Here is a 144,179-nt window from a genome sequence, read left to right as displayed (position 1 = left end):
ATGTCAAAATCTGTAGTTGAGAACTGGTGAAAAGTAAACAGCTGTTAAAAAAGCAGAATGAAGAACATTAGTTAAAATTAGCATGAAATATAAACATCAGTTTAATTGCATTGTGCAGTTGATGTTGCCCTTTTCTGCCTCATCTGAACGTAATCTTCGGCACTCACTCAAGCGATTTCCTGCTGAGCGTGAAACAGCTGTGACCACCCCAAGTCTGAATTCATGGTTTTTTCTCGGAAAAAAGTGAATTACTCTCTCCAGGTGACAAGAGGAACAACTGCCCTTACTGTAGGAGTTCAACTATCTCGAGATCTTGTTCACAAGTGACAGAAAAGGGGAACATAAGATTGACAAGCAGACTGGAGTGGCAGCAGCTGTATGCATTGTACCAGTCCGTGGTGGTGAAGTGGGAGCCGAATCTAAAGAAAAGTTCTTGGTGTACCAGCCATTTACATGGCTGTCCTCACCTATGGTCATGAGTTGTGGGGAATGACTGAAAGAATGAGACGCCAAATACAACTGGCAGAAATGAGGTCTCTTCACAGGGAGGCTGGGCTAATACTCTGTGACAGGGTGAGAAGCTCAACAATCCGGACGAACCACTGAGTAGAGTCGCTGCTCTTCCAGATCGAGAGGAGCCAGCTGAGGTGGTTTCTCCCCCTAGAGCTGCTCTGGGCATGTCCCACTTAGCAGAGACTCTGTGTCAGACTCAGGACACACTGGAGAGATAATATCTCTCGGCAGGCTTGAGAATGCCTAGAAATTGCCCAAGAAGAAGTGGAACCTGTAGCTAGGGACAGGGAAGTCGGGGTTGACCTGCTTGGCCTCCTGCCACCACGACCCTCACCAGGAAATGCAAATTAAAAGATCAGAGATGAGTTCAATTGCTTCATGTCTTTTCCCCTTTTTACATTCCACTTTTAAATTTAGCAGTACATTGTGTTTGTGACAGAAATTCTTCTATGTGAAAAGTTGAAATATGTAACATTATAAAATGATTAAATTAATTATGGCACCAGCAGCAGATGATAAAAAGTCAAGCTTGCAGGATGTATTGTTACCTGGATAAAGAAAACAACAAAGACACAACAGCATGTTAAAACCTATCTGTGGAGCACTATACTTCATCACCATTAGCTTTGCCAAACATGGAGGTGAAGAAAAACAAACATGCATTCCAGAGCTTGGCAATATCAAACTGGCAGCACCAGAGAGGGAGAAAAAAAAAAGAAAAAAAGTAAAGTATAATGCCATGACTTTGATCAGCAACTGATTTATGGCATTAACAGAGCGAGATTTACAATTTCTGAACAGGAAGCATAAAAGAAAAGTGTGTATCCATCTATTTGTGGTTCTGCAATTCCATGGTGTAAGCTCTGGATGGGATACAAAGGAAAAATGAGAGAAAAACCCCCACATACTACATGGAGAGAGGATAAAAGTCTACTCAGACAGTGACTATTATGGGAATTACGCCCAGGGAATGTGACACAGAAAAGCTACCAACTGCTCTACCGTGTGCTGCACAATTAATTTACTGTATAAATTATATTATATCTCCCACAGAGTTTTTAAAAACGTATTCTGTTTTCCCCCAGTCATCTGACCACAGTTTTAAGACTTGAAAATGAATCTATAAACAAGGACTCTACTTTATCTATGCCTTGTATATCTGTTTTATGTAAGTGCGTATTGATTCATTCTTATTTACTAATTTTAGCATGCCATTATTCATTCCCATTCTTATTACACTTCTTTTCTTGAAACTTTTCCTTTGACATTTGTAAAGTGCTATGATCTACATTCTTTGTATGAAGACATGATATTACAAATAAATGTTGTTATGAGACTTTAAGAGACTCAAAGTATCCCACCATCACATAGTGGTACGTTTTTGGTGTGTTGTGCGACATCAGTATTGAAGGATGAGTGAGTGTGTGGCAGGAAGGTAATTGAGTCATTTTTACAATTTTGATCAAACTGTAAGAGTAATCTGTCGTTTCTTCCTGACAATTTCTCTGAAACTCAAATGAAAACAAAATCTACTCTTGGATTGGTATAGTGATACTGTGGTAGTTAGGGAAACCCATACAGTTTTTTAAGACTCATCCTGGAGAATCCATATAGAGCTGGTGAAGAGTGGAGACTGAGTTTAATGGACAGCTAATGCCGTGTTCATTCTACCCTTGACATTAGTGGGCCACCCAGAAATCCATAGCCTCCCTCAGAGTTGGGTAAAGGCTTTAAGGCATCGAACATTGAAGTGAACTGAATTCACTTGTCAAGTTGCTGTGACCAAGTTACCTTTGGTGTTTGTTTACAGTGTTTCTGTTCAAATTCTACCATTCTTTAGCTGCCAAAATCACCTTCACCTTGAACTGCCCACACGATGCAATGCACATCCTGGAACCCATGTGAAAAACCAGGAGAGATCTTGTGATGCATTTGCTTGCTGTGACAACTCTAAAAACTGATGAGTAGGAAGATTTCAGCAACTGTAGTCCTTAAATGTGACATGTCATCGCTGCACGTTATTTTGAGATGTAAATCTGACATAACATGGTTTCTATTTCCCCTAAAGTGGAGGACAGACAAATAACATTGCTTCTGGAACCACCACTGCTGGCCCCGCCTCTTCTGCCCACTACAGTACCTAAACTGCCACCCAGCCAGAAGTCTTTGTTCATTCCTGGACCTGCTCTGGAAGCAGATGGAGCTCCCCGTCTGAAAGAACATATTTAACTTAAAGATGATTGAGGATGATTTTCTTTACTTTTCTTATGGACATTAAATGGGGTTTCCCTTGGAGCCCCGACTCTTTATCTTTGTGCCTTCTATTTTATTACTGCATTATTGTGGTTATGCTTTCATTGAACTTCAATTTTAAATTTGAATATATTCCATTTTTGTTGTGAAAAGATATTGCTTCTATGATTTTAATTATTTATTCTTACAATTACTTAGTTATTCACTGGTGCCACTTCTCCAAGATGTCAGCAACCAGTACCACCCAAAAAACAATCCTCTACAGCAGAAGATTGAAACATACTTGTTAGACAGAAGTGGCCTCGCCTCTGACTCTGGAACAAGTTAACTAAAATGGGGTAGTCTCATCCCTACTATCAGTTGTCACACAAGGCTAGGGGTACACCCATTAACCCTAAGTAAGTGACATTCAATTTAGGTTTGCACTGGAGGCTGAAAAGGCTACCTCAATATGACGTCAGTTGCACAGAGGACAGAATATGTCGGGTATCTATTAAGGGAAATGGGTCTTTTTAAAGATGATGGTTACTACTCTGTGATCTGAGATCCTATTGGGAGACTTCAAACACCAATGCAGGTAAAGACAAAAATATGTGGGCAGATCAAAAAATGGCTACCTGAGCTATAAGATGGTGGCCCGCTAGTGAATTTCTGAGTTTGTCATGGATTTTAAAACATTTTGAACACATTTTCTTTTAAGTGTACTGGCTACTGCAATAGCTTGGAGCAAAGCTTAAAATCATCTGTTTTATCATCTGTTGTACAAGAGTGTGTTATAGACAGGGAAGTTGGGCATATGAAATCTGAGAAAATGCTGTTTAAGAACTCAGCAGACCAAATAGGTTCCAGAAGGTGTAGCCATAAGGTGGTAGGTACCTGCCAGGAGGCAACCTTTGGTGGAGATCAACACTGAAAAATAACATACCGTATATACTCGAGTATAAGCCGACCCGAATATAAGCCGAGGTACCTAATTTTACCTACAAAAACTGGAAAAACTTATTGAGTAGAGTATAAGCCTAGGGTGGGAAATGCAGCAGCTACTGGTAAGTTTCAATAATCAAAATAAATACCAATAAAATTACCGTACATTAATTGAGGCATCAGTAGGTTAAATGTTTTTGAGTATTTATTTCAAAGAAAAACAGTAAACTAGCTCTGTAAGTGGAGAAGAGGGTCAACAAAAACAATATGGCATCTCTCTCGCTCGCTCTCTCTCTTGTGTGTGTGTCTCTGTCGCGCGTGCGTGTCTCTCTCCCGCGCATGCGCTTGCGTGTGTCTCTCTCTCTCTCTCTCTCGCGCACATGTGTGTGTCTATCTCGCTGCACAGGGAGAGACTGAACACGTGCGGGTTGGTGGGGGCAGCGGGACCTGACTCGAATTAAGCCGAGGGTGACATTTTTCAGCACATTTTGGATGCTGAAAAACTCGGCTTATATTCGAGCATATACGGTAGGTTGAACTTTAGCTAATAGAAAGGTGGCTAACTTTATGAATCTTCTCTCACTATCTACTATAAGTTGTAGTTTCCAACTGTGATAAAGACATGAGTAGTATTTAGTAGTGTTTTCAAAAGTGCTCTCTTTTGGATAATCAGAGTTAGAACTGGGAATGAAATCATTCGATTAGATTTCTGGATAAAGAATGGAGTTATTCAACTAAATACGCATGAAATATGCCTAAAACTAAGCTTAAACTTTACAATACAAATATAGTTTTTGACTTAGACTACAGGCCTAACACCTCTGTGCATGTCGACCTTTACAGACCTATTGTGGTATGGGTGTGTTTGCGTGTTCCTTTCTTTCTCTTTATCACTCAGCTTCAGCTCCGGTAAGGCAGACATCCTTGTCAGCTATCATTACTTAGTACATTTCTTTGAGTTTGCAAATGTGTTTATGTGTGCATGTGCCCTCATGTGGGTGTACATGTATATTTCAATAAATTATGTATCTCAAAACCTACTCACGCAATTTTTTGCAACTCAGTAGGTCAAGGTCCATGACTAAACAAAGCCAAATGCAAAAATCCTGGTTAAATTAAACAATTTGTACAGTAGTTATCATTGTCTCAGCATTCAGGGTGGATGTCTGGGACAACCTCTCGTTTGCTAGGATGTAGTCATTCATGAGTTCTATAACCTTAATTTGTATTACTAGGGTGTTGTACTGTGTTAGCCATTATGAATGAATGAAATGAGAAGTCAAGCAAAATGACACCTTTTATTGGCTAACTAAAAAAATTACAATATGCAAGCTTTCGAGGCAACCCAGGCCCCTTCATCAGATTACATTTTGCCTTAAGAAGGGGCCTGAGTTTCCTCAAAAGCTTGCATATTGTAATCTTTTTAGTTAGCCAATAATTAGTAACTACTGAAACTGAAATTTGTAGTGAAACTTAGAATGAAAGCTTAGAGAATTTTAAAGCCATAAAAATGACTCTCCATCTCTCACTCTGTCTTAGTCCTCAGCTCATGTTTTAGTAGGCCCAACTTCAAGTTTCACATTCAAATGTTTTGAAGCTAATTAAACAAACTACTATAAAGAACTAAGATACACCTAAAATCTTCATAAAACACAGACATATTTAAAATTCTGCATTGAATTAATCTTCATTATAAATACAGTGGAACCTCGAGATACGAACAGCTCTGTATACGAGAAATTCAAGATAAGAGGAAAGTATGAGCAAAAAATTCAGATCTAAATACGAGCATTGGCTCGCGTAACGAGCCACGAGCCAGGCTGTGGGTATAGCTCGCAGCTTAGCGAGGGGGCGTGGTAGCTGTAGCGAGCCGCAGGGCAATCTGCAGTGTGGGCGTTTCTCACCTAAGTGCACAGGTGGGAAACTGCCCACATCCATGATTGTTCCTGTGGCTGATGGGCTGCAGCTGCCATGTCCTCCCCGCATATATAGAGAAGCGCGAGCTGGTTAAGGGGGAGAAGAAGTAAAAGAAAAGAGAGGAGAGAGAACGGAGATTATAAGACATGGAAAACTAGCAAGGTACTAAGAGTGAGAAGTGTTACTAAGATCAAAAAGGCAAAGATCAACTAACTATGACTAGATAACATTTTTAATGGAGTGCTTAAGGAGGTTAGTAAGTATATTTATAAACCGTTGATGGATATTTTTCAGATTAGAAGCTAACAAATGTCCCATTATATAAAAATGTTGATTGAGCTGATCCAAGTAACTATAGGCTAGTAAGCATGACATGCATTTTGTGTAAATTATTGGAAGCAATTATAACATAAAAGAATAAAAGGACAGGTGTATTAGTAAATATCCAATATGGATTTAGATGGATGAGATCAGGTATTTCTTACATGCTAGAACCAAAGCATATGATCAGATATGATATTATTTATATTGATTTTTAGAAATTGTAAGCAGTAAGGGGTGCCACCGAGCCCCCAAACCCCATACACACAAGACCCAACACCACTCTGGGTACAAATAAACGATTTTTAATCCACACAGCTCAAATAATACAATTAATAGAGCCAATAGACAGACTTGAATGTGCTCTCTTTCTCCATTTTCTCTCACCTTCTCTCGTCCAATGAGTTTCACCTGCTGCCTCCCGGTTCTGATTCCCTGAGGAATGGTAGCAGGCTCCTTTTAAGCTGGACCTGGGAGTATCCTGGGGGCATATCATGCCTTGCTGGACAGTACTTCCAGGTCATAGAGAAACCAGAGGGGTCCTCCCCCAGCAGCTCACTCTGTCGTCATCCAAGAACCCCTACAGGGCTGCGCTTCTGGACTCCAATTCCCAAGCAGCCCAGCAGATGTCCAAACTGGGACTACTTGCAACCTATTAATTTGGGGGATGAAGTGCTCCCGGCTTCCAGCTCTCATAAGTCCATCTTTTCTTCCAGCATCCTAGCCAGGATGGGAGTTATAAGGCATCCCAGCCAGGTAGTGACTGCATGCTGGCCATCCTTCCATTATGGCTTCCTGGCTGGGCAAGAAATACTCCTCGATCCTGGGTGGGATGCCTATACGTGTTCCTGGGCACTTACAAAAATTTCTAATATGATCCTAAATGAGTGACTTGTGATCAAACTAAAAGACGTGGGAGTTGAAGGTGCAGTATGTAGAGAGGTGTGAAATTAGCTTAAAGGCAGGAAGCAATGAGTTATGATGTAAAACATGTTCTAAGTAAGGCGATGCTGAAGTACACTGTTCTTTTAAGTATACATAAATACATGTGAGAAGATGGTTAGGTCTGGAGATTATATCAGAAAAAATAGAATATGAGATAATCCAGAATCAGCCCATTACTATAAGTACTGTAATTGTAAATTATTATACATAGGAAGTAAAAATACCAGAATTGAACACACAATATGTGGTGTGAAATTACCTTATGAGGCTGATTTAGCAGTCTTAGTGGACTTACCACTATCTACATCAAAAAAGTGTACCAAAGCAACTAGGAAAGCTAATGGGATGCTAAACTGTATAGCCCAATGTGTGTTGTACAAGTCAATGGAGGATACCCTTAAATTATATAATACAGTAGTCAAAAGTCATTTGAAGTACTGTGAAAGAGCCCAGAAGAAAATGAGTATGCTAAATATGGACTCTGAAGTAATAAGTATGAGGAAGATTGATGGAGTTGAACCTTCTTTGGTTTAAGCAAACAGAGTTTAAGGGACGACGTGACAGAAGTCTTCAAAATGATAAAGGAAGTGAGTATAGTAGATCCCACCTGTTGCTTTAAATTGAGTTATTCAACAAGAGCACAGCAAAACAGATGAAAACTTGTTCAGGGATGATCTCACACAAACAATATTCTTCACAAAAAGAACCATGGACACATGGAAAAATTTACCATGCAGTGCAGTGGAGAATAGGACATTAGGGATCTTCAAGACTAGACTTGATGTTATTCTGAAAAGAATTAGGTGAACAGGACTAATGAGCTTTATTGGACTGAATGGCGATTTCTCGTCAAAATTGTTTTAATGTTTTTAATTATGCAGATTGGTAAATCTGTCTATTGCTTACTGTAGACTGGCACAACTTCTCACCCTAAAGCCAACATGCAGAGCAATTAATCTTTTTCTTTAACTTAAAACTGTTAGGGGTTGGCCATCAGGATCCTCTAACCCAGGGGTCCCCAAATCCAGACCTGGATGGCCCCAGTGACTGCCGGTTTTCATTCTAACCCTTTTCTTAATTAGTGAACTGTTTTTGCTGCTAAATAACTTCTTTTGAATTATTTTTATTTGATTTTCTCTTGAAGACTCAAGGCCCTTAATTGTTTCTTTTTCCTTAATTAGCAGCCAAACAATAATGAGATACAAAATGAGCCAAAGACATGACCAGCAAACTGTGTCGATCATACAATATTTGAAAATAAAGAAAAATGAATGGTCTCAGGAATGTTGATCTTCTCAGGTCCTCAAAACATTTTAATGGTGCTCTTAGAAATGAGAGAATCAACAATTTCAGAAATGTATGCTATTGCACAATGAGAGCAGCAACAAGCCATGGAATTAAAGGACATGTTTAATTAACAACAAGAATTGGTGCCTAATTAAGCAACTGGTTTGAGTGAAATTGGTTGGAGTTTCAGGCACTGACTTAGTTGGTCTTCTGTTGGCTCACTCACTTCACATTTCATTTCTGTTTGGGTGCCATTTAAGGAAAGAATTGAACCAATTCAGAGGAACAACTCTTAAAAAACAAGTCAATTAAAATTAATTCAAAAGAGGTTAATTAGCAGGAAAAAAAACTAGGTCACTAATTAACAAAAGGGTTAGAATGAAAACCTGCAGCTACTGGGGCCCTCCAGGACCGGAGTTGGGGATTCCTGCTCTAGGCCCATTTTTCCTGTCTGCAGCATCCCCTGTACTCAGACCTTCAAATCTCCCACCAAATCTCTCCATCCAAGACTGTTCTTCCCTTCCATAAACAGCTATCATTCTTTTCTACTTACGTTGTTCTCTATACTGCAGGCAATGTACCCAAATTATCATATCCTATATCCAAGGATTTCCTTCAAAATACACCTGGACCTCCACCATTTTGCAGATTTCCTAATGTGTTTTTCTTTCTCTTGAACAGCAGCCACTACAGCATATGCATTCCTGTTGTCATGAGGAACTTCTCCTTCTTCCTTCTGATAGCCACAGTTTCAGACCCATAGTCTGACCAACACTGGTCAAACTACTGTCTTATACAATTTACACTTAAGTTTTCTTGATAATTTTCACTCAGTTATCATTTCTTGCATTTCTTCCAATTTTATCTATAGTACTCTATCCCCGTCCTTTATTGCTCTTTCACAACAACCTTTTGCTTTGTACACGGAGCCTTAATATTGACGTGGTTTACTTGTGTTAGTTCTTCATTTCTTCTGTCCAGAACTCTTATTCTTTCGTCCCCTTGGGATTAATAAAGTATCTATCTATCTATCTATCTATCCTTTACTGCACACCAGATATTCTGTCTTTCGAAACATTTCCTCTCAGTCCATTGTGTTTTAGGACTTCCTGACAAATTTCATACCCTTCTCTGTACTTCACCTTCTAAATCTGCCACTATGGCTAAATCATCAGCCACAAGGAGCCCCAACAACTCTTCAATTCTGGTGTGTTTTCTTAGTATGTCAATTGCCAATATAAAATGGTAATGCTGGAATGCTGACCGTAATGTAAACCTATAGTTATTTCAAAACTTTCCATTTTGAGGGTTGAGTTTATGAAGATGTACAAATCCATCCAAATTCAGTTTGCATTGACAGTTTGTGATCTTAATAACCAATCAGTTGTCTGGAGTACACATACAAGTCAAAAGAATACAGTGTTATTACACTGGGCCACAATGCACTGAGAAAGCTGACAAACGTCAGGCAGTATTATACAAACTGAGAGAAGTAATAAAGGCCAGACACAATCGAGACAGCAGAAAGACCACCTACTGTATACTCAAATAACAGATCTTTACAACGGACATGGGCAGAAGAACATCTCTGAATGCACAATACAATGAAACTGATGGATATAAAAGCAGAGCACCATTCCAGTTTCCACCCTGTCAGCTAAAAAGAGGAAGGGGAAACTACAGTGGGCATGGGACCGCCAATAATTACTGACTGACATTTGGAAAAATGTCACCAAGCCTAATCAAGTTCACTTTCTGCTATGACAATCAGAGATTTGGTGTAAACAGCATGAATCCAGGGATCCACCCTGACTTAAGTCTGCAGTACAGACTTGTGGTATGTTTTCTTGGTACACATTAGGCCTCTTTATATAAATTGAGCATTACAGTATACCTAAGCTTTGTCGCTCACTATGTGCATCCCTTTAAGACTACAGTCAAATAAATGCTTCAAACAGGGTAATGCCATACCACCCAGAAATCATCGTCTCAAGCTGGTTCATGACAGTGATTTCAACTTGTCCAAAACAGTCCACAGATCTCAATCTACTACGTCACCTTTGGGATGTGCCGTTTGCAGTATAAATACATGGCCAAAACTTCTGTAGGAACTACCATGGACCAAAATTTGTAAGGAATGTTGTGAGGATCTTGTTGAATCTGTTCCTTGATGAACTGATACCCAGTAGTGGATGGATGAACCTAATAAAGCATCCACTGAGTATATGTCAGAGTCAAATGACTTTTTGCCATGCATCCTCTTATATAAGAAGTGCTAGTCAACAGAGCTGAGCCATGAAGTGTCCCCATCTTGGGTCACCTGACTTTTATTTGACTTCTGCACAGGACTGAGCACATGTGAAACGTTGTCAACTGCTCTGTAAAGTGCCTTGCAACAGCGCTCACTGTGACATGCATAATGCAAACACAAATTTGCTTTGTTTCTGGTTTCATCAGAATGCAGAAACAACTAATGCAGCTTCCTGACTGTTAAAAGTGGAAATAAGAATATGATTAAAAATTGTGTTAAATAAAAATAAGCAATTGCAAGAATATTCTAGATACAGGGTGATGAAATTATAGCTGACACAAAGAATGGCTAAACCTAGTCCTGTAGAATACTGTTTTTGAAATCCTTGTTTAGATGCTAGCCTTCTGCACTCTGTCTAGAGTGAAACATATTTAACTGTATGCATTTAACATTTTATCAAACCTATAACAATAGTGTGTTAATGAAAAGTTCATATTTAATGAAATAACATTTTCCAAGCTGTCCAATCCACTTTAGAGTCACAGATGTTCAAATTGAGAACCGACCCAAGATGGGTTGCAGACCACCACAAAGCACACACACATACACTCAGTTTAGAGTCACCAGTTAATCTAACACACATATCTTTAGGATATGGGAGAAAAAAAAGAGCACCCAGACAAACACCCACCTAGACATGAAGAGAACATACACAAGTCCACATAGATAATGACCAGGCAGGTATCTGAAATGAGTTTCCTGTAAAAGTGCTGCAGCAGTGTGCCACCATGCCCAGTTCCAAACCAACAAACACCACATTAACAATGACAAATACAGAATGTTACATGTCAGAGCAAAAACCAACTTTGACTTCAAACCTTTGCTGAGCTCGTTCTGACGTGGAAACACTCATTATTAAAATGGCTTCCTTCAAAGTTCTTGGTAGTGAGGAGCTCTTATATGGCTTATCCTTCTTTAAATAAACAGGTTTGACAGTGCCTCTGTCTGAGAGAATGGCTACAAAATGTCTTGGGGCTCCTGTTTTTTATATTAAAGCATTGAGTATTAATGTTTTCATATGGGATTTTGTGATTGATAAATTCAAGAGGCTTCTGTCAAAGTGTAATCAAGATTCTGTGTATCATTTTTGCACCGCCCTGCTCAGGATAAAGCAGGTTTAGAAAATGGAGGGATCTGTCATTTTAAAGACTTATAAATACTGTATAACAAAAATTTTAAAAGTATCCCAATTACATACAGCGTCATAATGATGACATAGAGATAAGGTCATACTACTTTTGTTATTCTAGGCTGTAACTTTAACACCAAATACTATAGACTATGCTTTAATAAAGTTATTTCATTCATTTATTGATTCAATCTAAAAACAATGAAGGTGATTTATCCATTCATTAATTCATTCTTCAGAACAGTAATATTCATTCATTATTGTTCAGGACAACAAAGTGGATTCATTGAATAGTCTTTATTGTCTGGGCAATGCTATATAGTAGTAGTAGCAGTAGCAGTAGTATTGTCACATATACAGAGTACAGTGAAATTCTTACTTGTGTGTCCAACCAACATGCAACATGTTACCACTCTCTGACACCATGATAACCAAAACTGTATCGTATTAAAGTACTTCAGCTTAATTAAGAGAAAACACAAATTTGCTTGCCTGTTGCTACATTTCCATATCAATTGAAACAAAAGCAAATGTAAATACAGCACATACATTAGATTAGAGATTCAATGACAGGCAAGAGTGGGAAAGATATAAGCTTACTATGGTTAATGAATGAATGAATTATTATTCAGGCCAATAATTTCATTCATTTGTTCATTTTTCTTTATCTTTTTCATTAATTCATCATTTTTTACTGTTTGGGACCTTTAAGATAAATACATTAATTCATTCACTTATTATTGTTTGGGACAATAAAGTTAATACATTAATGGATAGTAATTTGGAACAATATTATTATTTGATTAATTCATTTGTTATTTATTATTGTTAGGAGCAATAAAGTTATTATGAAGTTAATTATCTTAATTGTTCAGAGCAATAAACTTTGTTCATTCTTTCCCTTTTGTTGAGGGGTAATAAAGTCAATTGATTAGTTAATTAAGTATTTCAAACCAAGGATCCCAGGGCTATTGTCAGTTAGAAAGCTTGTCCCACATCTTACAACAAGGTGCTGAGGTTACAGACAAATATCTGATGTCGGTTTATATACTCTCTCTCTCTATATATATATATATATACTGTATATTGATCAGTTCATTTCAGAAGAGCCTGAGGAGGTTAAAATCTAAAATAGCTACCTAAAGTTAAGCCCACGTCTTGACATTATGATGATCACTACAATGGATTCTGCACTTTGTGAAAGGTACAAGGTACAAACCCTGCATTGGAACAAGTAGTGTCAAAAAGTGGATGGCTTATCCTGGGCAATAGAAGTACTGTACAGTTCCACGCTTGCGGTGATGATGTTGTTCGGGGTGACTGAATCGATTGATGGATAAGGAAAAAATTAAAAAAAAATTTACATTCCCAAAAAGTTGAAAGCAATTCTTTCATTTTTGAACAAGGCTAAACTTTAAGAACAATGAAACTGTAAAATGTTATTTGTGAACTGTATACATTCACTAGCGGAAGTTCAGTGATACAACCAAGACTTGCTGACAGCAGTACGCACTTGAAGATGACCTGAATGAAAGGCCAATGTACATTTTATACAAAGCCTTCTGAAGCGATTTCATTAAGCGAAATGAATAACTGGAAGGACTTTCATAATAATTGTTATCATAAAGCAATTGAATACATTGCACCATCAGGGGAAGCACGCATTTCATTGTGGGATTCACGGATTGCATAATCGAGCATGCTTTCATTTGTTTCTTCTGCACGTTAGCTGTTATTTCGGAGCTCACCCCAATTGCACCGTCCGTGAGACAAGACCCATCCTTGGACGGGACGACAATCACATTTCTGTCTGGTCCTTTTCTGCTATAATGGCTTAATAAAAAACATAATAAGACCACAAATTTTGACACATAATACAACATTTTATGTTCGCACATTTTTTAAAACTGACGGACGCGCTCTTAATGCTTCAAAAGCTCCGATGATCCGATATTCATGTTATCGTACAATCAAAGAAGTCGATGCATTTGTCTAATGCACACATTTTATAAAATATTTATTACTGTTGTAAATAACAGTTTAGGGACCTATAATTGTTACATTCGTCGTGTCACGTAATTCAATAAGTAAATCGAATGGAAGTCTGCCAAATTCTAATCATGAGTGAGAAAAGGTAAGTTAACGCTGTGAACAATATGAAAAAAATCCTTGCTGGCTAGCGTTTCACAGACATGCTGAAAGCTACAACTAACCTGTTAGTACGAGAACATCTGCTGATGACCTCAACTTTAAGCAGCCAGTGTGTCAGGTACCGCAGACCGGCTAGCTCGCTCCTCTATCACCTCACCTGAAGCCCATCGAAAGCTGCCCGATTGAATTAGGCTGACAGGAACGAACAGCAAGGAGAACAAAAAAAGTGTAATGGAGAGCTTGACAGGTCCGAAGATAGAAAAAGACGGCAGCCGAGGCTTGTCGGGACACGAGCTGAATGAAGAGCCAGAGCAAAACTCGAGCCAAAAACTAAAATGCCGCGGTTATGTACATTTGCTTCCAATAATCGATTATCAAACGCTCTAAAACAATTTATTTACTTACCCAAAAGTTGTCCTTAAAATGGGACTCTTTCATGGCAACAAAAGGTATTAAACAGAAACGACCAGAGCTTCCTTTCTTGTCACTCTGCGCGTTTGATTTGCTTACAGTACAGTCCACAAGTTCACTTAACAGCTTACAGCTTGACTCGACGTGAATATTTTTTTTCCTAAAACTGAAATAATCTCACCTCCTCTATACTAGTTCCTCAATCCCGTACGCTACTGGGTCCTAAAGTCTTCCATGTATACGTGTGCCCCGCATGTTTTGGAATAGTCGAACGTTTGAACAATTACGAGAACTATGGAGGAATATTTCCGGACAAAATTAAATAAACATACGCAAATAAATAAAAGTACTGTAAAATGTGTCAATACATGTTAGTATAAATGCTTAAATGTGACACGAAATAAAAAAAATTGCTCACTTCTTTATGTATTTAATTATGTTTTCATTTATTTCACTGACACCTCACGTAATAACAAATATGCCAAAAAATGAAAACTGTCATTTTAACTCGTCACAGTTGAGAGGGTGGGCTCTAGCAAGGATTATTTTTTGATTGGTGAGTCGTCCACAGAGCGGACGCATGCGCTTTGCTTGATTTGGGACTCCTGCACAGAGTTGTGACTGTGTAATAAAACATTACCCTGAATTAATGAGCAAAACAGCTACTTTATTTCAAGAAACTCCAAATGGTGAATTTGCATCTGAGGTGTCTCTTGTAAACAAGGCATTTGATAATCGCAGGTTTGCAGCCCCTTCAGCGACGATTAGCCAATCAAAAAACAAAACTCGCTAGAACCCGCCCCTCAGCTGTGACGAGTGACAAGTAACAGTTTTTATTTTAGGGCTTTTTTCATGTTGCATGCAGAGTCACTGAATTACATTAAGAAATAAGCAAGAAAACATGTATTTTGTGAAACATTTAATTATTGATTGTCACATTTCACAGTACTTATATGTATTTATTTTATTTTGTCCAAAATATTCCTCTATAGGGAAATAGCCATTTGCTGATCAATCTCTATTCATCTAGTTTCTGCAAAACAGCATCTAATTTTAAAGGACACCAAGCTACTGCTGTCCACCACTATTGTAATTCTGAGTGTCTGGACATTTCCTTTCTGTTCTGTATATTATTTTTGCATAAATAATTTTTAATATATACTGTATAATAAAAACATTTAATGCCTTGTTCTGTCACCATTTTAGGATCCCGGGGCCATGATATTGTTTTGACTATGAAAAAAAGTTATTAATAAAACAAACATTAACTCCTGAAAACACTTGCGAGTTAATGCTGGACTCCCTGCTACAGGAAAAAAGAACCGAAAGAGGTATGTTATGAAGCTGATTAAAATCATTCAAAGACTATTTAAAAATGGATTCAAATCACATCTCCTTATTGGCATCAAAAGCCTAACAGCAGAATTGTCTGATCGTATTGTGGACTTGAATCAATGTCTATTGACAAGAAATGACTTTGGCCCACTCCAGCACAGTCTTCATTAGCTCTCTTTCTCTCTAGCAGTGGTGTTCCTGCCTTAAAGGCCAGTGGGGACAGCCCCACCAGATGTTGTGCAAAATACAGTGGATTCAGAAAGTACTCAGATCCTTTTGTTTTGTGAATACTTTATTGTGCTGTAGATTTATTTGAAATGGGTAAATTTGCTATTTTTGTACATCAGTCTACACTCTGTAACCCATAATGACAAAGTAAAAACATGTTTTCAGAAAGGTTTGCAAATTTATTAAAAATCAAAAACAGAAATCTTTTATTCATGTAAGTATTTCGCCCCCTTGCTGTGGCACTCCAGATTGTGGTTAGGTGTATCCTGTCTGCTTTGATTCTACTTGAGATATGTCTAGAACTTGATTGGAGTCCCCCTGTGGCAAAATGAATTGATTGGACATTGTATAGAAAGACACACACCTGTGTTTATACAAAACTCACAATGCATGTCAAGACAAAACACAGGCCTTAAAGTCCAAGGAACTCTTCAGCACAGTGACCTCAATAATTGTGAAATGGCAGAAATTTGCAGGCACCAGGATTCTTTTTAGAGTTGGCTGCCCGGCCAAACCGAGTAACTGGCCAAGAAGGGTCTTGGTCAGGGAGGTGACCAACAACCTAATTTTAAACCCTAATAGAACTTCAGTTGTCCTCTGCTGAGTTGGGAGAGCCTGTCGGAAGGACGTTGGTCTCAGCACCACTCCATCAATCAGGCGTTTATAGAAGAACTGCTTAATGAAAGTCACTCTTGAGTAACTGCACATTTAAGGGATTCTGGGAGCATGGAGATATAAATTCTCTGGTCTAATCAGCCCAAAACTGAATTGTTTGGGCAGAACTCCAAGCACTGCTCATCACGTGCCTAATACCATCCTCACAGTGAAGCATGGTAGTGGTTCTTAGGAGCAAGGACAGGGAGACTGGTCAGAATTAAGGGAAGGATGAATACAGCTAAATACAGAGAGGTAATTAACGATAACTTGCTCCAGAGTGCACTCAACCTCAGACTAGGGTGACAGTTCACCTTTCAGCACGTTAATGACCTAAGGCATATAGCCAAGACAACACTGGAATGGCTTTGGGACAAATCTGATTGTCCGTGAGTGGCTCAGCCAAAGCCCAGACTTGAACCTCATAGAACATCCATAGAGAGATCTGAAGATGGCAGTTTGCTGACATTTCCCATGCAGACTAGTAGGGCTCGAGAGGACCTCCCAGGAATGCTGAGAGAAACTGCCTAAATCCAGGTGTGCGAAACTTGCAGAAGCTTACTCAAGAAGACTTGAAGTTGTAATCGCTCCCATAGGAGTTTCTATAAAGTGTTGAATTAAGGTTCAACTTGTATTGTTAGCCATTTTTTCTATTGTATTTGTATGGTATTTTTCTATTCTATTGACCTCTTTGTGCCACGTGCTGCAGCTGAGGGACTGGACCAACTGGCCCTTTAGTGTTCTATATATTTAGTCAGTCAGTTAATTATTTCATAACCTGCTTAGTCCTGAATAGGGTCGCAGGGGATGCCGGAGTTTGTCCAGCTAGCATAGGGAGTAAGGCAGGAATAAACCCTGGAGAGTGCACCAGTCCATTGAAAGACTCCCTATATTTAACTGGTAAAAAACACTTTGTTAGTGGTACTGACTGTAGTTCAGGGATTCATGATATTGTATATGGTGTACTATAAAGATCTTTTATGGGTCCACTGTTATTTTCAATCTACTGTATATGCTTCCATTAGGTATGTGAATTACCACAGCTATACAGACAACACAAAGCTTTATTTATCTATAGCACGTGATGACTTTGACGCTTTGTACTCTCTGATCTAATGTCTGTCTTGTATATCTGAATGGATTAGTAGTAATTTTTTCCAGTTAAAAAGGAAAAATGGAAACCTTAGTTATTAATAAAAATGGAAATAGTGACAGTATTAGAAATAAACCTGACACATTAGCATTTAAGCTCAAGGCAGAAGTAAAGAATTTAAGCATAATCTTGGACTCTGACCTAAACCTTATATCACATATTAACCATACTAATAGGGTGGCATTTTTCAATTTAAGAAACATTACAAAAGTTAGACCTCTTGTAACACTGCAAGGTGCTGAGAAATGAAGTCAGACTTTTGTTTTAAATCAACTAGATTACTGTAATGCACTACTAACCCGACTACCTAAGAAAGAAATAAATCAGTTTAAGTTACTTCAGAATGTAGCAGCAAGAATCTTAACCAGAAAATTAAAATCTGATCACTTCTCGCCAGTCTTAGCATCATTATATTGGCTACCCGTGTCTTTTAGAAGTGACTTTAAAATACTAATGGTGTACAAATTTAAATAATCTCGCTCCTTCTTATATCTTGGAGTGCCTGTCCCCCTACTCTCCAAGTCATGACCTTAGATCTTTTAATAGTGGCCTGTTTGTAATTGCAAGATTCAAGCTTAAAAGAAGTAGTGAGGCAGCCTTTTGTTATTATGCACCAGAAATCTGGAATCCTTTACCAATAGAGATATGCCAGGCTAACACTGTGGATCATTTTAAGAAACTCCTAAAATCCCACTTTTTTAATTTTGCTGTTTTGTAGCTTCAGTTTAGTCTCTACTCATAATACCCAGGATATACATAGAATTATCATTCTCTTCAGTGAATCTGCAGTCATTAGTAATCTTTACTTTTCCTTGTTTTCTTTTTACGGTTCTACACCGCCACCTGAGCAAAGTTCTGTGCACCCGCCTGTGATGTCTGAATGAAAGCGGACACCCTACTTTGTCACAAGACCCACTGCGTTGAATCCTCTAAGATAAAGCCTAAGAAGAACCAATAAAAACACCTTAAGGAGATTTATGTTAGGTATAGGATGTCAAGTGGGCACTAGGTGGTCTTTTGGCCTGGAACCCCTACACAGATTTTTTTTCTCTAGCTTAAATGGATTTATTTATTTATTTATTTTTGTCCACGCTGGCCACCTGACGTTATCATCAGACTGACATTTAGGAATTCTATTCAATATTTTAAGGACTCTATTTCTTTTAATTATATCTCTTTTTTTTTTTATAAAAGTGTGTTTTATTTACCTTTTCCATCCATCCATTTTCCAACCCGCTGAATCCAAGCACAGGGTCACGGGGGTCTGCTGGAGCCAATCCCAGCCAACACAGGGCACAAGGCAGGAACCAATCCTGGGCAGGGTGCCAACCCACCGCAGGACTTATTTACCTTTTGTATACTATTTATTCATTATTAATCCCTTTTTAATTTTAATTTGTTTTTCTTTGCATGTAACTACTTTTTTGACATGTTGTAAAGTACTTAGAGTTACATCCAGTGTATGAAAATGTACATTTTTTTTTAATGGCACATTTGCACTTCCAGTTTGTCAGCTTTTCCCCATAAAGACCATGCAGCACAAAGCAGTGAAGAGGTATGACAAATCCAGTACCATTTTCTCCCTTAACAGTGGCCAAAATAATTTAAAAAAACAAAAAAGAAAGAGCTCAATATCAAGAATGCATTGTTCACAAGACATTACACTAACACTTGTTTTTATTGACCTCTGTGAATGACCATGCTACATTTGAAAAAGCCACCAAGGAAGCCTATGTGTGCTCCTTTGTGAAAAAGAAACCAACAGTATGATGATCTTGTTTCAGAATTTTGGTGCAGAATGAAAAGATATCAATGTGGAAAATAATTTTTTAAATTATTTGCTGACCTTGCACTGTCTGGCAAACACCTGGCCATGCACAGTATTCAGCACTGTTACCAAATGTGCAGTGTGCCGTTCAAGTCCAGCAATGTATGTGTGTTTGATGAGCACATTGCTCAAGGAGGCATTGTTTGTATGCTGAATGTGTCCAAAATAAGAAACAAATATTTGCATACTTAACATATGCAAAATACAACCCAGGAGTTACTGTGCAGCTTATTGTTCCTTTTGCCACATTTCTGGCATTCTTATTTCCACTTTCATTACTCTCTTGGCATTGCTTTATCCTGTGCATTTTTTCCATCTTTGAGTACTGTATGAAGTTACTCATGAAGGATTAAAGTTTCCAAGCTGCACTGAACAATGCTTACATTTCAACTGTAATCCAGTACAGTTGCAACTGTACAATGCAATACAATACGATTTATTTTTATATAGCCCAAAATCACACAAGAAGTGCCGCTATGGGCTTTAACAGGCCCTGCCTCTTGACAGCTCCCCAGCTTTGTCTCTCTAAGAAGACAAGGAATAACTCCCAAAAAAAACTCTAGTAGGGAACAAAAATGGAAGAAACCTTGGGAAAGGCAGTTCAAAGAGAGACCCCTTTCCATGTAGATTGGGCGTGCAGTGGGTGCCAAAAAAAAGGGGGTCAATACAATACAATACACCGAACAGAACACAAGTAATCCTCAATATAATATAATAGTGCAATAGAAATATTACAAGTACAGCGCAGAATTCAACAGTAGATTATATCACATAATATGATTTGGATTTGTTCAGAGTCCTGGAGACCTCGGCCATCAAGCTGCCTCCCCTATATTGGCCATTCCACAGCTGGGATAGCGCTGGGCCAGCCAATCCGATGAAAGCACCCCTCTACCCAATGATTCCTGTGATCCCCCATCAGAGATGAGACTGTATTTAGCTCAAGAAACCCATTATTAGACAAAACAAAAAAAAATACAAAAAACATAAGCAACTGCTTTAAAATGGTACTCAGAAGAACAATTACCTTGCATACAGTGTTTTTGTCTCCATGACATGCAAAAGATGAAAGCAATCAATGTTGATTATGTCACTGGCCTCATTCACAATGTGTTGTGTTCACTGGTGCAAGTTCCACATGCTAGTAATTAAATGCTTCAGACTAAACCTTTTTTTCTAATTGCTCTCTTCATCTTTATTTAATCTTCAATAAGGACATGGAGAAATGAAGTAAAGATTTCTTCTTTGGTGACTTCATTATACATCTTGACAAATACAAAGTAATAATGGAGTCAGAATACTCATTTCATTCCATAGCGTCATGTTCACAGTTTAGGTGAACATTTAATGCAGTTCAGCCTCTTTGCCACATCCACTGCTTCTGACTCCCTTTCCCAGGGGTGGACCTCAACCAGGGTCTGAGGAGACATCTCTCTATTTCTGCATAGCAAAGAGCCACCTTAAGAAGGACTGGAATGTTTGTTAGGGTTTTATTATTAATTAATTATTAAGTGAGGATGGAAGAACATGAAATACTGGAAAATTCTGATTCCTCTTGTTTAGTGGAGTTTCCAGCAGCCATTTTCCCTCATGACGAAGATAGCTGTAAGGGGGTGTAAGCTGGGATTATAACACGACTTGGACCACTAAGACTTCCTGAGTTGCTGTTATGCTTTCCAAAATGAATCTGGAGAAGTGCTCACTGTTTTGCTTGCAATATGAAACAGAAACCACATAAATCCTGCAATTTGATAGGTGATTTTTGGGATCTTGAGAAAACAGGTAATGGAAACAAATTACGAACTAGACTTAAGGTCTTGTCATATTAAACATTAGACTGTTCCAGTGATTGTCAGTCATAGCCTTTATTTCCGTAATTTTAGCAAATCCCATCAAAGTCAGTCAAGTACTTTGACATACCCAGTAACTCACTCCAACTAGTCCGTGACTTGCCCCAAGAAAATCTAAAAGGTTTGATTTTAATATTAGTCATAGGGGCAGGCCTTGTGTACATGAGAGACCAATGAATGCTCATCATTCAGAAATACAATGCATATAATGCAGTGACAAGGAATAAGGAATGTGGGTGTTTTGGAAACAAACAGAACAGGGACTCGTTGTCCAATGTGTTGTGTTTTACGTGCAGCAACAGTATGTAAAAAATAAAAAAGGACTGAACTGTCCATACCTGTCAACCCTTTGTACACACAATGGCTCCAATAAAGCAACACACTATTGGCTGTCAGAAAAAAGAGTGAGCACAACTGTGCTGGAAAGTCAGCTGACATACATACTCAGTCATGTTAACTGACATGGTCTGGCAACAAGATCAGTACCTTCCTTCAGCAAGTCTCAAATACCCGACAACTAATGGCCTTAGCGTATTTCTGCATGATTTTTAGTGTTAAAGGAAAAGCGACATTTTACTTTACACCAAATATATGCCAACAGCAGACACCCTGTTTTCCACTTCTGTGGATTTGGAGTGGCAACATTTCTTAACGGCTTAATAGCCCAAGGCTCTTTAAAAAAACAAGAAAAGCCATGACACTTCATCAAGTTTTCTTAAATCATTCCAAATCTAACCTGAGATCATTGTGTCATGGTGGGTGCAAATGGTCATTCCAACACATGTTCTTAATGAAACAGGTGACTCGCTCCTGCTCTCATTTTGTTGATTCATAGATTTTGAAAACCACTGATCTGAAATTATTTAAGAGTAGCAACAAAAATGTATGTAGTAGTAGTAATGATAAGCAAGAATGTACTAAAACACATTACTCAGATTTATTTAATAAAAACACAAATCCGCCTGGGATGATCAGTTATACTTCCAGTTCCTGACATTTTTTGGAAGGGTGATTTTTGAGACAAAGATAAAAGAAAGAGATAAGCATTTCAGATAGAGTGCTGTGTGTTCCACAGTTGAATGATTGAGCACATCCTGTATTTGTTATTACGTATAAACATTTTTAATAATACAAATGGTGAACAAATATGTTGCACCCAGTCTCTCATCTGTGTTACTCTTAAATATATCTTTTAATCTGCTGATTTGTGTTTAGCACACACAGATCCAAAGGATACCACATTCACTACTCCCCTGATGGCTGCCTGCTTACTTAGGCCTCATTAACAACTGGCAGCTAAAAAGGAAGCAGTTATGGACTCAGAATTCAGCAAGCAGAGAAGCCAAAATGACCAAGAGAAGCAATTTTGAGATTGGACTAACAACTGTGAACTAAAACCAAAGACTATTTAGAAAAAAATGAATCCTAGAAAAGTGATTGAGAAAGATGAAATGAAACCCATTGTTAAGAGGGTGCTTATTGGCACAAGCCTACTGAGACTAAGCTCATCATGGGAAGGAGAACTCATGTCATGACTGTTTCTTTCATACATGCAAGATCTTCAACCCCGAGAAAGACCTGGACCTCAGTTGTCTCTGTCTACCTGCAATAGAGCACCTCCCAGCTACCTTTAAAATTAGTACTGCCATGAAAAGATTCCACCTAATACTGACCACAAGGGTGTTATTTCCTAAGACGTTTGCAGAATCTTTTTTTTCCAACCTTTCGTGAAAAGATTAGAATGAGACAAAAGAAGGGCTGGAAGTCCAGGTGGCATCCCAATTACTTAATATCTGTGATGAAAAACAGAAAAAAAATCAAAATGAAAAAGAATAAACATCATGTTTGACGTGGAGCTAGCTTCTTAAACTGATACATAGCCTCAGGAGGAAGCTGAGGTCCATGTCCTTTGTAAGCAAGATCCTAAATGAACATCCACTTCCTGTAAAGAGGCCTGTACAGGAGGTGTAAGGGAAGAAGCTAGTGAGGTCCGGACTGGATGTGATATTCTTAATGGGTACTTTCCACGCTAAAGTAAATGGAAACTGTGTTTAGTGGCAGTGTCACACCAAAAATCTCCCCCATATTCTTCACTTGAACTAATATTAGTGAGACACTTCTGATGCCTGCATGCATGACAGATTATTAAGTGGGATTTTCCCACATGGTTCTCAACTTTTCTTTTACACTGTACTTTGAATTCTGTGAAGTCAAAGACTGAAGAATAAGTCATTTAATAAATATACATTGTGAAATCAAGGGGGTGCCCCAGAGCCTCAAGCACCAGACACTACTCAGTTGAACACAATTTCAAAGTTAAAAAAAATATTTATTTTACAATAATACCTTCACAACGTTTAAGTCAGTCTTGAATAGTATAACACATAAATAAGCACTTCTGTCTGATTCCACTACTCCGCTATGAGCTTCATCCAGCTCCTCCCAACTCTTACTCTCGATGTAGATGAGATGGCTTGATTTCATGGTGGACCCGGGAGAGCTTCTGGTGCCGTGGTATTGCCTAACAAAATAGGGATGTCCACTCCTCACATTAATATTCTCATGTTCTAATGAACACAGTTTCAAAGTTAAAAAAAATATATTTTACAATAATACCTTCACAAAGTTTAAGTCAGTCTTGAATAGTATAACACATAAATAAGAACTTCTGTCTGATTCCACTACTCCATTGTGAACTTCATCTGGCTCCTCCCAACTCTCACTCTCGATGTAGATGAGATGGCTTCCTTTCATGGTGGACCCAGGAGAGCTTCTGGTGCCATGGTATGGCCTCCCAAAATACAGAAGTCCACTCCTCACAGCGCCCCCACATGGCACCCAAGGAGCCCTACAGGTTTGCCCTTCTGTACTACAAATTCCAGGCAAACCCTTTGGGTGTCCAAACTGGGACCCAGTCAGATGAGCACTGCCACCTCTTGTACTAGGGGAATGAACTGTTTATAAAATCCAGTCATCCCTCGTCCATCCATTATTTGTTCCTCCCGACTGGAATAGAAAATGAGGATCCTTCTGGTTGAATTGTGCCTCCCACTTTAAACACTGGTCATAGTACAGATCAATGGCTAAGTACTACACTTAATTTTCAGTATTTCATTTACTTCAGCTGCTTCAGGAATTTGTCTAGATAACAAAAAGTAAAATATTTTTGTTTATAAAATGTGCTGTCTGTACATTAAGTTTATGGTGATAAGCTGAACACATGGAGATTAATATAGCTTGCTCATGTCAACACATCCTTTCCAGAGATGGCCTTACTCACTGCCCTACACAGCAGTGAGGTCACCATTTCAAGAAGGGAGGATATAGGTGAATAAAAAGATTACACATTGTGTAATTGTGTCATTACACAAAGCTGCAAAGAGTTGGTCACTCATAGTTTTACATTTCATCAGATGTACATTTCCATCTATAAGTACTTTTATATATTTGTATTTTACTAATCATGTGATCCAAAGCATGGCTGGTAAGAAGTCGACAAGGGTAAAGGGGGACACAAAGATTGCACAAAGAAAGGGGCAAACCCAAAGAAAACCACTTAAGAAGACTGATGTCCGTGCAGGCAGCATGAAAAAAATTCCATTTTCCAATGTAGAAAAGTGAGGCCCTCCACGTGGTTGTAGACGTTGTATTCAGCCAGGTTGTGGAGCATCTGTGGATGATGAGAGTACACTGGAGAGTTGATATTTCTCACTATAGTAAGAGAATGGCTACGGGAAGGTAGCTTGTTAATGGAACCAAGGCCTTTTCATGTTAAATTCAAATCGATTGTTTGTGCAGTAGAGATGTCTTAAAGTGCTGTTTGAAATTAAAAAAAGAACAGCCAGTTGTTGGCAAGATCAGTGTACAAAGAACCATTAAGCCAAAGCACCAAACCCAGAACTAAATCTAGAAGCCAACGTTCAAAATTCTAATAAATGTTTTTCTAGCATCATAACAATGAGACACACAAAATGGCAGTGTCCATGAAATCTAGGCACATAAAATGGTGGTGCCCATGAAAAACCATTGTATATAATGGTGACACAAAGGTGTCACTGAAATAAAATGTATTAGTCACAAAAATAAAATGAAACAATAATGATTTTTAATAAATTCCTAATTTTTTATGAAGGGTGGGCCCAAACTGCCTCTTTAAGAAGGAGATGAGTCATAGAAGGCTAAGAAATCTCCATGCTTCTGAGCTGAACTGTGTTGACTCTTTAAGAGAGCACCCTTCAGGACTTCACCAGGTTCATGTTTAAAAGGATCCATACAAGGAGCGAGCCACCAGGAATGTGGTGAAGATTTTAGGGTGAAGGCTCAGTGAATGGGACAAGGAAGATAGGATCATTAAATAGAGAAAAAGATATGAGATATGTGAGTGAGAGTACTTGGGAGGTGAGCTGTGACAGGCTGTGTCACTGAGTTAGTTATGTTAATTAACATAATTTACTGTATTTAATTATCTATAGCCTGCTAGATACATTGTAAGTAGTTAAGAGTGCACTAAGCTGTAGGGAAACAGGGTAATGTGATAAGTTGAAAGCACTTTGGCAACAATTCATTCAGGCTATGCACAAGGCCTCGTGATCTACAAGCTTCCACATGCCTCTTGATAAAACAGGACCATCATCCTTTAACAACATGAAAACATGAAGCCATCCTGCTTTGTATCAATGGTTCAGGCTGGTGGGGGTGGTGTAATGGTGTGAGGGATATTTTCTTGGCACACTTTGCTTACTACCAATTGAGCATCGTTTAAATGCCACAGCCTACCTGAGTATTGTTGCTGACCATTTCATTCCATTTATGATTGCAGTGTACTCATCTTCTGATGGCTACTTCCAGCAAGATAATGCACCATGTCACAAAGCTCATATCATCTCAGACTGGATTCTTGAACATGGCAAGGAGTTCAATGTACTCAAATGGCCTCCACAGTCACCAGATCTCAATCCAACAGAGCGCCTATGTGGTGGAACGGAAGATTTGCATCATGGATGTGCAGCCGACAAACCTGCAGCAACTGCTACTATCATGTCAATATGAAACAAAATCCCTGAGGAATGTTTCCAGCACCTTGTTGAATCTATGCTGCAACGAATTGTGGCAGTTCTGAAGGCCAAAGCTGGTCCCACTCGGTACTAACAAGGTGTACATACTAAAGTGGCCGGTGAGTGTGTATAACATGTATTTGCTTGCTCTTCTCTGTCAACACTGGTTTTCTTCATGTTTGTTTCCCACTGACATGCTGGTAGGTTTATTGAGAACTATTCTTAGTTCTCAATAGGATGTTGAAGGCATGCATGTGTGAGAGAATGCCTAGCAGTTGAATAGTAGCTCATCCAGGGTTGTTTCCAGCCTTGCACATATTATTTTGGGGAGAATTTCTGGACTACAGAATGCAGTTTTAAACTGTATAGGTATATGGATGGAATTAGCAGAATGGCAGTGCATTGAGAATAACCTAATGGTACTTGGAGGCAACGCTTTTAAATTGTTCTTGTTATTAGGCTCCTGACATCATTAGTGCTGTTCGTATTTCATGTCATTATGAAATAGGATTTCTATTATATTTTTTTTCATCTGTTTCATGAGCTTTGAAAATTATTAACATATAGTTCCTAAGGTTCTCAAAGGTCAAGGAGTTTATTGGTAATATGAATTTTTTGTTTCCATGTGATTTTACCAGCTTTAAATATTCTTCACATTCTCCCACAGTGCTATTTTGTTTTCCTTATGGGTGGCATCATTCTGGGATAGTTTTATTGAACATTGTTATACAGTTGTTAGGCTTAACAACTGCAAGTGTGCGATGCACAAAGTTATCACTGAAACAACATAAAGGTCAGTGTCATAGACTTCCTGGTTCACCAATATTTGGATTCAGGAATAAACAGCCTTATGGTCAATGCCTGCTCTCTGACAATGAATTACAGTATGATTTTTGTTTTACTTTGATTTTGTGCTCTTTTTGGGGATATGACTTACTAGTCTGTTCTTTCACCACACATCTTGATTTTTGTGTATTTAAATTTATATTTTGATCGGTCCATGCCATTGTCTGATTCCATTTTCTTTCTCTCAAAGCTGGTGTCAGCCTGTACAAGCAGTTCACAATAGGGCTCCATTTATTTCCTGTCTGAACTTTAGACTACCTAAAGGAAAGATTTTGTTTGAAAATCTCTGAAGCTTATCAGAGGTAAGGACCTTGGACTTGTCCTTCACTTTGTGTTTTGGTTTCTCTTTCAACTGAGTTGTTAATTGTTTGACTTCCTGACTTCTGGTGCTTGTTAAAATAGAGGTCTAGTGTATTGGTGCTTTTCCACTGCCAGTCAACCAAAATAAACTCCACCTAATGTTTCTCACTTTTGGATTCATTTGGTTGTAAAAAATAAATATTACATATTATTTGATAATACTTTCCCACAAAAAATAAAATGAGAAAGCAAATGTGATCATTTTCCCACTTCAAATGCTAACAAGGAACTTTTGAGGATGTCTGACATGGAGACGTGCAGTTTAAGATAACCTACAATAGCATGAAGCATTAAGGTGTATAGTAAAGGGTGCATTTATACGTAACTAGGGGGTTTGTCCCCTGCTCATTTCACTCGCCAACCCCCCCAGCCTGTGCTACACACCAGCCACTTTGCGTCTCTGACGCTCGCGTTGTGAAGAGGGGGGCTGAACGCACCCCAAGGAGACGCGGTTGCTCCAACAAAACCCCCTCTTAAATGGTGATACCATGGGAAACAAATATTTTTTTTTACCTCCTCTTTGCTTGATCAGCTGCTGGATTGCTGCTGCTGCCTTGCCACGTGATCTGCATCTCGTGCTGCGATTCGAACATTTAAAAGCCTGTACAGCAGCTGTCCTACTCTTTGTGTTTTATTTCTGGCCCCGGGCTTGGTTAAATCTCTTGGCACAAAGTCTCGTCTCATGGGACGTGAGTTCTTATATTTTTTAGTTCATAAATTAAAAACGGAATAAGAATCTAAAAATCTAACACATTAAAGTTTGATAAATTCTGAAAAGAATGATACCAAACATATATATGTAGGTTTAAAAATAAGCCTGATTTAAAGCGTGACAAAAAGTGACATAAAAAGTCACATAAAATCATGGCACAAAATCGTTGTACTTTTAGACTTAGGACTTTATATATAGAGAGCAGATTTTGTCTAGTTTCAGTTATTTGTAATCCAAAAATAATTATTTCCTATTCCAAACCTATTTATTCCATGCAGGTTCATACAGTAATTTAAAAATGTAACATAACATGACATTCTGAAAACCACTTAGTCCTGGTCAGGGTTGTGGCAGGGCCAGCGTCGCCACTTTAATAACGACCACTAAATGAGTTTCTCTTCCAGAATTCATTCATTTACTGCAGTGTTCTGTTTTGTTTGCTAGCCTGTAACTAAATTTGTAAAACTGTATTAGCATGTAGCATTCGGATGTTTCTGTTACTTGCAGTTTTTCCTTTTTGAATCAATGACACTTCAGTGTATTATAGCAAAGAGAGCATACTGTTCACAAGAATACAAGGCCATGTTGGTTTGAAGTAAATTCCTGAGCCCATACCTCTTTTATCTCTCATGGATTTTACTCTCTTTAAAGTTGCCTGACAGAACTGCCTACAGTTATATCATGGGTGCAAACAAGTAGACTTTCATCATTAACCAAAGAGAGAGAGTGAGCAGGAATTGGGGGCATGCAAGAGAGAAAGAGACAGAGCAGGTCAATGTGAATGTGAAGTTATATAAGCTGCTTTCTAGCATCAGTGGTCACAATAATTCTGAAAACACTTAGAAAGTCGCACCACAGTGAAACTAATAACAAATCCACTAGAGCACACATTGTCCTTGGGACACAGTGACTTGTCTTACTTGCCAAAATGCTCCACCCTTATCCTTTGTGTTGTGTATTAATGTAGCTGCAAATCAACTATAAATAGACAAGGGTGCATATATAACAAGGGCTGCATACACCAAAGAGCACTCGGGGTGTACTATCAGTCTGCATAAGCTGAAAATTCAATAGCTTTAATTTCATAGTGAGATTCAATTGTTTCTACTGAATTAAGTTTTGAAGACAATGCTAGGCAAAGGACGAAAAGAAGAAAAAAGTAGAAAAGCTACAGTGTGTCTATGGAATACAGTGCTTAATACCCTAATCTATCTATCTATCTATCTATCTATCTATCTATCTATCTATCTATCTATCTATCTATCTATCTATCTATCTATCTATCTATCTATCTATCTATCTATCTATCTATCTATCTATCTATCTATCTATCTATCTATCTATCTATCTATCTATCTAATTAATACAATAAAATATAGTTTATGTACAAAAATCCCCGATTTATACACTGCAACCTTGGCATAGTTTGGTTTTCCTGGTGATAGTTTCTCCTTAGTTTTCCTTTCTTTCAAATACACCTGTTAATAAACTTTTTTTTCCTTTTGCTTTTATGCCTGTGTGAGCCTGATTGGGTTAAAAAGATCTTGCAGTTCTCTCCCTATAAATAGAGTGGGAATTCTTTTGGCTGCCAAGACTTGCTATAAGGCCGAGGAGGGTGCAGGAGCACCATTCAGCTTGCATGTTTGCTAGTGCGACAAAAATTTGTTTCTTTTTATAAATCCATTATCAAGCCTCATTAGTAGATCGCCCCAGCACAATGCAAAGACAAAATTCATGAAAAAAGTAATTAATGTGGATTATCAACAAAAACAATAAATAGCACATATAGCAAATGTTTCCATTCATCCATTATCCAATTAACTACAGGGTCACGGGGTTCTGCCACAGCCAATCCCAGCCAACGCAGGGTGCAAGGCAGGGAACAAACCCCAGGCAGGGCACCAGCCCACCACAGGGCGTGCACACACACACACACACACTAGGGACAATTTAGAATTGCCAATGCACCTAACCTGCATGTCTTTGGACTGTAGGAGGTAACCGGAGTAAACCCACACAGACACAGGGAGAACATGCAAACTCCACGCAGGGAGGACGCAGGAAGCGAAACTGGGTCTCCTAACTGCGTGGCAGCAGCGCTACCCACTTCGCCACCGTGTCGCCCTAGCAAATGTTTATTTTTTTTAAATCCAAAAACTATAAAAAATCTGATTAGACAGAAAGCAGTCTCTTAAAAGTTGCAAACATCTAAGGTCTTGTAAAAATGCAATCATTCAGCAATTTCATTCATCACCAGCTTACCACAATCTGGACATGTCATATAATTTTTACGACTTTTACCAGATACCAGACTTTAAAAATAAATTGCTCTCACATCTCACTTAGGCCTTTAGAATATTAAAATAAACTCAATTATCTGTTGGAGGGGGTGTCTAAAATAACCCTTGTTCCCAAAACAGAGATGAGGGACTGTTGAAAAGAGAGCACCTGTTATCTCCAGGGTAGCATCTTGTTACAAGAGTACATGCAGTTTAAAGTGAACAAGTGCAGGAGTTAGGAAAATATTAGACTAATTCTGACTTACTCTCTATATACAATATAGTATAATTTTAAGTCAGCATTAAAACTGCTATGTTTCTCTAATATTTGAGTTCTTCATCTTTAGCCATCTGTTATGAGGTAAAAGAACCTATTTTTCACCGAGTGTATGTGCCCCTCGTAGAATACAGAACTGTTACATGACAGCAGATTTAGAATGTTGGCAAAAAACACCAGGAGTTTATCAAAAATGAGATGGTTTTATTAAAGAGGACATATCAAAGATGGAGATGACAACAAAGATGACACAATGTAATTAAGGATATAATAAAACCTGTTAGGCTGGATAGTCCAAAAGAGGTTTTCTCTGAGTTTGTTGAGTGGGGCATCTTCTCTCCCTCACAGTCAGCATTGTTTATAGCATGAAAAATTTGGTGCACCATAATAGAATTTTTCTATATGTTTGAAGCCTTCTCTAACATACAAGGTGAGACACAAAAATAACCAGACTGGGCTTGGGGCTTTCCTGGAAAACCGTCTGGAGGACTGCCAGACGTGAATCATCTATATTACTAACCGAGAATGCTAAACCGGATGATGGACGCAGGCACATCCGACCATGGGCCGTAGCTGCAAAAAGACGTACTGCGCAGGCGCAAAAAGAGTCCGCGAGAGTCGGCTGAGGAGCCGAGAAAGGCGGACAAAAGAGGGCGGACAAAAGAGGGCGAGAGAGGCGGATGAGGGTCCGCGAGAGGCGCAGGCACAAAAAGAGTCCGTGAGAGTCAGAGAAAGGCGGACAAAAGAGGGCGACAAAGGCGGATGAGGGGCCGCGAGTGGCGGACAAGACCACAGAAAAAAGGAGTGAGCACATACAAAAAGGAGTCACACGAAACTAAACACACCAAAAAAAAAGAACAGACGAGCGCACAACAGCAAGGCACGACCACACACACCCCCCCCCCCCCCACCCTACAGGCACGGGACGGGACGGGACACACACCAAGAGGGGGATTCAACAAGCCCATGGAAGACAAAAAAAAAAGAACACAAAACCACCCCACAGACCCTACAAGCAAGGGACGGGACACACACAAAGAGGGGGATTCAAACAAGACACAGGAACACAAAAAGAAAGAAGACGCTCGCGCAACAACAATCCTCAACCCCCCCCCCCCATCAATAAGAAGTGACACCCAAAACCACATTTCTAAAGGAAACGTCCATATTAAACATACGTCATCTGAACACCTTCACACTAGGCGGCATAGGTGTGAGCATAGGTGGATCTCCTTACAATAAAGCACTATTAACCGTTCAACTGCAGAAAAGGCTACATATTAACAGTGAGTGCGATCCTCCTTATTACTTATCCAATGCACGACGTAGACTGAAACGGACTTTTCGCAAAGCGGTGGCAAATCAATTAAAACTACAAAATAGCGCGTCACAAATAATGTACATGCAACAACGCAGTAGTCAAACGCCACAAGCAAAACATGCCCGTCGCGGACATCAACGCCAGACACCTGCTAAATGCTTACGCCAGTTGGATGACAACGCCTTCAATAATGAGTCCACTATTCAGGAAAATTCATTGGGATTAATGAATGTTATTTGCAATCATTGTAATTCACTTAACTTCCCAGAGGAAACAACTGGCAATACAAATAATGAATTTACACGTTGTTGTCAAAAGGAGAAAATTAGACTGCCTCCTTTACATATAATCACCACGGACCAAGTGTCATTGAAACAAAACCAGAATAAAGCACAGTCAGAAATTAAAGTAGAAAAGGAAAGTAAAACGTCATAAACAGGTTGAACAAGGGGGCCACGCACATGGACAGCAGGTTACAGATAATGAAGACCGGAATTCAAAAGCTTGAAAAACATGAGCTCAACTGACCACAGATACAAACTGAAACGAGAAAAACTACGGGGTCCGCAGTAGTCCACAATGCACCACGTAATAGTACGGACGAAGCTCTGTATTACCGGTGGGGGACTCCAGAATGACACGGGCAAACGCTCCGTATTAAACGTGCGTCATCCGGACACGTAGCTGCCCAGCGGGCACGGGTTCAAAACGCCGAGGGTAGGCGAGCGAAGCGAGCAAGGGGCGAAGCCCCCTTGTAGAACTATATCCCATCCTACACGCCCTCTGAAACCGCTGACTGGCTAGGTATATCTTGTGAATAGCCCAGTCAGTATTCGCACAATAAATCACTACACGAGTTGCCATGATAATGTCGGGTGAAAAAACCGAACAGCGAACGGCGAATCAACATCAAATTTCTTGCGAATTTTCTCTTTTTCCGTAAAGCAGTTTTTAACTGACAAAAGTACTAACTGTACTTCCGATTTAGCTCCCTGTGATTTTTACTTGTTCCCGAAAATCAAAAGTGACCTGAAGGGAACACATTTTTCTTCAGTGGATGAAGTGATGACAAAAACGGCAAAGCCTGTTGAAGAGCCTCAAGCAAGAAGACTTCCAGCACTGTTTCAATCAATAAAAGATACGCACAGAACGGTGTAGAGATCGGGAGGGGGAGTATATAGAAGGTGACAATGTTTAGAATGCTGTAATTCATCAATTAATATTTTTTTTTACCAATCCGGTTATTTTTGTGTCTCATCTCATAAACATTAACTTATCTAACTAATATCTGTCTGTCTTTTGTCGATTTCTAGTGAAACATGCAAGTTCATGCACCTTTCAGGTCACACAAAAATCAAACACTGAGATGCTAGTGTCTGGTATGTCTCGATTGGCATTAAATCATTGTGATACCCTATGACTTCATCTAACAAAGTGCAGTGTCACCTACATGCACATAGCGGACAGCTTAAGGGCTCTGGTGATTCTAATTCCCTGCTAATCCAGGGGATGGCACTGTCCCCTATATGCCTTTACTCTTCCTCCTTTTGCAGACCAGAAGACTGACAGCTGTAACATTGCTGCTCTCACTTCCGGTGTCCATCCACCTGACCTGCCTCTTCCAGCCAGAAGGACTTAAGAGAGGAAGATGCACCATTTTGAATCAGTTTAATTTAGAACTTGTGCCTGGAAAGACATCTCCACAATTATTCTTTTTCTTTGTTTTTTCAACTGAAATTACACAGCGTCACTAGGGTGGTGCCCCAACTCTTTATAATGGTCTGTTTGATCTCTTACAAAAGCCAAATAGATTTAAATACTAAGTAAAGTAACAGCCTCGCAGATAGTGTAGACAGGTCAGGTGCTGCCTTGGAGAACTATTCCTTTAAGGACAATCGAAGTTCATGGATGCAGGGATACCAGAACTCACTAGAGGGAGCTCTAGGTTGGTGTTCTTGGAGCAAACAGAAGGTCATCCACAACTCCAGAACTAACTTTAAGGCTTGGCTGGAAGTGACTATGGGAGGAACTTAAAGTGCCAAGATGTCGGTCAGGGAATGGAGTCCAGCTGCAGACAACCCCTTAAACACATTCAGCGACATGAAGGAGACAGCAGGATATGGGCTCCTTAGTGTCTGAAGTATGTAGATCTGTTATAGGCTAAAAACTGTCCTGGCTGTAGCTGGATACTTCTCAAGTCAGGAAAAGAATGAAAAGGACAATCGACTGCTGAGATGTGGAAAAGCCAGAGTTTGGAGAGAACAATAGAGAGACAGGAGGTAAAAGGGATGCTTTTTGAGTACCTAACCTGAAAGTCACAGGTTCAAACCTGTAAAGGTTTATTGTTTTACTTTTGTTTATGTTGTACACTAGGTTCTATTTTTATGCATCCCTCCCTTCAGTTATTTTTCAATAAAGTCATCAATTTTATTTACCTTATGGTGCAATCATGTTTTTTCTGAAGTGCTAAAACCTGCTGTCCTATCACAATGTAAAATTTGTATGTGAGATTCTATTTTAAAGGGACCTGCTTTATTTCTGTAAAACTCTCTACTCGATCTCTGTTATACAAAACTAAATAAAAACATTATCAATCCAGCAGGCATTTTGAGAACAAATCATCTGCCCACCAGAGCATAAGAGACTAAAAATAAAAACAGAAAAATGCAATCAATGTAATGCCTTTTTGACTTTTTCACTCATTATATATATTTTTTTTGCAATGTCTCAGAGTGGTGGAACCTACTCTGGTCAATCGCTTTGGACATAAGGTAGGAACCAGCCCAAGATGGAACACCAGTCCATTGCAAGGTTCTGGATGCGCTGAAATTTATTTCAGACCATGACACCTGACTGACTTAGACAAGCATTAAGAAACACTTCCGTGTAAGATGTGAGTAACGTCATACATGTTTCTAGAGAAGATACTTTTAGTATGACGTGACTTCTTTGATCAAATGGCATTATTAATAGAACAGCAACCGTGGGTGTAGGCGAGATCACACCGCACAGTTAAAGCAGCGTCCATTGTGGCGTAAGTGTGGTGATGAGTTCTGACCAAATTCGAATCTAACAGCACTCTCAGAGTTCACAGGACCAAACCATACCAGCAGTGAATCTTGTATGGATTCCCATTGGTTTCTAAAGAGGCACAGACATACAGTATGATGATTGTCACTGGAATCTAATTCTGCAAGCAATCTCACACGTGATGAACATGAAAGAGACCCCTTTGTGGCGGAAAAAATGCAAATAGAGGACAAAATGGAACAGTATGTAGTCTGAAATTATTTTCTATACAGATCTTCTGTGAGACAAACCTTATATGAGCATGCATGCAACTTATGACAAGAACCATTCATTCTGAGAGAAACAATTAAAAAATATGTATTTTCTGTTTCTCCAGGACCTATAAAACTATTAAACATCCATCCATCCATCCACTTTCCAACCCGCTGAATCCGAACACAGGGTCACGGGGGTCTGCTGGAGCCAATCCCAGCCAACACAGGGCACAAGGCAGGAAACAATCCTGGGCAGGGTGCCAACCCACCGCAAAACTATTAAACAGACGGCTGAAAGGTTTTTTTTCACTACATAAAGAAATTATAATGAATCGAAGATGAAAGTACTGTAACAAAGAAAGCACCTCAGAGAGCAGGTCTAGAGTCAGATTAATGACACAGAAATGATCATCAAAGGAACAAACACTAAAACAGAACTGAGAGCCAGGAATTCCTTCCTAAGGTCCTGATGCTAAATGATATCAATTTCCAATACCTTTATGTTTGTTATTATTGTGGATACTAAAAGTTGGATGCCAGATGCTGTGCATTACCATTTTATATATCGGTGTTAGACAACGATATAATTTGTCACATGACTTCTGTGTCACATGACTGGCAACAGGAGTAGAAACCATAAACAATATGGCCATAGCCCTGCAATGCTTGTCATAAAATGGCAGAGACCATCCAAGGCAACAACATAATAATGATAAACCATATAAGAAAAATACATTAATAATCCCAGATTGATAACAGTGGGTACAGTAGTAGTTATATTGCTATGCTATAATGTTCCTCTAGGAGCTGATGTAAAGTTAAGCTCTGAAGTTCCTTGGGACACCATTAACAATGTGCCAAAAGAAATGTAACCAATTGTATCTCACATATTGTAAGTTACCTTGGATAAAGGTGTCAGCCAAATAAGTAAACATTGTCACACACGTGTGCTTAGGAGACAGTCAACATGCTCAAAGGTGAGTGAAATATTACGAGGCTAGGGGTTGATATGCGGTAACAGTGCCTCTCTCTCTTTCTTTCCATGAGACATCTTCTTCTTCTTTCGGCTGCTCCCCTTAGGGGTTGCCACAGCAGATCATCTTCTTCCATATCTTTCTGTCCTCTGCATCTTGCTCTGTTACACTCATCACCTGCATGTCCTCTCTCACCACATCCATAAACCTTCTCTTAGGTCTTCCTAATTTCCTCTTCCTTGGCAGCTCTATGCTTAGCATCCTTCTCCCAATATACCCAGCATCTCTCCTCTGCACATGTACAAACCAACACAATCTTGCCTCTCTAACTTTGTCTCCCAAACCTGCAACTTAAGCTGACCCTCTAATGTACTCATTTCTAATCCTATCCATCCTCGTCACACCCAGTGCAAATCTTAACATCTTTAACTCTGCTACCTCCAGCTCTATCTCCTGCTTTCTGGTCAGTGCTGCCGTCTCCAACCCATATAACATAGCTGGCCTCACTACCATCCTGTAGACCTTCCCATTCACTCTTGCTGATATCTGTCTGTCACAAATCACTCCTGACACTCTTCTCCACCCATTCCACCCTGCCTGCACTCTCTTTTTCACCTCTCTTCCACAATCCCCATGACTCTGTACTGTTGATCCCAAGTATTTAAACTCATCCACCTTCGCCAGCTCTACTCCTTACATCCTCACCATTCCACTGACCTCCCTCTCATTTACACACATGTATTCTGTCTTGTTCCTACCGACCTTCATTCCTCTCCTCTCTAGAGCATATCTCCACCTCTCCAGGGTCTCCTCAACCTGCTCCCTACTATCGCTACAGATCAGAATGTCATCAGCAAACATCATAGTCCATGGGGACTCCTGTCTAATCTCATCTGTTAACCTGTCCATCACCATTGCAAATAAGAAAGGGCTCAGAGCCAATCTCTGATGTAATCCCACCTCCAACTTGAATGCATCCGTCATTCCTACCGCACACCTCATTACTGTCACACTTCCCCCGTCATATCCTGTACAACTCTTACATACTTCTCTGCCATTCCTGATTTCCTCATACAATACCACAACTCCTCTCGAGGCACCCTGTCATATGCTTTCTCCAGATCCAGAAAGACGCAATGCAATTCCTTCTGGCCTTCTCTAAACTTCTACATCAACATCCTCAGAGCAAACATTGCATCTGTGGTGCTCTTTCTTGGCATGAAACCATACTGCTGCTCACTAATCATCACCTCTCTTCTTAACCTAGGTTCCACTACTCTTTCCCATAACTTCATGCTGTGGCTCATCAATTTTATTCCCCTGTAGTTACTGCAGTCCTGCACATCCCCCTTATTGTTAAATATCGGCACCAGTACACTTCTTCTCCACTCCTCAGGCATCCTCTCACTTTCCAAGATTCCATTAAACAATCTGGTTAAAAACTCCACTGCCATCTCTCCTAAACACCTCCATGCTTCCATAGGTATGTCATCTGGACCAACAGCCTTTCCATTTTACATCCACTTCATAGCTGTCCTTACTTCTTCCTTGCTAATCCATTGCACTTCCTGATTCACTATCTCCACATCATCCAACCGCTTCTCTCTCTTGTTCTCTTCATTCATCACCATCTCAAAGTACTCTTTCCATCTGCTCAACACACTCTCCTCGCTTGTGAGTATGTTTCCATCTTTATCCTTTATCACCCTAACCTGCTGCACATCTTTCCCAGCTCGGTCCCTCTGCCTAGCCAATCGGTACAGGTCCTTTTCTCCCTCCTTAGTGTCCAACCTCTCATACAACCCATCATACGTCTTTTCATTAGCCTTCACCACCTCTCTCTTCACCTTGCTCCTTATCTCCTTGTACTCTTGTCTACTTTCTGCATCTCTCTGACTATCCCGCTTCTTCTTTGCCATCCTCTTCCTCTGTATACTCTCCTGTATTTCCTCATTCCAACACCAGGTTTCCTTTTCTTCCTTCCTCTTTCCAGATGTCACGCCAAGCACCCTTCTTGCTGTCACCCTTAGTACATCTGCTGTAGTTTCCCAACTGTCTGGTAACTCTTCACTGCCACCCAGTGCCTGTCTCATCTCCTCCTTAAACTCCACCTTGCAGTCTTCCTTTTTCAACTTCCACCATTTGATCCTTGGCTCTGCCCTCACTCTCTTCCACTTCTTGATCTCCAACGTCATCCTACAGACCACCATCCTATGCTGCTTAACTACACTTTCCCCTGCCACCACTTTGCAGTCTTCAATCTCCTTCAGATCAACTCTTCTGCATCGGATGTAATTTACCTGGGTGCATCTTCCTCCACTCTTGTACGTAACCCTATGTTCTTCCCTCTTCTTAAAATACATATTCACCACAGCCATGTCCATCCTTTTGGCAAAATCCACTATCCTCTGACCTTCTTCATTCCTCTCCTTGACACCATACCTACCCATCACCTCCTCATCTCCTCTGTTACCTTCACCAACATGCCCATTGAAATCCGCTCCAATCACCACTTTCTGTCCCTTGGGTACGCTGTTCATCACTTCATCCAACTCACTCCAAAAATCTTCTTTCTCACCCATTGCACACCCAACTTGCGGTGCATATGCACTAACAACATTCATCATCACACCTCCAATTTTTAGCTTCATAATCATTACTCTGCCTGACACTCTTTTCACCTCCAAAACACTCTTGACATACTGTTCCTTCAGAATAACCATCCATCTTCCATTATCCAACCCACTATATCCTAACTACAGGGTCACAGGGGTCTGCTGGAGCCAATCCCAGCCAACACAGGGTGCAAGGCAGGAAACAAACCCCGGGCAGGGCGCCAGCCCACCGCAGAATCATTTTTATGAAATAATAGAAAAATTATTGTACAAAAATTATTACTTTGACAAAATAACACATTACATTTGCAAAATAACACAATACATTGTTTTACTTTTGCGACATAATGTAATACATTTTTTTTGATTGGCTTGAATAAGCTTCCATAGATTTTAGTAGTTCTCGTTTTTGTTTTTTAATAACAACTCCCCCTCCTCAACATAAAATGATCCCCACATTAATAGACAAACTATCATTTACTCCCCCACAAATTACTTAACCAATTTGACCAAAACCACGCCATACGAACTCCAGCCCCGTCACACGGGCATATAAGGGTCGGCTCCTTATTTACACCAGACTTTCTGAATTCCAGAAGCTCCATATTAGAATAAGAGGCTTCAAAGGTAATGAATATTTTTTAGTCTAATCTTTGTGGAATCACAGATTTGCATTCTGTTACCACTCCCAACTCTTCATCAGTGTTCATTCACATATAGAATGCTTTTTTTGGCTTATGAACTTATGTAAACAAATGATATGATAAGTTCACGGAACAGAAAGTAAATAGAGTATGACATTAATTTGCTTCCAGCCCCACAAGCAGGTCCTCCAACTTCCAGGGAAAACTTGGGGGTTGGTGGCAGGATTGGCACTTCAGCCACTGTATAAAAACTCCCACTGTTCCAGTGTGGTGCTGATGTGTCACCCACTGTACTCGGGTGCCAATCCAGGTGGTTCGTTGTGTGGTGAGCACGGTAACGCGGTACCAGTGCATGCTTCCAAACTTATAGTGATAAATGGAAGGAAACAGTACAGGTCCAAGCATGGATGCCTCCTGGTTCTGGTCACAACCCTAATCTTTAGATCCTCTTGTTCTTAATGGTGCTGCTGATGAGCTGTTCGCTCACCTGCTGGTCCTCACTGACTCCTTCATTCTTTTGTTGTCATTCTCAATTTTAAAGTAGCATGTTTCAGTTTAGGTTGTGTTATAAGGAGGTATGGTAGGGATGGGTACCAAGCATTGGGATTTACCTTATTATAATTTGTGTCAAAATGGCTTATGTTCTTTAAAGTGCTGGTTTTGTATTTGAAAAAAAAATTATCATAAAAAAAGAAAACACAGAACAAAGCCAAAATAAAAAATACAAAAAGTAAGTAAACAAGTAATATTCAGTAACATAAAACCCAAAAGAATTCAGAAATAAACAATAAAATGAACAAAGGAAAAGAAAAGAAGACAAAACCAGAGGAAGAGCTTTGGCATAACCATGACAAGAGTCACCAATTAACTAATCCTAAACATTTTGAGGACATGGGATGAAAATTAGAGTGCAGAGAGGAAAGTACCACAGACAGACGTGGTGAGAACCTGCAAACTCCAGATCAAAAACAGCTGTGTAGAGGACTCAAGGGCACTGAATTCATGAGGCAGCAGCGCTAAGTACTTCTCCAGTGTGCTGCACCTTCTTCAGTGTAGACTAAATTTAGGTTATCAAGAAAAGTGGACAGATCAACATATTTAGGCAGAAGGTGGGTGTTTTTTCAAATTGCTTTTGGTGATGAAGCAGACAAGATGTGCCTATTAATTTATATACACTCTTAAAAGTAATGGTTCTTTAATGGCACTTTAATGGGTTGTTTGGCTCCTTATGGAACCGTTGCTTGACAAACAACCATTTGATTCCATGAAGGGTTCTTTTCACCAGAATTTTTTTCCTTTGGGTTTGAAAAGGTTCTTAATATGTGGACAAAACAGAAATCTGAATCGTATAGTAAGCTACCAAGTGTGATACATACAGATCAAGAAACTTGAAATCATGAACCCACTGATATTTCACAAATCTATTATCATCTGTTCTTAGATATTTATAGAGCCTATTACGGATCTCAATAAAGGTTTTTATGGAATCACCATGTGACTGGTTCTTTAGGAACCAAAAATGGTTCCCCTGTGGCATTGCTCTGAAGAACCACTTTGATGTCTTTATTTTGTGTAGGCTAACATGTATTGCAGGCCCAAAGTACATGCTGAAATGTACTTTTCTTTTCTGTTGCTATGTTCCATAAGAACTGATAACACTGCACAACAAAGTTTTTGCTTCTTGAACACTTTTCGGTGTTTCTTATAGATTTGCTGTTGCTGATCACGAATATCACATCAAAATTTACGCACCGTTTCAGAGAAATCTTCAGTTTTGTCATGATTTTTTCTTATATTTGCATCCAAACATTTTCGCTCCTGTAAGTGACTTATCAACAACGGTTTGTGCAGCCTGGGCATGTCCAGGCATAGAATCAGGCGAGGTTGGAAGCTGTTCTGTGGAAGATGACATCCTGGGCATACCTGGGCAAGTCTGAACGAGCTTGACGCTGTCTCAGCATGCTATAAAGGTGGCTTGCAAACACTGATCCGGCTCATTTGGTTAATATAGATAGTCAGTGTGTATGTATAGTATCAGTACAGTAAAGTATAGTATCTGTAGCAATATAACAGTAAGTAAGCTTGATGCTATAAACATTTTGGTGTCGGGCAATATGTCTCATCAATGTCGGAACAGCCACGATACATTCTGCTATATCTGTGGCGAATATACACTTGCACCTCATAATGTTAGATGACTGCTCTTGTGAAGAAAGCTTACCATCTGTATTTCGTCTGCAAAATTGGTGATCAAGATAAGGAATGGATGCCTCACATTTGCAGTGCAACATGTGCTGTCAGTCTGAGAGCCTGGCTCAGAGGCACTCGAAAGACGATGCTGTTTGCTGTTCCAATGATATGGCAAGAACTGAAAGACCATGTGACGGACCGTTACTTCTGTTTGACTAATGTGTGTGGTTTCTCTGCCAAAAACAAGAAGTCAATTGAATATCCTAATTGCGATGCAATTCAGCAATGATACCTGTGTCACATGCCGACAGTCTTCCAATTCCGAAACCACCAGAGGATTGGACCTTAAACGAACCAGATGAAGAAACTGCAATGCAGGGTACTGACAGTGACATTGACCCGGATTTTGAACCGTGCTCATCAGGAGATCCACATCTGATAACACAGTCCGAACTGAACCATTTGGTCAGAGATTTGGGTCTGTCAAAAGCAAAAGCCAAGCTGCTGGGTTTGAGACTGCAGGAATGGTGTTTGCTGTCACCAGGTTCAAAAATTTCTGTGTTTCGAGGCCGACATCATGATATAACCAATTTTTTTGCACAAATCTACAGTCTCTGTTTCTGTTGTGACATTGAAGGATTGTTCTCGGCCTTGGGTTGTGATCACAACCCAGAAGAGTGGCGTCTCTTCATTGATTTGTCAATGTTAAGCCTGAAAGCTGTTCTGCTACAGAATGGCATTGTTTATCCTTCAGTACTTGTTGGCTAGGCAGCACACATGAAAGAAATGTATGAGAATATGGAACTGTTCCTGAAGCACGTCCAGTATAGGAGGTACAACTGTGATATCTGTGGAGATCTTAAAGTCGTTCCTCTGTTACTAGGACTGCAGCTCGACTATACAAAGTACCAGGGCAACTGGAATCTGTCAATGCTTGCTGACTACTGTTGGACACTGCAACGTGATGCACCAGACATTGAATACAAAAGAAAATCGGGAGCAAAACACTTAATTCTGTTGAATTTAATAGCTTATGCAAAACATAAACATGACTAAATATGTTATTGTCAGTAAACATATAAATGTGTATTTCTCAGAGTTCCTACATGATGCAGTAAAACCAAAACTATATTTGTCACAATCAGCAAAACCTTGTCAGGAAGCAAGACTTTTCAAAAAAATTGTTGCGCAGTGTAATGTACTGCACAAGAACTTACCATCTTGACCTTAAATATGTTCTACACTAATCTGACGATTGCCGAAGTGTGGTTTGGCCACAGTGGTTGTGGGCTGTTGAGGAATATTGATTACTATCATCCACTGTATTTGTTTTATCTGTATGAGCTTCCCCAAGTGAAATTCCATGTAATTGGTGTTGTTAGAGCAATAATGTGTTTCCTTCATACTTATTTGCTTTGCACTGCCAAAGATAATCCGGAAAATTAAACAAAACAGCTGGTGAAAGTGATGATAATGTGAAGAAAGCCATCTTTTCAACATCTTCCATGCTTCCACAAACTTACAAGGTCTGTCCTCAGCCTCTGTTCCCATGTCTGTCTTTTCACATTGTGAGAACTAGCCCGAACACCATCAGACAGACACCAACAGTACTATAAAACACATGGTTGTTTATTTATAAATTACAATTCCTGTACACACACAGTGCTACCGCACCAGTCACGCTTACACGGGCCTTTAAACGTCCCTGGGCCGCCTTTCTTCTCTCCATCTCTGGAACTTCGGCCTCCTCCTGCACCCGACTCTTGCTCTCCGACTGTGGGAAGGCAGCCCCTTTTATAATCACCAAGATGTGCTCCAGGTGCTCGCTGAAGTCCTTCTGGCGGCACTTCCTAGTGTGGTGGAAGTGCCACATGAACACCCGGAAGCACTCCGGGCATCCCTGGAAGGTCCTCCATCCACCTTCCCAGGTGTGGCAGAAGTGCAGATATCCTGGGCTCTATGAGGCTCGGGGTGCCCCCTGGCGGTGGCCACAGGCCCCAACGGGTTTGAGCCTCCACGCTCCATCCCTGTGGTCCCCACACTATCCAGGGCGGTTGTCCCCTCGTGGCCCTGGGGATGTATAATCCGCCTCCCAGTCCGTCCAGGCATCCCAGCTGGGTCTTGCCCCCAGCCTCCTGCCACAACATATAGATAAACAAAATACATGAATAGTAAACAAGAAATTTAATGTAAAAGTAAACAGCAACATTTGTCATATACTCTATCTGATCTATGTTTTATTTCAAGTATCTTTCAAAAGTGAAACCATTGTGTCATAGCAAGAACAAATAGGGCCTTTTACATTTGAAAGGGAGCGATAGAGTAGAGACTCAAAAAATTCACTTCTAGATGGACTGAAAACAAATTGTTGCCCACTCCAGCATTTTTAGTGGTCACCAAATTTAGGATAGTGGACTAACAGTAGTCTCACTGGCCTTATGGACACAGCAGGGATACCCAGTGGTGAGGTATCAGTTTGTAGCTCCTATTGCCACGTTGGCACAGGGGCCCATTAGAGATGCAAATGTCACTTGCTATTTCTTACTTTGTCTCTCTCTTCCTATTAAAACCATCAAAAATCAAAAAAAAAATCATTTTGTGCCTACCTTGGTGGAAGATATATCTTTGTCTGAGTGCTTTTGGATAGTGCAGTCACAAATAACCCCCATTTCCAAATTGATTGTGCTATTTTTCTTATCTGCTTTTTATAACATTTTGTGAGAATCGGCATTATGAAAGCCTCTATATTTACTCTAATATTTGTAGATAACTTAGAATGTATTGGTAAGTTTCTGTTTTGTTGTTGTATACTGTACATTTGCCATTCCTGTTTTAAAAAATAAAGTTACTGATCAATCCAGTTCATAGCCATCTCTTACTGAATACCCTTGTACATATAGGAAACTGCCTGCCTGAAGATGCTCAAATGAGCTATTTGCTGCAGCTTGACTTTCTACAAAAACATCACACGCTCCATGTCCCCATTAAATTTACCATCTGTTATTGTAGAGGTTCTATAAAAAGGTTCATGGCTCACTATACAGCTGCGTTTTTAAATCCTTGATAGGCAGATCCCAGCTGGTTCAAGTGAGTGGCCAAACTTCATCGTCCCTCACCCTTATCACCGGCACTCCACAGGGCAGTGTTCTGAGTCCTCTGCTATACTCTCTTTTTACATAGGACTGTATGGCTGCACATGACTCACAGTGAACTACTGTATGGTTTGCTGATGACACAGCTGTGGTGTCCCTGATGTCTTAATAACAATAAGCAGGCTAATCTGGATGAAGTGGAGAGTTTGTTACACTAGTAGTCTTCTCTTGAATGTCAGAAAGACAAAGGTGTTGATTGTCGACTCAGGGAATTAAACAACAATGGCACTGCCAACCCTTCAGTATTAACAGTACTCAGGTGGAGATGGTGGACAGTTTCAGACATCTCAGTGTCTACATTATGGAGGACCTGACCTTGTCCAAACACACCGACACCTTGGTGAAGCTGGAACCACAATGCCTTTACTACCTTAGATGCCTCAGAGATTTTAGGCTGCCCTCCGAGATACTAAATAATTGTTATAAATCCACAATTGAAAGTATTCAGTAGTGCCTAGTTTGGGAAAAGCATACAACAAAACCACACAGAAAAGGATCTGTTGAAACTCTAATGTTGATCAGCAAAATTCGCCGAAGAATTTTTTGCAGTGAATATGCTGTCATTGCCATTGACCTTGTTTGGGCAATATTTTCCTGGTAATTCAGTATGTGGCTGGTTCAGATGAATGTTTTTTTCCAAGTGTCACATGATGTTTTATGCTTTATGAGGCCAGTGTGACATCACAGAGCTGTAGCAGTCATGTGCAGAACTTTCATGCATGCTTACTATAAGATTGCTGCTCAATCTACCTTGGGCATGCATGATGTCACAACCCTATCCAGCCAGACTTACACCCACAGCATTTTCATTTGAGGAGTACATTAGTTGACTATAATAAAAATATTACAAGTACTATCACAACATACATAACACTGATCCCTGGGGAGCTAGCATCACCACATGGCTAATTTGCATGTGCTGCCTTTTCCAGTCAAAACAAGCCTTAAATGAGCCCTCCTCTCTCCCTCCCATTTGATAATTAGACCCCGTGAAATAATTATAATGAAAGATTTATTACTAATTACAAGGCATTTCTAACAACTAACTGGTAGATGCAAAGTATCTACACAGATAGGTCAGCAACACAAAATGATGTTACAGCTGCATCTGGAGCCGCAACTACAAACAATGGAACAAGACAGTCCAACTCTGCAACTTTGTGGGACAACCCATGTGTGCTCCAAGACTGGAAGTCTGTTAGGGCAATGATCTATAAATTTTTTTACTTATTACTAGTCTGTGGACATTTGTTGTACTTTGTGGTTATCCTTCTGTCGGTGTCTTTTATTGTTTGAGACACGGTGACATTGTGATTAGAACTGACAGCTCAAAAAACATTTTCAACCACAATAATTGATTCAGCATAATTGACAGACACCCCAGTCCCTCAGGAACACTTAAAAGACCATTGCACCATTATAATTCTCTTAAACTGGCTCTGATACTCTTTTCCCATTGACTTCAATGCATTTTGCAGAATTCCCGAACATTTCCATGATTTTGTGAACTCACTGAGAAGTAAATTGTGGTATTTGTTCATCACTATCGCGCACCCTACTAGTGTATCCCTTGATGCGCACTGTATAGTCTAGCATCATGGTAGTGTTGGTGTAACCACAGCTTTATGAAGGTGAGGAACTTTCAATAAGCATATTTAGATGGGGGTGGCACGGTGGCGCAGTGGGTAGCGCTGCTGCCTCGCAGTTGGGAGACCTGGGGACCCGGGTTCGCTTCCTGGGCCCTCCCTGCGTGGAGTTTGCATGTTCTCCCCGTGTCTGCGTGGGTTTCCTCCGGGCGCTCCGGTTTCCTCCCACAGTCCAAAGACATGCTGGTTAGGTGGATTGGCGATTCTAAATTGGCCCTAGTGTGTGCTTGGTGTGTGGGTGTGTTTGTGTGTGTCCTGCGGTGGGTTGGCACCCTGCCTGGGATTGGTTCCTGCCTTGTGCCCTGGGATTGGCTCCAGCAGACCCCCCGTGACCCTGTGTTCGGATTCAGCAGGTTGGAAAATGGATGGATGGATGGATGGATATTTAGATGGGTGATCCTCATTAACCTTTCAGTAAGGAAGTGGGATTAGATTTCTGTTGCGTGTTGCCTTATTTTCTTTCAGTGCATTGCAATACCACATCTTATGTGTGAAAGACAAATTTCAGTGCTTTCAAAAACTTTGGGAAACACTCTTCATAGCAATTTCATTGTTTGCCAAATGTCAATTCATCCAACTTCTAACCCCCTTAGCCAGTTATGGGAATTTCAAGTTTTTTTGCAATAAGGTGAGAACCCACCCTGGACAGAGTGTCAGTCCATTGGAGGACATCCTCATACATACACCATCAGTCACTCAATGAACCAAAACTGCACATCTTTGGGACAAGAAATGAAAACTATAGAAAAAACCCTCTAGGACCCAGAGGGTACTTGCAAACTCTGCACAAACAATGACTGGACCCAAGGACTCTGGAGCACTAAATATTACACCAGTGTGTTGCCATTTTGCAAATGGATCACCAGAAAACTGTAAACTTCCAAAAGTATGCAGAACATTACTCTCTTCTTCTCCACAAACATTAAATCCCTGCACCACAGGAAGTTCAACTATGCGTTAGCTAATGTATCATGAACATTTACAACATGTAAGGGCCAAAAATATTATTTTGCAGGGAAGCCACATGACAGATAGGGTTGTTTTCTTTATTGTTTTATTGAAGAATTCCTGAACAGTCAGATGTATTTGTTTTTATTAAACATGTTAATTGTTTTTATTTATTTAAATCTTTTGTCTTTCTTTTTTCACATTCAAGGTTTCAAGAAAGCAAGACGAAATAGTTCTTTGTCACTGCACCATAACCTACCTGTTGTATAATACATGGAATGGCAATCCCCTACAAAGTTCACACACAAGCACCAGATTATTCAGAGCCACAAAATGAAATACTGTAACAGAACTGCTTTGCAGTTTGGAAGGAAGCAAAAACAGCTGAGCGAAAACCACATAAATAAAGGAGGAACATACAAAAAGCACATCCTGCCAGACCAAAGGCATGTGGTAAGCAAGATCACGTTGACAGATTTGAGAAAGTCCAGGGAATGCAAACCCAAAGACCTCAATTTATCATAAAACATAACATTTCCAGAAAGTGTATTTCATGCCTGGTTGCAAAAACCAGTGGAGTCAATGTGTTGGTCACGGCTTCAAGTCCACTACTGGAGAAATACAACTAAAATGTATCACGTTGCACAAGATGCCACATTTTATTGTTATATAACATTGAATCTGTAGATTTAATTTGGCTTTTGTGACACTGATCAACCAAAAAAAACTCTTTAATGTCAAAGTGAAAACAGATCTCTGAAAAGCAGTCTAAATTAATCTATACTAATAAAAGGCAAAGCCCTCACCGACTCACTGACTCACTCATCACCAATTCTCCAACTTCCCGTGTAGGTAGAAGGCTGAAATTTGGCAGGCTCATTCCTTACAGGTTACTTACAAAAGTTAAGCAGGTTTCATTTCAAAATTCTATACGTAACGGTCATAACGGTTGACAATGTCCGCCATGTTAAACTTTCTTATTTATGGTGCCATCTTCACGAAATTTGGTAGGTGGCTTCCCTGCGCTAACCGAAACCGATGTACGTACTTCTTTTGGTGTGTCGCAGTTGAGGCCCCTATTGACCTCTTGAACCCACAGGTACCACTCCAAACACTGGGTAAAAATCCAATTATTATTTATTTTATAATAATGTGCACAAAGCACCCCCCACTCCACACTACTCATCCAATCAATAATCAATACACTATATAACCAATCCTCCTCTCCCAGACGCGTTGCCACTCTTCCACCCAGCTCAGCTCGACGTCTGGGATTACTCATAGTCATTTTATAGTCCTTGACCTGGAAGTGTTTCGCCCTCTCTGTCCACGTGACTAGGAACACTTCCAGGTCATATAAAAATTTCACTTCTTCACCCCGGAAGCACGTCGTTCCTTCCGGTCATGTGTTTATGACGCACTTCCGGGTTATAGGGCACGTAGCACCCTGTGAGCCTCCCTGCAGCGACTTCTGCCGGCCCCGATGTTATCCAGCAGGGCTGTGTATTAAAACTCCATAGTCAATGATGCCCTGCTGGAACTCGGGGCATCCCTATGTTGCAGGTAGGGCTCCATCCGCCGGCTTGGAGGTGTTGGCCGGAATATATGGCCGGCAATCCCTCACAGGTGGTTTGACACCACTGTGGGCTGCCATATTGAACTTTCCAACGGTCTTTGTTACTTATGGGCCCATCTTCAAGAAGTTTCGTACGCGGGTTCCCAACGCTAACTGAATCCTACTTACGTACATATATACATCGATAGCCTGCAGCTCGGTCACCGTGTGAGGCAGTGTTGCGTCCCCCATCCCCACGCCTCCCACGTAGTTGGCTGCCTGCCTATATAAGGCCGTCCGTCGCTCCGGTCTCTTCATTCCCTTCCTTGCTTCGCCACAGTATTCACGTCTCTTTGCTGATAACTGCAGCCTTTTTATTTAATCCACGGCTTCTCCGCTGTTTTATTGTTCGTTTATTACGATTATAGTTATTGTGTAGGTATTTTAGACTTAGTTTACATTGTTCAGGTACCCATTTCCTTTATCGTTCCAATCATACCCCCATTAACATGTTTATCGAGGTGATCACCATCGATCAAAGAACTGTCACTTACCAAGTGGTTTCCATGCCCGGAGATGGCGACTGCCTTTTCCATTCTCTGTGTTACATATTGCACGGCCATATCAGGCTCACTCTTGATATCCGGAGGAACATTGTGTCTTATGTATTGAATGACTGGGACAGGTTCAAGGTGTGGACTGATGACGGTACAGGAGATGATTGTACTACACAGGAGCACTATAAGAGTGAAATGCATAAGCCCTTCACCTTTGGTTCTGCATGTGAGTTGATGGCTGCCGCTGAATTGTTCGGTTGTCGCTTTCAAGTGTACCAAAATGGCCAAACATTTTACATGTTTGGACAACCGCCAATACCTCTTAAACATCTTAGATTCACAGGTGACGATTTGAGTAGTGGACACTTTGATGTTTATGAATGTTTCAACTCTCAAAAGCTGGATGCGAAGTTATCGATGAAACTGGTTGTATGCTTACAATGTTTGACAGATGCCGAATGTCACTTCAACACAACAAGTCCTGCAAATACTAACATAATTGAAACAAATCATGAAACTCAAACTGATTATGACAGCAGCAATCCAAGAGGTGAGAAAACAGTAAAAAGGAGGCGTGTCAGACGTTGTGGTACATTTTCTGATGCAGCTAGATGGAAACAACTTCATGACGCTGCCGCCAAATACTCGCAGGCAAATCCATAAGTTCATAGACACGCTGCCGCTAAATATTCACAGGCAAATCCACAAGTTAATAGAGCTTCTGTTTCTAGGTACGATCCCAATAATGAAAAACGGCTCATATGAAAACAATAGGATTGGCTCAAAAAAGCCGATTGTGGATTTGCATACGACCCAAACATACATTATGAATCTGACAAAACAGTACGCATTGGATCCATGGATGTTCACTGTGAGTACTGTCAAGCTCATAGGTGGAAATGCGAGTCTCCTGGTTTGTGCTGTAATGGTGGTAAAGTCTCTCTCACTCCTGCACATCATCAAAAACACACCATTATGAAAAATGTTGCTGGAAGCCTCATACTGTGAGAATGGCTCTCTGCAGCAGGCTCAGGATGGCTTGTAAGGGTAGAAGGTAAAATGAAGGCAGCAAAATACAGGAAAATCCAGGAGGAAACCCCAATGAAGTCTACAGGAAGCCTGGACCTTGAGAGGAGATTTGTTTTCCAGCAATACATGAATAAGGAATGGATTCAAAACAGCAATGCTAATGTCCTGGCATTACTAATACTAATACAATCGGATGGATGAGGAAAAAATTGCAGTGTTCAGAAATGCAAAGTTGATAGAGCAACCTGTGCATACAGACTCAAGGCATGTCATGGCTGCCACAGTGCATTTACTAAATACTGACTTGAAAGTAGCAAATACTTATGCATTCAATACATTTGTACTTTATATTTCTAATTAATTTAGATCACTCTGGACAGATCTGTTTTCACTTTGACATTAAATAGTCTTTTTCTGTTGATTACGTTAAAAAAAAAAAAAAAGCTAAATCCGCGGTGATTCAGTTTTGTATAACAATAAAATGGGAAAACATCCAAGGGGAGGAATATTTTTTATTGGCACTCTGTATAATACAACAACCCAGTAGAACATCTGCTAGGCTTAGTTTTATATTTTACATTTTCCGCCTTTGAAAAAGAGCAATAGAAAAACTTTCTGATTTATTTAAATTTATACATAAAGAAAACTGACCATCCTGGCAGCAAGGATAACAAATCCATCAAGGAGGCATGGAAAGCACTCATAAATTTCTCTCTAAACTATCATAATCAGCATTCCAGGTCTGTTTTGTTTCCAGCCGAGATGCAAGTTTGTTTTCTTATCATTGTTAGCAGAAAATAAAGTTTTCTAGTAGTAGAAATTGTTGTAATTTGTGATCTTTTGCTGACAAATCATTTAGTTTTTGGCCTTGATTGTGTTCTTTGTTCTTGTGTTCTAGGAATCAGTTATCTCTGAAATATTCACCTATTAAACATGATCCAAGGAATCCTTTGCTACAGAGAGCAATGGGAAACGTCCTAATCGTAGCACACAGAGTAGCCTGCCATGGCATTCAGATTATTTCTAAAGAGAGCACATTTACATTTAGGACTTTGAATGAACTGTCATTTTAAAACCTACATGTAAATCAGACTATGACTACTGGAAATCATTTGCTTATTAATCACCCATGTGTTTTTCCTTGTACATGTTTACTATCAATTAGACAATCAGTCTTTATTTTACTATGAAGAGCACAATGCAGTAGCAAATTTAATAGTCAAACAGTGGAATATTAGAAAATAAAACATAACAGATAGAAGCACAATTAAAACACGCTTCAATTTTTCTTCAATATTTTTAAAAGCACAATTAAAACACGCTTCAATTTTTCTAATTTTACACAGCAAGTGTGAAAAGAAGCTGTTCAATATGTAGGGCAATTAGAGCATAAAATTACAAATCAGGGAACACAGAAATAGTAATAGACAAAAAACAAAAGAAGATAAACAGATCAAGCAAGACTACTGACTAGCTTCAAAACGAGACACAAAGTAAAAGGGCATGATGTGGACTAGCTGGGAAATTAGTGGCCCGTTTTTAAATAAATAAATATTTGAATGGCCGACTCATTTTCCGTGGATGTGTGTGCTCACATAATTGTGGGAGGTTGGTGAGGTAATTGGGGTGAGACGCACCTATACATGAGGGTGTGGTCTGTCTCAACTGCTTCATCGGCGCTACACATACAGAGGCATATAAAGGAGAGCCGGCATGAGAAAAAAAAAGGAATGAAAGGAGAAAATGGCCAACGAGACATGAAGGGGGTTAAAGTAAGAAGAGGAGGATAAAAAAGAGGCAGAGATGGCGATGGAGAGAGCGTCCGGGCTGAACTGAGTGAGGCAGGAGGGTAGATGTGAGTCCTGGGGTACAGGTGTGTTAATAAATGACAAGACAAAAGTAATAGTTAACAGCATGGAGGGGGGTGAGCAGAGCACTGTTTTTATGGAGTATTTATTTATTGACTGTTGGAGCATTTCACTTTGTTTTGACTGTTTCTATTAAAAGCACTTTGGCACCTTTATACACCTATCCCTTGTCTAGCTCTATGTGTCCTCATCTGCTAGGCTCATGCCTTGGTTATGTTATGCTCAAGATGCTCCCTAGAGCAACTGGGAGTGTGGAGCACCTTTACACATGATAAATTGAAAATGTTTGATTAGAAATGGCAAGCAAACCAACGTAAAACTGTATAGAAAGACAGCCCACTCACATTTCACAAAGGAAATTGTGGAAATTGGCAGTTGGGGGATCGAAATAAAAAAAAAAACAACTATTTTCAGTGTGAATTTAAATGTAGACACAAGAAGCATGCCGTAAGCTGAGTAACTATGAAATGGGATTTTAAGACAATAAACAGCACAATATCATAACACTCCCAACTATCTGAAAACAATCGATCTAAGTGAATAATGAACAAGCTAGTGAATAACAAAGGTAAAGACAGAGTGAGTTTTGCGAGTGTTTCCCAAAGCCCCTCATTATTCAACATTTACCGAATGAGTTTAAAGTATAGCATCTATGTCAGAAATGCATAGACTGCTGATAAGAGGAACTTCAATCTTCAACAGCAAAATATAATTGTATATACACCAGAAATGTAAATCAATTAAAACACATGAAAGTGCATAAAATAATGACCACATTAATTTAACTCATTAGTCAAAAATCTAAAAATGGGCTCAAAATGTGACGTGGCTCCCTTGCAAAAAAGCACAATGGCGAGCAGCAATTGGAAAAGGTAGCAACTTAAAACAAGGCTTGTGTGAGCCCCCAAGGAATTGTGCAGACAGCAGAATCGCATCTTCCACATGTCCAGAGTGCACTTTACAGTGCAGTTTTATACCTCTCCTCAACCACAGTTTGGGAATTCGACATTGGAATTAGCAGGTATTCACAAAGAGGATGACCAGTGCCTCCCAGTAACCAACCACCAGCTGATGCACCATCCCTTGCCATCTGAAGCCTTCCAGAGTTGAACCGTACATAGACAGTTTGTTCTACTCTCAGGTCAGTTGGCCACAATGTCTGTAAAATGTTCCTGAAGGTTGCTTATCAAATGGACATTGAGCCCCAAGAACTCTATTCAACAAATATAGATGGACTTCAATGCCAGGTATCCCTGCAATGATCATCTTTAGTGTCAAGCAAGGAATCTCTTAATCCTAGATGCATGCATGGTATAAAAATAATCTGGTCACTACATACAAAGACTTGAACACAGTGGCCTTGCTGAGGCCATGTGCATCACTAACAGCTTGCAGAAATCCACTGGTGGCATAGAAACGGAGAGTTGTCAGAAATTGTACAGTGGGACTTAAACAACTTTCCAATTCATCCTGCACCAGACCAAGGAGTGTCATTATTCCACCTCTGGGCATCCTGTATTTCTGTATTAATTGTTGATTACTGAGATGGTCCAAGTTGTTCAATGTCTGCCGAATTGAGTTTTTTAATTTTCTGGATAGCTCCCATTGTCATTTCTGGTATTAAGAGGTGATTCACCTTCCCACTTTAAACAATATGACTGGTGGCTAAGTGAGTTTGACTGGTTAACTCATGATGTACTCAAATTGCCTTATGAGTATTAAGCTACAAAGAGCCCATTTGGGTTAATTTATAGCCTACATTATAATTTTGTATTTATTTTGCATCATTATTATTGCTTCTGTTATTACATTGTCCAAATAAGAGCAGCAGTGTGTTTTTTTTGTGATCTGCTTAGGGTGATTGATGTCTCTCAGTGACAGGATAACAGGCTAAAGTCCAAATGAAGAACACCATTGAAAATAACAAGTGGGTCAGGTTTACTTGTTAATTTCTGAATGAGATTATGTACTCCTTTAATTATGAAGGCTTTTGAGAAGCACTCACTAATTAAAAAATTATGTTTAGTACAAGATAATGAAGTACTTAGCGTTATGAAGCTTTTGAGAAACACACCCTTAATTGTTTTACTCTTGACTGGATTCACTGCTAGGTCTTCCAGATCATCTAACTTGATTCTTTCTCCCATCATCAACATCAGTTTCTTGGAAAGTTTCACAATGCATTGCTGTCTTAATCTACTTGAGGTCTCTGGTTCAATTCTTTGAAAAAAAGCTCTATTCTTTTATTGAATGTATCACTAGCTTCCCATTAGGGTGGTCCAATTAAAGTTCTCCATACAGCTAGTTTTATTCTTTATCATATTTATAACAAACATGCAAAATATAAATGAAAATAAACAATATTTAGAAGTCACTCCATTTAGCAGTTTTTATGTCATCTGAACTGAATTTTGCACTAGTAGGGCTACAGCATTAGCACAATCTTTGAAGAAGTTGGAAAATTCTTATGGTTTGCAACCTTTCACAGTATGCCATTGTACTTTTTGATGAGACTTTTTCTTCTTTTGTTCACTACCGTCATGCATGGCAACAGTTCACAAAATTAGTTTGGATTGGATTGGATCAATTGTCCACTGAGACCTTTCTTTGTTGTTTTTAAAAAAGACGTAAAAATGAAAGATTGGCTTGATTTATTTGGATTTCACTATGTTTCATTCCTTGGTCCTTTTGCTCACCTGTGTGCTGTCAGAAAAGCTTTCCACTACTAAGGTTCTTCTTTCTCACACAAGTTCCTGGATTACCACCATGCTTGCTGGGTTTTATCACAAACATTTTAACAATTTCATTCTAGCTTTAAATTAATATAATTTTTACTTAGACTTCTTTAAATTCTCTTTAATTTTATTTACTATGATTCAACTTTGAATGGAACCCCTTTTCAGGTTTCATTACTGCTTTCCATCTGATGGTTCTGAGATAGACTGTAGGCCCCCCTGATCAGCAGGTTTGAAAGAGAACATATTGGTAATAACAGCTCAAGACAATAACCGGCTACAGAAACAGGAAAAAACAATGTACTCTTACCCTAGCTTTAATACACAGACATCCTTCATGTTCTTAATTATTTTCTATTTATTTTAAGAATTCACATTCGTGTTACCAATTTGTTCCTTTAACTCTAAATAGTTTCTTTGAAAAGTGACAAAATACAGGAGGTGTTGATACCAATATGTTCTAAATAAGAGCTGTTAATTCACTTGTTTTCACACATGTGTGCTCATGATAAAGTTACAACAAAAATAAAAAAAGTGTGAGAAAAACCCTTAAACGTAACCTTGGAAAAGGTCTTCTCTTGTGGATAAAACACAAGAATATTTGCAAAGTTACAGAATGAAAATAGGCTCTGCAAGGGAAATTCACAAACAAAAACTGAAAGAAGCTGTCATAGTAGAAAATTCAGTATATACAGTATGTTATAGCAGTGTCACACACGTGCGAATAAGAGGAACCTGAGTGGACCGAAAGAAGGTAATTCCACGCCAGGCCAGGGGGTGACGGGGTGTGCTAAACTTTCCTCTGTTTTCTCTACAGACCAGGGGCTTCATGTATAAACGGGGTGTACACACAAAAATGTTGCGTACTTTCGTTTCCACGCTCAATTCACGATGTATAAAACCTAAACTTGGTGTAAAACCACGCACATTTTCACGCTAGCTAAAACCCTGGCGTACGCAAGTTCTCCGCTCAATTTTGCAAACTGGCAGCACCCAGCGTCAAAGCAGTGCTACTGTTCCAGTCTGGTTTCCCCTTCTTTTTTAGATCCACATCCCTGACGCAGCTTTATAAATACATTGAAATTAACCACATATTGTTTATTAGTTTAATGCATCTGATTGTAATTAACCTGTAACAATATAATGGTCCACTGAATGGTCAAACTATTCTAAATACCATAGCTGCTTTAGCGTTGTTACTCTCACTGCACATTCTTTTTCTTCTTTCAGCTGCTCCCATTAGGGGTTGCCACAGCGGATCATCTTTTTCCATATTACTCTCACTGCACCACTCGGAGTTTTTATATCACTGTATCTGAATGAGGAATCACAGATCTAAAGCAGCTGATCGGAAAGAGAATTATCAGTATACAGCATCAAGCACACGCTGCCTCAGCCATGCTGTCTATTGAACTGCTCTCATACGCCAAACGCTTCAGAGCCTTTCCTCACGGTTCAGAAACAGTTTCATCCCAAGAACTCTAGACGCACTCAATCTGTCCATCAAGTGCTCCTTGTAGAACGCTTTGTACTTATAAGTACAATTACCTCACTGTGAACTTGCGATACAATTATAATATTGCACAACCAGAGCTACTTTATAAAGCACGTATTTACATATGATGACGATATCATTTTTAAGATGAAATGCAGCAAAACATGTTTATTGTAAGTATTAAGTTATAAGATCTATTATAAGTACTAAGTATTAATGTTCATTTGTTTTTCTTTGGTGGATAATTCTACCTGGACTGTACTATCAGTTAGACCTGTCTACACTCAATTGCTCATAGCTCAAGTTTATTATTATTATTTATTATGAGGATCTCTCATGTTTTGCACATGCTCTGTCTCTTGGCATGTCAGATGATTGGGACTCTGTGATGTTTGGCGTTAGCCTCACTTGGGGATATAAGATGAGTTGTGAACGACCTTCTCCTAAAGACAATGTTTGTGCCTCTTTCCTCTACATACTGTCCTGCTTTTGATTTTGTTTCTTACAGAAATTGTGTATCTTGCTGCTGATATGAGTTCTATTCAAAGATTTCAAGATAAGGTCCACTATAGCGCCTGCTGATCATAGTACCACGGAGTTGTTTAGAGATGCAAGTACAAATTTCATTGTACTTTGTACAAATGGAAGTCTACTTGAATGTGACCACCACATCCTGCTTTGCATTGGATGGGAACTGTGGTGTGATATTTTATGCCATCAGTCTACAAACCACAAGGCTGTTGTTCATTGTATCCTTCTGGTTCACTGTAAGATGCTGACCAGGTCATTTTGCATTTGTTGCAATTGTTGAATGATACATTATGTAAACACTTTGAGTAAAGGTGTCTATTAGCTTCACAATAAAAATGAAACATCTAAACAATAATGACAGGACCCTGTTACTCCCGGATGTCATCTTTCTCCTTTTTGATATCTTCTGTGGCGAATCCAGCATTTTGCAGCCAGTCTTCTGCAGCATTTTTCATGTATTCATACTTAGTCAACTTCTCATTGACAGGTGTATATTGCCTCAATACCAGATCTGCCATCATGAACAACACATTGATGATACCCAGCACTGGCAGTAAATCACCCCACAAACCCTGTAGAAAAGCTATCTATTTGGAGCAATGAACTCAGTGCCTGGGGTGTCTGCCAAGCTTCCAACAACGTAGTGTTATATTGATCAGTACATATAGAAATCTCCAGGTTGTAATTTCCAAATACCTTCTTTATTACAGCACAATCTCCAACTCATAACTCTCCTCCCATTCCCTCTCCCAGTTCTTAATATCATTTCTTACAGTGCCACCTACTGTCTTATATTAATAACATTAATAACACAACATAACACAGCTTAGCACATACAAAACTGGATTACCTCTCATGGATAAGAAAAGTCAAATTAACACTTAGGAATATCTCAAAATGAATTTCAAATATCTTAAATTGTGGTTCACTTTATAAGACTTCAAAAATATTCCTTTATATTTTAAAATACAGTATTTACAATAGAGTTTGAGAAATCTTCAGTGAATACTTAAAAACATTTTCAGGTCTCTCAGAATAACTGTGTGTGCATTTCAAGATAGCAAAAATATATTGAGAGATGTCTCAAATTGACCTAGCATGCATTTTACTAAATGCATTTTGAGATATCTTGAAACTACTTCCTGTAAAATTTTCTGTTTTGTCAGTGGGATTACCTATTTATTGTAAGATATCTTGAAAAGAATTTCAGATATCTGAACATGACCAGGAAGCTATATCTGGAAACACATTTGAGATATCTTAAATTGCATTGGAGATATCTGAATATGATATTGCATTTCATCCATCCATCCATTTTCCAACCCGCTGAATCCGAACACAGGGTCACGGGGGTCTGCTGGAGCCAATCCCAGCCAACACAGGGCATAAGGCAGGAACCAATCCTGGGCAGGGTGCCAACCCACCGCAGGACACACACAAACACACCCACACACCAAGCACACACTAGGGCCAATTTAGAATTGCCAATCCACCTTTGGACTGTGGGAGGAAACTGGAGCACCCAGAGGAAACCCACGCAGACACAGGGAGAACATGCAAACTCCACGCAAGCGAACCTGGGTCTCCTAACTGCGAGGCAGCAGCACTACCACTGCGCCACCGTGCCACCCTATTGCATTTCAGATAAAATGATATTGTTTTTAAGATATCTTGAAATGCAGGGGAACTTATTTCAAGATGTTGGGAATTGCATTTCTGATATCTGACAATGGACAGGGAGTTATACCTGAAAACACATTTGAGAGATTCTAAATTGTATTGGAGATATCTGAAAATGATACTCAGACACCTTAAAATGTTTGTCTATCTATTATAAAAAGAAATCCTGCCCTGGAAAGCAAAAAGCAAGTCTACGATACATGATCTGCTTGTAAGACATTTTAAAGACCCGCGAGACCTAAGACACTCCCTACTTACAATCTATTAAATATGACAATAGGCAGCAAAACATTCAGTCTTGTGAAGGATTTGAGCACACACAGATAAAGCGTATAAGGACAGTACGTTATAAATTAAATGTCGACATCTAAGCGAAGAAGAAAGCAGCACAGAGAAAAGAGACTCAAATGCATTGGACAGAAAAAAGAGCAAAAAAGAATAATTGAGGTGCAAATTCAGAAAATAAGGAAAGTAATTATCAGCCCGGAACAAGTGGAATTGAAAAAAAAGCACGTCCAATCTGGCTGAGAATTAAAAGACAATGAGTAAAAGAAAGTAGAACTTCATAAAGACGTTTACAAACGTTGGCGCTAAACACATGCAGAGCAGCTTAGAGACTATGAAACCAGAGAAATTAGAAAGGCTCAAAAAAAAACAAAAAAAAAAAAAACAGCGCTATACACATGTAGAGAAAGTTAAAGGATATGAAAGTAGGAAAATTGGAAAATATAAAAAAAGAAAGTAAAGATCGCAGTACAGCAAACAAACAAACTGCCTCATTTAACTATGCACCAGTCTAACTTTGGTTTTGCACAATAATTACTACACTATTGCACCTTAACACTTAATTCTACCTTATTCACATAATTTTACGTATTTATTATGTTCTACTATACTGTTACCTTTCAATCTATGACTTTTTTTGTTAATCTAACTGATATTCTTCTAACTTTGCACAGTTTTTGATAAGCGGATCAGGATGCATTTCATTGCGTGTTGTCCTGTATAACTATGCATGTGACAAATAAAGAATCTTGAGAATTTCAAAAACAGAGTTTACCGCACATGCATTTATTGGTTACTTTGTTCATGTACATATATTTATCTGTCTGCTTATTTAAAAAGCTACATTTACCCCAGGAGTCAAAAACATTCTGTCTAGCCCTTGTACAAAAACCTACAGAAAAGCTGGGGTATCACCTTGGTAACCCCATGTACTTTTGGAACTGTGAGAGGAAAATAGCACGACTTTACAGACAGGAGTCCAGTGCAGACGTCAACTTACTTTTTTACTTTGTAAAAAAAAATTATTAACTGCTGATGATGTAGATCATTTTGTCTGTGCTGAAATTCCAAACAGAGAAACCTATCCTGACCTCATTAAAAAGATTCAGGATATTGGGACTCGCAAGATTACAAATATTGTTTTTACAGAAGTTCAGAAATAAAAGTGAAACTAATGAAATAGCAACAATTCAAAGAAAAACAATCTTAAAAGTGTGAATCAGGAAAACCAAACACGGGGTTGGTGAGCGAAGCGAGCAGGGGGCGAAGCCCCCTAGTCTTTTTAAAGATCTCTTAAAACATGTTTGAGATATATTGAAATGAAATTCTTTGTAACGTATCATGTATTGAATTTGAGATTTCTGAGGAGGTATTTCTGATATCTGAAATGTGAGTGAATATGACAATATCTGAAATACATTGTGAACACAAGGGGGCACCAGTGAGCCCCAAACCCAAGACACAATAAAACACCAGACAATTTTAAAATAAAATAAAAGGTATTTATTCCTCCAAAGCACCTTCCACAATCTCCTGTCCAAATAAAAGCCACAATTATGCAAAAATCAAAGAATAAACTCACAATTCTTCCTCCTTACTACATCCTGCTGAATGTTGCCTCAGACTCTGACTCAATGATATGAGGCAGAGGGCTCCTTTTAATTTGGAACCAGGAATGCTTCGGGTGTCACACCGTGTCTTTCTGGAAGCACTTCTGGGTCATACAGAAAATAAGAAGGTCTTTCCCCATGTGACAAATAGAGGCACTGTCGACCCCTTGAACCCTCAGACCAGACATTAGACACCAGATAAAAGTCTAAAATGAATTTATTATAATAATAAATGTGCACAAAGCACCCTCCTCTCCACAATACGCAATAAATCAATTATCAAAAAAACAATTCTCAATCCTCCACTCCCAGACGCTTAGCCACCCTGCCTCCCAACTCAGCTCATCGTCTGGGATTTCCCATAGTCTTTTTATATTCCCTGATCCGGAAGTGTTTCCAATCCCTCAGTCCATGTGATCTCCTATCACTTTCGGGTCAGATAAAAGTCCTCTTCTTCATCCCGGAAGCACGTCATTTCCCTTGTCGCTTTGCCTATGACGTACTTCCAGGTTATAGGGCATGTAGAATTCCCTGAGCCTCCCTACAGCGCCTCCTGGAGGTCCCCATGGTATCCAGCAGGGCTGGTTGTAAAAACTACCAGGTCCATGAGGCCCTCCTGGAATTCGGGGAACCTCTATGCCAAAGGGAGAGCTCCATCTGGCGGCCTGGGGGTGTTGGCCGGGATGACAGGCCGGCCATCCCTCACACCCGACAGCACCATCAATTGACACCCAGGGACCTCAACATGGTTTTCCTTCCAGACTCTAATTCCCAAGCATCTCTGTGGGTGTCACGATTGGGTTACCATAACACAGCGCTTCCCGATTCATTTTACCCTCGCACCCCCTGTGATGGACGAGGCTGATTTCGCACCCCCTTGGTTTGAGAAGAAGTACAGCAATCCCTCCTCCATCGTGGGGGTTGCGTTCCAGAGCCACCCGCGAAATAAGAAAATCCGCGAAGTAGAAACCACATGTTTATATGGTTATTTTTATATTGTCATGCTTGGGTCACAGATTTGCGCAGAAACACAGGAGGTTGTAGAGAGACAGGAACGTTATTCAAACACTGCAAACAAATATTTGTCTCTTTTTCAAAAGTTTAAACTGTGCTCCATGACAAGACAGAGATGAGAGTTCTGTCTCACAATTAAAAGAATGCAAACATATCTTTCTCTTCAAAGGAGTAACCGTCAGGAGCACAGACTGTCAGAAAGTGAGAGAAAACCAAACAAATCAATAGGGCTGTTTGGCTTTTAAGTATGTGAAGCACCGCCGGTACAAAGCTGTTGAAGGCGGCAGCTCACACCCCCTCGTCAGGAGCAGAGAGAGAGAGAGAGAGAGAGAGAGAGAGAGAGAGAGAGAGAGAGATAAAAACAAACAGTCAAAAATCAATACGTGCCCTTTGAGCTTTTAAGTATGCGAAGCACCGTGCAGCATGTCGCTTCAGGAAGCAGCTGCACAGAAGGTAGCACCATGAAGATAATCTTTCAGCATTTTTAGACGAGCGTCCATATCGTCTAGGTGTGCGTACAGCCCCCCTGCTCACACCCCCTACGTCAGGATCAGAGAAAGTCAGCGCAAGTCAGCGCAAGAGAGAGATAGAGAAAAGTAAGTTGGGTAGCTTCTCAGCCATCTGCCAATAGCGTCCCTTGTATGAAATCAACTGGGCAAACCAACTGAGGAAGCATGTACCAGAAATTAAAAGACCCATTGTCCTCAGAAATCCGAGAACCAGCAAAAAATCCGCGATATATATTTAAATATGCTTACATATAAAATCCGTGATAGAGTGAAGCCGCGAAAGGCAAAGCGCGATATAGCGAGGGATCACTGTATGAGAAAATATGAGGTTAACGTAGAAAAACAGATCACCAATTGAAGCTTTATGAATAATGGATACTTTATTCACAGCTAACAAGAGGGTGGAAAGAGCAGCCTTCCACACCTCAACCACACAAAATACAAGTATGAAACGATGTCCTTTATAAAGAAATTTATATAATACCCACGTAGCACTAAGTGCGCGTAAGAGCAGAAGTCATCCGTTTTAATAAGCAGCGTATTGCACTGATACGAAATGGCCTGCCCATTTAATTATTTAGGAATGGATAGATAAATTAAGATTTTGTACAAATAATGTTTTTCATTTTTCTTTTTCGATGGATTCTGGCACCCCTAGCAACAGTTGCTCGCACCCCCAATCGGGAAGCGTTGCCATAATAGGACCACTGCCACCCAGTGTATGGGGAATGGAACCAAACCTGATTCTTAGTTCTCCTCAGTCCATCCCTTAAGACATTTTGGCTGGGTACAAATTCATTTTGATGTTAAGCCGGCCAAACCATGTGCATCATTATACAGGACTCCTGTCCTGGTAAAGAACCCTCTTCCATCCTGGACAGGATGCCCATTCTCCTCCTACCACATTTTAAGATATTTCAAATACATTTCAAGGTATCTAAAAACAACTTCCTGGACATTTCGAGATACAGTATCTCAAAAATGACTGGAAGTTCCATTTAAAATATAGGCAACTTTGCAGGAAGTTATTTTGAGATGTTTTGAATTGCATTTCAGATACTGTATCTCAAAATGCCTACAGACATATATTTTAAAATATCTCAAAATGTATTTGAGATATCTCAAAATGCAGGAGGACATATTTTAAGATGTTATGAATTGCATTTCAGATATCTTGAAACACTTTTGAGATATTGTAAAAATTAAGAGTATGATTTCAAGTTATCTTGAAATATATTTACAATATCATAAAATTCACTTAAGATATCTTGAAATAAATACATTTTCAGACATTTGTAATTCATTTAAGGTATTTAAAATACTTTAGGTTTAAGTTAAAATTCAACTTGAGATATCTCTCTTCTTACTAAATCTATATCCTTCAACTTTCACTGTGAACATCCTTAGAGTTGCACATGACAGTAGCCTGATCCTTGAATCTTACATGTCTGTTACAATTAAAACTCATTTTCTTAATAATGAAACATAGCTTGAGGCCAGAATGGATGCTGATATATTTAGCTGTGAATGCTTTTATCTCCTTTGGTTGGATTATTGCAGTCATGGCCATTATAAGGAAAGGATCAAGAGGTTAGAAACGTTCGAAAAGCTGTGGCCAGATACTTGACTTGAACTAAATGTGGTGAGCATGTTTTCACTCAGGTCCATATGGCTTTCTGCCCAGCAGAATTGTGAATTGTTTATGTGGGTGGTGCCTGTTATGTTATGTTAAAGATAATGACCTTGAGGTTTCCTTTTTCATACACTCACCTGATCATCCTCATGTTTGCAATGCGACTGGAGGTGAGTGTTTATCCTTAAATGCCTGAGATTTTCATTGGCTGGTTTTGATAGTTTCCATACTCAGGCTCAACTATGCTCTTCCTCATATCTCCCACTTAAAGTTATGGGGTGCATGACTATTTAAACATTTGATTTTTTTTTTTGGCTTAGGGCTAGTTTTCCTTCCAAATCCCAAAGATGGGTATGTGAATGGTGCACCACACGTTTAGTATCTGCCTGATGCCCATTGTCAAGCAGATAGGTTTTGTGTTTTTAGTGACCCTAAACTGAGTTAAGTAGTTCATGAGCATGTTAAGATGACTTTGTCTATTTGACAAGGGATTGCAATCTTGTTCAGGTCCACAATATAAATGGCACTGAAGAAAAAATTATTTGATTGAAGTACAGGCTATCTCATTCTTACACTAAAATGATCTGTTAACAACAACTGGCCACATACAAAGACTAAGGTGTGTGACACAGGCAAGCTTTTCACTAAAATCATGGAATACTAGTAGGAGATTTGACACTTCTAGATAAAGGAAACAAGAAAAACTAACATAGCCTTTAAAAAAACAAATCAAGCAGAAGCAAAATGTGTAATTTTGAAATATCTTTTGCACTTTACCACTTCCCCACAGAAAATAAAATAATCTTCTTCTTCTTCTTCTCCTTTTGGCTGTTCCTGTAAAGGGTCATCACAGCGGATCATCTTCTTCTTTCATATGTTTCTATCCTCTGCATCTTGTTCTGTTACACCATCACCTGCATGTCCTCTCTCACCACATACATAAACCTTCTCTTAGGCCTTCCTCTTTTCCTCTTGCCTGGCAGCTCTATCCTTAACATCCTTTTCCCAATATACCCAGCATCTCTCCTCTGCACATGTCCAAACCAGCGTAATCTTGCCTCTCTGACTTTGTCTCCCAACCGTCGAACTTGAGCTGACCCTCTGATGTACTCATTTCTAATCCTATTCATCCTTGTCACACCCAATGCAAATCTTAGCATCTTTAACTCTGCCACCTCCAGCTCTGTCTCCTGCTTTCTGGTCAGTGCCACCGTCTCCAATCCATATAACAAAGCTGGTCTCACTACCATCCTGTAGACCTTCCCTTTCACTCTTGCTGATACCCGTCTGTCACAGATCACTCCTGACACTCTTCTCCACCCATTCCACCCTGCCTGCACTCTCTTTTTCACCTCTCTTCCACAATCCCCATTACTCTGTACTGTTGATCCCAAGTATTTAAACTCATCTACCTTCGCCAACTCTACTCCCTGCATCCTCACCATTCCACTGACCTCCCTCTCATTTACACACATGTATTCTGTCTTGTTCCTACTGACCTTCATTCCTGTCCTCTCTAGAGCATATCTCCACCTCTTCAGGGTCTCCTCAACCTGCTCCCAGATCACAATGTCATCAGCAAACATCATAGTCCATGAGGACTCCTGTCTAATCTCGTCCGTCAACTTGTCCATCACCATTCCAAATAAGAAAGGGCTCAGAGCCGATCCCTGATGTAATCCCACCTCCACGTTAAATATGTGGACAACAATACAGAAAATAAAATAATAAGACAATGGTACAAGAGTGAAGTAATACCAAAACATTCTTTAATATGATGCGACACTGCCTGTTTATTGCTTACCATGCTTATAATATAATCCACCAAATCATTCATGCTTCTTTTTATAATTAAACTTCATTTGGTGTGATGTGTAATGAAATTTACAGATATTTGGTTAGTGTTCTTAAAAACTCAATTAAAATTAAAATCAATTAAAATTAATTCAAAAGAAGTTAATTAGCAGCAAAAACAGTGCACTAATTAAGAATAGGGTTAGAGTGAAAACCTGAGGCCACTGGGGCCCTCCAGGATTGGAGTTGGGGACCCCTGTTCTAAAGGGTCCCATTTGGGTCTTGATTCTTCACCTCCAGGAAATGATTCAGAAATTCTCAGGGTAGTAATGTTATTTGAGCATCTAGTGTTGCTAGGATTGGCTCTGGCCACTCCTGACCCTGATTTTAATTATGCAGGCTTCAGAACGTTATTTTGGTACAAATCCAATAAGAACTTCATGGTTTATCACATATGAGCACAAGTAGTGTGTTAGATTTTCATTAGTGCCTTAACCCTGTCTTTGTTTTATTCTGTTTTTTTTCTCTCATTTAGGTCCTGAATTTGGGATGCCAGGGTCTTTTATTAAATAAGATCTCTCAGGTGCTGCAGTGATTTGACCTGCAGTTACCTGAGGGGAGTAGTATTCAATTCTTAGTAAGCTGCCACTATGTTCACACTGATTGGAGATCAAATTCATTCTTTTAAATTCTGAGTTTGAGTTTAAAAAAAAAACCTACCCAAAGAAAGGCATGGCGAGTGGCACAAGGGGGAAGACAGTGAGAGATGCGGAGGTCACCCCCACCTGATTCTGATCAAGGCATTTTCCCATCATGACAATGTGCCAGCGTATAATACAAAGCCATCTATTTAAATTTTGGAGAAAGCTGGCATCCAGCCGACTGAAACCTCTCTTCATTCACCCGATTTAGCATCTTGTGATTTCTGGTTGTTCCCTGAAGTTTAAGAACCTTAGCATGGACAAGATTTTGAGATGCATAATAAATTGATTGATGTGGCGAAGGAGCAACTTGACCGCTTAACTCAAGATGATTTTCCTGCTTGCTTTTGACAAATGGACAGTGCGTTGAGCTTGAGGATGACTATGTGGAAAAAGCTTGGAATGCTGAATTGAAACCACCAATAAATGCATTAGGGAAAATGTTTTTGCCTTGTTATTTCTTTCATGAAAGGCTAAGGACTTTGCAGCACCCTATTATTTGAGACAGGTATTCAATGTGGCATTAGCCGGCATTTACCTCTATGCTCTTGACTCCTTCATTTCTTTCTGCTTATGGTCTGAAAATTAATGTTCTGACTTAATGGTTCTATTTCCTGAGATTTTTACATTTAGGTTTATTGAATTCATCCATCAGGTCATTTTGTGTTAAGATTCCTCGGCTTTTATCTTTTTATTCAGACACTTGTTTGACAGATTCTCATTGTTCTTAATATTTTTTTCATTATCCCCCTGCTCTGCTGTTATTCCAGTGCTGAATTTTAGATTACTTTTATTTCAAAATTTGGATTAAGTTGCATATTTAATCAATTTTAATACTTCTGTTTCTGATTTTTGTAAGATTGAATTGATTAATTAATCAATCACCTCCACAAGGAGTCAGTTTGGGTGGTTAGGGTGTCTGATTAGGATGCTGTCTATACTCCTTCCTGGGGAGATGTTTTAGGCATGTCCAATCGAGAGGAGACCTTATGGCAGACACGGAACATGCTGGAGAGATTATATTTCTCGACTGGCCTGGAAACACCTCAGTAAAGTGGTTGTATGGGCATCACTGCTTAGACTTCAGGCCCTATGACGCAGACCCATATAAGCAGCAGAAAATAGATGGACTTTTGATTTTGACTTGATGTACTTTATTAATTACGGTGGAAAAATGGTCTTTTCACATGATCTTTGGGGTCAGAGCTTAGGGGCAGCTGTTCCCTGGATGGATGGATTAATTAATTTCTGAAGTTCTCAGTGTCATTATCAAAATTCCAAATTGCTTTGTTAAAAGAATACTGTGAAATTTGGAGAGCATTCTTTTTAGTTTTATCTTCCTTGTTTGGGCACTCATGATATAGCGATTATATCTGTACAAAAAAATACAATGATGTAAATATGTTAATCTTTATTTCTGCTCCCATCATAACCCCAACCATGGCCCCAAATTGGATTAAGAGGGATTCAGAATCTTCCGTTACACCTGAAGTAAATCTTAACGTTCAAACTCCAGGTTTCCAAGGCTCAACAGCACCACACTGTGGATGTTTATTTAAATTGGAATAAGATTAATTTCACACCTCGAACTCCTACTAAGTATCTTGCCTACTACCACTGACATATCCAACAAAAATTCTGATATTCATAGTCAAATGGATACAAGCAATTGCTCTGACAAGGTCTGCAAAAATTCTCTATACTAAAAAGAAACCGGAATAACACATATCTACATTAATAAAACATTAGAAATACTGTAATTTGACTCATAATCTCCAAATCCTGAGTCGGATTTTAAAAAGCCAATTCTAACCTAAACCAGTCCTTATTAAAGCATCAATAATAGTGAAGAGTATAATTCTCACAGCATTAAGGCCCAGTACTATAATCTCAGCAGCTCATATCACTTTTTTCTCTGGTTAACTCACAGATTATCAAGTTGTGCATTTAATGTGCCATTATTGGACTGACGATTGTTGAACTGGCCTCTTCTTTGCTTCTTTGATAGTGCTGTGATGCATTCTGCTGCTCCACAGCCTTAAATTAAGTGGGTGAAGTGTGTGGACTGTGCCACTCCATAGCCTTAAACTCTATCAGGTAGGTCAAGTAAAATGCCTGGATCATCATCCCCCTTTGAAGAGATGCAGTGATGTGCTTGTGTAAGCAAAGAGGTCTATAGGAGACACCAGGAAGCTCACACATTTCACTACATCCTCCACAGTTCAGTGACCCAGCAGAACAATCATGACATCAAGCTACCTACATTTACATCTCTGCCACTCTCACTGCATTATCCTTTAAAACAGTGGTAATCACCATCAGTCCTGGGGCCCGCTGTGACTGAAGGTTATCATTTCACAATCAGTGAGTCATTTTACCTCCGCTTGGTCTTTTTCACTTCTGCAAACCTGACTTAAAAAAAAAAAAAAAATCAGTAATGTTATAAATGTAAATCTCACAATGCTAACACATTAAGAGGCACTTGATTTTTATCATAGCTTTAAACTGTCTTCTGTCATTCTTATTAATTCACCTATTGCTATGAAACTTCCCACCTTAAAAACTGCATGCAATTGACAAGCGGAGGGGACACCAGGACAAACATGAATGAAAGGCTGCCGTAGTTCAGTGCCACCACCACTACCATTCTTAAAGACTAAACAACTTGTGTAACCTGAATGTCTGGGAAAACCATAATGATGAAATACAAATGCTAAAAAAATGACTATTATCTCAATGTAACTTCCATAAATGCTTGCTACAGTCAAATATTTAGCAAATTCACTTGTACAATTTGTCCATTGAACACCAAAACACAGAAACTGAGAAGTAACAGTTTACTTAATAAAAGCAAGAATCCCGTTAAAATCCCAGTTTTCCAGCTGAAGCCTCCTAAACTCCTCCACAATCTCAGCGCAGCTACTGCAAAAGGAAGTCTCCCTTACGTTTTCGCAGGATCGAAGCACCTCTAGTTATAGCAGACATGATGACCTTAATGACCTGGTGGTTAAGTAGGGGCAAATCAAGTCCACAACATAAGGTGACGCCAAACCATTAAAAGCTTTAAAAATTAAAAGTAGTAGTTGAAAATGAATCGTAAAAGGAACGGAGAACCAGAGGGAAGCTAAAAATTGTCGTGATGTGGCTTCAGTCAGTAGTACTAGGGAGTTGTACCGTGTTAGCCATTATGGATGTAGTGAGAAGTCAAGCAAATTGACACCTTTTACTGGCTAACTAAAAAGATTACAATATACAAGCTTTCAAGGCAACCCATGCCCTCTCTCTTTTGCTTGCCATTCCATCGTGCCTGAAGAACTACATTACTTCCAAGACGTGGAAGTCAAAGCAATACCAGTGTTTGATGGACAGAAACCGCTTTACAGGTACAAACCACCTAAAGCCACAGGTGGCACAAGTCAGTGAAGACATAAAAAGAGAAAGCAGGTAGTTCAGGTATAACTTGAGTAAAAACAAGCAAAGTTCAAACAAATATAAAATTGCTATCTGTGTAGACCTGTGCTATAAAAAGCCCGGGCTCCTAGAAACTATTGAAATAGACAGGAAAAAAAAAAAAAAAATTGAAATGCAGAGTCGGCGGTTTCATTTTGCGGACGTGCTCGCCCCCCTTGTCCATCAGTGGCTAAGCAAGTTTCTCTCTTGTTGGTCTTTCCTTGGCGATTTCACTTTGGTGACGGAGTCACTTTTTCAGCTTCATGCTGTAGCCTCATACTTTTCTTTTTCCCCTGATTCGTTAACTTGGGGCCGCCCTGCCAGCTCTTGGAGCTTCATGCTGTAGCCTTGCACTTCCTGGACCAGACAGACAAGCAGACTTCCACATGTAGAGTTTATATATAAGAAAACCCAGAAAGACTTACTTCATGATTACTTTGAGGAACTAACTTGAGTTCAATACAGTAGAGCAAATATGAGAATCATTTCCATTAAAATGAACAAGCCAACGTTTGGCTGTAATATCATGCATTTATTAAAAGATACATAAATAAAACGCCACATACTCCACAAACCATATTGGAATCCCTTTATTCTCAGAAAGAGAAATAACCTGTACAATGAGGGATGCTTACTTTCAATAACGTTCACATAAACTTAACCAATATTAAGCAGAAATTGACAGACAGAATACCAATAGCAAGATGTCATTATGCTTCAAAGGTAGACAGGAAATTCAGGACAATTTCTTTCAATTTAGCCTCTGCCTGCTCAGATATTTTACCATCAGCCCTGTAAGACAGGTTAAAAAAAAAAAAAAAAATTAGCTTACCAGATTAACATGAAATAGACAAGATATGGTTTGTTCAAGATATTCAAAAATGTTGAGAAGCACTTGGCATTGGTTTCATCAAATTTAATTTTGAGCAGGGCAGCTTGAGGTCATGAGAGTACAAGATTAAAGGACAATGAACAAAAACAAAACCACACAAGCCAGAAAAGAGTCTCCAGTTTTAATGGATTCTGATAGGTATGCAATATTGAGTTCACAATGGAACCTGATGCATAGAAAACAGAGACAACAGTAATAACAATCTAGAGAATGGTGGATAACTTGAACAGTTTCCTCAAATTTTAACTTAACTATCTAGTAAGCAGACACATGGGTACCAAGATCAAGTCTCCCAACCTGCATCTTGGAACAGAGGATTATATAAATAAAATCATTTTGCTCAAAATTACAAGCACCCAGATGCATCATCTCATGTGGAATGACAGCCAGCTCAAACTGTGGTAGCACAGTAAAAATCACCAGTGACGAGTGTTTACATGGGTCCATTATACAAACACTGATTTTATTCAGTGTGAATGTGCTTTATTTAAAATCAGTACCATGTTACTTTATATTGTCTTTTTTTGAAAGATAAGAAAAAACTCATTATGAGAACTTCCCAATAAACAATATTCTGACACTACAAAAAGAACACGCTAAAGAGACAGCAGGCACTGAATATGTATACCGTTTCAAGAATACAATACCTGATTGTTGCCAGAAGTTGTTGGTGCTGACTGATGACATGTTGCAGAAAAGCACTTTCAAATTTAGTAATTTTACTGGGCTCTAGTTTGTCAAGGTGACCTCTGACACCAGCATAGATTACAGCTACTTGTTCCTCAATTGCCATTGGACCTAAGAGAAGGGTTGTAAGAATTAACAAAACATATTTTAATTATTTGATCCATTATTTAAAAATGCCAAACCATGTCAATTTAGTCCCATTGGGATTAATAAAGTATCTATCCATCTAGTCACTTACAGTACTGTCCCTGCTTCAGCAACTCTGTTAGTCGTACACCACGATTGAGCAGCTGCTGGGTAGCGGCATCCAAATCAGAACCAAACTGGGCAAAAGCAGCTACCTCACGGTACTGGGCCAACTCCAGCTTCATGGTACCAGCAACCTTAAAAGAACACAAAGAACTACTCAAGAACCCCATTTATAAATCATAACTTTGGTTACAAGGTTACTTTTATTTGTGCGTTATTCACTTATCTCAACCCCCCCCCCCCCCCCCCAAACAAACCTGCTTCATAGCTCTTGTTTGAGCAGCTGACCCCACTCGAGACACAGAAAGGCCAACATTGATGGCAGGGCGGATACCTTTGTAGAACAGCTCAGTTTCCAAGAAAATCTGTAGACAGTAATAAATAATTTTAAAATGCATCATACATCTATTATTTTAAATACTAAGAACAAGTAAACAAAGTATATTAAAGCAAGACAGTTAAATGTTTTCAATAAAACTGCTCTATATCATTAGAGCTCAGGATTTTTAATATGTCTAGCATTTTCAAGAGCAGGGAGCTACCTACTTCATCCACTTTGAAAATTAATAAATTCCCGGGTCAAGAGCATGTGCTTAAAGCCAGGCCACTCATCTCAGGAAAGTCATGATGGAAATTTTCCAGGTTGGTATTAAAATGTCAAGTAAAGCATGCAAAAATATCACATCCCTTTTATGAATAACATTTAATGTTCATGCAAGTAAACCTAACATGATATACTCTGCTAATGAAAAATTGAAAGTCTTCTTCGACTGCTTAGTACAAATGTGTCACATTTTTGTTAACTGTCTGGAAACTGGATGAATATTAGGATACAACTCTTCTCCATTAACGCACAGAACCACTTAGCAGATGTGGCGGTGCTTATCCTTTACTATACAACGCTAACTGCACCACACCCTAGCATCAGTTAAGCAGAGGGAGCATGTCACATTATACTTCATTACACATCTTCAAGAAACTATTCCTACTGTATATTTTGGACTGTTTAATCAGCCATAATTGGTCGACTACACAGCAATTCCTTATTTTATGAATAATTAGCTGTGAATAACAGGTCACTAGTTGAATGAATTGTGAAGCCACATTTTAACCTTTACATGTACTGGCCTTTACAAAAATTAAAAGGACACAACCCATAACTCAATGTATCCAAGCCTTTTCCATCCACACTAAACAGATTTAAATATAGCCCAAATGCGTGTGACAATATCCAATCTTGTAACTATGGTGCCACTTACAAAATCAGAATGTAAAGTATTAAGTTTAATGAGAAGAAACATTAACCTGGCCATCAGTGATAGAGATGACATTAGTTGGAATGTAGGCCGACACATCACCAGCCTGGGTTTCAATCACAGGCAGAGCAGTGAGGGATCCACCACCAAAATTGTCATTCATCTTGGCAGCTCTCTCAAGCAGACGAGAGTGCAGGTAGAACACATCACCAGGGTAGGCTTCACGACCAGGTGGACGACGGAGCAAGAGAGACATCTGACGATAGGCAACAGCCTGTAAAAAGCAAAAGTTTTCATCTTACACAATTTAAAATGCTCAAAATGGATAACCTGAACAATTAAACACACACACCCACCATACAATCAAAATAAAACCAAACTTTAGGTATCTAGTTTGATGTCAAAAGCATAAAGCTTTTCATACAGTTCTTTCAATGGCACTATTAGAAAATATTTACAGCAGTAGGATTTGTAATGGAACTATTCAAAAAGGCAAAAATGTTCAAAGAAAATTCAGTTTTTCTGAAACAGGATCTTCTTTCACTTTATTAAAACAAAATGTTAATAATTGACCTGTAGGAAAGGAATGCAAAAACATACTTCACTAACCACTGACCTGCTTGGACAAATCATCATAAATGATAAGAGCATGTTTTCCATTGTCTCGGAAATATTCTCCCATAGAACAGCCAGAATAGGGTGCCAGATATTGTAAAGGAGCTGCATCAGAAGCAGTAGCAGAAACCACAATTGTGTATTTCATTGCATCTGGAAAAATAAAATATGGAAACAAAAACTCAAATCACTGTGGAAAGCATACAAGCACTTTGTGAAAAACTCTTCCCTGTGTACTTCTAAGGCAAATCATACTACTCCTCTTCGAGATATCAAATGCAGCATTAACCATACTAATTCAAAAGTGGTGTAATAAATTTAATTTTGTAGTGAAAATGAACAGTAACCTTTTCATGTTCACAAGAGTTAGGGGAGGAAGACCACCGAGAATGTTAAAATTCACAAATACTACTTTGACACCCCTTAACACAGGCAAACGGGTGGAGGGGTTTGGAAGACAACCAGGAAAATATCAGGCTCAAGGAGATGTTGGGTTTGGAGGTGAAGAGTGGCAGATAAAGTTGCCAATGACCCCAGAGGCAAGCTGTGTGAAGCAGGTTTAGTGGTAAAACTGCGCAGACAAAGGATGCTGCAGATTGCAGTGGCATTATGGGATGCCATGAACAGTGTTTGAAACGTCAGTTAAATGAAGAAAAAAGAGCCAAGAGACCAGTACATCTGCAGCTACAGACAAGGAGATTCCCCTGCTCACTTACAACTGACAGATCACTGGACAGACGTGCAGATTTTCAACACCTATACTGTCTTAAAGTTAAAAAAAAACAAATATTAAAGATATAACATGCACTTACACTAACCAAAGTCACACTAATATTTCTACTTTGTGATAGACAGATAGATAGATATCTATCTATATAGATATCTCAGTCTCTATCTAAAATCAATACTGAAAATTATATTTTTCGGTTTATTCATTGTCTGCAAGTTTCTGCAACATTTCAGCAAGTTCCACAAATATTCTTACTTAATTGCTTATGGCTAACTCGTGAAAAAAATCAAAATATCAAGTTCTGAATTTGGTGAGGTTACTGTATATATATTTTCCAAAAATGTATTTACTCGAAAGGAGTAAACTAAAAGGTTGCAACAGGCCCTACAAATGGACTCAATCTTTCATAATTCATTTCACGTTCACAGATTGGTCTCCAAATCTGCACACACTAATTATATTTATATATATATATATATATATATATATATATATATATATAAACACTATTTACGGCAGTACCACCTGGTGGTTCTAAGGACAATGTGAATGTTCTGAATGGGTTTTAAATATTCAAACATATTAAGACTAGCCAAATGGTAGAAAAAGTTGGCTACATGCAAGATTTTTTTATACATTAGTTAGAAAGAAATAAGTACTGGTGTAACAACAATAGGGAAACTTGTATAGCCTATACTTTATGGTTTTTAATTATCCAATCACTTTGTAAGCAAACATTACAAGGTCAAGAACTTCACATATAAAAACCCCACATCCTACACAACTTAAAATGTAGTCAAACAAGCATAAATATATAAAATATTCACCAGCTATTTACTTAATTATACCTGGATGCTCCAATTTAATTAAAGGAAAACATCCTTCACGATACATGTATCACTTAAAACATGATTTCAGAGCTGGAATTCGCATTCAAAGCAAATTCTGCTATCTATAATACAATTTACACATACATGTATAAGTAAGATTCTCAGTGTATTCATACCCAAAACTCAGGCAGCATTTACAAATAATTAAAAGCAAAGTTAATAAAGCAATCTATAGCTTATAAAATGTAGCTTACAAGGTAAATTTGTCTTAAAATGAATACTAATTTGTTACCACTGGTATAAAAATCCAACAAAACAGATGAAAGGGATGGAATACATCACCTTAACCTCACCTGCATCAGTGAGCCTTTTCACAAGCTGTGCCACTGTAGACCTCTTCTGTCCAATGGCAACATAGATGCAATATAATTTCTTCTTTTCATCAGTTCCATCATTAAATCTCTTCTGGTTAATGATTGTGTCAATAGCAATAGCTGTTTTTCTGATGAAGAAACCATATTTGGTAAACATTTTTCTGACAAACACGTTTCAGCCTGTTTAAACCTCTTTTACTTGCACTTATCAGAAATAACCCGATTGTTCCTATTTTCTGGCAATAAGATACACCACACTAAAACCACAATAAGCAAGTTAATTTGAATCCCCCCCCACCATTATTTAACAAGTTTTTATATATTTTTATATAGTCCTATGAAAAAGTTTGGGAACCCCTCTCAGCCTGCATAATAATTTACTCTACTTTCAAAAAAAAAAAAAAAAAAAAGTGGTATGTCTTTCATTTCCTAGGAACATCTGAGTACTGGTGTGTTTTCTAAACAAAGATTTTTAGTGAAGCAGTATTTAGTTGAAAATTAAATCAAATGTAAAAAACTGGCTGTGCAAAAATTTGGGTACCCGTGTAATTTTGCTGATTTGAATACATGTAACTGCTCAATACTGATTACTTGTAACACCAAACTAGTTGGATTAGCTCGTTAAGCCTTGAACTTCATAGACAGGTGTGTCCAATCATGAGAAATGGTATTTAAGGTGGTCAGTGGCAAGTTGTGCTTCTCTTTGACTCTCCTCTGAAGAGTGACAGCATGGGATCCTCAAAGCAACTCTCAAAAGATCTGAAAACAAAGATTGTTCAGTATTATGGTTTAGGGGAAGGCTACAAAAAGCTCAGAGGTTTAAACTGTCAGTTTCAACTGTAAGGAATGCAATCAGGAAATGGAAGGCCACAGGCACAGTTGCTGTTAAACCCCGGTCTGGCAGGCCAAGAAAAATACAGGAGCGGCATATGCACAGGATTGTGAGAATGGTTACAGACAACCCACAGATCACCTCCAAAGACCTGCAAGAACATCTTGCTGCAGATGGTGTATCTGTACATAGTTCTACAATTCAGTGCAATTTGCACAAAGAACATCTGTATGGCAGGGTGATGAGAAAGAAGCCTTATCTGCACTCACACCACAAACAGAGTTGCTTCTTGTATGCAAATGCTCATTTAGACAAGCCAGACTCATTTTGGAACAAAGTGCTTTGGACTGATGAGACAAAAATTGAGTTCTTTGGTCATAACAAAAAGCGGTTTGCATGGCGGAAGAACAACACCGGATTCCAAGAAAAACACCTGCTACCTACTGTCAAATTTGGTGGAGTTTCCATCATGCTTTGTGGCTAGTTCAGGGCCTGGGGCCCTTGTTGGGTCAACCCAATATCAACAAATTCTTTAGGATAATGTTCAAGCATCAGCCACAAAGTTGAAGTTACGCAGGGGTTGGATATTCCAACAAGACAATCACCCAAAACACAGTTCAAAATCTACAAAGGCATTCAAGCAGAGGGAGAAATACGATGTTCTGGAATGGCCGTCACAGTCCCCTGACTTGAGTATCATCGAAAATCTGTGGGATGATTTGAAGTAGGCTGTCCATGCTCGGCAGCCATCAAATTTAACTGAACTGGAGAGATTTTGTATGGAAGAATGGTCAAAAATACCTCCATCCCGAATCCAGACACTCAAAGGCTATATGAAGCGTCCAGAGGCTGTTATATTTGCAAAAGGAGGCTCAAACTAAGTATTGATGTAATATCTCTGTTGGGGTGCCCAAATTTATGCACCTGTCTAATTTTGTTATGATGCATTTTGCATATTTTCTGTTAATCCAATAAACTTAATGTCACTGCTGAAATACTGTTTCCATAAGGCACGTCATATATTAAAACGAAGTTGCTACTTTGAAAGCTCAGCCAATGATAAGCAAAAATCCAAAGAAATTATGAGGGGTTCCCAAACTTTTTCATATGACTGTATATATATTTATATAATATTTAGCATATTTATGTATGAGAAAATAAAATTTTAGTTGTATGCCTTGTCTTACCCAGTCTGCCTATCTCCAATGATAAGCTCTCGCTGTCCACGACCAATGGGTACCAGACTGTCAACGGCCTTGATCCCAGTCTGCATTGGTTCTCGTACAGAAATACGGGGAATGATACCAGGAGCTTTAAGGCCAACTCTTCTGCGTATTTTAGCACCAAGAGGACCCTATCACAAGACAAATATTGGTATTCTAATCCTTAAGAAAAGGCAAGCAAAACACACACTTTAGCCTAACACTCAGCCCTCCAATTAACAGCCAATAAGGGAGAAGATACCAATCCAAATGCATACCTTTCCATCAATAGCATTGCCAAGGGCATCCACTACACGACCCAGCAGCTCTTCTCCAACTGGCACATCCACAATAGCTCCAGTTCTCTTCACAATATCTCCCTCCTTGATTAACTTGTCATTTCCAAATACGACAACACCAACGTTGTCAGGTTCCAAGTTCAAGGACATACCCTTAAAGAGAGGAGAAGTAGAGTTACACCCAATAATTACATTACACAAATATTAACACAATTATGGTGAAAACTAAAGAGCCATGCAATTCCATCTGGATGTCATGCAATCACCAGTCTTTTATGGATGCTTTGAAGTTACTACTTTTGTTTTTTTTTGTTAGTAATACTTCTGTTTTTGCTTGCACTTCTGTAAACTGTTAAATTTCCCCTCTGGAACAAATAAATACTGTAAGAAACAACAATGCTGTTTAGTATACATCTTTAAGCCAATACCCACTGTACTGGAACATTTAAAACTACACCAAGCTATTAATAACCATTACAATATTTACCTTCAGCCCAGAGGAGAATTCCACCATCTCTTCAGCTTGAACATTTCTGAGGCCATACACTCTAGCAATACCATCACCAATGGAAAGCACACGCCCAGTCTCCTCTAGATCAGCTCCAGTGCTGGCTCCCAGTATGCGTTCCTCCAAGATGGAAGACACTTCAGCAGTGCCTAAACAGAATTTTATATTCATTATATGCATGGCAAAAACATTTTCAAAGACTGCTTAATGCACTGTTCTTATAAAATGCTCTCTGCAGTAAACATGCCACAGAAAAATCAAACGCCTTTGTCAATGTGTATACACGAAGATTTTGACTTAAATATTTGTACACCCAGGTCAACTGTGTGTTTGCTAGCAAATTAGTATTACAACAATAAATAAAAAACTATCCAAAACCCTTTATATGAATAATTTAAGGAACATACCATCACACTGACTCAGGAGCAGTAGCAATGCTTTGTCCACGCTGTTTAAAGCAGGGATAACCTCACTTAAGGATACAGTCAAGAAATGAAAAAAAAAACACCAAGGACCTACTAAATCCCCCAGACTTGCTTTCCTTTAAAGTGGACTCTGGAGAGAACTCATCCATCACTGGAACTAAGGTAATTAAACCTCCCAGTTGCAGGGGCCTGTGAATGGATAACGCTTGCTCAGAGTTCCTGAAGGCACTGGATGTTGCTGGGCTGTCTGGCGGACATGCCTCAGCAACACCATCATGAAGGTAAAGGACAATGCCTCTGGATTGGCAAACTGGTGTGGGGTGGTTCCCATCTTTAATAAAAGGTGACAGGAGGTTGTGATCCAACTTTAGGGGGAAAACCACAACAGGGATCTGGATAGGAGGGTCCACCTGTTACAATAGGCCAGCTTCTTGCCCTCACAATGATTGTGGAGGGTTTATAGAAGTACGCCCAACCAGTCCATGCGAGTTTTGTAAAATTGGAAAATAAACACAACTGCATCCCTCGGGATGTCCTACGGAGCTATCCTTAAGGAATATAGCATACTAGGCTTGCTGATGCAGGCTATTCTGTCCTTGAACAATTTGAGCAAAAGCTTGGATTGCACTGCTGGCAATAAGTCAGACTTCTTGGTGGGTGTGGGATATTGCAAGGGCTGCCAGCTGTCACCAGTTTACAATTTTTATTGACAGAAGTTTCTGGCACAGCAAAGAAGGGTGTCCTGTTTGGCGATTGCCGAAAGCAATAACTTGGTCCTGACGATGATTTGGTCCGGTTGGCTCCTTCAGGTGGAGTACTCTGACACACACTGGTGTGGTGAAGCACCCATGACGAGAATCAGCACCTCCAAGTCTAAAGTCAAGGCTGTAAGCCGGAAAAGGGTGGAGTGCCTTCTTCAGGTTGTGGATGAGGTGCTGGATCAAGTGGAAAAGTATCTCAGGGTCTTGTTCATGAGTGAGAGAAGAAAGGAGCAGGAAATCAACAAGCAAACTGAAGCAGCATCCAAAGCTGTACCAGTCAGTTGTGATAAAGAGAACTGAGCCAAAATGCAAAACTCCTAATTTACCAGTCAGTGTACCTTCCTGCCCTCACTAATGGTCACAAGCTTTGGTGGTGACAAAGAACTAGATTGCAGATACAATTGGTAAAAAAGAGATTCCTTTGCATGGTATCTGGGATCAGCTTTAGAGACTGGGTGAGAAGTGCAGTCATTTGGGAGGAGAACAAAGTATAGCTACCACTTTTCCACATCAAAAGATGGCACATCTGAATACAGTTACCACTCTGCTGGCTCCAATCAGACTTTAAAAAAAAAAATAAATAAATAACTTGATATTTTCTGGGACTTTGACGATAACTAGACGCGATATTTTGCATCCTTTAAAAACATGTCTGAAAAAGTCTTACTGATTTAGCTTGTTCTTGATAATAGGATGTTAACTGCAGCCTACTAATGAGATTAATGGAAACAACAGTTCACTCTTTCGTGGCGGATGTCGACACAATAACGACATGTAGGAGTGTCTTCACACAGCTGCCGGCCATTACATGAACGCTTTCAGCACTACGACCGGTTGGGGACCAATCAGCTGATGGTGGTAAATCACTTTCATTTTTGATCTCCAGATCACTTGACTTATTGGACTCCGATTTTGATGCAAGAGTCCCATTCAGCAATAATATGCAAAGCATTGTCCACAAAGCATTATGCTTTGGACATTCGCTTCGCTCTCCCACCAGATCTGCCGGTGCCCGCATTAAGACAACTCAGACAGAAGACAGCTGCTCTGCTGCACATTCCTGCCTGCGGAAGAAAAAATATTCAGCCCTCAAAGAGTTAAGGAAAATGGGTGTTATTTAAAACTGAAGTAAAATAACAAACATTAAAAAATTACCAGTCAAAATATTACTTCGATCAAACAGTGCAAGTGTAAGCAAACTATTTCAAAGTAGTCTATAGGATTAACACAAAAAAAATTACACTAACGCCAAGAAAACTATTATAATAAGAGCATTTTAAAACACACTTACCCTTAATGTAAACAGGATAGGAATCCAAAGGGAATAAAATACTAATAATTGAACTACAGGGCATGAACATTACAGTCTGGGCAAACAACTTACTCTGCTGCAAGGTGAATTGTGCAGCATACAAGCAAAATCAAAATTCTAACATACTGTACTTTAGTTTAAAAAATTCCAACGTTCTGTCAAATACTGCACAGAAAAAAACTATAGCATTTGTAAACAAGTTCTGTCATATTAGACTAGCAAAGTACTGCCTTAAAATTGTTATTAAGAAGAAAAGTAAACATTTTTAAACTGAGGGAAAATATACAGATAATTATTTGTTAAGGATCTCTTTGTATACCACATTGTCAGTTCGGCCCTCCGGTTGTAATATAACCAAGATGTTGACCGAGCTTACTCTTGAGCATGCAGCGTACAGTTGGCCTTGTGAAAAGAAATCTTGCCTCAAATCAATGCCAACCTTTTGTAGGTTTTGTCCCCAAGACTTATTAATTGTTATTGTGAAGCAGAGCCTTACTGGAAATTGGGAGGCATTTGAATCGAAATGGGAGATCAGAGGGTATAACAGGGATGCGAGGAATAAAAACTCTCTCCCCTGATCCACTGCCAGTAAAAATAGTTGCCTCAATTAGGTTCTTTTGCAGACACGTGACCTGAAGTCTTGTGCCATTACAAAGTTTCGGTGGCTGTACGCAAATCAACATTTGGCTTTTTTGAGCCAAACCTGTTGTTTTCGTATGAGCCGCTTTTTATTATTGGGATCGTACCTAGAAACAGAAGCTCTATTAACTTATGGATATTTAGCGGCAACGTCTCTATTAACTTGTGGATTTGCCTGCGAGTATTTAGCGACAGCGTCACAAAGTTGTTTCCGTCTGGCTGCATCAGAAAATGTACCACGACGTCTGACACGCCTTCTTTTTACTGTTTTCTCACAGCTTGGATTGCTGCTGTCATAATTGGTTTGAGTTTCATGGTTTGTTTCAGTTACGTTTGTATTTGCAGGACTTGTTGTGTTGAAGCGACATTCGGCATCTGTCAAGCGTTGTAAGCATACAACCGGTTTCATTGATAACTTCACGTCCAGCTTTTGAGAGTTGAAACAAACATTCATAAACATCAAAGTGTCCACTACTCAAATCGTCACCTGGGAATCTAAGAGGTTTAAGAGGCATTGGCGGTTCTCCAAACGTGTAAGATAGACAGGCAGCCAACTACGTGGGAGGCGTGGGGATGGGGGACGCAATATAGGCAGGCAGCCAACTATGTGGGAGGCCGGGGGGCGCAGGACGCAACCCCGCCTCACATGGCGACCAAGCTGCAGGCTATGGACGTATATATGTACGGAAGTTGGATTCAGTCATGACTGTTACGCATAGAATTTCTAAATGAAACCTGCTTAACTTTTGTAAGTAAGCTGTAAGGAATGAGCCTGCCAAATTTCAGCCTTATACCTACACGGGTAGTTGGAGAATTACTGATGAGTGAGTCAGTGAGTGAGGTCTTTGCCTTTTATTAGTATAGATAGATACTTTATTAATCCCAAGGGGAAATTTACATTGCACAAATATACAAAAAAAAAAAATCTCAAATCTAACATTTCCATGGGAAAATGAAGTGCTTCAACAGATCAAGCAAATCTCCCCGCAGCAGCAAACAGGGTGGGATGGGGCAACAAACTCTGCACTGCCCACATCTAACTATGCAAATGCCAACAACATTATATGGGTGGGTTTGAAATTCTAACCCCGCCCATGTATGGGCATGTCCCACTGAACTCTGCACCCTGCCCCCATCTGCGACCAGCAGCAATAACCTTCACCTATGTGCTTGCTTTGCGCATGCATAATAATCTATCCTGTTAGGTTACATTAGACAGTGAATACATGGACTCTCAAGGCATGCTTTTGATTGTTTTTGTCTAAGTGAGTGGGCCCTATGATTTTCACTATGCGAAAAACACAGTCACACAATTAACACATAAAAATGGTATTTAGATTTAAAAAATGGAAATGTGCAGAATTTTGAGACTGAAGGGTTGACTGTTACAAAACTGCCCAATAAATTAAACGATTGAATAACGTGTAGTTCTATCATTCAGATACTATTTTCTAGTTTGCTTTTTTTCCAAGCGAACGCAATTCTTTGAAGAAATTCAGTCGTGTGGTGTTGACCTATAAATATCTGGGAGTGCAGCTGGATGATAAATTAGACTGGACTGCCAATACTGATGCGCTGTGCAAGAAAGGACAGAGCCGACTATACTTCCTTAGAAGGCTGGCGTCCTTCAACATCTGCAATAAGATGCTGCAGATGTTCTATCAGACAGTTGTGGCGAGCGCCCTCTTCTACGCGGTGGTGTGCTGGGGAGGCAGCATTAAGAGGAAAGACGCCTCACGCCTGGACAAACTGGTGAGGAAGGCAGGCTCTATTGTTGGCATGGAGCTGGACAGTTTAACATCTGTGGCAGAGCGAAGGGCACTCAGCAGGCTCCTATCAATTATGGAGAATCTACTGCATCCACTAAATAGTATCATCTCCAGACAGAAGAGCAGCTTCAGCGACAGACTGCTGTCAATATCCTGCTCCACTAACAGATTGAGGAGATCGTTCCTCCCCCAAACTATGCGACTCTTCAATTCCATCCGGGGGTGTAAACGTTAACATTTAACATTATACAAAGTTATTGTCTGTTTTTCACCTGCATTATTATCATTCTTTAATTTAATATTATTTATTGTATCATTATGCTGCTGCTGGAGAATGTGAATTTCCCATTGGGATTAATAAAGTATCTATCTATCTATCTATCTAGATGAAGCTACAGATGTAATGATGCATGTTTGCAATCTGTAAACATTTAAGAATCATTAGAAATAATTTACATAAATTACAATTACAGGTACTGAAGACCAGTACTTTTCGGCAGATGTTATCTTTATAGAGATGCAACTTTCCACCTTTTCACAGGCAGCACTTCAGTCCCTTTACAACAACCAGCTAAAAAGGGGTTATGCCTAACAGTGTACATTCAACCTACTTGCGTCATGTTATCAGTTTGGTGGGAGAGTCCTGGCAGCACTATAAATACTTTAGTGAGGCTGCATCACTAGTGATGTGGGTAAAGTCTGCCTTCTTCAAGAAGCCTGCCAGGAACCCCCAAGGCAGGAAACACCAGGTGGAATAGCTGGTTTGAATCAGCAGGATACTTCGTTGAACATATTCACCTCTACAAAAAGTTCTTTCTGGCCAAGAACACATCAGCTCAGGCTGGAACAAATATTTTAGACCCTAAAAGTGAAGTTAACCTTCATCTCAGAAGAATGCATCAAACCAGTAACAGCTCTTACAATTCTGGAGGGGACCCACTGTCCAACTGCAGTCTCAGCATACAGCATCATGGAGCATCTGGGCTCCTACCTGATAAATGTAACTGTAAATTAAGGTTCAGTTGTGCTAGTGTGCGTTTTCATTAAAAGGAATGTAAAGTGCCATTTCATTGTTTTGTTGTAGCTGTGGCTACTTACAGTATATATATTTAAAAAAAAAAAAAAAAAAAAATTGAATCAAGGAAAAATAAAACAGTGAAAACCAAAAATAAAAACAAAATGTAAAAAAATAAAACTGATTCCATAGGGTCCTACATCAACCATCACTGCCCACTGTTCTACTAGCTAATGTTCAGTCATTGGAGAACAAGCTGGAAGACAGAGGAAGAAAGAAGCTCCATCAAGACATTTGGGACTGCAATATCTTTTGTCTAACAGAGACATGGCTGACTCAGTCTGCACTGGATTATGCGATTCATCCTGCAGAGTGTCTCTCTCTCTCTCTCTGTTTACTGTATGGACAGAACAAAGGTGTAGGACAAATTGAAAGATGGAGAGACACAGGGACAGGACACTGGATCACTGCTATATTCCATATAAAGAAAGCTATATAACACAGACAACAACGTCTGGTGGGCACATCTGACCATGCCATCATCTTTCTTATGTCAAGAGACAAAGAAAAGTTAAAGCAAGAAGCTCCAGTCAATCATGAGTTTGCTGTTTTGGACAGACCAATCAGAGACCAGAAAGCAGCAAGTGCTGCTGACTGGGATACATTCAGGGCATCTTGGATGGTGACATCAATGGGTTTACAGAAATAGTGACTTGTTACACTAGAATCCCCTAAATTAAATAGCACAATTTGTGATGCACTAAATGCTCGCATCGCTGCATTCAACTCAGGCCTTGTGTCTGGGAATATGGACGATTACAATGCCAGCTCGTACAATCTAAAGAGACTTGTGAAAGCTGCTAGACAATAACAAAGTGAAAAAGCAATATAAACAGTTCGAACTTAGGCACACGCGGCCAGGTCTGCAGACTATAAAGTAACTACTTCCAGTACGGTTGAGTGCTGACAACTATCCATTAGACTACTAGCCTAACTTCTATTAACACTTCATTGTGAATGCCGCGAAGACCAGTCAGCAGTACAATACATCTGGAGAGCTGCTCAATGAGGAGAAAGTGCTCACTTTATCAGAAGTCAACTTAAGGTGAGCTCTCAGGAAAGTGAACGCCTGGAAGGCAGCAGATCAAAACAGCATTCCAGAACACATTTTCAAGATCTTTTATGATTAGCGTGCACCAGTGTTCTCTGTAATATTTAAGTTTTCCTTAACTTTGTATGTTGTACCAACATACTTTAAACGATCCACTATTGACTCTCTATCTGTCCAAATGACTACCATTCTATCACACTAATGACTACAGCACTGAAGTGTTTCAAGAGGCTACTCAAAAAGTACATATGCTGTTCTCTATCAAAAAGAACTGGATCGATGACAGTTCTTGTATCACTCAGGTAGATTCACAGAGAATGTTGTTACTTTGACCTTTCATTCAGTACTGGTCCACCTGGACAATGAAACAGTATTTAGTGCAAATGCTATTTATAGAATATAGTTGTGCATTTAACACAATATACGCCTCTAAACACCAACAAGTTCAGGGACCTGCACCTGAGCACTTCATTGTGCAACTGAGTTTTTAACTTTGACAGGGAAGACACAAGTGGTTTGAATGGATGGCCACACTCTCAAAACAGGCACCGCACAGGGCTGTGTTCTGAATCCACTGCTGTGCTTTCTCTACACATGACTTGAACATCATTGTCAAGTTTGCTGATTTCACAGCTGTGGCAGGCCTGATATCTAACAACAATTGACAGACTGTAAACTTCATCTAGGTAAACCTGTCACACTGGTGTCAGGACAAGTCTACTCCTGAATGTCAAAGATAAAGGAGCTGACCACCCCCTCAGTATTAACAGCACTCTGGTGGAGAGGGTGGACGGTTTTGGATACCTTGGAGTCCACAACACAGAGACCTGACCTGGGCCAAGCACAAAGACACCTTGGGGAAGACGGCATGAGCCACAACATCTTTACAACCTCAAATGCCTCAGGGAATTCTGGTTGCTCTTCCAGATAAAGAAATTCAACATATCCACCATTAAAAGTATTTCTGAAAGAAATTATCGCCAGGTTTAGAAACAACAGCATGCAGCAGGACACAAGAATGTGTGGAGTGTGGTGCAGTCAACTGAAAACCATACATTACACCAGGCCAATAACAGACTCTTTTCTGTGGCAAGGTCAGGTAAATGGTATGGTGGCCTAAATTCCTGGTCATAGAGACTGGGGAGGAATGCCCACCCATCCCCCAGTCCCAACCCTGCATGTTGTATAAGGAAAGTGTCAAGTATTATATAAATGTCCTATTGGCAATTCTCTTACATTATAAATATTCAAACCGTTTATTATCACATATTTTAATGTTTTTAAATATTTATAAAGTCATATGACTATTGTCCCTTTATATTCTTCCTAAAAGGTTTTAAGCATTTTACTATATATTATACATACAGTACAATTTGCATGGGACACATAAAATTTTATTTGAAAGAAGTCAGTTACGGTGGTTTGGCCATTTGATTAAGATGCCTCCCTGGGAAGATGTTTCAGACATTTCCAACCTGGAAGAGACCTCAAGGCAGACCAAGCACCCACTGGAGAGATATTTTTTAGCTGATCTGGGAATGCCTCAATATCCCTGAAGGACTTGGAGGAGGTAGTGGGGAAAAAGGGACGTCTGGGCATCTTTGCTCAGACTGCTATCCCTGCAACCTGGATCCAGACAAGAGGCAGAAAATGGATGGAATGTTGGGCTGAAAGACTTAGTATAAGCTTTCCATAATCAAACCTGCACTACACTCCCATGTCTATTCCAGCACCACAGGGAGCCAGTCTGGAACCAGCCCTGGACCAACTGCCACTCCATTACAGGGTATACTCCTACAATGGCCAGGTAACCCGTTTACTACACCACCATTTAGCCTTGCCCAAACACTAATTTTACAAAAATACAGAAAATCTTGAGGGGCCTGTGGATATATTCAGACAGACTACAGAAAACGGCTTTAATATTATTTTACATTCAACCTGTCTAGACAATGCCACAATTTTTATCCAACAGCTTTAAGCTTGTGTTTAAGTTCCAACGTATTTGTTTAAATTGCCATACATTAGTCTTTTGAAAAGGACAAAAGAATTCAGAATAATTCAAGTTCAATAATGGAGGAAACAACGAACCTGTTTTTTGCAGCCATGAGCTTGACGTGTGGAGGTTTTTGGCACTTACACAAGCTGCAGCAAGGGCATTTCTGGAGATCTGGAGGACAAAGGAACATAGATTTAAAATTGTAACATTATGAACTACTAACAGAATGTAAACACTATAGAAAACCACTGAAAATTGCTATTTACATTGAGATCCACTATAGATAACTTGTAGCATAATCGGACTATAACCTCAACACCCGTGATAAACTCAAAGAAAAACTACAACAAACGATTGACAGTAGCTTAACAGCGAGCCTCCGTAACGCGTAAATTTGGGCAGGCACCTCACCTTTTACAGTCTCCAGTGACACTGTGTCAACTACTCTACAGCACAATAAGAAATATACTTACAGTAAGCATGATCCCTAAATCACCTTGACAGCTTCACCCAACTACTAACCCCACTGCTGGAAAATGGCCAGCAAATGGAAAAATGATTAAAAATATTTTTCCAATTCACCTACATATCACAATAAAATGAGCTACCAATTCTGCTCTTAACGAACGCTCCGCAGGCCTGACCTTCACATTGCGGACATCCACCACAACCTGCACTTAAAAGCAGAGATAGTGCTCTATGATGTGTCACTAAGCGAAAAAAAACGAAAACGAATAACTCTGAAATCATACATATTGAAGCACAAAAAGTTACAAAAACAAAAAAGTAAAGTTTAACCCAAAGACAGAAACAGGCCCAATGTGCAAGATGGCGGGATCCACATCTTGTCAAGCTCTGCAAGCTCCACTTCTATGCTTCAATCAATAGCATCAAAAAGCAACTGCAAAAGAACAGCCGTTCAACTGTAATAACTTACAATGCCGGTGTGCCGAGGCAGGGTGCGAGCAAGTGCTGCTGCTACGCGAACTGATAACATTTTGCCAAGAACACTAACGAATCAACTGCAGCAAGGTGTCCTCCACAAGCCGGCTGGGAGTAAAGAAGATGGAGGGAAGGCGGAGCTTCTGAGTCTTGGAGGTCACAATATGACCGGGAAGCTGTCATCACCGTCCCACCCATTTCGTAATTTAAACATTTTTGTAGACTTTATTTTTATTTTTTTATTTTGTTACATTTCAAAACAAACGAGATCGGTTTCAACACTTGTATTCTTATGTCATGATTTTTTAATATTACAATATATTTCTTCAGTTATCCTTGAATACAAGGAAGTTGGGCGGATCTGTCCGCTCTTTTGAATGGTCACCTTGTCCGTGTTACTCAGAAGTAATATAGAAACATATGTGCAGAATTCCATTTAAGTTTAAGCTAAAAAAAATAATAGTAATTCTAAATGTATGTTGATTTTAAAGTTGTATTTCTAGTACCATGTACAAGCAGTTAAGAGTTGACATATTATGTTCGTGATATCTTCTAAGTCAACCAACCTTTTTTTTTCTGTGTCACCATTGACTTGCTCTGTGAATTCTAAATTTGCCCTGTACCCTTCGACCCTTTCAGTTAAGTGGGAACTGCTATTGAAAATTGGCTCTGGCTTTCCCTGTCCTTGAGAAAATGATTTTGGAAAACTATAAGATTCTTAAAATGACAAATACAATATTTTGAACTTGAACTCTGAATGTCATGTTCTAAATCGCTTTATCCAGACCGTTGGTGGTCGGGGTGTCAGCGGGAGCAAATCCCAGCTAGCAAGGCAGGAACAAACCCTGGACAGGGCGCCAGTTTATAATAGGGCAAACACACACTAGGGCCAATTTAGCATTACCAATTCACCTAAACCGCATGTCTTTAGACAGTGGGAAGAAACCCACGCAGATAGGGTGAGAACAGGGAAACTCCCCACAGGAAAAACCTAGGATTTGAACCCTGGTCCCCTTTGGCAGAAGCGCTACCGCTGTGCCGCCCAAGCTCTGGTTGGTCAGTGTAAATGCATACAAATGTGCACAGGCTTTTAAGTTACAATTAGCTCAAATGATTTCCTAAAAATCCCTGCAGTAAGTTGAGCTGAATACTCAATTTCATTTGCAAAGTGGATTTGTTAGTTTCTGCTGTTATGTCCCTACAAAATTAGTAAGATACCTATAACGGTGTCTGCTTTTTATGAACAAGTTTTATTGAGGTGGGTTTTGATCTACTAACATAACTTTTCTCCACATTGTTTTTTCTGGAACAATCAATATAATACCCATAAAGGGAGATTGCTATTCAAATAAATGGTTTAATGGCAATATTTTATAGATAGATAGATAGATAGATAGATAGATAGATAGATAGATAGATAGATAGATAGATAGATAGATAACTGTATTAATCCTGAAGGAAATTGCAGGGTTGCAGCAGCAGACAAAAATGCACAATAATACATATAACAAGAATTATAACAATCTTAAGTATCCTAAGCAAGTACAAATACACATATAACAAGAATTATCTTTAAGTTAATTAAAGTGTAGATACTGTATTTCCTAAGTGTGATGTGTTAGAATTGAACACACTTACAAATTACAATTTTACAGAACTAGTTGTCAGTCACTGGCACAGTATATAGTGCACATAGCATCATTGTCTGTTAAGATGTCTGATAGACCAGCTCAGTACCATTCAGCATACAGAGAGCATTACCATCTCATCTGAGAGGAGTCTCATTATAGAGCCAGATGGCTGAGGGTAGAAATGACCTCACTAAATGCATAGTAATAAGAAGAAGAACTGTACCCACCAGATTTCTTCCAATAAAGGGAGTATTTTCTGGCCAGTTTTATACCTTCTAAATTTATTAATTTATTAATCCAAGTATCTTCCTAACTCGCTCATCCAGAGCAGGGGCACAAAGAAGGGGGAGCTTATCCCAGTAGTCATTCGGCAGAAGGCATAAATAACCATACGACAAGACACTAGGGCATCACAGTTAATTTATTAATGTTTATTTTGCTTAATCATTCAATTGATTTATTTATAATATACATCACAACGTATACTGTATATACTAATATATTGTATATACTGATATATAAAACTAATCAGTAAGTCCTGCGTTTATAATAATAATAAGTAGTGACATAGAGAAAGGTGAAGGATAGTAGGAATGCTTTTATGGAAACTATTCCTTTTATGTATACCTATTGCATGAACTTTCTCCCCGTGTCTGCGTGGGTTTCCTCCAGGTACTCCGGTTTCCTCCCACAGTCCAAAGACATGCAGGTTAGGTGCATTGGCAATCCTAAATTGTCCCTAGTGTGTGCTTGGTGTGTGGGTGTGTGTGTGAGCGCCCTGCGGTGGGCTGGCGCCCTGCCCAGGGTTTGTTTCCTGCCTTGCGCCCGCAGGGCTGGGATTGGCTCCAGCAGACCCCTGTGACCCTGTAGTTAGGATATAGCGGATTAGATAATGGATGGATGGATGATTGTATTCCTTTTGTTTTATGCATTACCCCTAATGTATTGAGTAGCAGGGAGCTATGTTTTACTCTAAGTAGTCTGCAGGAAGTAATTGAATTTGGACTGCTCATGTTTCCAGTGTGAGAGACTAAAAAAGTAAGATTTTTATGTCTCTGTGATAGACTGGTGCAAGGACCATAACTGATTCCTGCCTTGAATCTGAAGCTGCCAGTGTAAACTATAGTCTTCTTCGAGTCTGAACTGGATTAAGTTGACATAAAAATAGATCAATTAATCACTGAAGAGTCTTATGTGTGGAACTGCTGTCTCCAGAAGCATATTTGCCTGATCTCACTTGTGGCATTTTTAGTATTACCTTTGTCAGAAAACCATACCTGGATCATAGCTTTTAAATTAGGTGTCTGGATATAAATCATGTTTTTGGTAAATTACTTCTAAACTAGTACAATAAGCCATTATAATGACGTCTCATTTTAATTTCTTGTCAAAACTCACATCTGCAAATGTCTTGAGCCCAAATTAGAATTACAGATATTTTTATTGGTTTTGAAATACAAGTATCCAAATTGTAATTATAAATATCCATAATGTAAATTAACCTAACCAAAGCATAATTACAAATAGAGTATCTCAATTATATAATTTTAATAGTCAAAATATGTTGATTTTGAATTGCCAAAAATACACTATGGTTTGTGCCCTGGGTGCCCCCTGCATGGAGTTTACATGTTTTTCCCCTGTCCACATGGGCTTGCACCAGGTGCTCTGGTTTCATCCCAATGTTTAAACATATGCAAGTTAGATAAATTGGTGTTGCTAAAATTGCCCTAGCATGAGTGTGTGTGTGTTTGTCTTTGTAAATGTTCACCCTGCAAAGGACTGGTGCTTTGTCCATGTGTTGTTCCTGTGTTGTGTTTGATGACTGCAGGGATAGGTTCCAGATAACCTAAGACCCTGTCCTGGATAAGAAGGTTGGGAAAATGCACTGTAGATATCTCAGATTTAAGTTTTGACTAACTCAAAAAATTATAATTTGATTTTTGAATTTTTAATAGTAAAACTACTTTGTGGGTGTCTCAAATTGGAATAGTTAAAAATGTATTTTAGACATCAAAAATGTAAATTTGACTCAAAATATAATAATGACCTATCAAAATAACTAATTAAGCTTTATATGTTAAAATGGCTTACCATAGATGTACCTAATTGATACTGATCTAGGCAACAGAATTCAGTGTACTATCTAGAATTTGGCAATATTTTTCAAGTTTCATGCAACAGATGGCAATTATATGCCATCAGTACCATCAAGTGGTAAACTGAAAGTGAGTCAGATTTTCTGCATTTCACAATATTCCTTTGCCCTTATTTAAATCCATTAATGACATACCAACTACTCTGTTGAAACTCCTCAAAAGTCAACAAAGGTGACTTTCAAACCTGTCCCTACAAAGTGATCACTTTGGTTGGCTGTTTGTATTTTACCCAGTTCTTTTATTAAGAGGCTACTTCTGCCTTTAACTGAATAAGAAAGTTTACAGGTGAAATGAGATGATTCATATGTGACCAGCTAACACCCCACTTCAGTTATATAACTCAATACTTTGTTCAGATTTCCTCAACCTGGGTTTCCCACTTCAATGCACTTGGCTTTAGTTTCCAACTGCATCCCTAGATATGTGATTCACTGTTTAATTGACAGATGCAATTTTAAATTAGCTTTGTACAGTGGGGCAAAAAAGTATTTAGTCAGCCACCAATTGTGCAAGTTCTCCCACTTAAAGATGAGAGAGGCCTGTAATTTTCATCATAGGTATACCTCAGCTATGAGAGACAAAATGAGAAAAAAAAAATCCAGAAAATCACATTGTCTGATTTTTAAAGAATTTATTTGCAAATTATGGTGGAAAATAAGTATTTGATCACCTACAAACAAGCAAGATTTCTGGCTGTCACAGACCTGTAACTTCTTCTGTAAGAGGCTCCTCTGTCCTCCACTCGTTACCTGTATTAATGGCACCTGTTTGAATTCGTTATCAATATAAAAGACATCTGTCCACAATCTCAAACAGTCACACTCCAAACTCCACTATGGCCAAGACCAAAGAGCTGCCAAAGGACACCAGAAACATACTTGTAACCTGCACCAGGCTGGGAAGACTGAATCTGCAATAGGTAAGCAGCTTGGTGTGAAGAAATCAACTGTGGGAGCAATTATTAGAAAATGGAAGACATACAAGACCACTGATAATCTCCCTCGATCTGGGGCTCCACGCAAGATCTCACCCCGTGGGGTCAAAATGATCACAAGAACGGTGTGCAAAAATCCCAGAACCACATGGGGGGACCTAGTGAATGACCTGCAGAGAGCTGGGACCAAAGTAACAAAGGCTACCATCAGTAACACACTACGCCGCCAGGGACTCAAATCCTGCAGTGCCAGACGTGTCTCCCTGCTTAAGCCAGTACATGTGCAGGCCCGTCTGAAGTTTGCTAGAAAGCATTTGGATGATCCAGAAGAGGATTGGGAGAATGTCATATGGTCAGATGAAAAAAACTCTACTCGTTGTGTTTGGAGGAGAAAGAATGCTGAGTTGCATCCAAAGAACACCATACCTACTGTAAAGCATGGGGGTGGAAACATCATGCTTTGGGGATGTTTTTCTGCAAAGGGACCAGGACGACTGATCCGTGTAAAGGAAAGAATGAATGGGGCCATGTATCGTCAGATTTTGAGTGAAAACCTCCTTCCATTAGCAAGGGCATTGAAGATGAAACGTGGCTGGGTCTTTCAGCATGACAATGATCCCAAACACAATGCCCGGGAAACGAAAGAGTGGCTTCGTAAGAGACATTTCAAGGTCCTGGAGTGGCCTAGCCAGTCTCCAGATCTCAACCCCATAGAAAATCTTTGGAGGGAGTTGAAAGTCCGTGTTGCCCAGCGACAGCCCCAAAACATCACTGCTCTAGAGGAGATCTGCATGGAGGAATGGGCCAAAATACCAGCAACAGTGTGTGAAAACCTTGTGAAGACTTACAGAAAACGTTTGACCTCTGTCATTGCCAACAAAGGGTATATAACAAAGTATTGAGATGAACTTTTGTTATTGACCAAATACTTATTTTCCACCATAATTTGCAAATAAATTCTTTAAAAATCAGACAATGTGATTTTCTGGATTTTTTTCCTCATTTTGTCTCTCATAGTTGAGGTATGCCTATGATGAAAATTACAGGCCTCTCTCATCTTTTTAAGTGGGAGAACTTGCACAATTGGTGGCTGACTAAATACTTTTTTGCCCCACTGTATAAAAGAATGTATTATGCACAGTATGTGCATGTGCCCTACAGCATCGTAGTATCCTGTTCAGGGCTGGGTACTTACATCCAGTGCTGCTAGGGTAGACCCCAGCCCTCCCATGATACTGAATTTGACTGAGTGGATTTAATTATGAATGGATAAATTGGTTTTAAAATTTATTCTTTTTTAAACCTTGTATTCACTTGCCGTTATTTTCGATATTTCCAGGGGCTCAAAAATATATAGTCATTTAACTGACAAGCTGTTCTATAGCCAGGATGGAGCAGTTCCCTCAGTATTTCATTAACTATTAAGCAGGTAGAAGGTCTGGAATTGATTCCAAGTGTGTATAATGCATTTGGAGGCTGTCACTGTGAACTCTAAATATGAGGTCCTTAGAGCTGTCCGTGCAAGTAAAAACAGTCCATCATTTGGCTGAGAAAACAAAACAAACCCTTTAGAGAGATAGCAGAGACACTAGGAGTGGTCAAATCAACTATTTTGTATATTCTTAAAAAGAAGACACGGACTTGTTGAACTCAGCCGCATCAGAAGGTCTGGAAAACCGCAGAAGCCATCTGTGCTGGATAATTGTAGAATACTGTTCTTGGTGAAGAAGAACCCTTTCACATAGCATTTTTGATAATTACCAAGAAGTAGTACATTCTAAAGGTGCCAAAAACACAGTTCCTTGAAGCAAGCCAGTACTTCCACAAATCATTATGACAAGTGAGGTTCTTACATATACTTTCAGATAACTGTGGTCTTAATGACCACAGCACCTAACAGTCAAGATTTAGTACAAGTCCCCACTCTTGTCAAAGCCAATGGAGTCAAGCTGCAGATCTCTACAGTTCTACTACAGTGACCAACCAATAACGTTTAGCTGCTTTTATGTTACACATCAGTCATGTTTTACGACACACCAAATCATTTGTGTCTTTCTAAATACCCTATTTCAAAGCATACCCTGCACATCATTCTTATAAAGCAACCTTACACTAAAGTAAGGACTGTGAAAGTGTTATCTTACTCAGGAATAATAATGACGTTCAAATAGCAGTGCACAGTATTAGGTGTGTTGTGTAGTGGCAGTATCGGGTAGTGCTGTGGCCTACAGCCAGCTCCTTCCCAGAGTTCTCATTGGAAAAAACATGTGATATAAAAATGCAATCCAACTGGCAGTTCAATGGAGTACCTGGATTGCCGAGCTCTATAGATTGCAGCTAGACCATACTTGCAGAAGCAGAAATCTATTTAGAGTTAAATTAAAATGAAAAACTCAAAATCAAATGTACTACATAGTAGACAAACTAAAGGAAGCAGAGGAAAATGACATATACAAATAAAAATATCTCATATCAAAATAATTAGATGCATCAAAAATGTGGAATGTTTACCTCTAGTGGTATGTCCAGTCAATACTGCTGAGCATTCCAAAAACCTGCTGAAAACCCATTTTTAAAATTGTTCTTTCCATATTTTAATTACAGTATAATGTGTATTCTATAGGACTAAAATTAATCCTGCACTATCACATATTTTAAGCTCTGCATGTATTCAGAGTGTTAGGCAGGGCTGTTTTCACAGCATATAACTATTATATAGTTGTAGTTATCCACATTTAATTTTTCCAGTTACTAATCACTACTTCTGTCTTTTTCTCTTTCTGGAGTCATGTGGTGGAACCCAGCCCCAGTATCAACCAATGAAACTAGTCAACAACCATCTTCATTCTTGAAAAGTATTAGAAATGATATATGCTTTAACAAATCTTAAATATTTAGATATTAATGTCCAGGGGGTGCTGGGTGGTCTTTTAGCATTGGAACTTTCAGGGGTTTTATTTTTGTTTTTGCTCCTTTCTTGAGTGTTTGGGCTTGCAAGTGTCCTGGATAAAAACCAAGATCCAGGCCTTTAGTGACCACTTAGGCACAGCCATCAGCAGTGTGTCTGTCTGCGGAGAGAGTGTCGACCTTGTTGAGAGGTTTGCTTACCTTAGCAGTGACATTCATGTATCTGGTGACTCTTCCTATGAAGTCAGTAGACGGATTGGGAGAGCATGGGGTGGGTCATGAGATCGCTGGAAAGGGGTGTGTGGCGCTCCTGATTGCTATGCAAAAGGATGAAGGTCCAAGTCTTTAGAGTCTTATTGCTTCCTGCCTTGCTATATGGTTGCGAGATATGGATGCTATCCAGTGACCTGAGACGAAGACTGGACTCCTTTGGTACTGTGTCTCTCCAGAGAATCCTTGGGTACTGCTGGTTTGATTATGTGTCTCATGAGTGGTTGCTCATGGAATCCAATATGAGGCACATCACCTACATTGCGAGGGAGCGTCAGTTACGGCACTACGGCCATGTGGCGTGATTCCCAGAGGGCGATCCAGCTTGCAGGATCCTCATTGTTGGAAATCCGAGTGGCTGGACCAGGCCAAGAAGTCACCCACATAACACCTGGATGCAGCACATAGAGGGTCATTTCCGGAGGGTGGGACTGGACCGTGTGCCTGCCTGGGGGGTTGCCAACCAGGATCCCGAGCTATTTCATCGTGTGGTGAGTGCGGCAACACAATGTACCAGTGCATGCTCCCCAACATGACTTGACTCCTTTCCTTGACCATCCGCCAATACCATATATTTTTGGACATTGGTCATAGCCTTAGATTCAGAGGCTTTCCATCCCCTATTTGTTGTAATCTATCTATTATTATTTCTAAATAACTGAGCTACAGTTTTGTAAGAAAATGTTCTATGTCAAAATGTTTTTGTTGTTACATTTAGAGTAGTCACTTGATGAGAGAGAGATAATATTTAAAAATGGAGTTCTTCCCTTAGACATTGCTTTAGCTTTATGCTTCTTAGTCTCTGCAAAGTGCCTTATTTATTTTTAAATGTTTTTGTTATTTAGTATTTTTGGATTATTGCTTTGTAATCATTTATTATTATCATTATTATTATTACTGCTTTATTATTGTTATTGAATTATTGCTACCTTTTTCTACCCACATTTCTACTGTTTCTCATTCATTCAGGTTCACGCTGTCCAACACCCAAAAGATCAGACTTTATCTGACAGAGTATGCCCCTCATCCTCTGTTCCAGGCTTGATGCATCTGGACTAGTGCAACTCATTTTTGATAGGCGCACTTGCATGTGCTATCAATCCACTGCAGATGATGAAGAACGCCAAGGCCTTTCTTGTATTTAACCAGCCAAGATGAGCACATGTCACTCCTCTTTTCGGGTCGCTATACTGGCTCCTTGTAGCAGCACGCAATAAGTTCACATCCCTGATGCTTGCCTACAGAGTAGTCAGTGGGTCAGCCCTTGAGTACATGGAGACACTGGTGAAGTGCTGTACTCTTTCTTGCTCACTCAGGTCTGCCAGGTTACAGCATCTGGTGATGCCACCTCTATGTGGCATCAAGTCTCCACCCAGACTCTTTTCCTTTGTATTTCCTAGTTAGTGGAATGGGCTGCCCACCTCCATCCATACTACTGACTCCCTCAATGTGTTTAAGAAGTGAGTGAAGACCCATCTGTTCTGTAAATATCTGTTGAATTGATGAAGAAAAAAAACTTTAATATATTTTATACTCTTGGTTAATTTGTTTAATTGCATTAGTGATTGTAATCTATGATTGTAAATGTATGAGTTATTGCTATATAAATGTAATGAATTATTATTATTATTATTACATCTTTTCACTTGTGGCAATCAACTTTTGTTACCCATCCTATTACACTTGCTGAACAAACAGGCCCTAGCCTAATGTTACTCAATTGTTTACCTCTTTTGTAAGTCGCTTTGGATAAAGGCATCTGCAAAGCAAATAAATGTAAATGTAAATACTTTGGCTCAATGTTTATAAAACTGAGTTTATTAAAAAGTTTTACATTGTTTTAAATAACTTATCTTTATTTGATATAATGCCTTTCCAGGTTGACCAAAACCCTAAGGTACAGCACAGTTGTTTATATGTATTTTTAAAAACTGAAGCACAGGCAGGTACATAAATGACATGCTCAGTGAAATACAGTAGTGAAGGCACTGTCCACTACCACTCAATCCAGAGTTGGTTCCTGCCTTGTACAACCTTGTAGCAAGGCAAGTCCAGTTTGTTGAAGAATGGATGGATGGTTCCAGAAGTATCACAGCAATGGAAATTTTTAAAATATATTACAAAAACGCTTCTATCAACATATTTTAATATACAGTTCTACTATTGCTATACAACATTTATCTTTTTAATCCAATCACTAATCCCACATCCATACTCTACAATGTCTGTATTTTACAGATGTGCCCAAACTTCCTTTAAGAATCTTTCTGCTGGATTCACTTAAGAACATCCTGTGTAAAATATCTAGTGCTCTGTTCCTCAGATCTGAAAGAATTTGTCAAGTTTCCTTCTACCTGTGATGCTAAAATAGAAGAAAAAGGAAACGCTCCAATACAAACTCTATTATCTCTTCTTTGCATAAGCTCAAGTGTAACACTGATTTGTTTGTTATAATCATAATTCTGTATATTAGCAACAAAATATTCCTTTCCCGCTTTCCGTGATTACAAATTATGTTAGTCTCGTACGTTTAAAATAATGTCGAATTCATCAACGACTTCATTAACATGAACATTCCTTTGTAATCGTTCATCCAACCACATAACCGAAAGGTTTCATAGATTAAAATATTTTAGCGGCTGTATATTTTATATATCGTACACATTTGCTTTAAAGTTCGTTTTGACAATATGTCATTTCTCAGCCAGTAATTCGAAAGTTTAAACGCCCCTTTTTTCAGCGTTTTATTTGGATGCTGTCACTTTAAATATTACGGTGGTGGCGCGGTGTATTATGGGAGAACGGAACTAAAAATCACGGCGGGAACATTGCGCCAGGTCTGTTTGTGTGCTAATCAGAAAAGTTAAACAGGGATTCGGTGTTATACGACAAAGAGACCTGAATGAAATTGTACTCATGACTATGAAAATATGTCGGAGAAGACAATTAAGGTAATATAATGTAATTCAATTTTAGCTGCATGACTGGTTATTTTGTTAATGTGGTAGAGCGTATGGCGAGTGATTGGTACACATTTTGATTATACGGGTCCTGGTTCTGGCTTCCATTGCTCCTTCTTAGAGAGTATGTTTATGTTTGTGATCTGCCAATTTTTTTCTTGAATAGGTAATTGTTTTCATTGCCCAGTAGTTTCGTTTTACTAACCACAAGAGTTCAATAGAAAAGGACGCATCCTACATCATTTTCCTCTGACTTTTATCACTTACGCCGTAGAACATGTGAAGTATGTTTGAATCCTATTCATGTTGCTGCTTAAGATCATTCGTTTAAGAAAAACTGTCGAAAAAGTATTGTCAAGTTCCTTTGGTTATATAATACTACGTTTATAGATTAGGTTCAACATTTAAATCCCGTTTTTAGTAAGAGAAACTTTGCTGAGAATTGTTTCTTTTAAAAATGTTGTAACGACCTGATGGCAAGGAGGAATGCTGAAGAGACGCAAGTAATTGTGAAATGCTTTTTCATTGTATGCCCTGCTGGAAGCTAAATCACCGTCTCGAACTCCCGTTGAACGGCCATGGGAGACACCGCAGCTAGTGATCGAAAGGCTTTATGTGCTGTGCGGTACTAATCGTGTAGTGTCTCCCGCTGAGGCTCTTCGAGGGTGGACACCAAATAGCTGTCCTGGTCCCATTTTATGTCACTCATCGGTCACACCCCCACCTCCTTCACTTGTGTGGATTCCTCGCAAGTCCAACGTTGCAGTATTATAAGTCACATTATCCTTCCTACTTAAAGTTATGCCCTTTGGACACATACTTGTTTGAGTACATTGTATTAAGGCTTAGTAAAAATCGTGCATTTTGATTTATTAACATTATCATCTGGGCTATTGTCCATATGTCCTTTTCTAAGTACTCATTTAGTCTGCTGTTGGTGATTTCCATTTTCTTTTTTCCCCAATAGATTTTTTTAACGTTACATTTTACTTCCAATCTTGTGTACATTTATATAAATGTTATCATTTTTTAAGATCAGTACTATACATTAGGGTTTTTAATAAGCTCTGTGCATTTCTTTTGTATTTTTATTTAGTCCTTTCTTTCCCAACCTCACTTCCTCTTTCCATGTATGAAGCTTTCTGGTCCTGCTTTTTGCAGTTAAGTGTCATGGAGAGCTGAAACCAATCCTGAAAGCCTCATGCACAACATAATAATGAAAGCTGAATATGTGTCAGTCTGGCACAATAAGTACAAAAAAAAAATATTAACTAATATAATTCTCATTGGTCAGTTTAGAGTTGCCAGTTAAACTAAAGCACTTATCTTTCGTATGCTGATGATAACTGGACTACCCTATAGAAAGTGTAGAGAATATGAAAACTTCACACAGACTATTTAGTTTGTACTGAATTTAATTTAAAGTTATTTTGTGTTTTTCTTTTCTTTTTTTTTTCCAGGTGTCTAAATGGTTGAGTAATCTTTTTGGAAACAAACCAGTTCCAGTATATGAAGTAAATACCCGGACCACAGACATTTTGTATGAGCTAGCAGAGTGCAGTGAATCCAGATGTGGGGATATATCTCTGCTAATTGAGGATCTCAAGCAGAAATCAACGGAATATAATGTGGAAGGTAGAGGAAGCAGAATATATAGTGTAACCAAATGAAAACAAGTATTATTGTTTTTTTTAACGACAGTTACAACACAAATGGCTGAGATCCTTGCTTTGAATAACATTTGCATCCTATCCTAGTTTAATTTCATAGTTTTTTCACAGTAAAGCAGGTGAGGAATGATGGTTGGAGAGCAGTGGTTTGCAGCTGCCCAATGTGGCAGCATTCAGCTAATAGTTCATAATGGTTATTGTGATAAAGAGCTTATTTTCAGATGAGACATCTGATTTACTGCCAATTACGATGTACTGTACATATTCATTCTGTCCTATACATTGGGTGGTGACCGAAAGATTGAGATTATGGGTACGAGTCAACCTTGGTGTACAGCTGCCATTTCTTTGGTTTGACAGTGGTCAATTGGTTTAGACTAATCTAAAAAATAAATATATAATGCAAAGTTCACTCACTCACTTATCAACAACAAAAACAGTATTTCCTGTTTAGTTAAAAAGTGAAAATTTGGCAAAATTGTTGAAGGTTTAAAATGCAAAAATTGCTTAGAATTGTTTAAAAAAAAAAAAAAAAAAATTGTAGTTTGAACCTTGCTAGATTTTTTTCATTTCTTTGTATTCTATATGCCCGTATGTATATTCTTGTTCAAGAGTCTGAATATACAAGTTAGAGTGTGGGTGACTGGATTTAAGTCTTAATTAATTCATAATAACTACTTGTCATGTTGGAATAATAAATAAGTGTTCTGGTATGTGGCAGTGGAAGCAGGACTAGTGTGCATACTGTTTCAAATCTATTCAGTATCCTTCTAGGCAGTATGGTTGAATGTTGTGTATGTTTGATGATTTTTTTTATTATTATTTTTTATTGTTATGATAAATCTGATTCTGTGACCCAAATGCAGTGTATGGTTCTCAGTGAGTTCAATGTAAAACAAAGATTTCGCTTCTTTAAAGAACAATATGGCTTATGTAAAACAATGGAAGGAGACTGGTTAAATTGTTCCATGTAATATAACATGACACAGAAAGACTGTGAGACACTGCATTTCTAATTAAGGATGAAGTGGCTAGGACACCTATCTTCAGCTTGCTTTACTGTTTTTTGTGCAACTATCCTAAGTAAAGTGTTTTTAAATAAACATATGTTTAACTATCGTTGAGCAGAAGGAGATGCAGAATGTTACAATAGGAATGTAAGAATGCATTGACTAGAAAAGGGGAACACTTAAGTGATATAATTTGAAATGCTAACTAGCTGGTGAAGGTACTTTGTAATATTTTTTTTAAGTTGCTTATTGTAAAAAAATACAGTAAATTTTAGCAGTTTACAATGTTGAGGTGTTTATTTGAAACTTTGAATTTGAATCTGCTCACAAATGTGATATGACAACATTCTGCAACCTGAACTCCTATATACACTATTTCCATCCATCCATTATCCAACCTGCTATATTCTAACTACAGGGTCACGGGGGGTCTGATAGTACCAATCCCAGCCAACACGGGGCGCAAGGCAGGAAACAAACCCCGGGTAGGGCGCCAGCCCACCGCAGTATATACGCGATTTCATATGCTAATTTCTTTAAGGTAGTAAAAGCACCAGGGTTATTGTATAGTGGTTCCTGAGAGGAATCTGCCATGATTACGCTGGACATGAGAGAGCAAGAGACCTATCAAGTGTCAAAGATGCCTGACACTCTGAAGCTGCAACATGGGTGTTTTATGGTAAACATAAGGATAAATTGATCTTCTGGATTAAGGATATATGAAAAGGGACGGTGTCACCTAAAGGACAACCAGGAGGCCACAGTTTCCATTAGGCTTGTAGTGTTTCATCGTGATTTACTGGAATATAAATATGAATATGTCATCTATTAAAGTGAGGCAGTCTATAGCCTGTTTACACAGTATCTGTCCCTTTAAGGGGAGACCCAGGAGGACCAGTCTGGAGAAACGGTAATGTTCTTTGATACTGCAGGACAGACCTACCACCTAATAGACAAGGTTGAATACTCATGGAAGTAATCTTTATTTCACATTTTTGTGATTTCCCATTATTAAATGTACCAATATGTTTAAATGTAAATTAACACACTGTTTTTATTCAGTTTGACACATTTGACATAACCCTGGTTTGGTAGGGTCGCTATTAGACACCCTGTTCCAAATCTGCTTTAAGATAGATGGAGAATTTTTAAGTAATCAACAGAATATTTCCTTTTTCAGTTTTTGCTAACCTATACTGTTTACCTTTTCACCAATTTAGGTCTTTCATTCCATTTCAACTGATAAAATTTGAAGAACAACTGACATGTTCTAAAACTTGTATGATTCCTGCAGCTAAGAGTTGGACAGCTTAAATTCAGAGGTTAAACTTTAGTAATGTACAATGCAAGCTTTAGCTGGGTAATGCTAGGTTTATCCAGTTTTGGGGCTTTACCTGTAACATATATACATACACACACACACACACACACTAGCTGTGCTTACCATTTACGGAAGATTTAAGTCTAAGAAAACAACGTACTCCTCAGCATTAATGTTTGCAGCTCATTATGCGTTGCACATGTCTCTATTATATGCCTTTTGGTGTGGGATTCATAAAATTTGTTTGTAATTTGACATCTATTGGAATGACAGATGCAATGCATTGTATTCCTAAAAATGTGATGCACCATATTTGGGAATGACAGAAACCTAGCAAGTGCTGGACACACATACACACACTATCCTTCTTTTATTAAGGTGGATATTTAAAAATATGCCACATTAATAGATGTACTAACTGTATGGAGTACTGCTGGCTCAATAATCAAAAAATGAAAGCGGCATCAAACTGCTCATATTCTGCCTAGAAAAAGATGATTATCAAATCCTGCCATCCAATCAAGAACAGTTATGAGGGAAGCCAATGGGAGGCTAAAAAAATCAACAGGTCTGTAAAGTTCGTTGGCTAGAGTGGTGTAACAGTGCATCATTCCCCTATACTTTATTATGAACTATGCATAATATTCATCTGCATAAGAGGAACAGTTACTCAAGAACAGTAAGTTTAGATCAGTTTTGACCTTGTTAAAAAGCATGAGAGAGAGCAAGCTATTTTTTGAGAAAATGTCGTATAGTCAGACCAATCCAACCAATATTCAACTTTATCACCAAATAGTCAAAGCACAAAATTCAACCTGGAAACCCTATCCATACAGTGAATTATGGTCACAACAGCTTCTTCTTTTTTTTTTTTTTTTTTTTTTTTTTTTAATTAATTTTATTGTAATCATTCATACAAATCAATCAATTTTTACAAATAATAGGATTGGGGGAGAAAAAAAAACTCAACCCCAAAACCCCGAGAGCGAGCATGGCCAACAGAGTAAAACTTAAGGCTTGTAGACATACTGTACCTAAATTGATGAGTTTAATAGGCCAGTAGAGATGAATGGAGAGGAAAAAGAGATGCGGAGATAATTGTTTCCTCGGTGCTTTAAGAGCTTATTCTAAAATTTTATTTATTTTATCCTGCCAGGTTTTAAAAAAATTCTGTACAGAACCTGTAACTGTATATTTTATTTTTTCCAATTTCAAATAGTATAAAACATTGGTTACCTACTGACTTAAAAGAGGAGCGTTAGGATTCTTCCAGTTTAGCAAAATAAGTCTGCGTGCCAAAAGTGTAGTGAATGCAATCAGTTTGTTTGTCCTTCTCAACTTTAAACCCATCTGGAAGAACACCAAACACAGCTGTTAATGGGTTAGGAGGGATTGTGACACCAAGGCTGTCTGAAAGGCACTTAAAAATTTAGGTCAAAAATGATGTTAATTTGGTGCAGGCCCAAAACATGTGACCCAGTGAGGCTGGGACTTCATTGCAGCATTCGCAGGTTGGATCTTGCCCTGGAAACATTTTGGACAGTTTTAGGCGAGACAAAGGTGCTCAATATATAATTGAGTTGAATAATTGTATGCTTTGCGCATATGGAACACAAGTGAAGTCTCTGCATTGCTGTTTTCCACTCCTTTTCTGATATATTGATTAAGAGATCTTTTTCCCATTGTCTTCTTGGATCTTTGAAAGGGAGGGACTGTAAACTGTGACAACAGCTTCTTTTTGTGTGGATTCTTATTTGCAAGGCCATGGTAACTTTTTAGAATTAATGAAAAATTGCAGGAACATAGTACTGGAAAATGTACCAAGGAGGCTTGTCTTTTTGTATTAAAAAATTTAAAGATTGGGAGAAAATTTGCCTTTCAGCAGGGAAAAAAATAAGCTTTAGAATGGCTTGAGTAAGCAAAGGTGACTGAATGCATTTGAGATGCTCAGTCAATGTCACAGCCTCAATCCGATTGAGAATCTATGGTGTAATTTACACATGTTAGCATTTAAAAAATTAAATAAACTGGGTGTAATCTGCCAAAAAAAATGGGCAAAGTGGCTCATAAACAGTGTACTGTTAATGTGACACAGGGTGACCAGGCCAAATATTAATTTGCTGAAATTGAATATTACTGCCTGAAGCTTTATATATATATATATATATATATATATATATATATATATATATATATATATATATATATATATATATATTAGTCATTTAGCCCGTTACAATAACGGGCGCTAGAACAGTAGTGCATAAACATTAGTAGGAACAGTCTATATTAAATGGCAAGGGACTTTGACCTCATTCTTTTTGTTGGTCGTATTTTTCTTTCTTTCAGCCTTTCTTTTGTTGATTTTTACTTGCTGAGCTGACCGTTCTTCATGGGCTGCCGCCGTGTATTGTGTGTCTTTAATTTTCTGTGACAGTAATACTGTCTTGTACGGCTCTATTCAATAAGGGCGACCTCAATTGAGCGCGGCGAATAAAGGCGTTCGTAGATAATTTAGTTCAAATGGCTCTGGAATATGTGAAGAGCAAGAAAGGTGCAGATCTTTATTTACGCGCGCCTTTATTCGCTGCGCCCAATTGAGGTCGCCCTTTTGAGGCTCACCTTTTTGTGCGCGCCCTTATTGAAGGATACCATCTTGTACGTCCGCTGGCTTGTACGTCCATAATATACCTTTTAATTTTCTCTGGCAGTAATACAGGCGTGCGCGTCGGTAATATGCCTTTATTACACAGGGATTTTATATATATATATATATAATATATATATATATATATAATATATATATATATATATATATATATATATATATATATAATACATACATACATACATGTACAGTGCATCCGGAAAGTATTCACAGCGCATCACTTTTTCCACATTTTGTTATGTTACAGCCTTATTCCAAAATGGATTAAATTCATTTTTTTACTCAGAATTCTACACACAACACCCCATAATGATAACGTGAAAAAAGTTTACTTGAGATTTTTGCAAATTTATTAAAAAATAAAAAAATTGAGAAAGCACATGTACATAAGTATTCACAGCCTTTGCCATGAAGCTCAAAATTGAGCTCAGGTGCATCCTGTTTCCCCTGATCATCCTTGAGATGTTTCTGCAGCTTAATTGGAGTCCACCTGTGGTAAATTCAGTTGATTGGACATGATTTGGAAAGGCACACACCTGTCTATATAAGGTCCCACAGTTGACAGTTCATGTCAGAGCACAAACCAAGCATGAAGTCAAAGGAATTGTCTGTAGACCTCTGAGACAGGATTGTCTCGAGGCACAAATCTGGGGAAGGTTACAGAAAAATTTCTGCTGCTTTGAAGGTCCCAATGAGCACAGTGACCTCCATCATCCGTAAGTGGAAGAAGTTTGAAACCACCAGGACTCTTCCTAGAGCTGGCCGGCCATCTAAACTGAGTGATTGGGGGAGAAGGGCCTTAGTCAGGGAGGTGACCAAGAACCCGATGGTCACTCTGTCAGAACTCCAGAGGTCCTCTGTGGAGAGAGGAGAACCTTCCAGAAGGACAACCATCTCTGCAGCAATCCACCAATCAGGCCTGTATGGTAGAGTGGCCAGACGGAAGCCACTCCTTGTAAAAGGCACATGGCAGCCCGCCTGGAGTTTGCCAAAAGGCACCTGAAGGACGCTCAGACCATGAGAAGGAAAATTCTCTGGTCTGATGAGACAAAGATTGAACTCTTTGGTGTGAATGCCAGGCGTCACATTTGGAGGAAACCTGGCACCATCCCTACAGTGAAGCATGGTGGTGGCAGCAGCATCATGCTGTGGGGATATTTTTCAGTGGCAGGAACTGGGAGACTAGTCAGGATAAAGGGAAAGATGACTGCAGCAATGTACAGAGACATCCTGGATGAAAACCTGCTCCAGAGCGCTCTTGACCTCATCTTTCAGCAGGACAACGACCCTAAGCACACAGCCAAGATATCAAAGGAGTGGCTTCAGGACACCTCTGTGAATGTCCTTGAGTGGCCCAGCCAGAGCCCAGACTTGAATCTGATTGAACATCTCTGGAGAGATCTTAAAATGGCTGTGCACCGACGTTTCCCATCCAACCTGATGGAGCTTGAGAGGTGCTGCAAAGAGGAATGGACAAAACTGGCCAAGGATAGGTGTGCCAAGCTTGTGGCATCCAATTCAAAAAGACGAGGTTGTAATTGCTGCCAAAGGTGCATCGACAAAGTATTGAGCAAAGGCTGTGAATACTTATGTACATGTGATTTCTCAGTTTTTTTTATTTTTTAATAAATTTGCAAAAACCTCAAGTAAACTTTTTTCACGTTGTCATTATGGGGTGTTGTGTGTAGAATTCTGAGTAAAAAAATGAATTTAATCCATTTTGGAATAAGGCTGTAACATAACAAAATGTGGAAAAAGTGATGCGCTGTGAATACTTTCCGGATGCAATATATATATATATAATATATAAAATAAACCTTTTCTGGTACATATTTCTTCTTTTGTGTATTTTAGCTTACAATAAAATTTTACATTGGTGTAAGATAAGGGACTATCTTGTAACATCTGAAAATGTTTATAACCTCTGAAAACTTTAGGAAGATACTGTACAGAATGCATCTGGTATAACTTAACAAGCAGGGTTGAATGATAAAATTTAATGGGCTAGCGATAATGAGTTCCTAAGTTTTTTTTTTTTTTTTTGCATTTTACCTTTTAAAAATGCATTAAAGTATGGTGCTTACAGACATTTTGTTGTTTACATAAGGTTTCTGGTGTAAAAATAAATTTTGGATAGCAGTAGAACCATCCATCCATCCATCCATTTTCCAACCCGCTGAATCCGAACACAGGGTCACGGGGGTCTGTTGGAGCCAATCCCAGCCAACACAGGGCACAAGGCAGGAACCAATCCTGGGCAGGGTGCCAACCCACCGCAGTAGCAGTAGAACCTTGCATTTGATATGATATTTAACTTTTGTTTCATTTAGGTAGTTACAACCAGGAGTTGCTGTTGGAGGCTGTTGGTTTATCTTCTAATGTACTGTCTAAGACAGCCCTCGGCTGTCTGAATGCTTTAGAAGGAACTACAGTGGCACTCAGTGCCAAGGATACTTCTCTGTGCAGGTATGAAAGTTGTGTGTGTATTTGTTTTATTTGTGTTTGTATGTTAAAACAAAATAATAAGGTTTGCTTTCTAATGCTAGTAGGTTCAGATAACTTCAAAATATGTTTTATAATAACTTCAAGTTTCAGTATGGCAGTTTTAATATATTAAGAATGCAGTGTTGTGACACATTGAAATTTTATATAAACAAATTTTTAGAGAATTTTATAGCAGTACTCTTATTAGTATGATCACATGCATGATATATTGTGGAACCTGGCAGTGAGGTATATTGTCTAAATAGCTAGATCCACAAGTTTGCACTTTTGCAATTAGATAGCAATGTTAACTTACTTTATTTACCCATCTAGACTTGTAGTCAGAAGTTGGATGCTGTGCAGTCTCGTCTTTGGTAACAATTTCTGCTGGAGTAGTATCCGTATCGTTAAGCATATTTACTGTTTTGGGAGTATTGACTACAGAAATGTGCACCTCATGTGGTTCTTTATTATAAACAGGAAAAAGAACTTGCTTTAACAGGAGTTCGTTTACCTCCTTTTTAATAGACGTGATGACATACTGTTCAACTTGATTTTACACTCTGGAGTGTATCTTTTCGCAAATGTAGCTGGCAATTCATTCAAGCTCACATTTATTCTGATTGTACCGTTGAAACTCTTAATGGCATAGGCCACATATAGCCAGATGCAGTGTATCATTCACTTTTATTGCTAGTTCAGTAATGTCCTAAAATGGCAAAATATAATTTGATGTAAAAGAATATACAGTAAAACCTCAGTTGTCCATCAAGGGTCGGGACTGAGGCGGTGACGGATAACAGAACAGCTACTTTAAAAATGAAATACAGTAGATTAGTTTAGCGACTAGTCATCTTTATTTAAAAAAAAAAAAAAAAAAAAAACTATTAACAAAATGCAGTACTAACAAAATTAATTAATTCATATAATATTGTAACAACCAGTGTAATACTCAAATACAACTCAGAGGAACTGGAGTATTCCACGTTTTAATTTGAGTCTTCGTTCCGTAACAAACAGTGCCTTGTCTTATACTCTTATCTGGGTTATGGAGCACACCTCCAAAACAATAAAAGAAAGCTTTTCCTACCCATCATTTTATCTCCTGCCACTTACATTCTGTCCTTCTCTATACCACAAACACTCCTGCTTATTGCCTCCTGACTCCCTTCTCAAAACTTCCTTCTGCTGCACCTTCCTTTTTCTGCAAACTTATCCTGTCACTCATCTCCTAAGAGGCGTGTCCGCCGCATACAGAACAAAAGCCCTTCACCCAGTCCCATCACTTATAGCATTCATTCCACCCTTTCTGTTCCTGCATAGTTCATCAAAGGCTGCCTATACTTCACAATATATTAACAAAATATAATAGAATTTAAAATAAAATTACAATACAGAAGAACATTGACGGTAATGTTATTCTGTATTAGTGGTTTCCATTTTTGACATGTTTTTCAATTTTGTTGGCATCACGCTTTATATCGTTCACTGTTGTTCTTTCTACTCTGTTAAACTGAAGCAATACTTAAAAAGAACTTTTGCTGTTTCTTAAATGTTTAACAATTTTATGTTTTTTATGACTATTCAAACACCACACGCATACATTTATCATCCATAACAATGTATAATAGACTAATTATAACAAAAGAGAAAAGCTACAAAATACTATTAAAACTGAAGGTATGTAACGAACACTGTGACTTCAAAAATGCTGGGGAAGAGTGCTATACACTAACACAAAGTAGTTGTTCCAATGTGCATATCTTGCAGCATACCTCGCAGTAGTAGTGTAATAGTAGTTTGGCGCTGGAGTGCACAATTTTTTTTTTTTTTTTGACAAAAATGGCTAATTGAGTAACAGATAATCTGCAAGAAGTTATGTTTATTTTTAACACACTTAATGTGATATTTGCACACACATCACACATTTAGTTGGTTTGTCCGTCATAACAACAGACTTGCTATCATTTGGACCATGTTAAGTAAATAGAACCGTTGTGCTGTTTAAATCAAGGCTTCTAATTTGAGCTCCATATTCATGAAACCTTTTAATGGTTTTAGAAATTTCACTCTGAGTGAACCATCTAATTGTTCCCACTCATATTTATACCAAATTGGTTCATGGTTTGCTCCTGATTTGTGATGTGTGATTAATCTAGTGAGCAAGATCGCAACCTACTTTAACCTCTTCATTTGGAGCAACTGCTCATCTTGTATCTTCAGAGAGTAAGCTACACTTTTCTGTTACAGAATGGAGAATTCACATTTTAAAGTGTTAATTCTAATTCTAAACACATCACACTTGGTTCTCAGAAATACTGCAGCTCAGGTGAGGCCAAGAGAACAACCCTGAAGTTTTCAAACTAGATATTCTCCAAATATCTGTTGTACTTTTTTAGTTTCTTTCCATGAAAATCAGACAGTAGAGCAAATGATGAACCTTCTGTAGAGTTCTGTGGAAACATTAAATCAATGTGACTTAATGCCAAATATCCAATCAGAAATGTTGTTTTGTAAATGCAGGACTCGCCCTAAAACTGTATGGAGATATATGAACAGAAACTGTTTTACTTATACCATAAAATGAAGTGTAGGGATTTGTTCTGCTAATCAATAGGCAATAGCGTCATGGTGTTATCAAATTATCTTATGCACTGTACTACTGCATTGTGTTCATTCAGTATTCTTTCCTTTTATGTGTAGAAGTAAACATTTTTCAAATGCAAATATAATTTACATAGGGGTATACTTTCTTAATTAACTTATAATAAAACTATCAGATATTGATATGTTTAGGCACAGATGTTATAATTTCTTCTTCTTTTTTGTTTTTAAGCTTTTGTACTATAGTTAGAAAATTGCTTTGCTAAAAAGGACCCCATCTTATTACATCTTTTTTTTTTTTTTTTGTATCAAAAATAAAGGCTTTATTTTTGTATGGCGTTTAATATATAATATTTAAATCATCCTGTGGGCTTCTCCGTGTTGTATTTCAAATTTTATTTAATTTGATATCTGAAATTGAAACACATTACAGTGCATTGTCTTCCTTGCAGTAATCTTGAAACAAAGTGTGGCAACACTTCAACTTTCTTTCTGTATACATTGAAATAAAAAAAAAAATCCTAAAATGCAAATATATACAATATAAACTACATGGGGTAAGTAACATATAAATAAAATCATTTGTAGTAGGGTATTCCCTTGAGAAATGAAATAATATATATGAAAATATTATTCCACATAGTGTATTTGTCATTTTATGTGCAGTCAAAGATCCAGCATCTGTTAAATTATTTAAGTAGATAATATTTTAAATATTTTATAAAGGCGGAGTGGTGGCTCTGAGGCTAGAGATCTGCAATAGCAATCGGAAGGTTGCCGGTTCGAATCCTTTAAATGCCAATAGGGACTCTGCTCTGTTGGGTCCTTGAGCAAGGCCCTTAACCTGCAATTGCTGAGCGCTTTGAGTAGTGAGAAAAACACTTTATAAATGTAAAGAATTATTATTATTATTAAACCTCATGTTTTCTTTGTAGTCTTATGGCTGCAATGGATGACCTGACAAATGAAGTTTGTGCAGCAGAAAGGAATAACCAAGAACTGGATCAACAGCTAACTCTCCTGAAGAAACAGATGACTACTGCTTTGGTACTGCACCGAAGTTTACAGGAGTAAGTAATGTTTTAAAAGACAGCTAATGTGATATCTAAGCTCTCTTATGTGTGAGAGAAAAAATATTAGTATACAAACATTTCAAACTTTTATTGGCATATTAGACTTTCAAAACATTAAGGACGAATACTTGCATTGTATCTGTTTAGACACAGACTGATGATGCATTTTCCCAAAGCGGGTGAAATAAATTTTACAATGGACAGAAAAGTTTACTGAATAAAGCAGAAAATTTATGGGTTAGATGCTTATATTTGTGGGAGATATGTCAAAATGATATTTCTTTATTAACAAGTAGTAGTACTGTGTGTATGAATATTATGAATAAGAGTTTTTCATATACTGTAGTGATAATCATATTCAGCAGTTGTGGTCCCATTAAAGGCAGAAATGACATACAGAACAGGTGATATGTGATTAAGAACTGATTGCAAAACATTAGAAAAAGAACAATTTGTTGTGTCAGAATGGGGCTACACATGGAGATTGAATGTATAGGTTAACTCTGTAGCTAGCTACAGATGTGGCTATTTGTTGTTATATAGAGTCATACAGATGCCAAATGGTGGAGAAGTAGTGTGGTTCTCCAAGTAAAAATAGTAGAGTTTTAAAACACACTGTATTTGACATTATGTGATGTCCTGTATTAGGGACATGTCTAGTATCCTGAAAGCAATATAAGGCATTATTAGAAAACCATCTCTTTAGAAGCACGGTCAGAAATAGGCTGAAACACACAACTAGCAGTACTTCTACTAAACACCTAATATAGAGCTGATTATCAGATGCAGAAATACTGCTTGATAAAGTAGTAAATGACTAAGGCACATCTTATAGAAGTAGTTTAAGAGATGGAACAATAGTATTACTGTTTTATAGCTGCTTAAGTAGCTAGTTACCACATAGCTACCAGTTAAACCTAATTAACAGCTAATAGTCTCTGCTGAGCATCACCTATTTAGATAAACAAGGGCCTAACATGCAGTATGTTACCCGAGTGTTATTCAGCAGTACGTACTGTGGAAAAAAGGTTGAAAAGCTAAATGGCTATATTACCACAGTGAATGGCCAACAATTTAAACGTTCCAATAGCTGCTATTACCTGTCCACTCTTTACTAAAAACAATAATATTTTAAGAGCAGTGAGTGACTTGTTAGAGCATGCAGACATTTACTTAAAAATGAGTTGTAATTGTGGATTCATATGTTAACTGCCTAAACTAAGTGACAAAACTTTTATTAATTCTAATTATTGATGGTAACTGGAAATGAGAATGGCATCAGTCAGGGTTTTTTTGTGACCTTAGATAGTTGAGGTTGGGAGCATGAGTGTGTGCTTGACATTAACTTTGGCAAATCTAGATTATCCTCCTGCTTTTGCCAAATCTGCTTCTTTAGGCAAATGGTCCTAAAATGAACTTAACGAACTGTACAACACATTACGGGAGATTCTGTTGCTGCGATCACCCAGGCAGTTACTTTTAGTTTTCCTAAGGTGAGATGGTCACTGAGGGTGTTTTTGAACAGCTTCTGCTGTCCACCCTGATTTCTGTGACCTTGAATAGATGAGAGTTCCACATTCTGATGTAGTGGCCCATTGAGCAGAGCTGAATTTGCACCTTTTGGCTTCACTGCCAGTCAACTTTGTATCCTAGTAAATGCGTCTAAGCATTTTCAGGTTGCAACTGTAGGTAGATTAGGTCTCCCCAGGAGAGACCTTACAGGAGAGTAGTCATGCAAGTGGCTTTGCAGATTATTATCTTAAATTCCTTCTGGAGTTCATTCTTCACAAATACCAAACGGCACAGTCAATGCAGTTCTGAATTTCTTGTTCAGTGGTTTTCTTAGACTTTTGAGATATGGGAAGTAGTTGATTTTCTTGCATTCTGTTGACTGGGTTTTGACATCTTAGGTGAGGACTTTTGACTTTCCAAGTGTTCAGGGACTCTTGTAGGCCTGCTGTAAGAATTGCAGATTTGTCTGGATTGCTTTTAGGGCATGGGCAAAAGTAGCATAGTCTATGCATGTTGGCGATATTGTCTTAGTCACTTTTGTCTTGGCCTTAAGGTGATGTAGGTTGAAGAGCAACTCATCACATTGGTTTTCCACTTCAATACCACTGTAGAGAAAGTGCAGAGATCAAAAGCAGAATAATATGGAGGCATATGTTGAAAAGAGGTGGTATTAAGGCGCAACCTTGCTTAACTGCTATTGGAATGAAAAAGGGATCTGTTAATCTCTGCTTAGGATAGTTGCAGTCATCTTGTGCAGTAGCATCTGAATAGTACTAAATTTGACAGGACACCATAGAATGGATCTTCCAGAGTGCTTTATGGTTAGTGGAGACAAAGGCCTTCATCAAACTTTTGTTGCACCTTCATTAATTTCTTTTGGATTTCAACATCTTTCTCGTCAAACCAGTTCTAATAATAATAATGTTTTATGTATGTAGCGCCTTTCATACACTCAAGGACACTTTACAATTCAATACAAACGTTAACATGACGGTAGAAATTAACATGAAAAAGAATAACACTCATTGAAAAGATGTGTTTTTAACAGGAGTTTGAAATTAATAATAGACTTTCCTCGCGAAGGCTGAGAGGGAGAGAATTCCAAATTTTAGGGGCTATCACTATGAAAGCTGGGCCACCCATAGTTATTAACCTGTATTTAGGTACAGTGAGTAAATGTAGCGTCCAATGATCGTAATGCACGGGGAGGAGTGTAAGGAAGCAGCAGCTCCGACAGATAATGAGGGGCTAATCCATGAAGGGCTTTAAAGGTGAGAAGGATAATTTTATATTTGATTCTTGAAGAAACTGGTAACCAATGTAAATCATAGAGGACAGGAGTGATGTGAGCAGATTTTTTTAGTGTGTGTAAGTAAACGAGCAGCAGAATTCTGAACATATTGTAATCTATTGATATATTTAGGCGGGAGGCCATAAAACAATGCATTGCAATAGTCCAGACAGGTAGTAATGAAATTGTGAATGAGTGTCTCAGTATCTTTCACACTGAGGAAAGATGCAGATGAGCAATGTTGCGAAGAAGAAAAAAGGCTGTCTGTACTACTAAGCTAATGTGTGATTGAAAAGTAAGAAGCTGATCAAAGATGACACCCAAATTACGGGCTGATGCTGAGGGTTGAACCAGGATCCCATCAATGTCAATTTTTAGTCCACGAAGGGTAGAGAGGACAGATTTGGTACCAACTAATAAGATTTCTGTTTTATTAGGACTGAGTTGTAAAAAAAATATCTGTCATCCAATGATTGATTTCCCGAATGCAGTCAGTCAGTGCAACAGGCGAAGATGTTGCAGTTGCATCAACGCTTGCATAAAGTTGTGTGTCATCGGCATAAAAGTGGAAGCACAGACCATACTGATGAATTATCTCACCTAATGGGAGCATATAGATGTTGAAGAGGACTGGACCGAGAAATGATCCTTGAGGGATAACTTGTGTGAATGAAGTAGTGGCAGATTTGTATTCCCTAATGAAGACGTAATACTGACGATCACTGAGGTATGATGTGAACCAAGAAAGAGCGGTACCAGAGATACCAATAGCTGAAAGTTGGGACAGTAAAATGTTATGGTTAAATGTATCAAACGCTGTGCTCAAGTCAAGAAGAACTAGAATAGCGGCCATCCCAGAATCTGTGGTTATAAGTAAGTCATTGACTACCTTAAGTAAAGCAGTTTCAGTGCTATGTAGGGCTCTAAATCCCAATTGAAAAGGCTCAAGCAGGTTATGCAAATTTAAATAATCATGGCGATGAGCTGCAACAACCTTTTCTAAGATCTTAGTCATAAATGGAAGATTAGAAATTGAGCGATAAAATTTGAGCTGTAAGGGATCTGAGCCAGGTTTTTTTAAAACAGGGGTTACAGCAGCAGTTTTTAAATCACTTGGAACAACACAGGTGCGGAAACTACAGTTGATAAAGTGAGAAATGGGGGCAGAACGTTTGTCAGTGCAAGCCTTAATCAGTAAAGTAGGGGCAGGATCTAGGTGGCAGGTGGATTGATTTAATTTAGATATTACTTCAGCAATATAAGTTGGTGTAGTGGGGTTAAATTTAGGTAAATAAACTATAGGTTTAGAAGTATAATCAGTTCACAGAGATGAGGAATGGTTAGTAGAGAAATTTTGATATATGGTCATAATTTTTGACTGAAAATAGTCTAAAAATAGATTACAGTGCTCAACAGAGAAATAAGGATTTTTAATAGCAAGTTGACAAAGTCTGTTAACTGTATTAAAAAGAGATCTAGGGTGACAAGTACCAAAGTCAATAAGAGTGGAATAGTACTTTGAACGTGCCGCCGATAAGGCACACCTGTATTCCTTCAGGTGTTCGGTGTAAGCCAAGGCGTGAACAGCCAGACCAGTCTTCTTCCAGAGTCTTTCCAAGCGGCGACCAGGTTGTTTCATGGTACGCAATTCTGCTGTAAACCATGGAGATGACCGGGTACTAGGAACAGCCAAGGATTTAATAGGGGCATAATGATCCAAAATTTGTGACAATGTGGAATTATATATAGATAAAATCTGCATAGGGCAAGACAACCCAGAAACAACATGGAGACAGGAAGCACCAACAGACATAGAGAAGGATAACTGATCAATGTTCTTGATATTATGATAGGTTATTTTAGACTTATTTTAGGGAGGGGATAAGTGAAGCTAAATTCAATCAGCTTGTGATCGGAGATACCAATAACAGTACCGGATGTACAGACATTCTGCAGACCAGTGGAACATACAAGATCCAGAATATGGTCCTTAGCATGGGATGAAAAACCAACATGCTGCACAAAACTGAAACAATCCAGTACTGAATGTAGCTCACAAGCAGATGGACAGTCAGAATCCACATGAATATTAAGGTCACCAAGTAAAATAACAGCAGTAGACATGCCACAGACAAGAGTGAGTATTTCAAAAGTTTAGAGAAAAAAATCCAGCTGAAGCTTAGGAGGTCTGTAGATTAATATAATGTGCAGCGAAGCCTTTCCAGTGATTTTAACAACCAGGTATTCAAAAGACGTAATGTTGTGAAAATCAACAGTGGTTACTTTAAGACAATCACGCTGAACCACCGCCAATCCACCACCTCTGCCCGTCAGACGGGGTTTAGACAGGTAACTGTAACCAGCGGGGGGGGGGGGGGGGTAAGCAGATTTAGTTGTAAGTAATCACCTGGGGCCTCATGCATAATGCCGTGTGTAGAATTCGAACTATAACATGATGTAAGCACAAAACCCGAAATGTGCTTACGCACAGAAAAATCCAGATGCAGGAATCTGTGCGTTCGCCAACTTCCGCGTTCTTCCGCTACATAAATCCCGCTCAGCATGGAAATAAACGCACGTGCACGCACCTGGTGTTCCGCCCCAACTCCTCCCAGAATTACGCCTCTTTGAATATGCAAATCAATATAAATAGCCCTTATGCCCAGCGTTCTGTGAAAAGGCAATGGCAAAAGTACGAAGAAAAATAGAAGAATTTCAGCAAATACCAAATGGAGGCAAAGAAAAACGTACTATTTGTTGGTTTAAACAGTAATATAATAAACAAAAGGAAGTTGATCGAGTGACATAGCGTGTCGGAGAAACTCGAAAGCTCAAGTTCACAAAGTCGCACAGTGCCTGAAATAAAAAAGAAGTTGTCACATATCAAAGTCGGCGTGAAAAGGCAACTCGTAGCCCACCGTCTGAGTGTCATATGAAAGCTTATTAGGGTACAGTGGAAAAAAAAGGCACACAGTGTGAAAAAAGCACGAAATGTCAACTTTAATCTCGAAATTTCCACTTTAATCACAGTTTATTTTGTCATTAAAGTAGAACATCATAAACTTCATCTTAAAATCGTTTAATTTACTAGTTTCTCAAATCCCATCGTAACTAAAGTAGCACGTTAAATGCTTTGTTGTGTATTTGATCTTATATGTGCTCTATGTGCCTGAATCACTACGTGCTCTTCCTCTGACAGGACACAGAATCCATTACATTCGTAATATTATAGCTCTGAATAATTAAAATACTGAGAAGTATATGTGATATCATTTTCATGATGATATGAGTTAAAGCATGTTATTAAACATGGAAACACGGTGGCGCAGTGATTGTTCATGTCTTACAGCAGGATGCTTGCTGCGCCATACGCAACCTTCAATGCAATGCTTTATTACAGAAGTACTGACTTTTTCAAACGTACTAACCCCCAATTCCTGTCCTTACTTTTCTTTCTCCAATTACCCAATCGCCACACAATCAGCTCTGTAATAGATGTTAAGCCATCTGTAAGCTTAGAACGTTGATTCTTCAAAACTTTTAAGGAACATCAAAATATCTTCGTAATGTTTAATTATTCTATCCATCTATCCTTCCAGTGTCGCGCCAGTCACAGCATGAATACAGCGCGAGGCAGGAACAAACCGTGAACGAAGCTCAAGCTCGCTAGTGCTGCGGCACCGTGTAGTTAAAGTTAGTTTTATCTGTATAATATAATCAACATATTTTGCTGCATTTCATCTTAAAAATGATATTGTCATCATATGTAAATACGCGCTTTTATAAAGTGGCTCAGGTTGTGCAATATTATAACTGTATCATAAGTACAATTACCTCACGGTAACTTGCAAGTACAAAAAGTTCTACAAGGAGCACTTGATGGACTGATTGAGTGCGTTTAGAGTTCTTGGGATGAAACTGTTTGTGAACCGTGAGGTCCGAACAGGAAAGGCTGTGAAGCGTTGGTCGGATGAGAGCAGTTCAAATAGTGAATGGCTGAGGCAGCGAATGCTTGATACTTTATACCCATAATTCTCTTTCCAATCGCTGTAGATCTGTGATTCACACTCAGATACAGTGATATAAATACTCCGAGTCGTGCAGTGAGAGTAATATGGAAAAAGATGATCCGCTGTGGCAACCCCTAACGGGAGCAGCTGACAGAAGAAGGCTAAAGCAGTTATGGTATTTAGAATAGTTTGACCATTCTGTGGACCATTATATTGTTACAGGTTAATTACAATCACATGCATTAAATTTATGAACGATATGCGGTTAATTTCAGTGTATTTGATAAAGCCGCTGCGGTGGGTTGGCACCCTGCCTGGGATTGGTTCCTGCCTTGTGCCCTGTGTTGGCTGGGATTGGCTCCAGCAGACCCCCGTGACCCTGTGTTCGGATTCAGCGGGTTGGAAAATGGATGGATAATGAACTAGGATGATGTTTAAATGTGGTTTAGGGTTGGATTTATGGAAGTCAGCTATTAAAGTTAGTTTTAAACCTAACAAAGTCTACCATCTTCTTGGGCTGCTGTATTTTGCTTATGTTGTAAAAACTGAAGTATAGATTTATTAGGAGTATTGTTAAATTAATTTGTATCTTTTTGGGTTATTCTTGCCTTTTTAGAGACCTTGGCAAGACTGAAGATGCTCAGGCCGTTGAAATGGCAAAAGCAGAAAATAGGCTGCAGAACATGGACTTTTTAAAAGCCAAATCAACTGATTTAATCCATAGAATACGGTCTTGTGAGGTTAGTGTTTAAATACTCAAAAGATCGCCTAATAACTACAGATGATTATGATATACTGTATGTCCATCTTCAGAGAACATCATCTTAATATTTTGTCATGCTTCAGTTAACAGTCCTTACAAGTAAAATGTTTTTATACCTCCAGATTTAAATAGTGCTAATCCAAGCTTGCAAGCGACATGTTTGTTTTTGTAAATGGTACTGCATTATAAATGTTCTGCTTTTTATTTCAGCATGATTTGGCATGATCTGTGGCAAGCTTTATTTTGTTAGAAATGCCAGTCAGCCAGTTGTAAAATTCAGCTATATTTAACACGCCTCATTTTTTTTTTAAGGTGCGTATTCAGCTTCACAGTGTAAAACAATCTGACGTAAAAGTCTATAGGGTTATCATAAATTGGATTCCAAAAATTTTTAAGTTAGTGCAGTGGGTTCAAAAACTTCCTATTTCTCCCACCTAACTTGATGGCATCTGTTGGATACAGAATATTTATGTACTTTTTGTTTTTAGGGCTATTGGAGCAGAGATTTTATAATCGGCTGCTATTAATGACATCAGCAACCATTGATAATCTTTTACTTCTTGCAGTAATTAAACCAAGATAAAAAAGAAAAGAAGAAATGTACACAGTATCATGAAAAATGTTTACAGTACATAATTGGATTTTTTCTTTTTGCGTTGGCATCTTTTTGTATAATGCCAGAAAACCTTTTTTTTATTACTGATTACTTTGTTTCCAAAGGTGCATAATATATAATGTTTTTCTGTTTTATTTGCATTACTAAAGTGCTTTGTGGTATGAGTACAGTATATGGTATTGTTTGTTATTATTCTTCTTCTAATTTCCAGTTTTTTGCCAATTTAAATAACTTCAATATCATCACCTGACTGAAATGTAAACATTTTTGTTTCTTTTTCTGTTTTTTCCACAGAAGAAGTTAAACACAAGTGGCATGGACAATTCCTTGTCACATCAGGCACTACTAAATTTGTCTGAGGTAAAAAGTTTCATGTTAATTTTGTAGTCCACTCGGGTATATTCTAGTCACTAAATGTAACTTACATAGTGTGTATTATGTTTGAGTGTATGTATGTAATATAATACTGTATATTTTATTCTTCCAAATAGAAATTGACCACGTTGAAGCAAGAGAATACATCTCTGAAAAAAAAGTTGGACTCCTATATGGATTTAACTCCGGTAAGAAACTTATTTCAGTTAACCTAGCTTCTATTTTGGAAAAAATTCTACTATTAAGCATTTTCTTTGTGAGCTGCATATTAGGAAAGTTTGTAATTTGTGGATGCCAACTTCTTTTTGATATGTGCAGTTTCATCTGTATTAAGAACAAGAAGTCATAATAACTAATATTTTGATTAACAAGAGAATCTTAATTCCATTTTTGTTTATTTCAAGGATTATAATCTTTTAAAGTTCTATCTTTATTAGATCCTCGTCAGCAAACAACCCTTATTATTAATTTTAGTGAAATGTCAGCACTTATACAAAACAATAAAGTAAAAGTCTGATTTATTATTCAACGAAAGTTTTTTTTTTTAAATCTTTTTCAACAAGTTTGCCATGTTAGTTTTGCAGCTAGAGCATCACAGCTAAAATTGCCAGCTGAAGCCAAAAGCCTGCTAGCTTTTAAACCAAAAGCAGAAGAAGCTCTGTAGCATTTCAAAGAATTTCCATATCATATTGAGAAAAAAAACTGTTTATATAAAATAAACTTGTATTAAGAGAAGGAGCTCATTAGAATGACTATAACTTATTTAATGTAATAATCCTAACAATATGCAAGATACTGTATGTATAGTGGAAACTTTTATGCATTAGTGCATATTGAGTTAAAGTATTCAAACAGTACTTATGTCGCCATAATGTTTTCTTTGAGCTGAAGTTGATGTCATTTGTGGTTCAGTTACGCATGCTTCTGAGAACATATAAGCACCAAGAGTGTTTTTTAATTCCTCATCTGCCAAGCTGTACATTGAGGATGAACAGCATTCTTGAAGTGCCTTACTGTATGTGACCTTCAAAGAGAAGGACAATGACTGCTGTCTGTTACACTTATAATACATAATTTTCATTCATCTTTGAATAGTGATGTATTTGCTGCAATTAAAAATTGTTTAAAAGGCATGATTTAACTACATTTGCCTCATTTATTTGAAATAATGTAATATTGAATATATACATGCTTATAATAATAAAAAAACTTAAGATAAGTTGAGGCAAACTACTAAAATAGGTGAGAAATTCTTGTATTTTGTCATTTTCTGTACTTAATAGTTTAAAGTATGAATAAAGATTATTTTGCATTATAACAATGGCATTACCAAATAAACTTTATCTGTATTTTATTGTACTTTAATTAGGCTGTTGATTCTTGATTTTGTATTTTAAAGTTGTTTTTTGGGCCTTTCAATAATAGTAAGAAAAATTAAAGTTACATTATTTAATAGATACCAAAGTCTTGCTATACAACTGTCATTTTTATGTATATACATTAAACTTAATGAATTTACTAAAATTGAAATGGTGAAATATGACACATACTGTAATACATTACCTATAGAAAGAATTCTCCCCATGAAAGTTCTCACATTTTCTTGTTACACAACATTGAAATCAGGGGATTTAGTTAGTTGATACATATCAACAGATTTTTTAAATGTTTAAGTGAAAACAGATCTCTGAAATTTGGTCTAAACTAATCTATTCTCTCTATATCTAATATATATATATATATATATATATATATATATATATATATATATATATATATATATAGTGGAACCTCGCTTTGCGAGTAACTTGGTTTACAAGTGTTTTCAAGACGAACTAAAATTTTTAATAAGTTTTGACTTGACAAACGAGCGAGGTCTTGCAATATGAGTAGTATGTATACGCTTTGTCTGCTGAGCGTCATGTGATCACAACTGAGCTGAAGGTTCTTCTCTCTCTCTCTCTCTCTCTCTCGCTGCGGGATTGTGGGCAATCGTCTCCTATTCTCCATATGAGTCCGCGTGCCTCACTCATATAGTCAACATTCGTACGAGTGTTTACTACAGCATTGTGACTGTGTGTGCGTGTGTGCTGTGACGTGCGAGTCCCCGTCTTGCACCCCAAAACATGAAGCTGAGTCTCAGTACTTTAGCAACACCAGCTTTATTCAGCTTGAAACAGCAACAGTGCAGTTATTTATTGTAGCAGGATCTGCCACTCTCATATACACAGACACGGCAGTCAGGCAGGGTCGTGGCCAAGTAGTATTGTGCCCTGCGCATTTGTAATGTTCCTTGCATCACCCATCGACATCAGGCGCTTATAGCATGTCCACGATCTTTTCGGATTCGCTTTTACGGCAAACTGCTACAGCACTGGGAGACTGCAATTGCTTTGTGACGCTCTTCCGCATGTCGTTCCATTGGGTGGAATCCCACAAGAGTTTAGAAACTCTCTCACACCAGCCATGATTCTTTTCAAAGGTAAAGTGCAGGTTAATTTGTTTTATGTATTTTTACTTTATATTTTGTATTAATCATTTTTATATGAATCGTTTCACAACCCAAAACTAATCATCTGAGTTTCCATTATTTGTTATGGGGAAATTCACTTTGATATACGAGTGCTTTGGACTGAGAGCATGTTTCCGGAACAAATTATGCTCGCAAACTGAGGTTCCACTGTATGTGTATGTGTGTGTGTATATTTTATATATAGGCAGCCCCAGACTGTAGGTTTGTACTTAAGTTGAATTTGTATGTAAGTCGGAACAGGTACATTACTTTAATAAATGTTATTGTTGACCGACTGTAACCAAGTGCTCTGCCAATGAATGATGGAGTTTCGCCTCTTTCTGACCTTTTTATTATTTCTACTTTCAATGGTGATGGTTTTTCTCTTCTTTACTGTAGCACCAGCAGTTGCATCAGATTTGTGTTTCAGAGACATTCTTGAAGGGTGAAGACAAAAGGTTAAGATGAGCTCTTCTGTACAGCACTGTACACGCTATCACAGCAGATTAGGCACCAGTCGCCAACACGTCTGATGTATAGGGTGGTCCAGATCTAATTATGCAATTTTCATTACGCTATAACTTGTTCAGTTTATTACATAGAAAATCACCTGAAAAATCCTGGACCATCAAAAAGTGTGCGAACTAACGACATGAAGAATCATCTTCTCGTCGAACTGGAATCGTCCCCGCATAAATCAAAGTCATCCAGATGATCTGGATCTGCAAAATTAGATCTGGACCACCCTGTACTGACAAGAGACCACTTCCTGCTATGTGCGTAACAGTACAAGCAAGCTTGCTTTTGAGAATGAATGGGGGCAGCGAGGGGCGGTTCATCACCAGCCCACATCAGTCACCTCCCCTACAGTATGCTGCCTGCAGTGTCCGCTGCACCACTGCCCCCATTCAACACGCAGCCATCTGCGGCACACTACAATGCTGCCTTCCCGTTCACCCTCAATGGCCTCCGTTCAGCCACAACAGGGTCACCACTTGCAGCATTACCAGCTCCACACCTAGAACAAACGGAGCAGCCGTGTGTGGTGGGCAGGCAGTGAAACCGCTTGCTGCCGGGAGCCGCCCGACGGACACTACGCTGCGCGAGCCGCGAAATCGACCCTCTCCAGCCTCCGTCCAGCCACCGCTTGCAGCGTCCCCAGGCCGAAGATGACAGAGCGGCAGTTACTGAGGCGCATGTGTCGCAGCTGCGGCCCCGTTTGTATGTTGTAGGTCGGATGTCCGTAACCTGGGGACTACCTGAATGTATGTATGTATGTGTAAGGACTCTTTTGTGACGCTTTAAATTGGGCTTCTTTTAAAACCTACATATATATGTTTGATAAATTCTGAAAAGAAAGACTCCAAACTTTAATGTGATGTTGTTAGATTTTTCAGATTCTTAAATTCCGTTTTTAAATTATGAAGTAAAACAATATCAAGAACTCGTGTCTCGTGAGACGAGACTTTGCGCCAACAGATTTAACCATGCCCGGGGCCGGAAATAAAAACGAAGAGTAGATGACAAAGACCACTGCTGTACAGGCTTTTAAATGTTCGAAGTGCTGCGGAATGGCAGCAGCAAGAAGCCAGCAGCTGATCGAGCAAAGAGGAGGTAAAAAAAAAAAAAAAAAACGTATTTGTTTCCCATTGTATCACTGTTTGAAGAGGGTGTTTCAGAGGAGCGACCGCGTCTCCTTGGGGTGCGTTCAGCCCCCCTCTTCACAACACGAGTGGCAGGGACACGAAGTGGCTGGCGTGTAGCGCGGGCCATGGGGGTTGGCAAGCGAAGTGAGCAGGGGTAAGCCCCATAATTACAAGAATAAAACACAAAATAATTGATTTACGCAAGTTTTCACCCTCCTTACTATGACACACCTAAATATAGACTTGTGAGGCCAATTGGTTTTATTAGATTAAATTAAATAACTTTATTAATCCCATGTGGAAATTCAGAGATTTCAACATCATATTATTAGTTAAATTGCAGTCAAAGGGTTTCATTTGATTGTAGTCTAAATGCATCTGTACCTGGAAGGTTCCACTTGTAGTTAGTCAGTATTGGACTAACCGTGAAAAGGTGATTGAAAAGCACAAGTCAGGGGATGGATACAAGAAAATATCTGAATCACTTAATATCTCTTATAGTCCAGTTTAATTGATCATTAGGAAATGGAAAGAGTGTGAGAGGTCAGGTTTGGAAGCATGCACCAGTACAGTGCATTGCCATATCCACCACACAATGAAACAATTCGGGATCCTGGTTGGCAACCCACCAGGCAGACGCACTGTCCAGTCCCACCACCTGGAAATAACTGTATATCTGCTGCAGCCAGATATTAGGTGGGTGTCCCTTTGGCCTGGTCCATCCACCCGGGTCCTCAACAATGAGGATCCTGTGAGCCTGATCACCGTTGGGGAATCATGCCACATGGCCGTAGTGGCGTAACTGACTCTTCCTCACAATGCAGGTAATGTGCCTCATTGGGGACTCCACGATCAACCGCTTGTTCCTCACAAAGGCAGACCAGCGGTGCCCAAAGATTTTCCGAAGATACATAGTACCAAAAGAGTCCAGTGTTCGTCTCAGGCCACTGGATAGGGTCCATATCTCACAACCATATAGCAAAACAGGACTCTAAAGACCTGGACCTTTGTCCCTTTCCCAAAGAATTCAGGAGCGACACACACCCTTTTCCAGGATCCCAATCCGTCTAATGACTTCATAGGAAGAGTCACCAGAGACATGAATGTAAACCTCTCAAAAAGGTTTGCATTCTCCCCACAGATGGACACACTGCTGATGGCAGTGCTCAAGAGGTCATTAAAGGCCTGGATCTTGTTTTTTATCCAGGATACTTGCAAGGCCGGACACTCAAACAGCTCATTCACTCTCTCGAGACCCCCATTCAGAGCCTCCTTTGACTACTCAAATATTATAGCATCGTCGGCAAAGTCAAAATCAGTTAATTTTTCTGCACCAACAGATGCCCCACAGCTGCTGGACCCCACAAACCTATCCAAAACCCAGTCCATGCAAGCACTGAGCAGTGTAGGAGCAAGAACACACCCCTGACAAACCCCAGAATCAATTGGGGGAAAAAATGCAGAGGTTCTGCCTCCAATCTGCACAGTACCGGTGTACAGGCCAGCATGATATCCAGCAACTTTGGGGGGATCCCACAAAGTCTCAGGATGTCCCTCAGGGCAGCTCAATCAAGTGAGGTGAACACTTTACAAAAATCAAAAAAGGCTGCAAAGAAACTCTGCTGATATTCACTTTTGCGCTCCATGAGAACCCTTAGTGCTAGGATGCAGTTGATGGTAGTAGACTTCTAAGGCGTAAAACTAGACTGCTCCATTTGCATGTAGGTGAGCAAGTGATCACAGATCCTATTGAGGGTGACCCTAGCAAAGATCTTACCCGGCACTGACAGCAGTGTTATTGCCGCAATCCAGGCATTCACCCTTTCCTTTCCAGATAGGGAAGACATGTCCCTTTTTCCAGTCAGTTGGGATGATGCCCATCTCCCAAATTCAGGTGAATATTGCTTGGATTGAAAGGAGGACAGAATTACCATCAGCCTGGAGAAGTTCACCCCGGATACCACAGATCCCCTGCAGCCTTCCCTAAAGAGTATGACACAGCTGTGAATCAGCCTAGAGCAGACTGTCCACAATAACTGAGTGGTTGTGTTAGAGAAAGATCAGAGAGGGAGGCCACAAAGAGACCTATTACAATTCTGAAGCAGTTGCAAGCTACAGTGGCTGTGCAAACTATAAATGTTGCCGGGTGCTTCACCATTTACAGGTTTATGAGAGAATGGCAAAGAGAAAGCCAATGTTAGAAAAAATGCACAAAACATCTATGCACATAACAAATAGGTTAGAATTTGCCAGAAGGTATGTTAGAGACTCTGTTGTTGGTTGGAAGAAGGTCCTATAGTCTGGTAAGAGAGAGAACTTTGGCTTTTGGCAATCAAATTAAATTCTACATTTGACATAAGCCAAATACTGCATATTATCATATATGCATCATCCCCATCTTGAAGCATGGTGGTGCAGCATCATTGTGTTACTGTTAATGTCCAGAAATGGACGAGTCAAAGTCTAGATCTCAATTCGGTTGAGAATTTTTGACTGGACTAGGCTGGAAAAAGGCTGTTCACTCACAATCCCAGTGCAAGCTGACAGGGCTGGAGTACCATTGCAAAGAATAGAGGACAATTAGTGTTGAGATGCCAAAAGCTGATTGAGAGACCTTTCCACACCAACTCAAGGCTGTAATGGCACCCAAAGATGCATCAACTAGATACTGACTTAAAGATGTGGAAGACTTGCGTGACCAATTATTTAGAATTTTATAATTAATGTCTAAGTGATATAAATTAAACAGTTTTTCTTTCTTATGATCAGTATTAGAAAATTCAAATTAAATGCACTGTGATACAGTGTTGTATAACAATAAATTGTGAAAACTTCCAAAGGAGTGAATACTTTATTCTATAGACACTGTGTTTAGGTTTTGTCATTAAAATCGGCCATGTTTATTCTTTTGCTTTTTTGGGTGTGTATTGCCAGTTTGTTTGGTAAAAGTAACATTTTAGTGTAATATGTTGTCATCTGATTTGCTTTCTGCATTTTTCAGTAATGTTGGTGTCTATTACACTAATTGAACTGAGTGTTGGTTGTTGTAAGCAATTTGCCTTCCCAGTCTCGAAACAGGCATGCTTGCATATATGTCTTCCCAGTACATCAGTTCTGCCTTGGTTCAAATGAAACGTTTTCTAGTAGTACACATCCAGTCTATTTCAGAAGGCAAATTAATGCCATTGTCTTAAAACCAGATTTCAGCCAAAACTTCAACCTAAAACAGATCTATTATGTACTGTATTCAGTTTAATGAAAATTAGACCTCCTTGCCTCTTCCGCTTTAAGCTTTTATCTGTAATTGATTATAAATTTGTAGTGATGGGTGTGTGTGTCAAGGAGGGAGCACTAGGTTCAGGGTGGACCAGGTTCAATCTTGGGAGCTGCATTGTGGAAGGATGGTCTGCTTACAGTACCGTTCAATCACAATGGCAACAAAATAACCACAACAACATAAATGAATCACACACTTGGCCTCTGCCAGGAGAGACAAGAGATAACTGCAGCATTTAGCTGAGGTGTTTGCAGTTCTTCTCTAGGTGATGTCTTAGCCAGCTGACTTTCAATGGGTGGAAGGCTGCAGAGGGTCATAATTCAAAAGTCTCAGGGTTGAAAAGTTCAGTGATTGTGGTGTTCTAACATGTCTATGGTTTATTAGTTATGCATTCCCAAATGCTAGGGTTTGGCAATACATTTCATAACTTTAAGTAATACTGTTTTGGCACAATTAGACACTCTGTGTTTAACTAGGAGTTTCGGCCCAAACCTCCCATACTATGAAGGACCTTAACAGCATTTCTCATGGCAGATCCCAAAAAATATTTTCTCACAGTGTAATGATGAAACCCTAAGCAAAAATGTATACTGTAATTAAAAGGAAACTTAAGCAATGTAGCAAAATGATAATAAGCACAAAAGGCACATGAAAGAATGACATCTCTTCAGCAGCTTACACAGTATTAATTCATTGCTTATTGAATACATGGACCACAGTGACAAACTGAAAAATTGAGCTTCATGGCCGCATACATGGTGCATTTTTGTTAAGTCCTAATACTCTAAAATGTGTTTTGCCCAAAATTTGGACAGATTGTTACTATTCATGTTTTGATTTTAGAATCCTTCGCTTGCACAAGTGAAAATTGAAGAGGCAAAGAGAGAATTGGTATGTATTTGCTCTCCCCATTTTTACATTATAGAATGTTTAAGGAGTACTGAATATATTTGTCTAAAAATCTAATTGTTTTGTGTTTTTCTGTTTAAGGCTTCAATTGATGCTGATCTTACAATGAAGGTGGATATGATGGAAATGTTTTTACCTGAGCAGCACAAGAGGAGCATGTTTTAAAGATTTTTATTAGACATCTAAATTTAGTGACTTTATAAATAAGGTCAGATGAGAAGCCATTACAGTCGCTCAAAAGTCAGTAGTAACAAATATTTTGATTTAATATTTATAATTCATTGTAAGAATATGTATGTTGTATATTCTGGTTCATATAATACAGTACTTCATTTTTAATTTTGTCCATAGTCATTTGAAGATGCTGTTTATTGGGCTGGGTATTAAATATCAGATACAAATTTCATTTTTTTCCCCAAGTTTATTTCATTATACCTCAAAATCTTTGTAATGTCATCTCCATATTGCACTGTTTTATAATTGGCCCAATAAGCATCTTCATTAGTTTCACATGTTTGCACTCTTTCACCATTAAAATACGTAATTTGGCCAATCAAGGGGTTCATCATTAGTTGACAAGCTTAAAGCTCCTCAATCCCAAATACTTTTATGTTTTGTTAATTGGAAACTGGCATCATAGTGCTAGTAGTGTAACTGAAGAAAATATAAAACTGGTTTGGGACCACCATTAAATATATAAAAAAAGAAGGAAATATTAATTTCAAATTATGGATCATTATTAAAGTCCCTTAGATGGATATATTGACAGTAATATGTGTGATTATGTATGGACTTTAATAAACAAAATTGAGAACTTAAGTTGGAATATTCCATAAATTAATAAATTACAGTAACATATTTCTACTGCATCTTCACTCCTATAAGTACACTTCAAAATATTGTTTTTGTGATAGATAGCATTAGGCACTTGCTTTGAAATTTTCAATTTTTTGACGATAAGAGTGAAATGCTCTTAAAAATAAAACTAGCTGAGTGATTAATATTTTGAAGAATGAAAAAAAACTTTATCAGAAAGATGGCCATTTTGAACATTTGACATGGCAGCAACACTCTTTTTAATACACTGAATGATTGTTTTTTCTTCCATACATTACTGCAGGATTGATATATGCAAATACTCCACTAAAAGTGCTCACATCTTTGAAAGATGCCTTATTGTAACAATGTTGTGGCATGTTGTCAACAGATAATTTTGTTTATTGGAATTACATGAATTTAGAGATCGTATTCTGCAGTTTATGGGCACATCTCATACGTAATGGGTTCAACATGAACATATGCTATGTGGTAACATGCTTGAGTTCTTACTGTGTATTTCTTTTGTTTCCTTATTAGTGAAGCAAAAAAAATTGAGGTATGCAAGCTACATTTGATATGTTGGCAAAAATATAAAATAATCAAGTGTCATATATGCTTAATTTTTAATTGTACAGTATATGCTATGTTATTTTGCACTGTCAGTATTAGAATTATTTTTAGCTTTGGAGGTTTTAATAACTAATGAAATTCTGAATTAAATTAAAATTAGTAATACCATGTATGTTGTAGCACTAAAATTATGAATTTGTTACATGTATTCATTCAGTGAATTTATTCATGCATGTTTAAACCATTGTTTTCTGAATTCTTATAAGAAATTGACTTAACATTTTCAAGTCTGTAGAATGTCCGTGTCTTTTAGTTTTATTGAAAAAAATAAATTAATAAATGCTATTCTTGGATAATTACCTAACAGTGTTGTTCATACTGTTTCTGTTTTCATTTTGAAACCGTTAGTCAAAAATGATAATGCCTAATAATGTGACCCTTTCTTCTCTTTGACATTCAGAATCCTGTTGCTTTGACTGCACAGGAATCTATTTTCTCCTTTCTCTTTAGATTTCAATTAATCGCTTAGTAAAATTTAAAATTCTTTTTTTTTTCTTTTTTTCTTACTAACCAAAAGCTGCCTAATCATGAATCTCATAACAAGGGAGCCAACAGCTAGTCAGCTAAGTGGTACTATTTACAGTACATGCGTGTGTATATATTTATCATTTACATTTGTATGTATAATCATCAATAAGTTGCTTCTTTTCATAAGATACTGTGAAAACAAAGGAAAAAAAACTAAATGGTTCTAATCCTACTTGGTCGTTTGTGTTGAATTTCCCAAAAAATTTGAATAAAAGTTGGATGGAATTTCTGACATAGTAGAACGAAAAAAACTTCAAAGAGATTAACCATTTAAATGTCATGTTTGCGTGGTGGATTCTAATTAAGAATTTACTTGAAAAGCTGCAGCCACAGCAACTTTGTAAGAATGGAGTTGCCCATCCCAATGCATAGGAAGGGTCAATAAATTTTCAAATTAAATGTTATCTCCTCATTGTTTAGATTAATTAAAGATTTTACAGTTAAATTTGAACTCCTGAATAGTTTCATGTGTCTGCTTTAATTTGTGAGCATACATGCACACATATACAGTATACATTCATACAGTACGTTCAGAAAGTATTCAGACCACTTCACTTTCTGTATACTTTGTGTTGTAGATTTAATTTTAAATGGATAAATTTCCATTTTTACTCGTCCATCTATGCTCAGTAACCCATAATAACAAACTGAACACGTTTTTAGAAATGTTTACAGATTTATTACAAGTTAAAACTGAAATCTGTCACTCATATAAGTATTCAGATCCTTAATTCAGTACTTTATAGAAGCCCCTTATGCAGCCATTACAGCTTCGAGTCTTCTTGGGTAAGTCTCTACAAGCTTTGTACCCTGCAGTTTGTTTCATTCTTCCTGGCAGATCCTCTCAAGATCCATTAAATTGGTTGAGAAGAGTCTGTAAACTGTCACCTTCAGGTCTCTCCACAGTTGATCTTTGGTGAACAAGTTTGGGCTTTGGCTGGATCACTCAAGGACAATCACAGACTTGTCCCAAAGCCACGCCAGCATTGTCTTGGCTATATAGTTCAGGTCATTGTCATGCTGAAAGTTAAACCTTCACCCGACTCTGGAGCAGGTTTTCTTCAAGAGCCTCTGTGTATTTATCAATTTTAGATAAAATCTACAACACAAGTGTGTTGAAAGTGAAGGGGTCTGAATACTTTCTGAATCCACTGTATTTGGACAAAATAAGTAAATTCTTCAGCACAGATCAAGTTTGGTCATGTAAAGCAACCAATATTCTATATAGTTTAATAGTCTATAAAAGCATTTGATTAGTTAATAAAGGGTCATTTCTTCCTGTACTTTGTGGTTACAGCTGATTGCCACGGGTATAGAGAAGGTTTTGACATTACGTGGCAGTTATTAATGTGTGGTGTTGCATAAAGCCTTCAGATTATATTTTCTTAAACCAGTGTGGAAAGTTGAGAGCTGCATATATCAGAGAAAATACATTTTTAATACTGAATTAAAAGAAATAGTGACTGAAAGCCATACTGTGGCTGTGAATACCGTGCATAATCAACAATTTGGAATATACTGAAAATATAAGAAGCTGATTAAGAAGTGGCAATATTTTAGAATACCTGGCAGATGCTAATGATATATGACACTCATCATAAGGAGAGAGGAAGCCTTTAGAAAGGCAACGATCAGGCTAACCCTTTAAACATTCAGACAGTTAGAGGGCAGTCAAGGCGATGTTGCCTTTCACTTGTAATTGAAAGGTTGGGGTACAAGGCCACCGGAGGACTTCAAAAGGAGCCATAGCTTGGTGTCCATGTTGTAAAATTATGTCTGAACCTAAAACTTGGAAAGGGATTAAAGCTGCCTTAAGCAGAATATGGCTATTAAGTAAGCTGAGGTAAGGATTCAGCTGGTGAGAGTAAAAGGGCCAGAACAGACAGTTTATTAGTAGAGGAGCTTTGGGGGGTCCTGGGGGATCTTGGAGGTAAAACAGTCAGGGAAACCTGTACAAGTAGACCTGAAAGTGCTCCATATTGTAATGTTTCATTCCTTTTTTTTAATTCCCATTTTGTAGAAAACATTACAGAACATCTTACACTTACATATATGTAAGTTTGTTACAGAACAGCAGGGCATACAATAAACAATATTTTATATACCGTAATATTCAGTTTCAACACCAACACCCTCCTCAACCCATCTAGAGAGCTATGAAATAGGACTAATCATTGTGTTGTTCTGACTCAAAGGGTTGACAGAGAATCAGCATGCTGACTTAAGGGCAACATTAATAAATTCTTGCTAAATTTTAAAGAAGCTTTGAATAGTTCTTCAAATGTTTTTATTTATTTTTTCCCATTTTCAGTAGGACACCTTTTCCCCCAAAGCATCAAGTGTAAGATATCAGAATAGATTTTTCATTATGCAGTACTATAATGACTGGTGATACTCTGGACACTGTTAGAAGTGGATTTGGAGTACAGTATTAGTGCATTCAGTATTGTCTGACAAGAAAGCAAAAGATTTATTAACCTTCACTGTAAATAATTTATCATTCCACTTGGTGCATATGTGCTAGCCATGATTAATTTAGCTCCATTCATTTTCCCAACCATTATAGTGTAGCAGCACTCTAAATCAGAGATTAGCTCAGTAGTTACAAGTGAGGTTGCTTATTAATCAATATTCCAACTCTTCTAGTATTCTTTTAATAGCTTAAATTGAATAACTGACCTACCCTAGATTGATGTTTTATGTTTAAATGGGTCAACTGCTGGAAGAATTCATGATTGAGACATTTAACATTCCATCTTACAAAACTGCATGATTTACCCATGTAATCAAGTCTTTAGTGCGATATGATGGTATCATTGTAATAAGGAGGCTGAGGTTCATGTCCAGGGTCCTTCCTCAATGGAGTTTATTTTCCCAGTGTTTATGTGGATTTTCTCAAATGGCCTTTGTGTGTGTGTGTGTATATATATATATATATATAATATATAATAAACTACTCAAAATTAAAGGAACACTTTGAAAAGACATCAGATCTCAATGGGAAAAAAATCATGCTAGATATCTATACTGCTATGGACTGGGGAATGTGTTAGGAACAAAAGGATGCCACATTGTTTGATGGAAATGAAAATTATCAACCTACAGAGCGCTGAATTCAAAGACACCCTAAAAATCAAAGTGAAACAATTATGCAGCAGGCTAGTCCATTTTGCTGAAATTTCATTGCAGCAACTATGGACCCCATGTGCTTGTATGCATGCCTGACAATGTCAGTGGGGGGCGGGCATGCTCCTAATGAGACAACAGATGATGTCCTGGGGGATCTCCTCCCAGATCTGGACCAGGGCATCACTGAGCTCCTGGACAGTCTGAGGTGCAACCTGGCGGCGTCGGATTGACCGAAACATAATGTCCCAGAGGTGTTCTATTGGATTTAGGTCAGGCGAGCGTGGGATCCAGTCAATGGTATCCATTTCTTCATCTTCCAGGAACTGCCTGCATACTCTCGCCACATGAGGCCAGGCATTGTCGTGCACCACAAGGTACCCAGGAGCCACTGCACCAGCATAGGGTCTGACAATGGGTCCAAGGATTTCATCCCGATACCTAATGGCAGTCAAGGTGCTGTTGTCTAGCCTGTAGAGGTCTGTGTGTCCCTCCATGGATATGCCTTCCCAGACTATCACTAACCCACCACCAAACTGGTCATGCTGAATGATGTTACAGGCAGCATAACATTCTCCATGGCTTCTCCAGACCCTTTCAGGCCTGTCACATGTACTCAGTGTGAACCTGCTCTCATCTGTGAAAAGCACAGGGTGCCAGTGGTGGACCTGCCAATTTTGGTATTCTATGGCAAATGCCAATCGAGCTCCACGGTGCTGGGCAGTGAGCACAGGGCCCACTAGAGGACATCGGGCCCTCAGGCCACCCTCATGAAGTCTGTTTCTGATTGTTTGGTCAGAGACATTCACACCAGTGGCCTGCTGGAGGTCATTTTGTAGGGCTCTGGCAGTGCTCATCCTGTTCCTCCTTGCCCAAAGGAGCAGATACCGGTCCTGCTGATAGATTAAGGACCTTCTCGGCCCTGTCCAGCTCTCTTAGAGTAACTGCCTGTCTCCTGGAATCTCCTCTCTGCCCTTGAGATTGTGCTGGGAGACACAGCAAACCTTCTGGCAATGGCACATATTGATGCACCATCCTGGAGAAGTTGGACTACCTGTGCAACCTCTGTTGAGTCCAGGTATCGCCTCATGCTACCAGTAGTGATACTGACCGTAACCAAATGCAAAATGAGTGAAAAAACAGTCAGAAAAGACGAGGAAGGAAAAATGTCAGTGGCCTCCATCTGTTAAACCAGGTTGTGGACAATGTCAGGCCTGGAGGGCTGCAGTATGTGCAGGTTTTTGTTCCAACCCAGTTTCTTAATGAGATGTCAATTATTGCTGATGGAGCACTTCTTGCTTAAGTGGCATTTTGATGCTTCATTTTAGTGGTCTTGCTTGTTAAGGTTCCCCGCCCTCCAGGACTGACATTGCCCACCCCTGTGTTAAACCATTTCTGTTTTGGGGGTCATCTCATTGTTGCCCCTCTAGTGCACCTGTTGTTAATTTCATTAACACCAAAGCAGCTGAAACTGATTAACAACTCCCTCTGCTACTTAACTGACCAGATCAATAGCCCAGAAGTTTCACTGACTTGATGCTCTGAGTCAGAAGTGTTCCTTTAATTTTTTTGAGCAGTATTATATATATATATATATATATATATATATATATATATATATACACACATCACCTTCCTGGACATCTACATTGAAAGAAATAATGACGCCACTCTGACCACAAGCATTTACCGTAAGGAATGCTATGCAGACAAGATATTACACTTCGCCAGCAACCACCAAGTATCTCATAAACGGAGCTGTGTTAAAATTCTATTCAGAAGAGTCCACACCCATTGTAATACAAAGGAGACAAAAATGAATGAGAGACGCTATCTCTTCTGTCTTTTCACTTCAAACGGATACTCAAAAACATTAATTAATCGAAGCTTATACAGAAGACACCAAAAAACTCTGCAAACAATCGACCTGAACCAGAACCCCCACCCCACCTGGCACTCACTCCCTTATCACCACAAGGTGTCTGAAGGTACAGCACGCATCCTGGCCAAGTCAGGTGTCAGAATAGCACACAAACCCACGAACAATCTGCGCACGGTCCTGTTTAATGCTAAAAACAAGAAATCGACAGCAGAAACACGAAACACAGTTTATGGCATTCCATGCAGTTCATGCCCAGCGGTATACATAGGACAAACTTCAAAAAGAATCGCAACACGTATACAGGAACATCGCAACGCCGTCAGAAGAAAGGACTCGTGATCACTGATCTATACGCATACTAAATCAACAGGACATACATTTAACTGAGACAATGTACAGGAAGATTTAAGGCCAGTACCAAAAGTGCCAGAGAGCTGGCTGAATCTTGGCTATCAAATGAGAATGCCATCAACAGACATTTGGACATAAATCCAGCATATGTAAACTTAAGAAGAACATGTTCATAATAAATAAAACTTTACAACCAATACCCCCCCCCCCTTGTAATTTTTTGTTATATATTGCCTTTGCTTCTTGTAAGTCTAAGCATTATCCTCTGATGAAGGCCCCTTGTATATCTCCAGCTGCAAATATGCAAACCGTACCACAGACCTTCTCTTCCTTATATATATATATATATATATATATATGGTTGAAATAGTTTACTGTCAAATAAATGCAAAGAGTATGCGACACGTGTTTCGCCCTCATTATGGGCTCATCAGGCGTACACACTCCACTGCACTCCCTCGACGGTTCGATTCCCGAGAGGGAGTGCAGTGGAGTGTGTACGCCTGATGAGCCCATAATGAGGGTGAAACATGTGTCGCGTACTCTTTGCATTTATTTGACAGTAAACTATTTCAACCATTCTATGATCTGCTCCTCACAAACTGAGGGCACCGTGGCGGATGTTAGCAGATTGCTGGCCAACCACAAGCGTTACCTGGTAGGTAACCACCCATACAATCAGATTGTGACACAGACTACGAATGCCGTGAATATATATATATATATATATATATATATATATATATATATATATATATATAATACACACAGTATGCAGGTATGTGTTTCTGTCTGTTTTCAACCAGTGGTGGACTGGTGTTCTGTCCAGGCATTGTTCCTCCCTTGTTCCTTGTGCTTGCTGGGAAAGGCTCCAGCTCCACTTGAAAGTATGTTTCCTCTGACATGCTGCTGAGAAGGGCATACGAGAAGTATGTAAGTTCACAAGGACCAGTCTGAAATTTCACTATTCATCAACTACAATTTCAGGTTCAAATACTGTTACATTTTAGAATTAGGTAAGAAAACATTACAATATTATTAAAATATTAAATGCTACCAATTATCACTACACATTAGTTACATGCGTGGACACTTATACTTGAAAACATTGAGGATGTCTGTTAAGTTATTGGCTATAAGTGTACCACAAACCATCGAACCCCTCCAAAAACAGCCTAGCAATCATTAAAATAAGATTAAGACTACGGTAAAAGATATCAATAATGATATTAAACAAGGAAGCAGAAATCGTGAATTATTATCAGTAATAAATTATATATACATTTACGTGAAATATAACGTACAGACAGGAACGAAGAAGATTAAAAGAACTGATTAAGTAAAATCGAGATGAAAAGTATAATACATACTCACCATCTAATCGTTCAATGTAACTAACTACCCAATACATTCACGTCACTTAATGTAATTACTAAATTCTCTGCAGCAATTAATTGTTCGGGGAGGTCATCGACTTCGTTTTCTAGAGCAGCATCTTTTCTTTCTTCTTCAGTTGACCTGAGGGGAATCTTAACATGCACTCAATATCATTGAGCAGGGCACTGATCACCATCATTTAAATACCTTCGTTGTCTTTCATCAGTCCTAAAGTATAGTTAAGGTTTCCACGTCCTTCATATCCACCCCTAGACCGAAACTTTTATTCCTCAGATTTTTCCATTCACAGGCATCCTCTACACTGCTTCATTTAGGCAGCACCAGAAGTGTGCTGGAGATGGAGAAGCCATCGGCAGCCGGACCGGACGAACGATGCGCTCATGATGCCGGCAAAGTAGTCGGATCTTTTCGGCTTCTCGAGTCTCCGCAGCATTTTATTTCTCGAACTCCGCCACACCATATGACAGGCCGTAGATTCGCTCTTTTTTGTCTCTGGTTTTTGCTTTTATTGATGTGGTAGAAATTTGACGGAGATATGACATTTACTTGCTTAGCATACGCTTTTACCCAAAGCGACTTACAAAAGAGTGCAACATAATCAAGTAAACATCAGTCTGGGGGAGTGTTGAAAACAAGTGTTTGTAGGACAAGGTTTTTAAAACATGATTATCATATAATGAACAGCTCAAAACAAAAGACAAACTAGCAACGCCTAGGTTACAATGTCGGAATTTGCCTTCCGTTTGCCTGACGGAAGCCTTTGGAATAGGTGATGCCCTGGGTGAGTCAGGTCAGCAATGATCTTTGCAGCGCACTTCCTTACAGGACTTGAATGTGCGGTAAATTGCAGCCTATGATCTTTTCACAGGTTCCGATGATGTGTTATAAATTGGCCTTAGCCTGGAAAGATGCAGCACTGAGCCAGTTATAGGTGAGGTCAGAATGGATTCGATAATGGCTGCATACAATATCAAAAAGCTATGGGGACGCAGTAGGTCACTGGAATGACCTGAATGTGGCATAATAAAAGGAGATCATAGGAGGGTCCAAATGCAATGAGAAGCGCCTTTTACTTCATGTGGACTCTATTGGGTGTCCACCAAGTGGTTGTTAAGCAGCTGTAAGTAATCTTTCACAGCACCGCGAGCCCACTATATCATCTGCTGCCCTCTAGTGGTAATTGAAGTAGCGGACTAACTTCAACTTTTTCCTGCTGTCACAGTTGCTCTCGACGTCTGTTCCTCCAAGGTCAGTCAGTCAGTCTTTATCCAACCCGCTATATCTTAACACAGGGCCACGGGGGTCTGCTGGAGCCAATCCCAGCCAGCACAGGGCGCATGGCAGGAACAAATCTCAGGCAGGGCGCTAGCCCACCACAGGGCCACACACACACACACACACACACACACACCCACCCAGGACAATTTAGAATTGCACCTAACCTGCATGTCTTTGGACTGTGGGAGGAAACCGGAGCACCCGGAGGAAACCCACGCAGACATGGGGAGAACATGCAAATTCCACGTAGGGAGGACCCAGGAAGCGAACCCACGTCTCCTTACTGCAAGGCAGCAGTGCTACCACTGCGCCACCATGCCACCCTTCCTCCAAGGTCCTCCAGAAAAGAGAACCCTCTATTGGAGGGCAAAAATATGAGAGAATCCCCCTTCACATGCCATGACATTTTGTCCTCTTGTAGCCATGTTACAGTTTTGACAAAGGTGCTTGTTTTTGAACATAGATTTATTAACAAAATAATATTTGCTGCTAATGCTATTAAAAGCATAAGGCTAAAATTAACAAGCTATTCAAAATAGCCTGTGTGTGTGTATTTTTTAAATAAAAGTTATGTTAAATAGTGCTCAAATTTCTTAATCATAGCACAAAGCACATTGGCTTTTTTTAGCGATACATAATGACGAGTAATTACCAAAATACAGAATTTGTTACTTCAGAAATTTTTGGTAACAGCAAAAGCTGCTCCATACTCACTCGACTTAAGTATTACTTGTTCAATTATGAATAAAATAATGATGTATTTTTCAAAATAAAAAAAGAAACTACTTTTTAAAAAGAAGAATTAGGCGCTACAGATATTTTTTCAAAACTTAATTACTGAAGATTGTCTTTCCATCAGTGATAGCGACATTTTTCTATGCACAAACAACAGTAAGTCCAGTGGAAAACAAAAAGGAATTTCCGTGGCAGCAATGAGATAATCTGTGGAAGGACAGTCCGCCCTAACACCTGTGCTGATTTAAAAAGTGAGTGGAGCGGTATCTCATACATGAGACTGTCACATCTTTGGCATCATTCTAAAACACAACACATTCTTAATGTCAGTCTGGCATGTCACCTCCTTTTCACTTTTTCTATTGGGTTACTGTGAGCATCCCGTTCCCATTGTAACTTCAGGTTAGTAGCTGCAGTGCACTGTGTAGCTAAGATAAATGCGAGCAGACATTGGAGGCACACTTTAATGCCACGTTACAATGATGCAATCTAATTTAAAGGGAGTCTTTGAGAAAACTGACAGTAGTGTACACTGTATATCACATATTTTAGACACTGATAAAGCAGTGTGCTTTAAAAGGCTAAATTTGATACGCCTGCCGTATCTTGAATTTTAATTATTTGAGCATTTTGCTATTTTATCATTATTTTCAGTCATCTTGTGGTCCCCCAGGATACTTACTGAGGCTCCCTAGTGGACACAGTCTCCCCAGTTGAGAACCACTGCTCTATTACACTGAACAGTAAAGATTTTCCTTACTGAACACTTTTGGGTGTATCTTAAGGATTTAAGCTTGCTGATCACAAAAATTACCTTTATTATCATTATCATGTACCGTTTTATTGCATTCAGCTATTTTTGTGGTTTCCGCTCATATAAGCTCACATATAATGCAGTAAAACAACTACAAATGGAACATCTGTAATGATCAAATATATCTTGCCTCCTCTTGATATAAAACTTGGGCCAAAGAAAAATTATGTGAAAGCAATGAATGAGGAAGGTGAAGAATTTTGATATCTGAAACAGATGTTTGGCATTTCTGTTGGTGCAGAAATCAGACACATCATCAATGACAAGCGGTTGGAAGATCTGTTTGTGGGGCTGGAGGAAATCTCATGGAGGTGTTTTCTTGGCAGCTACAGTGCACCAAACTACATCCAGCTGGTTGACAACATGCTTAAAGCATACAAAACCCTGTTGTGCAACATGTTGCCAATGATTAATTTTCTGCATTCACACTTGGACTACTTATCTTAAGGCAGCGAGGAACATGGTTAAAGGTTTCATCATGACAATGCAATAATAGAAAAACTGTATCAGGGCAAGTAAAATCTATCAATGCTGGCCAGCCATTGTTGGATACAGAAAAGAGAAGCAACAGATCTCAAATAAAAAGGAAAATCAACAGCAGAGCATTTTTACCTCAATTGAACTAATGCTGTGTGTCAGCATCATTAAGGGATTAAACATACTAAATTCAATAAAAGTTAATTCCATGTTTCTCCAAATTCCTAAATAATACAGTCAGTCTTAAATTATATTTGTATTCAGCTTGGAGCTGTCTACCATAATGACCAACATTTTTCAGTAAGCAAAACCTTTGGAAAAAAGTTTGGAGGTGATGTTTTAGCTGAGTAACCTTTATCAGGTGTCCAAAAGCTAAACAGCAGAAATTTTGTTTCTTACCTTCTTTTCCTCGTGGCAATAATCTTTTCTTTTTCCATCGTTAAAGGGAATGTTATGTTACTTTTTCGGAACACTTTCTGCTCTGTCTTGCATCTACTAATTGCTATGTTGAAATCCAGCGTAGTCCACTAGGGAGCTTGTGCTCTAATCTTTTAAACATCTACAGCTTAGTATGGAATACTATTTTTGCCAAAATAAAATAATGTACCAATTATGAAAGAAATAATCATATGAAAAAGTACAGTGATATATATATGAGGGACATTCAAAAAGTTTCTGCACTTTTTTTAACTCTATTTATTAAGAATTTCAAAAATAAATTACATCACTTTTCTACATAGTCACCTTCGTTTGTGATGCAATTTTCTCAGTGTTGTACCAACTTTTTAATGCCCATACTATTCCTCTCGCCCACACAGTTTCCAACGAAAATATAAAAGTGTGGAAACTTTTACAACGTCCCTTGTACATATATGTGTATGTATGTGTGTATATATATATATATATATATATATATATATATAATCCTAAGCCTAAAAGTGCAACGATTTCATGTCATGTTTTTATGTCACGTTTTAAACTAGGCTTATTTTAAAACCTACATATACAGTATATGTTTGGTATCATTCTTTTCAGAACTTTAATGTGATGTTTTTAGATTTTCAGATTCTTATTCCATTTTTAAAATTATAAAATAAAAAATTTCAAAAACTCACATTCCGCAAGGTGAGATTTAACCACACCTGGGGCCAGAAATAAAACACGAAGAATAGATGACAAAGACAGCTGCTGTACAGGCTTTTAAATGTTCAAAGCGCCGCACGAGATGCAGATCACGCAGCACAGCAGCATCAGCAAGCCAGCACCTTATCAAGCAAAGAGGAGGTAAAAAAAAAACTATTTGTTTACCATTGTTTAAGAGTGGGTTTCGAAGGAGCAACCACGTCTCCTCATGGTGCGTTCAGCCCCCCTCTTCACAACACGAGTGGCAGAGATGCGAAGTGGCTGACGACGTAGCGCAGGCCACAGGGGTTGGCGAGCGAAGTGAGCAGGGGGTAACCCCATAGTGTGTGTATATATATATATATATATATATATATATATATATAGTGTGGCACCCGGCGGGGGTTCCTACCCGGACGGGATGCCCAGGAGGACCAGAGGAGGGCTCATGCCTCCTCCAGAACATGAGGGGGCATCCTCCCTGGTTGCTTTGGGGGCCACGGGTACAGAGCTTGGAAGCTCTACCCTGTAGGGGCCCGTGGTCACCGCCAGGGGGCGCCCTGATGCCTTGGGAGCCCTGGACCTCAGTACTTCCGCCACACCCAGAAGTACTGGGGGGAAGAGGATTGTGGACACCCGGAGGACTTCCGGATGTACCGTCAGAGCTTCTGCCACACAGGGGTGTGGCTACGGAGCCCTCAGGATGCACCTGGAGTCCTTCCGGGATGAATAAAAGGGGCCGCCTCCCTCCAGTCAGGGGCAAGAGTTGGGTGGAAGAGGACGAAGTTTGGTGGAGAGGAGTGGAGGCGGACCAGAGACTGTGAAAGGCATTGTGAGTGTGGCCAAGGACTTAAAGGGGTGATTGGTGCTGAGGCACTGGGTTTGTGCACTTCTATTGTATATAATAGTTGTCAATAAGCGTGTGTGGTGAAGAAACATCATGTCTACCTGTCTGTGTCCGGGCTGTTCCCCACAATAGTCAAGGTGTAGTTCCTTTTATGATAATCTAAAATTATCAGTAATTATGAACATGTATTTCTTTCAAAGGTTTGTCGATATTCTGTCCCTGAAATTATCCAAATTACTTGCAAAATTAAATATTAAATAAATAAATAAATGTGGGTAGTAGTTTGTATATAAGACTAAAATGTAGCAAGTCATGTCCTGTAAAATGCCCTTTCTCCCCTTTTAAACCAATGCTTACCAAAAGATCTGTGGAGAATAGGATCACTGGGAAGAAGATGTGTTAAGTGTTGATTAGGTGAACTGTTTTTATTTTTTTTTTAAATAATTCAGCCTTTTGTATATTTTGCTCACCTTACCATTGTATTAGGTGGTTGTGGGGGTTTTTGGGGCAACGATGGCTAAGTTTGCCCTTCCATGCAAACCGGTTCCAAATTACCAGGCACAACCATCTTGAACTGGTCTAAGCTGTCATGGCTATCTCTCCTGTGGCTTTCTTCTGTAAGAAGATGTTGCTAGGTAAGCCATAGCAGCCGACTTCGATGAGGAACAGGATTGCATGCCATCCCTTGACTATAGCTTCATCGCTCAAACCCTGGCACTTGGCCTCCTTGAATTGACGGGAGATGGCTAGCTTATACTCCCAGGGTACTGCTAGTTAGACCACCACAATAGTTTTCGTGCTTCTGGATAGAAGAACCTTGTCTGGTCGGAGTGACGCTACTGCCACATCTTCCTGAAAAAAAAAAGATCCTTCTTAAAGTCAACCTGCATTTCCCAGTCTAAAGCTTGATGCAATATGGAGGGTGGGTTGTTGCCAGCTCTTCTTTGCTTTGGAAACTTATGTCCTCACCTTCAAATATGGATAATCTCAGGAGCTTGTTGTTTGTTGGCTTTGACCTGCTGAAGATCTGTCTATTTAGAAATCTCTGTAATAAATTTGTCATGCCTTCACCTGTACCAGCTTTCTCCCAGTGCTTAAGGGCATCCACTCAAAATATGATTCAGGTTCACAAAGAGTTGCTCCACACTGCTTGCAGGATGGGTCT

The 144,179-nt window shown here is 38.9% G+C and overlaps 3 protein-coding genes across 3 annotated transcripts in view; 1 reads left to right on the top strand and 2 right to left on the bottom strand.

Moving 5' to 3' along the window:
• pstpip2 (proline-serine-threonine phosphatase interacting protein 2) overlaps window positions 1-14,368 on the bottom strand; it is a 151,409-nt gene extending 137,041 nt beyond the window's left edge. Inside the window, exon 1 of the mRNA XM_028791184.2 lies at window positions 14,157-14,368. Within this exon, the coding sequence (XP_028647017.1) occupies window positions 14,157-14,189 (33 nt within the window). The 5' untranslated portion in view covers window positions 14,190-14,368. The remainder of the gene's footprint in view (window positions 1-14,156) is intronic.
• A 56,164-nt stretch (window positions 14,369-70,532) lies between these two features.
• atp5fa1 (ATP synthase F1 subunit alpha) lies at window positions 70,533-88,563 on the bottom strand. Its single transcript, XM_028791188.2, has 12 exons — window positions 88,401-88,563; window positions 87,556-87,634; window positions 78,412-78,581; window positions 77,904-78,077; window positions 77,611-77,777; window positions 75,571-75,719; window positions 73,659-73,810; window positions 73,092-73,316; window positions 72,044-72,151; window positions 71,776-71,920; window positions 71,498-71,648; window positions 70,533-70,750 (listed from the first exon to the last, which is right to left on the bottom strand). Exons 1-12 carry the CDS (start codon window positions 88,458-88,460, stop codon window positions 70,669-70,671), a joined length of 1,662 nt encoding a protein of 553 aa, XP_028647021.1. The 5' UTR covers window positions 88,461-88,563; the 3' UTR covers window positions 70,533-70,668.
• Window positions 88,564-99,100: 10,537 nt separating this feature from the next.
• Window positions 99,101-130,641, top strand: haus1 (HAUS augmin-like complex, subunit 1). The gene is made up of 9 exons (XM_028791186.2): window positions 99,101-99,257; window positions 100,727-100,901; window positions 108,266-108,401; window positions 111,959-112,093; window positions 119,526-119,649; window positions 120,583-120,648; window positions 120,780-120,851; window positions 128,942-128,989; window positions 129,089-130,641. The coding sequence occupies exons 1-9, from the start codon at window positions 99,237-99,239 to the stop codon at window positions 129,170-129,172; spliced, it is 861 nt and encodes a 286-aa protein (XP_028647019.2). The 5' UTR covers window positions 99,101-99,236; the 3' UTR covers window positions 129,173-130,641.
• The last annotated feature ends 13,538 nt before the right edge of the window (window positions 130,642-144,179 follow it).

Source organism: Erpetoichthys calabaricus, chromosome 5 (assembly GCF_900747795.2).
Source record: "Erpetoichthys calabaricus chromosome 5, fErpCal1.3, whole genome shotgun sequence".
Lineage (NCBI taxonomy): Eukaryota > Metazoa > Chordata > Cladistia > Polypteriformes > Polypteridae > Erpetoichthys > Erpetoichthys calabaricus.
Note: the sequence above shows the minus strand (reverse complement) of the source record. Positions and strands in the feature narration are given on the sequence as shown.

Coding starts and splice junctions, on each gene's coding strand:
- atp5fa1 (XM_028791188.2), bottom strand. CDS start 88,460: ATGTTATCAGTTCGCGTAGCAGCAGCACTTGCTCGCACCCTGCCTCGG. Junction 77,778..77,903: donor GCAATGCTATTGATGGAAAG/GTATGCATTTGG, acceptor GTCTTGTGATAG/GGTCCTCTTGGTGCTAAAAT. Junction 70,751..71,497: donor CAACTTCTGGCAACAATCAG/GTATTGTATTCT, acceptor CCTGTCTTACAG/GGCTGATGGTAAAATATCTG.
- haus1 (XM_028791186.2), top strand. CDS start 99,237: ATGTCGGAGAAGACAATTAAG. Junction 108,402..111,958: donor AAGGATACTTCTCTGTGCAG/GTATGAAAGTTG, acceptor TTTTCTTTGTAG/TCTTATGGCTGCAATGGATG. Junction 119,650..120,582: donor ATAGAATACGGTCTTGTGAG/GTTAGTGTTTAA, acceptor TTTTTTCCACAG/AAGAAGTTAAACACAAGTGG.